The sequence below is a fragment of the Notamacropus eugenii genome, chromosome 7, assembly GCF_028372415.1.
Source record: "Notamacropus eugenii isolate mMacEug1 chromosome 7, mMacEug1.pri_v2, whole genome shotgun sequence".
Lineage (NCBI taxonomy): Eukaryota > Metazoa > Chordata > Mammalia > Diprotodontia > Macropodidae > Notamacropus > Notamacropus eugenii.
In genome coordinates this window covers 5196989-5341167 of record NC_092878.1, presented here as the reverse complement: position 1 = coordinate 5341167, position 144179 = coordinate 5196989, and the positions used below count along the sequence as shown (strand labels likewise).

At 40.3% G+C, this 144179-nt stretch overlaps 2 protein-coding genes and 2 long non-coding RNA genes across 8 annotated transcripts; 1 reads left to right on the top strand and 3 right to left on the bottom strand.

Moving 5' to 3' along the window:
* Positions 1 to 24396: 24396 nt before the first annotated feature.
* LOC140514857 (uncharacterized) lies at positions 24397 to 60586 on the bottom strand. The gene is made up of 3 exons (XR_011970750.1): positions 60384 to 60586; positions 34048 to 34514; positions 24397 to 24521 (listed from the first exon to the last, which is right to left on the bottom strand). It is a non-coding gene; the product is annotated as an uncharacterized lncRNA (long non-coding RNA).
* Positions 49222 to 51280, bottom strand: LOC140514858 (uncharacterized). The gene is made up of 3 exons (XR_011970751.1): positions 51188 to 51280; positions 50435 to 50486; positions 49222 to 49308 (listed from the first exon to the last, which is right to left on the bottom strand). It is a non-coding gene; the product is annotated as an uncharacterized lncRNA (long non-coding RNA).
* Positions 60587 to 79569: 18983 nt separating the features above from the next.
* Positions 79570 to 99455, top strand: SLC24A5 (solute carrier family 24 member 5). Its single transcript, XM_072623240.1, has 9 exons — positions 79570 to 79709; positions 82789 to 82968; positions 92691 to 92774; positions 92885 to 92988; positions 93342 to 93442; positions 94905 to 95179; positions 96650 to 96859; positions 98196 to 98297; positions 98753 to 99455. The coding sequence occupies exons 1-9, from the start codon at positions 79592 to 79594 to the stop codon at positions 99073 to 99075; spliced, it is 1497 nt and encodes a 498-aa protein (XP_072479341.1). The 5' UTR covers positions 79570 to 79591; the 3' UTR covers positions 99076 to 99455.
* On the bottom strand, positions 98521 to 138423 carry MYEF2 (myelin expression factor 2). 5 transcript variants are annotated; one of them, XM_072623238.1, is made up of 17 exons: positions 138066 to 138419; positions 132672 to 132880; positions 131359 to 131411; positions 130025 to 130032; positions 129830 to 129923; positions 124418 to 124609; positions 123473 to 123626; positions 122840 to 122889; positions 122659 to 122722; positions 121838 to 121939; positions 120667 to 120717; positions 120304 to 120372; positions 119854 to 119952; positions 119419 to 119490; positions 113615 to 113823; positions 113483 to 113534; positions 98521 to 99838 (listed from the first exon to the last, which is right to left on the bottom strand). In XM_072623238.1, exons 1-17 carry the CDS (start codon positions 138236 to 138238, stop codon positions 99675 to 99677), a joined length of 1815 nt encoding a protein of 604 aa, XP_072479339.1. In that variant the 5' UTR covers positions 138239 to 138419; the 3' UTR covers positions 98521 to 99674. The 5 variants fall into 5 exon arrangements, with proteins under 5 accessions (XP_072479339.1, XP_072479340.1, XP_072479338.1 ...); XM_072623239.1 differs by lacking the exon at positions 119419 to 119490 and having other exon boundaries at positions 138066 to 138423; XM_072623237.1 differs by lacking the exons at positions 119419 to 119490; positions 130025 to 130032; positions 131359 to 131411; positions 138066 to 138419 and adding exons at positions 120082 to 120207; positions 137294 to 137400.
* Between the last annotated feature and the right edge of the window lie 5756 nt (positions 138424 to 144179).

Here is a 144179-nt window from a genome sequence, read left to right as displayed (position 1 = left end):
AAGAGTAAGAGTCAACAACCTGCTTTTCAGTCCTGGCTCTGCCATTTAGTAACCATGTGACCATCATTAAGTCATTTTAAATCTTTATGAGCTACAATTTTCGCTATAAAACAAGATTTGAATTTTTCCCACTTCCCTGTAGGGTTGTTGTGATGATCCAGTGAGGGAGGGCAGGTGAAAAGGCACTGTGTACACCATACAGCAGTAGGCAAATTTGATATTTTCAAGATTGGTGATTTCTTCCACATGGGTCATGGGGTACTCCTTCTATGCATCTTATAACCACTCCTTCCCTCCTTATTCGGATCCACTTGACAACACTTTCTATTTTCCTTCATATCCTTGGGATACTATGATACTTAACTTGGGCTGTCTATTTGTTGCCTCTCATTCTTGACACATTAGTCAATTAATAGAACAATAAGCATTTATTAAGTACCTGACTAGCTCACTTCCTTCTCTAGTCATATGTCTCCAAGAGAACATTTTTTATGTTACTTCTTGCCTACAAGTCACTCTTGGTAATGTACTGCAGCCTGTTTATGCCCACCATGAATCTCCCAGGTCCATTCATTCCTCCGGGAGTCATAAGAATACAGACTGAAGTGATTGTAAAGACTGAGAAGAAAGAGTGCTGAGCTGTGCTTGACAGCACATCTCAGTCAACCATATTTCATTCTGTAAACAAAACTTGAGACATATCCCTTTACAGCCTGTGAACAGACAACCCATATGAAGTAGTATTCTTTTGGGGGGCTCAAAGAAATAAATAAAAAGGAGAATTGATCAAATTCACCTGTCTATATTATTTCTAACATTCAGCAGCAATTGGTCTCTAAAATGAGTGAAACAAGTGGCCAAACCAGAGAGGAAAGAACAACTCATGTACAGAAACTGCGTATTCTAAATGAAGTTTTTTGGGAGGGCTGGGGGTGGAGATGCTACAGTCCTCTCAAGTTGTCTCCAACAGCAATATGGACTCCCAAGGGACCTGAAATCTCAGATTAGCTGAAGGGTCGGGGTGGGGAGGTAGCAACTCCCCAGTTGATTCATGGAGTACCACTGATGCCTCATCAGTTTTCCTTTTTTATACAGAAAAGTTTCCCTTTTGTGTCCTTGAGATTTTTAGTTTTCTTCTTTCTCGGGGGGATTCTAAGGCTGTGATTGGCTAGGTGAGATGGGAAGATAAGCTGGGGAGGGGCTTCAGAACCTTTATTTTTCTTCAAGGGTTCTACATAACCTATTATTTTGCTATGAGGTGACCTTTATTTGTGAAATACTAATTTTTAGAAATAGGGAAAGTTCTCAGCATTTGACGGATATAAAGCAAGAGCGGAAAGCAAAAAATTGCATAGGTGAGCAAGAAAAAAAAACTCTCGTCAGAGCTAGGAAGTCTTTTTATCTCTAAAATACTTCACCACAGGACAAGAAAGATGGCCTTGAGGTATGTCCTTTGAAGAGAAGACAATAGAGACTTTGATTTAGGAATTTACAGCTTTCCCTTAATACATTTTCTAGCAAGTAAAGCCCTTATATTCACAAAGGAAGGAAAGCATTTACAATTGACAAAAATCCTAACAATCATATTCTGATTCAAATGTAACAATCCTCTAGCAAAGCCTGAATGACTGCCAGGCAAGAGGGTCTAGGTTGTTAAAGACCCTTAGAGTTGTATTTCTTCCCCTTGGACTTGGTAAAGGTCTTTTTTCCCTTCGTGGCTCCCAGAACTGTCCAACACCCTCATGCTGAAACAAAGGGACACAAGGAAATGAAAAAAATAGGGTAAATGGCAGACATTTGTGAGATTATAAAATTAAGAAGCAGTTTTTAAGCAGAATACAAGGTCACTGGGCGCTGGTTGCCCCCAGCTGTAGTAAGCTGAGGAGAGGATGATCCTGCCGATTCCTCCTTGTTTATGTTTTTCCCTTGGTGCTCCAGCTACCTGAGGGAGACATAGTTTAAAAATAATAATAATAATCCATATTATACATTGTTCCTTGCCCTTTCAACTTGTGGAGTCTCCTTTGGAGACTTGAGTTTGAAAAGCTGAACGGCCCATGTGCCTGCTGCTCTAGCCACCTCAGACCACTACTGCTCCATGTGCCCTGGGAAAGCTCTGCTACACCACCTCCTCTCCCCTATTCTCTCATTTTAAAGAGATTCTGAAAACTCCTGCTGGGCGATGGGGTGGGGGTGGGGAAACAGGGGGGTGGAAACAAGATGGTAAACTGGAAGCGGTGTGGTGAGATCCCCTCCACAAATTCTCCTAAACTGATCTAGAAAATGCACCAGACTCAATCCTGATTGGGAAAGGCAGAAAATGTCACAGCCCAGCTCAGCAGAGGAAGATAGAGAGAGAGGTCTGCAGACAATGGGAAGGTGATGAGCTTCAGGAGCACCCCAAAATGTTGGGGTGCAAGGTTGTCTTGAAAGAATTCACTCAGGCTGTTTCCAAATCAGGTAAAGACATTTATTGTAGATAACACACCAAGCAGGTTCCCTTAAGGGAAACCCCAATTTAAAGGGGGGCAGTGCCTTAATGGAAACAGGAGAGGGGGCAGCCCCCCAAAGAGGGGGAAGCTCACCAAGGAAGGGGGACGATTTAGGGAGTTACCTCCCACTAAAGGGAGATGACCATTAAGGGAGTCCCCAGCTTAAAGGAAATGGGTCCTTCCTGTCCCCAATCAATATCCCAAGAAAGCAGCAAGAGCACCAGTCCAGACCTTCCCTCCCAAAGTTCAGCAGAGCCCAGCCATAACATCAAGTCTAAAGTTAGGAAAAAGATGGGAAGAATGAGCAAACAGAAAAGGAATCCCACCATCAGGAGCTATCGTGGATGCTCATGGATCAGGGATGCTCACAACACAAACCCAGAAGAAAATTATTCCAAAACAAGCAAACCCACAGCGAAAACCACAGCTTGGGCACAAATTCAACTAGAATACTTAGAAAAGATGAAGCGTGTGTTTAAAATTTTTACAACGAAATTAGAGATTTTGAGGGAAAATTGGAAAAGAAATAACTAGCTTGGCCCCAAAAGTACTGCAGTAGTTTTCAAGAATTTGTAATTCAAGTTGAATCCAAGTCTTTTCAGAAAGCTCACTTAGTACTGTGTGGAAGCCAGCAGAAACCTAATGCCCCAAAATGTTGACCATCAATGCCCGGTCTACTGATCGAAGACAAGTTTTCACCTGATAGTTGTTTCAGGGCTTAGAGCATATTAGTTACCATTAACCTGAATTAAAGAGAAGACTATCAGTCCAACAAAAATTATGGCTCAGGATGGTATGCAGCAGAAAGTGCTGCGGCATCCGAGGAGGGGGGAGGAAGGGTTTGGGCACCGGGTTCTTATAGGGTACCAGGGCAGAGGTTAGAGCCATATAATTCTTGGTAGAGGCTCAGCTGCAGGTATCAGGGGGTTGGGACATTTACCAAACTTTACCAGATAAGTTGTTTTGCACAACAACTGAAAGTCCTTAGAGAAAGCTTGGGAATCTCCCAGGGGAAAGTTGAATATTTACAAAATGGCTCAAGGCTGGGGGTGGGGTAGGTGGTAACAACTGGTCAGCTTCAGGCATTTCATGGGTCTGAGAATGGGGACAAGGTCAGCTTCAGTCAGTTCATAATCAGCTGCATTCAGCATGACATTACTTAAATACCTGTACTTCTTACATATGCAAATACAAAAGTAAGATACTGTGGTAATTCACAAAGTTATGATAGGTGGGTACTTCACAGTTTGTCTGTATTTTAGCCCAATAGATCCTGCCAGGAACATTTTCCAGGAAACTCCAACACTTAAGGAAGTTCTTTCCTCACCAGCCTGGGATGTCCAGTGTCCTTGGTTAATGAAACATTTATCAGAACATTCAGATTTTGGAGAATTGTGCTCTATTGGACTGTATGTCAGAAATCAACCAATTGTGAATGCCTATCCAGGGGGACCTCATTAGCATTGACCATGGAAGTCTATTCAAATTATCTGACAGGCTGCTACTGTTTCAAAGCTTTTGAATTATTGTGTGTCATGCCCTATGTCTCAGTTCATTAACTTTTATTTAGATTTCTGATATAGAAAGTAATGAGCAGATTCACCTTTGCCTTTAAATCTCTAAAGCATTTATTAGAAATCCCCAAAGATAAATACGTTTATGCATTATCTCATTTACCAAGACTTTTATGAACTGATGCAGATTGATCTAAGTAGAACGAGGGGAACAATTTACCCCACGATCACAATAAAGTAAAGAAAACAACAGGGAGAGACTTTAGCATTCTGGTCAATGACCTGAATCAATGACCAGAACGTGGAATAATGACCAATCAGGACTTCATGAAACTGCAAGCAAATTGTCTGCAATGTTTTAGGGGTGAAGTGGTAAACAGGAGTATAGAATGAGGCACATATTTTCATATGTGGCCATTGTACTGATTTCTGTGCTTGACTCTTCCTCATAAAGGAAGTTGGGGTGCGGTGGGACAGTGAGAAGTAATAACGGTTTTTAAAAAAATATTCATTAAACATTTTTAAAAAATAACTCAGTCAGTTGTGGCAGACTCTTCTTTGACCTCATTTGAGATTTTCTTAGCAATAATAATGAAGTCCTTTGCAAACCTTTGCTAAAAGAAAAAGAAAGAAAAGCTCACAGGTACGTTGTAAAGCTCCATTCCTCTTGGAACATATGCTGAATGTGGCTGTTTTGTGAATTCAAGAGTCACCACCCTCCATCCAACTTAGCCCCAGGTCATCCAGACCACAAAGGCATAACCCCAAAAGGTATCCGTGTTTTCTTCTGGTTAGTGAATGCTCAATGACTTCACATGTCAGACTGTGTGGATTTTGTTCCTGGACCCATTCTTTGCCTGGACTTGAACCCTTCCCAAGTGAGTGCACCCTGGTGGTAAATGCCTTGGCTCCACTTTCAGAACGTGAGAGAGCACTGATAATTTGATGCAGGGCAGTGGGCAGACTCTAGGACAAGGTGGCCCTGCTACAGAGGAAGGTGGCTGGAGGTGAGCATTCAGACCTTCATAATTACTCTGCCACCTGAATTACAAAGCAAAATAGCCCTGAGGAACGTAGGGTCTGGCTCTCCTTGAAGAGTTAGATGGAGGGAAAGAACAGTGAAGGTATAAACGATTCCAAGAAATTACAAACATTAAGAAAAGAAGCTCTCAGATTCGCTCTCCACAGAGATAGAAATGAAATTAATTGTCCCCATTTCAGGTCATGTGCTTCTATGCATGATCATTCCCATTCATTCCACTTGCAGGATAGATGCCAAAGGCCAAAGCTAACTAACTCCCTAGAAATCGGTGGAACTGGAATGAGCTGGAGAGAAGAATGTGGCATTGATATTTTGGGTGTTTAATGGATTTGTCAGAGTCTGGGTTTGGGAAGAGCAGAGCTGCAGCAGGAAGATGTTTCTAATTGTGTGTGGGGGCTTTGAATATGAATATTAATGCAATCGAATGATTCCCCATTCTCTAAAGCATTATTTGTGGATTTTATTTGCTGTTTAAAGGAACACTGGTGTTGGTACTTTGGGTCTTTGCTGCATATAAAGTACCTACTTAAAAACCTCATTTGAAGGGAATATTTCATTCTTGGTTTGTAGCACTTGGCCTGTTTCTCTGCGCCTTTAAGAAGGCTTTGATTTGGAGGGGGTGGGGAGGGAGGGAACCAAGGAGCTGACTCTTGAGAAGACAGACCCTAAGTCATTCAGGATTCAGCACAGGGTCTATCCAACAGAGACCCACAGATTAAGCTTGTGTCCTTGGCTTCTATTAATTGCCACAGCAAATGCAAGCCTTTGGGGGCAGCGGGAGGGGGAGAGAGGGAAAGGCTGTCCCTTCCCCAAGCCTCCCCCCACTTTTACTTTGATTACAGTGATTGATGATGCAGGCCCATTGAAATCATTGCTAGCTGACTAGTGTTCCCTGGCAGTTGGGGAAGGAGGGTGTCTAGCCCTGAAACGCTAGCTCTTGTGAACCAGTTTGGGCTGGTTCGAGGCCTCCTGGCACAAAGCAATAAATAGATCAATTTGGTCTGAGCTACCTTAGAGTTTGTGTGAAACTCTCAGAGAAAATACCAAACTCCAAAGAGAGCTGCTGAGGCACACAGTCCTCTTGCATTCTCAGCCCGGATTTCTGGAGAAATGGGAAAGGCAGAGAGAATGCCTCTCCACTGCACATCCAGTAACCCAAGCTGGGGGTGCTAGAGAGCACAGAGCCTGCTTAGACTTCACTGGGCCCTGGCAGCTTCCTTGGGGGATTTGCAGACACTGTGGAGAATGACAGGTTTGGAGCATTAGGGCTGGAGGGGGCCTCCCACATCACCATTTTAAACATCTGGTTTTTCAGTAAATGTAATGCTGGATGTGAAAGTCGGTAAGATTTACGTTCAAATCCTGCCTTAGGCACCATCTGTGTGACCTTGGGCAAGTCCCTTAAATGCTGTCTGCCTCAGTTTCTTTATGTCTAAAGTGGGGATAATATTAGCGCCTATGACAGAGGACTGTGGTGGGATTTAGATGAGATGACACAGAAAGCACTGTATGAACCTCACAGCACTATATAAATGATCTTATCCAGACCCTTCATTTTACAGCTGAGGCAGCCGAGACCCATGAAGGGTTAACCTGCTTTACCAGAGGTGTAAAGGCAAGCACCCTGACATACACAGGGGGGCCTGCTATGATGGGTTCTTAGATCTGTTTTTCTAAAAGGAAAGGCAACTTTTGAGGGGTCAACAATCACTTTAATCAGGCACATGTATCATTCACTTAGTTCAGAGGAAAAGGTCAGTACCCTGAACTGAACTTCGGAGAAAATATAAACAGAGAAACAAAGCTCAATCAACAGACAGGGCTTCCAGCTGCCCACCCACAAGCAATACATACATCACAGATCAAGCGACAGATGCAGCTGTCTGACCATAGAGAAACTGGTCAACATCTGGATTTTCAAAGCCAGGGGACCAGAATCTTGCCTGGCCAAACACTTCCAATGAGTAAGCCCCAAAGTAAAGCCTCACCTCAGAGTATTTATACATTTTCAGAGCCAGAGGGCATCATGACCCTTGAGAACCAGAGCATTAGAAATTACCAAACGGTATGGCCTCCCCTAATTGAGCTTCCCTCAATGGGCAGGCCCATGAATGGGTGGGGAAAACCTTTATTCTCATTAGCGTAAGAGGTCACACCAATAGTGTCAGAGATGGAATTTGAACCTAGTCCTGCTGACTCCCAAAGCCCACTTTTCCCACTGTACCATACTGGAGATGCCCTTTATGGCTCACCCAGAGCATGATGAAACTTCATTTTACCTCTAGACCCCCTGGAGGGGCATCTATCTAAAGGCAGAGATAGTGTCCACAATGGCTAGAAAGGGCAGTGGTGAGATCTGGTGTCCTTCTGCTGGAAGAAGAGGAGGAGGAAAACTGAGAATCAGGATCCAGGCAACTGGAGTCCATGTAGACCATAATAATAATGACAGTTGGCATTTTTATAGTGCTTCCCTCATGCCAGGCACTGTGCTAAGTGCTTTACAAATATTATCTCAACTGATAATAATAACCAGCATTTGTTGTTCATTTGTATCCAGTTCTCCATGACCCCATTTGGGATTATACTGGAATCGTTTGCCATTTCCTTCTCCAGCTCATTTTACAGATGAGGAAACTGAGACAGACAGAGGTTAACTGACTTGCCTAGGGTCACACAGCTACTGAGTGCCTGAGGCTGGATTTGAACTTCAGTCTTCCTGACTCCAAGCCCAGCACTCTGTCTATCCACTTCGATACCTAACTGCCCTGGGAACCCAACAGGGCAAGGCTTCAAAAACTGTAGCTTCATGTCTGAACTCTAATTGTTTCAGAAAATGTTCAAGGAAATTAATTCTCTTTTTGCAGTTGTCACATATATACTCTTGGGTCATGGTTGCTTCCGTATAATCACGTCTTCCCTGTTAGATCACTCCTCAAGGGCGATCCCCAACAGAGAAGTGGTCAAAGAATAGGAGCGAGTAGTCCTCAAAGATGAACTGCTAAGTCTTCATGACCTTACCAAAGAATGCTCCCAATCACAAATGACCTGAGGCTGTCCCTACACCCAGCATCTTGGAAAAGATGACAACGGATGAGTAATTGTCCATGTTGGAAGAACTGTGAAAAGACTGGCTCACCAAAACAATGCTGATGAAGCTGAGGATCCATAGAGTTATTCTGGGAAGGACGTTGGCATCCTGCTAATAAAGTGGCTAACGCCTTTCGACCCAGAGATTCTACTACTAGACGTGCAACCCAACTAAACTATTCATAGCAACACTTTTTGTGGTAGGCATGAACAAGAAACAAATCAGGTGCCCATCACGTTGGGAGATATCTAAGCAAATTTAGGTATATTACGGTAATGGAATACTACGAGTGGGTGACAGAATTTGAACCAAACCCAGAGCTCATTTCCCTGCATCAGGCAGCCATGGTTCTATATTGCAGAGTTTAGGCAAAGTTCTTCATATTAGCAGATGCTCAATAAATACGTATTTAAACAGAACGAGGGGTTATACAATAACATTCCATCAGCCTTGCTCAGAGAGTGGTGAACCGTGATAGGTATGCCAAGGATATGCCCTTGCTCCTCACAAAGAGCCTGTAGGGTAGAGAGCACATCTGAGGAGCACAGCTATTAACCAGGAAAATAGGCAGGGATTTAAAAGAGAGGCTGAATCTGAATGGGAGGCTGGAGAGTCAGGAAATGGTGCCCTGATGTCAGTGACGTGGCATCATCCCTCTCTGGTTTATTGTGACCATATGGTCAGCCAAGCAGCTTACTGCCCAAGGTGGGGAAACTCCCTAGAACTTGCATAGGAATAAGCATAATATGTAATCATCTGAAGAAAGAAAAAGAGAAAATCGTCTATGGAGTCATGATCATGAAGGAGTGTGAGAGTGGACAAAATCAGGAAGACCTGAGTTCGAATCTTGTCTCAGACATTTCTAAGCTCTGTAATCCTGGGCAAGTCACTTAACCTCTTTTAACAATCTGTTTCATCATCTTGGATGATAATAATAATGTCACCTACTTCACATGTTTTGGGGATCAGATGAGATAACATAAGGAAAGGTGCTTTATGAGCCTTAGAGCGCTTTGGAAGCGACAGCTATTGTTTTTACCATTATAAGGAAGTCAGATTCACTTTCTCAGCACCTGATACCGCCTTGGATGAGATCAACAGAACACTTCATGTCCCTGTTCCATGTTAACAGAAGCTGATCTGCCACAGAGGATTTGTGAGTGACAAGCCTCAGGCAGAATCCTGTCGTGCTCCCACCCAGGATTAAATTAATAATAACTGGCATTAATACAGCAAAAAAGCTTGATCACTGTTACCTCACAACAACCCTGAAAGGTAGGTGCTATTATTATCCTCATTCTACTTATGAAGAAACTGAAGTGGAGAGCATCACACAGATAATGAGGATCTGAAGTAAGATTTGACACCAGGGGCAGCTAGGTGGTGTGGTGGATAGAGCACAGGGTTTGGAATCAGGGAGACTTATCTTCTTTGTTTAAAATCCAACCTTGGGCACTTAGTAGCTGTGTGACCCTGGGCAAGGTACTCAACCCTCTTTGCCTCAGTTTCCTCATCTGCAAGATGAGTTGGAGAAGGAAATGGCAAACCATTCCAGTATTTTTGCCAAGAAAACCTCAAATGGGGTCATGAAGAGTCATGCCAATGACTGAAACAACTCAACAACTTCCTACTGTCAAGTTCAGAGCTCTACCCATAGAAGAGTCATGCCAATGACTGAAACAACTCAACAACTTCCTACTGTCAAGTTCACAGCTCTACCCATATCTTACCGCCTAGGGACCAAAACCCCTCCTCTCTGGACAACAGTCCCCTAAACTATAGGTGTGTTACCTTCTTTTTGTAGAATAGTAGTTCTTTGAGGGCACAGACTGTCCTGCTTTTTGTGTTCACACCCCCAGTGCTTAGCACAGTGCCAATCTGGCACATGGTAAATATTTAATAGATACTTACTCATTCCTCTTATCTGAGTCTTTACCCTTTGACCTTTTCTGCATGTTTGGGGAGGATGTTGATTTGAGTAGCTGATAGGGTCATGGACTCAGAATGCATGCACTGTGTGCATTGATATCAAATTGCCTTGAATTATTTCCTATTAATTAAATTTAATTTAATGAATTAAGATCCTATGAAGCATTTCCTTAAATAAAATGCAGGATGTATGGGACAAAAGGGGGAGTGCTTTGGTCTAACTCATGATATTTGGCTAAATGATAAAATCATAAAATCTTAGAAATAAATTGAACTTTGACAAATCCAAACCATCTCATTGGTACAGAGGACCAAATTCTAGCTTCAGATACTTACAAACTGTAACCTTTGAACCTCAGTTTCCTCATCTGTAAAATGAGAAAGGTAGACCAGATGGCCTATAAAGTCCCTTTTCTAGCTCAAAATGTATGGTCCTATGATTCCTTCTTCAAATGAGAAGCTCCCAGCTCAAATGTATTGCTTGAAGTTAACTGGAAAGTTAGTGTCAGAGCCAGAAATAGAAACATCTCTAAATTCTTAGTCCGACGCTTTTTTTCTATACCCTAAATGTCTTCCCCTTTTTCAAAACTCACTTTTGAATTTAAAATAGTTCTAGTCGGCTCAGATTCCATCTGGCTCAGATTCTATCTGGCTTCTCAAATGGTGATGCTTCTTAAGAGTCAACCCAATATAGTGAATGTTTAATAACATTTTTTTTCTTTGGCTGTAAAAAAAAAAATGTTCTCATCTCAGCCAAATAGGGGTGCCCTTAAATACTCACATAATCAAGGCATAGTTGATTTTCTTCAAGCATCTTATAATCCTGAAGCAACTTCTAACTCACCGTCAAGTTAATATCTCTACAACCCTTTGTATGTATCATCTGTATTGTAGCCACACACACACAAAAACAGCAAAAAACCTTTTGTGCCAGAGAAAGGACCCATTCAGAATACTGATGTCATAGGAAGAATGTCAACCCAACCCAAATGTGTATGGTAGAACCATAGAAGAGAGAGAGATGCAAATTTCACCCTCTATTTTTTTTTTTTTTGCTTTCAAATATTCTGGTCAGATTATAACAAATTGAAAGTGTCTATCACTTTTTTTTAAAGAAACCTAATTAAGAACTTATTACTGTTGGTTAAAAAAAAACCTCAGGCATGAATTGGTAAAAAAAATTTTTTTTAACTGGAATAAACTGAAAATATCTGTCATCAGGGATTTGGTGGGGGGTTTAGGGGAAGGTGAAGAGTGGGAGAAACCCTTGGAGGGTCTGATTATTTAGAAAAGCCTACAAAACCAACCATACCAATTTCAATGCAGTTGTTAACCTGGTTTACTGATTTGATGATGCTGGGTTTTAAATAAAGGACCTCAGCAGCTGTTGCTCGTGCTTTATCACGAGGAGAGGGCAGATGAAGCCATAACTCACAGGCTGGGGTGGATTTAAGGAGGTGCTGGGGAGCCATTATCGCTCCTTTAAAAATGTGCATGGAGGATAAGTGCTGAGGCCTCACTAACGGCAACAAATCAGGGGCAGGTTCACATCCGACTGCACATGTGGGTCGAGACCCACCTCCCTCTGAAGTACCCAGGGCAAACAAACGTGCCCTAAGGGTTATGGGCTTAGCAGCTGGACAAAAAAACAAAAGACTTCTCCTGTTGGGGGACTGGGACTCTCTGGATACAGGGAGTGGTCCTTTGGATCAGCCAATGCTGGATGAAATCAGGGCAGGGCAGGCTCACTAGGGAAAATAAAGAGGAAGACGAAAGAAAGAAAAGGCTTAGAGTTTGGCGCCCATTGGCCAATGATTTTTCTAAGAGGAACAATCCCATTGTGACATAATGAATAAAAAGCCATCCTGGAAACTGTTAAAGCCAGGGTTCAAGTCCACTGCCTCTGACATATCCTGGCTTTGTGACCCTTCTACCCTTTGAACGCTGTAAACAATTCTTAAGTTGCAGGAAAAGGGCAAACCTGCATTGGTAGAGGGCCGTTCTAGGCCCTTAAAAACCCTCTACATTTGTGTACTGCCTTAACACACATTATTATTTTAATTACTACTCATTTACTACTACTAACAGGAGCTGGTATTGGAATTGGAGATGACTTGGTTTCACATCCAGACGATACTGCTACTGAGGACGGTGGGGCAGAGAGAGCTTGCTTCATTCAGTCTTCTCTGAAGATTGTTTACAAGGGCATAGAGCCAGGGACCCCTACAGTAAAAAGGTGATATAGTGCATCAGCACTGCACAATAAGTGTTCTCATGTGACCTCACCTAGCTCATTTAAATGGTTAAGGGTTAAGGGCTCAGAAATTAGGGACAAGCTAAATGATGCCTTTGATATATTAAAAAAAAATCTCCAGAAGTCTTTAGAATGTGCCAGGATTATTGTCAGTCTCCTCTTGAGGAAGGACACAGGCCAGGGCAATGCCTTCTTTGTATCTAGTCTCTAGGTTTGTGTGTTCTTCAGGTGTCCCATGTAAGCTCAAAGTGAATCATTTCATCATCATCACAGGTTAAAGGTAATCTATGAGTGCCACTAATAGAAATTCATCCACAGAATTTACTTTAAAAAGTTAACTATTGTAGCTGGAAAGGATCTCATAGCATTCTTAGAACTGGAACTGTGATGAAGCCAAGTGGACACTATGAGGGGCAATAGAATGTAGTCCACGGAGAAGGTAATTGGGAGACTTGGATTCTCTTCCTGATTTTGCCACTAACTAGTTGCATGACCTTAGGTCTTGGTTTCCTGATCTGCAGTAAAATGAGGGAATACAACTAGGTCCCATTCAGTACTATGGATAGGTGGAAGGATGGATAGATATAAATGCGTGTAGGTATTGAGAGAAGTGATTATCAGTAACCAATGATTTGGGCAGATCCAGAGTTCTCCCTTTTTTTCTAAAGTCTTCATTTCAAAGCTCAGCCACAGAAGAACCAGACTGATAATAGCAGATAGACTTGACGTTCTCCTCAATTTAGGTATTGCTACCCCACCCAACTTTACAAAGGATTTAATCTAAGGTCCATTGTGTTCTGTTCTGGCTTGGATGGGGAATGGAGATTTTTGTCTAGATTTCCCCAAGACTGGCTGGGGAATTGATTTGGAAGTAAATGACATGATCAAAGTTACGTTTCTCCCATCTGCTCATTAGAATAGTCTGCCTCTCATTGTAATATTAATTTTCTTTCACTAATTGTTAACCGAAGTTGATTGCCACTCTCAGGAATACCCATTCTTCCAAGGGCATATAAACTGTGAGCCTACTGCCATGATTCATCTTTAGTCCAAGAGAGATGGCCAAATGGCCATTTCTTTTATTAATAAAATAATTATTAGTAAAATGATTGCCCAGAAACTGTATCTCTTGAACTTTTTAAATGTTGCAGTATGTTTATATAAAGCTGTGTGTGTATATGTGTGTACATATATGCATTCATATATGTTACATGTAATTTTAAAATATTTATTAAATACAAGTGGGGATATTCTAGTCATGAAGTAGAAAGGGTGAGGAAGTAGGGGAAATAAGTTCCAATGTTTTCTCTCCCACTAGGAAGAGAGGTCCACATCTTGAAGACTCCAAGTGACAAGATGCTTTAAAATAACCAAGCCCAGTCAGGCATCCAGGGAGCCAGACAAGTCTAGGGGAAAACGCATCAAAAAAACAAAGTGTAGCTACTCTTTTTTGCTGTTTAAATCATTATATATTAGCAACCAATCTTGCTGCTGGCCAACTCTCAGAAATGGCATATGGCCAATAAAAGGTTCGGGTAGAGTTTTCCATCTGTTGTTTGACTCATTCATGGCTTCCACTTGTACCACTCAGTGTTGAAATAGCTTGTATTTCAGGCTCCTTTCGTGAACAGTATGCCAGCCATTAAATGGGCATTATACTAAGCCGGTGTATGGCAAAGAGACTCGCGTGAAATCCTACCCATTGAGATGTACATTACATGAATTAGGTCTTCCCTATTCTATATTCTCTCTTTACATCTAGCAAAGGAAAGGTAGATTATTCTAAAATGGGGGAGCTCTTTGGAACAGATGAGGAATGAAGGGCTCGTTATCCCATTAGTTTCTGCAGATAGAGGCTTCTTGAACAGTCCTCTGGACAGGCAGCAAACATCTCAGAAAAGGCAACTTCACTCTGTGGGCTCATTAAAAACCAAAGCCAAACACAGAGGAACTGGCAAGGGCTGGTGGCTCAGTCCTGGAAATTAGATCCATTCACTCATTAAAATGCAAAGAGGAGAGATTTATTTTCCTGGCGCTAGATTCATCATTTCACCACCTTTGGAATAGGAATTGCCTGCAACTGGGAGAAGGGGGCTAGGGATGGGGGGTGGGAGGGAAGCCTGTCTAGCTCTCTCCAGTTTTCTGGAGAGAAAAACCTCTATGTGCTCCATGAAAAGGCCGTTCACCAGCAGCATCCTGAAGCAAACGAGATGCCTGTAATAAATCTCCAAAGGTCCCACTTGCACCCTGCTCAGCAATGGGGCACTGGAGGACGTTTGTTTACCCCAAAACTTGGAATTGGAAGTTCTTTGGGTAATCAAAGGCATGAAGATTGATTCTAGCCTGGTTCTGACATTGTGCTTTTTTAAAGGGGAAGAGGAGGGGCTGGGGAGAAGGGGAACTGTGGTGATTTATTATTATTTTTTTAAAATAAGGAAATGGAGACCAATCTGAATCCCAGCTCCATTTGAATCCATAGAGGCAGTAGCAGCAGAAATAAATTAAAAAGCTGAACAAAGACGTGTTACATTTATTTGGTTTTTTCTTTTTCTTTTTATGCCTGATGGCATTTTTTTTGTGACTGCTCTGCACCTGTCAGAAATACACTGCCAGAGGCAAAAAGGGAATGATGTGGACCAGACGCCAAAGGAATCCACTATTTGTACTGACTCCTGTTCATATTCTGTTGACAGAAGTGGGAGTTGAGAATAACGGGAGGATCCAAGGAAGAAAGAGGAGATTCATTGAAGCACTGCTGCACAGGAGTGCAACGATAAATAAACTTCTCAGCCCCTTGGCAAGGCAAGGAGGCTACACAAATTAACAACAAGGAATTTATTTGCACAGAAATGGATTCTGAATCCTGATTGGCAACAAGGATTTATAAGCTACTGGGTTTTGCAATGAGACAAAGGTCTAGGAAACCGGTGGACCAGTGGTATTTGGGAATTTGGCAAGAAATCTTATTCAAATGTGCTGGTGTTTTTTAAAATCTCAGTCTGAATGGAGCCAGATTCTTTAGGGAATACACACACATGTCTGTATACACAATACATATATGTGTATGTATATACACACATATATATACATATAACCTGTGTGTATATATTTTTTAACTGTATGTTTTTAAGGGGAAATTTAATCTGTCTCTGACCCATTTGTACATTAACATAGACACACACACACAAGTTGTTTGGCTCTGTGCTGTTGAATAGACAATACATTGGAGGTTGTTTTCGAAAAATTATCATTGAACCAAGAATATCATCTTCTTCAGCATCTTCTTGAAAAGGATTAAAGATTATTCCCTCAGATGCCATTTTGGTAAAAGGAGTCTCTATCTTTTAAAAACAAACCAAAATACACCTGTACACACGTGTGTGCAAACACACACACAGACTCCCCCCATGCTAAAACTGTAAAAAGAAATAGAGATTTTTTTTCCCCAAAGTTAAATGGAATAGGATTCCCAAGAGATTCCAGCTTATTCCCTGAGTAGAGATCTCCTGTCATTCAAATGAGATCTCATAAAAGACAACAGGGCTCATTTTCTCCTTCCTATTAAATTGTAAGCCCTCTGTTAAGGACTTTGTGTTTGTAGGTATAAATTCAAATAAATTTATAAATTCATAAATTTATGGTTAGGGTTAGGGTTAGGTCGGCAGCCTGGGGAATGGGGTTTTGATGAGATCAAGGGTGGAGGGTGCAACAGAGACCTGAAATGATAATGAAAAACCCATGGGCTTCCTGAGACTGCCGGAACAAATGGGAAGATTAGATTTGAGTAAGAAAGGCCAGATTAAGTGGGAAGATTCAAGGGGAGCTCAAGGAGGCTCCCAGAGTCTGAACCCCATCACCACTCTCAAAGTTTCATGGAGGGGAAGGAGAAATCATCTCACTAGAGAAACAGTTAGAGACTGTTCGATGCACCAAGAATTAGCTAAATGGTATGGTAGATGGAGTGCTTGGTCTGGAGTCAGGAAGACCCAAGTTCAGATCCAGTCACCAGTGCTTATTGGCTGTGTGACCTTAAGCAAGTCACTTAAACTCTGCTTCAGTTTCCTCTGCTACTTTTGCTGTTCAGTTCTTCATAAACCTTTTCATAAGCCCATTTGAGATTTTCTTGGCAAAGATTCCAAAGTGCTTTGTCATTTCTTTCTCCAGCTCATTTTATAGAAGAGAAAACTGAACCAAACAGGGTTAAGTGACTTGCCCAGGGTCACATAGCTTGTGAGTCCTGGGGCCAAATTTGAACTAGGAAGATGAGTGTTCCTGACTCTAGGCTTGGCACTCTCGCCACTGTACCACCTAGCTGCCCCTCCTCCACTATACAATGAGACTTCCTGGAGTTGTTGTGAGAACAAATGAGATGTCTGTAAAAAGTTTAGCACAGTGCCTAGTACATAGTAGCCCTCCACTCCTAAGTGCCAGCTAGACAGATTCGTTACAGGAGATCCCAGCCAGCTGCTTCAGGGAATGCAGCCAAGGACCATTGTATGTTCTACAAGTCTCCATGTTTTTTTTGGTGCCCCTTCCAACCAAGATTCCAGCCAAGATTCTTCTCACCCATTTTGACCCTCACAAGAACAGAGATAAAAAGAAATACAAAAGTGACACACCAGACTTTTAAGATCCTTCTAGAGCAATGGAATCCAACTCAAATAGAAACAAATTCCTCCAGGCAGCATATTGACTTAGAAGACCACAAATTAACATTATCTGTATTGCATTGTATTTTTAATCATTTTGTTGAATATTTCCTGATTACATTTTCATCTGGCTCAGACCATATTCAGGGTTATGTGAGCAGCTTGGCTACCTCTGTCCTAAAGCTCACAACTGGTCATGAGTCTGACAATCATCCTTTACATCAATCAAATCTTTCCAGCCCCACTTCAGTCATTTTGGTGCTTAATGAAAAAGAAAACGGGAAATATCAGGCAACACTGGGCACTTATGACTTGGAAATAGTTGCCACAGCTAGGTATTTATAGCAAAAGCTCTTAGCACAGTGCCTTGTCCATGCAGATACACAGGAAAGATTTGTTGAATTAAATTATTGAAGTCATCAGCACCTTAGTATAAATGAGTTCAAGGTTCCATATTTCTCGAGGGCATTTTATAGCTCTAAGCCCCCACTTCCTACTTCTATCAAATCAAGTAAGTGAGTTAGTCCGCCAGTCTGAAATACTGTGGACAGTGCCTTCAAGTCAGAATATGTCCCATACTCATAAAATGGGAATTTGTCAATCCAGTTCAAGAAGAAGAAAGAAAACTTAACTTTTCTCACCTTCATATATTTAAACTTCTGATTCATTCATGACTTTTGATCACTAATTAAACATGAGACTTTTATACTTTTGGGATCTGTTGTTTTATCAGTGTGATAACTATCCTACCTGACCCACCTCCCTACCCCCATAGCAAACTGAAGCAAACTTTAAGCAAACTGAAAAAATGTCTTCATGTGGTGGCCCAAGTTCTAGCGATAATCTTCTCTACCCTTGGCTAGGCTGATCCTCCGAGGAAAGTTATATAGCCTGGCCCCAAGCCAATATGTAAAGCCTTTCCTTTAGTATAGACTTCAAGAGCTCAGGGTCACCACCCAACCATAATGAGGCTTCAGAGGGGAATTGGAGTGGAGAGGTCATATGTTACACTGCTACCATAATCAAACACATAACTGCTGGAGCTTGAATTTCAAGTCACTTGTTCCTTATACATTTCCTCAAGGCTTTATTGAAGTGTGGTAGGAACAAAGGGTATCAATTAGATCAAATACAGCATACAAAGAGTATACAGGTCTAATTGCTCTCTGATTCACTTAACTTGAGAGAAGCCTGCTGAGACCCAGATCACAATTCTCGACCTTGAGGCCAACACGTGGCAAGGGCTTTTAAAATATAACATGAAGCCCTCGAATGAAAAATTCAATGGTAACAGAAAAGAAGAGCCAGGACTGGAAATTAAATATTTTCCTGAACTCAGAATGCTGACTTGTCTTGGTTGAATGGCTCTTTCTCATCTTTCAAAGGCTCAGTTTTATTTCCATTTCTTCCATAAAGATTTCCTCAGTGATTTTAACTCCCATTGACCTCTGTCTCTCCCTGTCTCTGTCTCTCTCCTCTAGGGCTTGAGGTCTCTATTATATAATTTTGCACTTTAGTAAATATTAATACTGGCAGCTAGGTGGTGCAGTGGATGCAGTACTAGGCCTGGAGTCAAGAAGACTTATCCTCCTGAGTTCAAATCTGGCCTCAGACATTCAGTAGATGTGTGACCCTGGACAAGTCCCTTAACCTTGTTTGCCTCATTTTCCTTATCTGTTAAATGAGCTGGAGAAGGCAATGACAAACTGCTCCAGTAACTTTGCCAAGAAAACCCCACATGGTATCATGAAAGAGTCTTGACTGAAACAACTGAACAAAATAATATTAACCTTAACTAGCATTTTCATGGCATTTTGAGATTTGCCAAGTGCTTTTCACAAATACTTCCTTATCTTTTCCTCACTATAATTCTGGAGGTAGATGCTGGTATTATTATCCATATTTTATAAATGAGGAAACTAAGGCTGGAGAAGGTTGGCACGTCCAGTCACCCAGCTGGCATCTCAGGTCTTCCTGACGCCAGGGTTAATGATTAGTAGTAATGGTAGCGAATGTTGTCATGGGGTTTACTATGTGCTACACGCTGTGCTAAGAGCTTTCCAAATATCTCATTTGATCCTCACAACAGCCCTGGGAGGTCAGTGTTATTATTACCTCCATTTTACAGTTGAGGAAACTGAGGTAAACAGTGCTTAAGTGGTGTGCCTGAGGCCATATTTGACCTTGTCTTCCTGACTCCGGACCCAGTGCTCTGTCTACCATGGTGACACCTATCTGACTAATTACATAGAAATGTTGCATTATTCTCTGGTTGGGCTTTGTGCATGTCACATCCCCAGTTGGATTATAACGTCCTCATTGGGAAGAATAATGTCTTCTCTTTCACTATTGTGCCTGGCACAGTACTCGGCAGGTAGTGGCTACTCAAGCAGAGACCTCTAGAGGTGATTTAATCTAATTTCTGTCCAGTTTAGGAAAGCTCATTGCAATATCCCTGCAAACCCATCAAATCCATTGATTCCTACCAAAAGCGGTAACTTTTGTACCCCTCATTCTTTCTCAGACATGACAATCCATCGCCCATCTCTGAGCCTTTGCGTCTGTCACACCCTCCACACTCCCAGCGCCCATGGCAGGAGTACATGCCCTCCTCATGTCTGCTTCGTAGGACTTCTTCCATCCTCACTGTGCAGCTCAACCATGACCCTCTGTACGAAGGCTTCCCCAATCCCTACCCTAACTCTCCTCCCTCCTTACTACCTTGAATTTAACTACATTTATATTTCGTTTTCTCTTTATTCTGTATATACTCGTATAGGTTCATGTCATCTCACCAGACAGAAGGTAAATTCCCTGAGAGTATGGATTATTTCATCTTTTGCTTTTTCATTCCCCAGGGCTCAGCACAGGGCCTGGCAGATATTATATGCACAGCACATGCTTTTTGATTAAATGGTTGACCCACACAAGGAAAGTCTCCTGTTTCCTTTCTTTGTGCTGTACTCTAGTCACAATGACATAGCACTCAAGATTCACCTCCCTGTGCTGGGGCTCATGGGCACCTCAAAATGTTGGGGTGCACCAGAATGATGAGGAATAGATATGTGGGTTCAGTGTCTTGAATGAATTCACTCAGACTGTCTCCAAGTTAAAGAAAGGCATTTACTGGGGGAATGCAACTGCTCCTTATGGGAGGCTAGAGCATCAGGGCCCTGCTCCCCAAGGGAGGCATAGCACTGAGCCAGGTTAGGTGTCTGGTCTATATGGGATAGAGGGACGGGGAACAGAAGGGGAGGAGTGCTGCTCTGGAATTTCACATAGTCCGTACAGATAAAGGGAACAGGAAAGGGGAAGGGAAAAGCTGTTCTGGAATGTCAGGTAGTTAGGGGTGCTTTGTGAAAAAACACAGATACATCCATGGAGGGGGGGCTTCAATGCACAGTTTTCTTGATCATTTTTCTGGCTGATCACATCCTGCATCTTATCTTAACTCTCACATCCTGCATCCTGCTTGCTCCATCTGCCTCAAGGCACTCTTTTCTACCTCATCACCTATACACTTTGGATTCACCTCCTTTCTGTGTGTTTGCCCTCTCTCACATAGAAGATCCAAATTGCAAGTGAGTTTTAGCAGGGATTTATTACTTATAAGAGATAAGGTAGAATTTTTTATAAATATAGCTGAATTTACCAAGGCAGAAAAGGTTAGAGGGTTTTAGGAATTACTCAGTAACAGTATAAAAAGTTGAAAATTCTAAGAAAGATTTTTTCCCTTTACTATCTAGTGGTTGTAACTGGTCCTAAGCTTCCTAGTTGGGCTGCTTTCAGGGAGTCTGAGTGCACTTGATGTGTCTAATCCCTAAGTTAATTTCCTTCCTCTAGCCCCAGATCTCCTCCTTGGCAAAAAAAGAACAAAATGCTGTCATGCCGTCCAGTTCTCTGTTCTCATTAGGATCATTAGTAGGCATCCAAAGAAATTTGTTTTTAAATGCAGGTGCATGACAATCCTCTTCCTTCAATGTTGGGAAACCACAAGAAAAAAAAAAACTTCCACAGGTGATAATAAATTGATTGAATTTACACAAATTTTTATGCTATTTCTCACTCTTATGATGTTTAAGGTTTTTTTGGCAATATATATGATGCATCAACATTTTGAATTGTTGGAAAGGTTCCCCTCCCACCTTCCTTTCACTTCTGTGCTCTTTCACCTCACCATTACCACTGACCTCATCATTGGTTTGAGGCAGTGTGGTACATTGGAAAGAGAATTGAAATTTAAGTCAGAGAACTGAGCCTTGTTTTCACCAGGAGAAGCTTGGGACTTTTTTTGGCTGAAATTCAAGCCTTGAGCCACTTGTTCTTTCTGAGAGAGAGAGAGAGAGAAATCACAGAGAACAAAAAAAAAAAGCATTCACTTTTCTCCTTGGGATCTCAACTACTGGGGATATGAGAAGGTAGCTTTGATTCATTGTACTTATGGTCTCTCTCCAGGCTATTACAGTATGTGGACTACCATTTACTATTGTGGCTTTGGTTTACTCAGCACTGAGGAAATAAGCTGTTTAGGTGTCTCATGAGAATGTCCAGAAATGTTTGGGGTTGGTAAGGAGAAGGTACAGTACGGTCTAGTGGAAAGAAAGTCACCTTCAAGTCAGTGGGTTCAAGGTTTGGGTTTGAATTTCAGTTCTTATATTAATTATAATTAATTAGACATGTCCTTTAGATTCTTCAAACCTCAGATTCTAGTAAAGTTGGATAATAAAATTTGTATCATCTACCTTGAAGAATTGTATAAGAAAAATACTTTGGAAAATAGAACTCTCCTGCAAACTGTGACAGTCAAGCAAAGACATGGCCAAGAGAAAAGAAAATGTTATGTTTGCGCCCTTACACTAGAGTTAGCTAAGTGGCACAGTAGATAGAGCACACGGTCTATAATCGTTAAGACCTGAGTTCAAATATGGCTTCTGATATTTACTAACTGTGAGACCCTAGGCAAGTCACTTAAGTTTCTTCACCTGCAAATTATAAAAGAGGATAATAACAACTTACTGCATTGATGTGAGGCTCAAATGAGAAAACATTTGTAAAGTGCTTTAGCGTAGTGTCTGACACAAAGTAAGTACTGTATTGTTATTAAACTTACCCTTTGGGTACTGAAATTAAATCTATCTCATCAAATGCCATCTCATCAAAATCCCAGCCTTTTCTAGAGCATTGACGCCTTGCCAACCAGGAACCATCCAGTATCCATGCCCTTGGGTACTGAAGAGAGATATGAAGACTCACATATTTTTCCTCAGCTACCTCCCTGCACATTAGTACAAGGGGAAGGAGTCACAGAAATATTCTTTGATCTGGAAATTTTGCTCTTAGGAAATCTAGATATGTGTAGTAGTAGCCTTCCCTGGAGGCTTACCCTGGTCTAACCCTTAAATTTGGGCTCTCCCCACCCTCCAAATCTAAAGGTATAGAAGTCTGATGAGTCTAATTATCTAATAACTATAGTACTAGCCCTTTCTCTTCCTGAAATATACCAGGGAAATGCCATGTGTTGGAATGCTGAAATGGTTGCATGACCTTCCCTGGCCATGATGCTGGCCACTTCTTAGAACTTAAAAGCTCTCAAAAGATGCAGCTCTCACGGACCTTGTGTTAAAATTCAACCCTAATTCCCGAGGACCAATAATGAAGAATGCCACCCATCTCCTGACAGAGAGGTAATAGTTAAATATGAAGAATGAGACAATTTTCAAATCTGACCAATATGGGAATTTGTTTTGATTGTCAATGCCCTTTTTTCTAAGTGTTACTATTTTCTTATTATTTGCAAGGGAGGGAAAGATGGAAGTAAGAAAAAGTAAATACTTGATAACTGAAAAAATTGAACAAAAAATAGATAAATGAATAAATAGATAAGTAAATGAATAGATAGATAATTGAACAGGTGAAAGAATCATTGTTAAGCAGCCTTTTGGTGCTGTCTATGCCTAGGATACTAAGTGGCTTATGGAATAACCAACACATAGAAATTTTCCAAAGATCCACGTGATGCTGGAGGACACACATAGACAATTATGGGAACCATCTAGGATCACTAGACCTCCACGAAGAGGTCTTACCTAATTCTCTTTCCTTTCTTTTGGTCAAAAATAGTCAACTCTACAATTATAGTGTGAGGGGCCAGTTAAGAAAGTGTGAGTTTCCCTGGTTTCATTGGCTTCCTGAAAGCAATCTAAAAATGGGAGGCATACTAGTGCCTTTGGTAGCAGGAGCTGCTGCCTTTCTGCCTTAACAGCTCAAGTGCTCTGCCACACAGATTGTGCTAACAGTAATGCTATATAAATGTGAAATATTATCATTAAATTGGCTATGACCAGATATATGTATGCTATGAGGACATATTAAGATAGAAGGGATAGGATAGAAAAGCTGTTTACTAGAAATTGGAACCAGAAAGGTAGTATGGTGGCTGCCAGAGGTGTGTAAATTACCTGAAAAGATTTAAAATAAATACATGACTTAAAAGTATAGACTTTACAATATTTTTACCTCTTAAAAAAAACCTTTTAAAATGCATAGTATCTTTTGGCTGTAATCACTTGTTTTAAATAATTGATATGGTTTATACAATCTTTGACACATTGTTGAGTTCTCTGCATCATAAGATTGCATTTTTATTAACATCAGATATTAAGCATGCCTTTTACAAACAATTCAGTTTTCCAAGTCTACGCCCTTTATTTTAACCTAAGAATGTTCAGTGGGGTTTCAGTGAGCTCCCAGGCTATTGAAGAAGCTTATCTCCAACTCATAGATAAATTTCATAAGCTTTTGTGACATGTGACATGATGCAAGGTCGTATTTCCATCTCCTGCACCTCCATTTGGGGATTTTCTGAAATTTGGGAGCAATTTTTCTTCTTAGCATATCATCATTCCCTTAATGAGGACAAGACTTCTAGACCGAATGGAAGAAAAAAGAATCACAATTTCTAGATGGATTTCTTATAGTGTGCTGAAGATGTCCAGGATCTGCTAGGTTCACCTAGACTTCTTCTGATAACTGCTTTAGTATTATCTTGGATGAAAAAGTGAATTTCATCAAAGTGAGCAAAAATTAACCTTTTTCTAATACTTAGTATTAGAGGTTGTACTTAGTATTCAGTCTTTGCATTATCACATTGACTAAAAGTTTGTGTTTTCTTCATGACAGTAATTACCATCAGTTTTTAATTGGCCTTCCCTATCTTCTTCTAACTTCAAGAAGCTCAAGTCGCATGGTAGAGGAAGGAATAACTGTCTCTCCAACTTCTGATAGTCTCTGTTTATCTTCTGGTGAATAAACAGCCTGCGTTACAGCACTTATCTTGACACTGACTTCCGTATCTTATTTCACTTTTCTTTGAGCTTTGGTGACTGATCTTGCTTTTTTTGGTGTTTGGAGGGTCCTGGAAGTACTTGATTTTCCTACAACAGCAGCCACAACAGCAACCACAACAACAACCGGCTGGTCTGGTATTAACAGGCATTGATATACAGTCTTTATGGCTTACTGTTGTTCTTGGATTTTTCTTTCGAGTGGACATTCTTAAAAACATAACAAAAGAGAGCAATGAAATGTGTGGAAAGTATAGAATCTAGTACTTGACTGACAAAGAACTAACTAAGGTTGGCGAAACCAATGCAATTTGGTTTCATTTCTGTTTCATTTGGTCAGTAAGACGTTTTGAATCAATCTCCGAATAGCTATATATGCTCATCTATTGTCACAAAATTAAGCCTTATCAAAATTATCATCCCAAATAATTGACCCAAGAATTTTGGAGTGCTTTTAGGGAGACTAAAACTAAATGATATTAAATTATTTGAATTTTATAGTCTATTTTCCATGCCCCAGAAACCAAGTCTCTGCTTTCCCCTCATCCTTGTAGGCAAAGAAGCCTTGGTAATATTTGAAATTATCAGCATTAACCCATATGAACTGGTTGTCTCATCTTAGTAAATTATGAAGAAAGCAGTTTAAGTGTTTTGTCATTTTCTATCCTCCTATACAGTAACGGTGCAGCAGTACAATTTTCAGTCTTATGAACTGTATGTGTAGCCCAGGGCCTTGATTTGTAAATCCTCATTTTGCTTTTTCAGGTGGAACATGCTAGATATAACTAGAGGACAGTTTCATGAACTGGCTAGGATAAGTTTACCTTTCATAAGCTTAAGTTGGATGGCACCATTTATTAGTGGGCTGTTAGCTAGAGCTTGGTGCTTGATGTGGCATTCATTTTGATAGAGAAAAAGAACTACAGACTAATTCTACTAATAAAGATTTATACAAATTTTTTTTTAAATCTGAGCGAAGGGACAATGACAATGTATTACATTTGCTTGACATGCTCAAGTTGGACTTATACCAGGAAAATGAGGATGGTCCAACATTAGGGAATCAATTAGCATAACCAATAAAATAAACAATTAAGACAACAAGCTCATATTATTATATTCTTAGGTGCAGGGAAAGCATTTGACAAAACACAATTCTTATTTGTATTATTGGGAATGAAGGTAGGGAATAAATATTTATATAATACTTACTATGAGCCAGGTACTATATTAAGTTCTTTTTACAAATATTTCACTTGATTCTCACAACACCCCTTGGAGATAGGTGCTGTTATTACCCTAATTTTACAGATGAGGAAACTGAGGCAAACAGAAGTTTAAGTGATTTGCCCAGGGTCAGATGTCTAGTTTCTGACAATAGATTTGAATTCAGGTCTTCTCAACTCCAGGTCTTCCTGCACTCTAACCCCTGTGCCATCTGCTTAGGCATGGAAGGACCCTTCTTTAATATGAATTAAAATAGATGGCTAAACAAGGAATTATCCAGAATGCTGAAACATCAGAAGCTTTCCCAACAAGTTCAAGGGTAAAACAAGAATGAACCAAGGTATAAACATCATCAAAGAGGAGAATTAGAAACTTATTCCCCTTTGCAGAATACAAAATAGTTCACTCAGAAAACCCCAGAGAATTAGTAAAGAAGCCAATTAAATGACTATAAACTTCAATAAAGGAGCAAAATACAAAACAGAAACAGAAAAATCATCAATATTTCTATACTGGACTAAAAAATGTAAAATTCTAAAAATAACTATAAAATAGATAACATATTTGGGAATTAATCTATTGAGATACACTTAGGACTGACATAGCTGCAGATATAAAACATTATAGCAACAATGTACTTATTATCAAATTGGATTTATGGCAGCAATGCAAAGATAGTTCAACATTAGAAAAAATGAACGCATTTAACAACATAAGTGACCCCAAAAAGGCCAAAAGATAACTATAATAGGTACAGAAAAGGATTTAACCAAAATAAAACACTCATTACATTAAAAACAATAAAGAACATAAGAATGCACAGTTCTTTTTTAATATGAACTAACACTTAGAACAAAAATCAAGACCCAACACTACAAGCTTTTCTAAGAAACACAGGGATAAATTACCATTCCCATCGTTATTTAACACATTTCTGCTGTAAGCAATAAGTTATAAAGCAACTCAAGGGAATGAACACCAGCAAATAGAGACAAAATGCTCCCCTATTATAGACCATATCATGATTTACTTAGAAAACCCAGAATATAAACAAAGATGATGACTGAAATGGCCAATAGTTGCACTGATGCAGCAGAATTCAAAATAACCAGTATCTATAGAATTTCAAGAGAAATTCCATCCCAAATAACTATAAAATAGATCAAATATCATGATGACTTAAAAATGCTCTTTATAGAAATAAGGCAAGAGTAAAATAATTAGAGACGTTTTTTGTTCATGCTACAGCAATTTAATAAAAATGATGATGCTTCCTAATTTAATTTACAAATTTACTGCTGTAGAAAATTACCAAGGGATTACTTTAAAGAACCACATAAAATAAGGAATTCATTTGGAATCAAAAAAAGTCTCTATAATTTCAAGGGAAAAATAGGATTGTGTTCGTCCTTTGTTGCCAAAGAAGACCATGCCATCAGAGAAATGATGACATGACTTGCACTTGACTTGGTTTTGAGTGAAGGAGGGCTGTGAAAAAATTGGAAGCAAAGAGGGTCAAGTACTATTAGATCTTAAATGATATTATAAAACAGCAATTATCAAAATTATTTGGTATTAGTTAAAATTGACAAAAAAAAAAACTAAATCAGTGGAACAGGCTAGTTACCAAGACCCAGAAGCAAATCAATGCAGTGACTTTGTAAATTTAAGAACTCAAACTAATGGTGGGACATTTCCCCATTTGACAAGAATTGTTAGATAAATTTGAATTGGATGTAACCTAAATATGAAAGGTCACATTATAAAAAGAATTTAGAGAAGGGAAGAAGATCCCTTCCTGAAGCTCTGGTTAACACAAGAGTTCATAGCCAGACACAAGGAATAGAGGGACTCACAAAGAGACAAGTTTAATTACACAAAATCTAAAAAATGATTTTGTAAGAACAAGCTCAATATAGTTAAAGAAGAAGTTGTTAAATTGGAAAATTATTTGCATCAGACATTTCCATTAGAATTCTGATATTCAAAATATAAAGGGATCTGACAAAAATACATCGTAGGCTTTGTTATTTGTTTAGCAACCCCATGGATGAGAGTGTTGATAGATGTTGCAAGTGAGAGCAACAACTCCCCTAGTCAAAGCAAAATCAACAAGCATTTATTAAGAGTCTACCTTGTGCCAGGAGCTGTGTTAAGATCTGGGGACATGAAGAAAAAGCCTTCAAAGGACTTACTTTCTAATGGGGAAAACAACATGTACATAAATAGATACACTTAATAAAATATATACAGAGTAGAAAGAAGGTAATCTTACAACTTAGCAACTGTAGGGACTGGGAAAGGTCTCTTGCAGAAGATAGAATTTGAAGCAATCCAAGAATTCTAGATGTGGAGGAAAAGCATTTCAGGTATAGGAAATAGCCAAAGACACAAAGGTAAGAGAGGAGATAGTGTCTTGTGTGAGGGAAAGCAACTAGATCAGTACGGTGTTGGGTCATAGAATGTATGAAGGAATAATGAGTAAGATGATCAGAAAGGTAAAAGTCCAGACTGGAAAGAGCTATGAGTGCTGAATGTCTGTGTCTGTGCTTTGTTGTTGTTCGGTAATCGTTCAGTTGTGTCTGACTCTTTGTGGCCCCATTTGGAGTTTTCTTGAGAGAGATACTGGAGTGTTCTTCTCCAGCCCGTTTTACAGATGAGGAAACTGAGGCAAACAGTGATGTGCCCAGGGACACCTGCCAAATTTGAACTCAGGAAGTTGAGTCTTCCTGACTCCAGGTAGGAAACTGTGTCTGTATTTGATCCTAAGTTAATAGGGAGCCAGAGAACTCATTAAGTGGGGGGAGGAGGGGAGCTGCTCAGATCTGTTCCTTAAGAAAATCACTTTGAAAACATATAATACATAAGAATGAATAGGGAGATAAGGGAAAATGAGGTAGGGAGATGAGTTAAGAGGTTTTTGCAATAGTCCAGGTGAGAGCTGATAAGAACCTGAATTACAGTGGTGGCTTTGTGAACAGAGAGAAAGTAAGGGATTCCAGGAATGTAAGGGAAGCAGGAATGACAATATATACATGATTATGTATATATATATGTACATATATATATATATATATGTACATATATATATATACATGAATACTTAAAGGTGAGAGATAACATTGATAACATGCCCAGATAACTGGAAAGATGGTAGTTCTCTCTGAAAAAATAAGGAAGTTTGTGTGTTGGAGGAGATAACAAGTTCTGTTTTGCATGTGTCAAGTTTGAGAAGTTAAGTTTAACAACATGTTAAGTTTGAAATTCAGTGCATAGAATGTAAGGCCTAGATTCAGGAAGAACAAATCCAAACTCAGACACTTCCTACGTAATCCTGGACAGGCCACTGAACCTCTGTCTGTCTCAGTTTCTTCAAGTAGAAAATGGGGAGAATAGCAGCTCCTCTCTCACAAAGTTGTTGTGAGCACCAACGAGGAGAATACTTAGAAAATGCCTAACACAAGTAACATTTATTTCCTACTCAGTAATTATTTCCTACTCTTCACCTTCCCTATATGTATAATCAGTAGATGGTAATAAGGGACTGGAACTCTGGAGAAAGACTAAAATTTAATATATGCATCTAGGAATCATCTGCATAGAATGATAGTTCAAACCTGTTGGAGCTAATGAGATCACCAACTGAAAAATATGGAAAGGAAAGAGGACCCAGAGCAAAGTCTAGGGGGACAATCAGAGTTAATGGATGTGATGTGGATAAAAATCCTCAAAGCAATATTAGGAAGAAAAGAGAAGAGAGACAAGAGACAGAGAGAGACAGATGGAGAGAAAGAGAGAGAGAGACGGAGACAGTGTAGTGGCAAGATGACTGGTGATGGCCCAGGATGCAGTGGGTGACCTTGGCCTTTTTAAATGAAGGTTTTTCCCAGGTCTTAGTTTGTCATCCTCAATTCTTCACTCTCCCTCAACAAACTCAGAAAGGGTAGAGTATTATAGGACGATAGCCAATGGGAATAATAGTCTCTAGGGAGGATTTTTTAAAGGATAGACTTACATGTGTTTGTAGGCAGCAGAGAAGGAATAGGTATGTAGGGAGAGATTGAATATAAGAGAGAGAAAGAGAAAAGAGGGAGAGAGAAAGGGAGAGGAAAGGAAAAGAGAGAAAGAAGAGGAGAGAGAGGGGGAGGGAAGGAGAATGAATGTTATTAGGGGAAATTTACTGAAGAAAATGGAAAATGATAGGATCGATATCAAGGGGGTTGGCATGGGTGAAGAGAAGGACCCCCTTTTCTTTAGACACTGGAATAAAGGAGTAGTTAGGGCACAAGGTTGGGGGGATGTGAGATGAGGCAAGAGGCAAGGAGTTTTTGGGAAATACTTTTTTTTATCAATGAACTATGAGTTAAACTTAGAGAGTGATGGGGACAGCAGCTTTGGGAGGCTTGAGGAGAACAGAAAGATTTGGAACAAGTGGTCTGGTAAGTACAATAAAGCATCAGTTAGAGCTTAATCTAGGGAGGTGGTCCTTCAGGGACATCCTAGAGATATTGTGGAAGGAGGCTCAGTAGAACTTCGGCAACTGATTAGAAGTAGGGAGATGAGGAGAGTAAGGGAGAGTCAGAGATGACTCCAAGGTCATGAACCTGGGTAACTAAGAGGATGTCATCTTTAGCACAAATGGGAAGCTTGCAGGAGATGAGTCTGAGTCTGTAATAGAATCAGAACATCAAAAAAACAATGATGAATGAAGCTACTGATCTAGCAGTTATCACACCATCAGTAATATAGTGAAGAGTATATGGCCATGTGTATCAAGGAAGCCAACGTTTATTTAGCAGTACATGCTCATGTTTCCAGATTGGGGGTACGTATTATAGCAGTGTAACTGAAGGTACACAGCTGGCATTTTCGCAATATATTTTGGTTTATTGTCTGACTTATTTAGAAGAAAATCAACTACCAGAATGTAATTTGGTGCAAATTTGCTTCATTTGATACTTTTCAAGACAACAATAGTCTTGAAAGTTTTGCTCTTTTATAGATTATCAATATTCTTCCATCAAAAAAAGCCATTTTAATTCATTAGTGTTCACAAATGCACAACTGTCTATTTGCTGTCTTACGGACTATGATAAAAGTGTTAGAAACACAATAACTGAAAACAGTGATTATAGCATCTTTTTTTCATTAAAATATCCTCTGTGTGTGTGTGTGTGTGTGTGTGTGTGTGACGGCATAGAAAAGCTAACAAATGTCTTATTGACCCACTGTGCCTACTTCTTAGAGTAGGGGACTGACAGAGTGGGGACCCCCTCCACATATTGGCTCCATTCACATTAAGCCAAGCCAGTTGGCAGTGACCTGATTTGCTTAATTTTCTTCTTCTGAAGAAATCTTTACATCTATCCTGAGGCATTTAATGACTCTGCGTCACGTTCTACATTTGACTATAACCACATGCACTAGATACACAGTGGTTACAGCGCCAGACCTCAAGTCAAGAAAACTCATTCAAGGAGTTCCAGTCTGGCTTCAGACACTTACCTTCAGCTGTGTGACCATGGGTAAGTCACGTGACTTTCTTCATCTTTCATTAATGAATATGGATGCAAAAATTCTAAATAAAATACTAATTAAAAGATTACACAATATATTACAAAGATGATATGTGGCAATCAAGTGGGATTTATATCAGGGATGGTTTAACATAAGGAAAACTATTATAATTGATTATATCAACAATACATTTTTAAAATCATGATTGTATAAATAAAATCAGATAAAGATTTTGACTTTTGATAAATTTCAATGTTCATTTCTATTAAAAACACTTGAAAATATTGTTATAAGTGGATTTTTTCCTTAAATTAATAAAAAGTATTTATCCAAAGCCATCAGCAAGCATTGTTTGTAATAGGGAGAAGCTACAAGACCTTCCATTAAGAACAGGTGTGAGACAAAGATCCCACTGTCAACAATATTATTATTCAATATTATACTGAAAAGCCGAGCAATATAGCAAAAAGAGAAGAAAAAGAAACAGAAGGAATAAGAATAGGGAATGAAATAATAAAACTATCTCTTTTTATACATATGATGACAATATATTTGGGAAATCCCAAAGACTCAACTAAAATAAAAAGTTAGTTAAAACAATGAATAATTTTAGCAAAACAGCAGGATATGAAGTGAATCCACATAAATCATAAGCATTCCTTTATCTCACCAACGAAACCCTGCAAGAAGAGATAATAAAACATACCCCCATTTAAAATAACTCTAGACAGCATGAAATATCTGAGAGTATATCTGTCAAAACAAACCCGGGAACTATACAGACAAAATTATTTTTAAGAACTTTATAAGAATAAAATTAAGATTTAAATAATTGGAGAAATATTAATTATTTATGGCTAGGCAAGGTCAATATAGTAAAATGACAATTTAGCCTAAACTAATGAATGCCATTCCAATTAACTTACCAAAAAATATTTTACTGAATTAGAAAAAAATAATAAAATTCATTTGGAAGATTAAAAAGTCAAGAATATCAAAGAAAATCATGAAAAAAATGTAAAGGAAAGTGGTTTAGCAGTACCAGATCTTAAACTATATTACAAAGTAATAATTAACAAAAGTACCTGGTACTGGCTAAGAAACAGAAGGGGAGATCAATGGAACAGAGCAGACACACAATTCACAACTGCAAATAAATATACAGTAATCTTGTATTTGAGAAGTGTGAAGACTTGAGATTTGGGGATAAGAAATCATTATCATTATTCATTGAGAAATAAAAATTGTTGGGAAAACTGGAAAGCAGTATGGCAGAAACTGGGGGACAGACCAATATTTTATACTATTTACCAAGATATGGTCAAAATGGACACCTGACCTAGACATAAAGAGAGATATTCTAAGAAAATTAGAATATGGAACATATTAGCTATCAGACTTAAAGAAAGCCAGACAGTTTATGAATATACAAGAGATAGAGGGCAAAGTTAGATTTAAAATGAACAATTTCAATTACATTAAATTTAAAAGGTTTTGTACAAATAAAACAAATGTAGCCAAGATCAGAAAGAAAGCAGAAAATTGAGGGGAAACATTTTTATATACAGTTTCTCAGGTAAAGGTTTCTTATCTCAAATATATAAGGAATTTTGTCAAATCTATAAGAGTATGAGTCATTTCCCAACTGATAAACGGTCAAAAGATATGAATTGGCAGTTTTCTAATGAAGAAATCAGAACAGTTTACAGTCATATGAAAAAATGCTCTAAATCATTATTGATTACAGAAATGCAAATTAAAACAACCTTAAGATATCATTCTATACCTATCACATTGGCTAAAACAATTGAAAGAGAAATTGGCAAATTTTTGAGGGGACATGGAAAACTTGGGACACTAATTCATTGTTAATGGAAGTATGAACCAATCCAACCAATTCGGAATTATGCCCCAAAGAGTTACTAAACTGCCTATACCCTTTGACCCAGCAATACCACCACTACTAGGTCTATTTCCAAAGATGATTAGGGAAAAAGGAAAAAAACCTATGTGTTCTAAAATGTTTACAGCAGCTCTCTTTGTAGCGACAAAGAACTAGAAATTGAGGAGATGTCCATCCATTGAGGAATGGCTGAACAAGTTGTGATGAATACTACCTATGCTAGAAGAAACAATGAGATCCATAATCTCAGAGAAAACATGGAAAAAATGAAATAATGAAGAGAAAAATTAGCAGAACCAAGAGAACATCACACACAGTAACAACAATTTTGTTTTAAAAATGTCTGAGCAAATAAATCATTTTGACTATACAAATACCCCAATTATCTACAAAGGACATAAGAAGGAAGACTCTATCTGCATCCAGAGGAAAAAATGATAAATAGAAGCATGTATAGACTAATTCTACATAGATACATGTGTGTGTATATATATATATATGTATGTGTGTATATATATACATGTGTGTATATACACACATACCTATTTGTGTCTATTGGTAGACCTCTTTAGGGCTGGGAAGGGAGGGAAAAAGAGAAATTTATATGATAACTTTATTATATATTTTAAAGTAATAACAAGTTGTACATAATAGATGTGCAAATTCATGTACTATCTTTTTTATTATACTACATTATGGAAATGCTTGTTGGGTTCAATAATTTAAAAATAAAATTTAAAAAAGGATATCTAAGATAAGTGGAAATGTGAGTCTGAAGGTAAGGAGAGAAGTTAGGGCCAAGTAGATCTGAGAGTTACCTGCTACCTGCACGGGAGCTGATGAGAGCACTGAGTGAGACAGCAGAGAGAGAGAAAGAGAGAAGAGAAAAGGGGCCAGGACAGAGCTCTGGGGTCAATCCCAGTTACAAGGAATGACCTGGGGACTGGGAAGCTGTGGTCAGACAGGTAGGAGGAGAGCCAGGCTAGAGTATTGTCAAGGAAGCCTAGAGAGAGAAGCCAAGAGAAGAGGTTGATCCGCAGTTAGAAGGGAGACATCAGAGAAGCACATGTGTAAGGAAAGAGTTCAAACCTTTTTACAGGTGATTTCTGTTCTTCCTCATCCTCTATTTCTACAGCGCCCAGAAATTTCTGGAAAGCAGCGATCATCTCACGGGATATTTGTAGAGCTCTAGTGAAGTCCTCGTGAGGTATTTTATGCACTTTAGCTTTGTCCATGTCCCTCCAGTACAGCGGTGTAAGCAGGCCTTTTTATGAAACCTGCTGTAAACTGATGGGATATGTGTCTAATGCGTTATTGAGTAGCAATATTTTTACCAGGAAATTGGCAGACATTTTAAAGGCTTCAGGGTGTGATGTCACAGATGACTTCTCTTTTTCCCATTGTTGGGTCACACGGCCAGTATATGTGAGAGGAAGCCTAGTCTTCCGGACTCCACAGTCAGCTTCAAACTCCAAATTCCAAACTTCCTCTTGAGTGTTATGTTGCCTTGACTACGTACTTATACGTACAGGTTGGCTCAAGAGTCTTGGTGTAGTCTGAAATGATAAAACCTAAGATTCTGGAGGACGTTCTATATCCGTGTGTATGTGTGTGTGTATATGTGTATATATATATATATATATATATATATATGTATGTACATGTAGACATACAAACATATTTATATATGTATATACACACAAATCGTAACACACTCATCTGTATCTGTGATCTTAATAATTCAACTGTTCTCTCTAACAATTAAGAATTTAACTCACCCAAGCCTGCCTACCCTCTACTACTCTTCCTCAATTCTTTCCCTTAAGTTTGCCCGAGGGTGTCTCCCGTAGGGTTGGGCACCTTCCTCAATGTCTTTTGACATTAAAATATACCAGGGAGTACACTGAGGGGTCTTTGGTTACCTCTTGTTCTTGAAATGGAACCAGACTATTTTCTTTTTTTCTCAAGCATTTGTTCTATGTCATCCTTTTCTCTACTTCTCTTTAACCACTGAATGTAATCTATATGTAGTTATACATATATATGCAGAAATGTATGTACACTTATATATATCTACATATAGATTTCAACAAATGAAATGGTAAAGGAGACAGAGAAAAGGATGACATCAAAAATATATGTATGTCTATCTATATAGATATAGGTATATCTACATGTGTGTATATGTATGTATATACACATGTATGTACATATACATGCATGTGTAAATATATGTATATACACATACTATTAGATTCCTATTGTGTGCCAGGTAAAGATACAAAGAATGAAACAGTTCCTCCTGTGAGGGATTGTGCACACATTCTATCATGGCCTATTTATAGTCTCCAGTTATAACCAAATGTGTCTGCATAAACAAAGAAGCTCTAAAACATCAACCCAATAGAAAAAAAATACTTTGATTCCAGAAATATTCTATAAATTGAACAAAGACCCCCCAAACCAGAGGGGACTGAGCAACACCATGTAGCGTTTCTTTAACTTTAGTGGGAGATAATGAATGGACATGTGGTCCTGCTTTAAGTCCCAGAAAGATAGAAATAAGCTGACCCTTTGGTATTCCCACAACTCTGCCAATCCTGTGCCTCTCTCTTCTTTCCCTCTGATATGATCTAGTTTCTTTCTCTGAAAGTAATATGGATTGGTCAGAGGGGTGACTGACCCAGTGCAGGGTCCTGAGGAGTTATTTGAATGTGAAGTACTCAAACCAGTCTTTATCTTTTGGGCTGCAGATTCCTGAAGGATCCTATGTGTAATCCTAGCAGGTTGGTGAACTTGCGGACTGCTTCCATGGCCATTTTCTAGAGTTGCATATGTTGTAGTAATTAATGCATACATTCATAGGCAGATACAAAAAACACCACATTCACCTTTCAGATTGGAGATTTGGGAAAGTCAGTCCCTGGGAGGCAAAGAAATAGAGGGTGTTCTTTCAAAATACCAGGTACCCTACGTAGCAAGATACTAGATTAGATATACATATAGGACTGGATGGACGATTATGAGATCTTTAGTCTAGCCATGAAAGTGAAGACTGCCTCACATACCCAGGGCCTAAAATGTTAGGACAAGTTCAACATAAGTGAATCTAATAAAAATCAGACAATAGTACTAAAGCTTTTCAAGCAAAATCCTTCTCTATATGTAATGTTTTCTACTTACATTTGCCTTGTCCCCTCCTCCTTTCCCTCTCCCTCTTCTGCTCTCCTCTCCCCCATCCCCCTATTCTGAGTAAAGGGCAGCCTCTCTCGGTAGTCAGGGAAAGAGGGGCAGAATTTTCCTTCTATGAACCTACATTCAGGGCAAGGAATCATTATTTTTCTCCCATTTACTATATGCATGTGAACCCTGAATAATAAAGGGATATCTACGTCTATGGCATGATCGAAAGAACAAATGTAAAATGAGGAAGCATTTTAGGGTTTCAGTCCTTCTTTAGACACTAACTTGTGTGACCCTGGGTAAGCCATTTAACATCAGCCTCAGATTTAGTACTTAGAAAAATGGAAATTAATAGAACCTGTCTCACAGGATTGTTGTGCCAAGGATCAAATAATATTGATAAAATACTTTGCAAACCTTAAAGCACTCTGTAAGTATTTATTACTATCATATTTTCCAAAACTCAATTTACATGTTACCCACTTTCTGTATGCAAAACACTTACGCTAGATTTGACAAATGTCTGAGCATCTACTGCGTGCAAGGAACTGTATTAGATGCTATGAGGGATCTGGAGGTGAATAAAGAACAACTCTTGCCCTCAAGGAGATTACAATCCAAGGGGAAAAGATAAACACATTGCTACAAATCAAGGCTCTGTTCAATAAGTGCAAAAAAAAGTGGTATAAACAGAAGGAGCTCAGGGGAGAGAGCCTCTCTAGGGGGAGTAATCCTGGAAAGTTTCATATGAGAAGAAGTTACAGTTCGCCCTTATAGGACCCTACCTCGTAGGGCAGTTTCCTAGACAAAGATGAGGAAACAGAATGAGGGAGAAGGTAATCCAGGGGGAGGAAATGGCCAAACAAAAGGTGTGGAGACAGGAAACTATGATTCATCTATGGGAAGTGGCAAATAGATTAGTTTTGCTAGAGAGATGGGCTTATGTTGGAGATGTCTTAGGAAATAAGGCTAGAAAGATAAAATGAGCCAAGACTTCGAAGGCCCTTGAATGCCAGGTTAAGAACTTGGATTCCACTTATTTGTTAATTGGAAGGCCATGAAAAGTCATAGGATCATAGATTAGAGCTACAAAAGAAACCTTAGATATTTAACCTCCTCCCCATCTCACTTTACAGATGGGGAACTGAGGCTCAGAGAGGCCAAGTAACTTCCCCGTAGTCACACAGTTCCAAAAGAGAAGAAATATATTTCACAGTCCCCATTGCTTACATTTAATTATTTATTATTTAAGCCAGCAATGTTAATAATTATTTATGAATATATTTAATATAAACAATTCTTATATAATTTTCTTATTCATAGTAGTATTTACTAGAGTATTTAATTATTTAAGTATTAAGTGGAAGACTTTATATTTATATAGTAAGACTCTGTATTTAATAAATTTACATATTAAGACTTTATATCTATATATTAAGACTTAATCCTAAAAATAATCTGGAAAAACTGAAATTCATTGAGTGTGGGAGTGATACAATCAAATTCCACCTTCTATAAGAGATCTTTCCTGGTAATAATAATGAAAACAGTAATAATAATTAGAAGAAGAGGAGAAAAAAGAGGAAGGGGAAAGAGGAGAAGAGGAGGAGAGAAATACCTTCCATTTCTACAGTGCTTACAAAGTGCCACGCAGTGTCCTAAGTACTTAACAATTATCATCTCGTTTGATCCTCACAACAAACTACGATCATTATTTATTTTACAGATGAGGAAACTGAGACACAAAGAGGTTAAATGACTTGCCCAGAGTCCCACAGCTAGGAGGTGTCTGAGGCCAGGTTTGAACTCAGGTCTTCCTGATGTCTCTTCTTTCTGTCCCCAGCACTTAGCACAGTACCTGACATACAGAAAACCCTTAGTAAATGTATGCTAACTTACTGACCTGAGGAAAACCATTTTGACAGTCATATGCAAATAATGACTATGCCTTGGAATCTCACATTCCTTGGTTTATATGACCCTTAAAAGATTTCACATGAGGTGAACTGAAGAAGGTAGAAAAAAGATAGGAATTTACCTGAGCTCTCCCAAAATCCCTTCCAAACAATTTTTAAAAAATGTCTTTAAAACTAATTCTGGAGTAGCAGAACTCACATAAGAACAGAGTTAAACAATTTTCCAGCCCAAGACAATTTAGAAGGACCACAGGAAAGGTTTGTCTCCCTTGGGTAAAAGTGGTGTGAAGCCCAGAGCAGGTGGTGTCTGGGTAATCCAGCGGAAGGCCCCAGGACCCAGTACAGGTCAGCAACTGAGGCCCCATGGACCTGGCGTAACAGGTCCAATGCCCGCTGTGGGGCCTACAGCCCACAGCTCATTAAGGATGACCAAGCCCATAGGCCCTGGTGCCCCAGACACCTGGTTAGGCCCCTGGACCCAAGGACAAGCAGCACAGGATGCAACCCCATGTACCTCAGGAGCAGAACTCAACTTTAATGGTGAATAAATAGGCTGGAAATGAGCAAAAGACAAAGAAACAAATAACTGACCATAAAAAGCTACTATGGCAACAGAGAAGATAAAATACAAACGCAGAAGAGGACAACAGTGTCAAAATGCCTACATCCAAAGCCTCCAAGTGAACTATGAAATCATCTCAGGCCCAAAGAGCTCCTGGGAGAGCCTAAAAAGGATTCAAAAAACCAAATAAGAATGGTAGAAGAAACACTGGGAAAAGAAATGAGAGTTATGCAAGAGAATCAGGGAAAAAAACAGTTAACAGCTTGGGAAAGGGAGTGCAAAAATGGAAAGAAAAGTGCAAATTCACTGAAGAAAACAACTCCTGAAAAAATATATTTGGCCAAATGGAAAAGAAGTACAAAATCTAATGGAAGAAAATAATAATTCCTTAAAAATTAGAATTGGGCAAGTGGAAACTAATGACTCCATGAAAGAAACAATCAAACAAAATCAAAAGAATGAAAAAATAAAAGAAAATGTGAAATATCTCACTGAAAAACAACTTACTTGGACAATTGATTGAGGAGATAAAATTGAAGAATTCTTGAATACAAGAATACTACCTAAAAACCATGATCAAAAAAGAGCCTGGACAGCATGTTTCAAGAAATTATCAAGGAAAATTGCCCTCATTTCCTAGAACCAGAGAGTAAAATAGTAATTCAAAGAATCCACCTCCTAAAAGAAATCGCAAAATGAAAATTATAGTCAAATTCCAGAACTCTCAGTTCAGGGAGAAAATATTGCACACAGCCAGAAAAGAAACAATTCAAATATCAGGGAGCCACAGTCAGGATATTAAACAGGATCTAGCAACTTCTACATCAAAGGATCTGATCAGATTAAAAAATAATTTTCTGCAAGGCAAAGAAGTTTGGATTCCAATCAAGAATCATCTAACCAGCAAAACTGAGTATAATCATTCAGGGGAAAAAATGGAAACTTAGTGAATTAGAGGAATTTCAAACATTCCTGATGAAAGACCATAGTTAAACAGAAAATTCAATTTATGAATACAACTCAACAGAAACATAAAATTGGTAAACAGAAAAGAGAAACCATAAGTTGTTCAATGAAGTTAAACTGTTTACATCCCTACATGGAAATGTGATACTTGTAACTCTTAAGAACTTTATCATTATTTGGACAGTTAGAAGGAGCATACATAAACAGAGGGTGTGGGTATAAGGTTGACTTCGATGGGATGATGTAAAAAAAGGGGTGAGAAAGAGGATTGCACTGGAAAAGAGGGAAAGGAGTATGGAATGGGTAAATTAGTAAAGGAATGGGGTAAATTGTCTCATATGACAGGGTGTGAAAGACCTGTTATAGTGGAGTGAAAGAAGGGAGGAAGGTGAACATCTCTTGAATCTTGAACTCTCATTGAATTTGGCTCAGAGTAAACATACATATATAGTTGACTACAGAAATCTATCTTACCACGCAGAAGCAGGAAGGGAGTGAGAAAAGAAAAGGGTAGGAAGGTGATGAAAGGGAGGGCAGATTGAGGAAGCCATTGATCAGAAGCAAGACGCTGGTGGAGAAGGACAGGGTGAAAGGAAGGAGAGAAAGATATGTAAGCAGGGAAAAAGCAGGATGGAGGGAAATATAGTTGGTAGTCATAACTGTGAATGAGAATGGGACGAACTTCTCTCGTAAAGTGGAAGTGGAGAGTAGAGTGGATTAAAAAACATAATCCTACACTATGTTGTTTACAAGAAACAGAGCGAAGGTCAAAGGCTGGAGCAGAATCGATTATGCTTCACCTAAAGTAAAACAAGCAGGGGTAGCAATTGTGATGTAAGATAAAACAAAAGCAAAAAGGGACTTAATTAAAAGAGTTAAAGGATGGAAACGACATCTTGCTAAAAGTTACCATAGACAATGAAGTAAAATCAGTACTAAACATGTATGCACACCAAATGGTATAGCATCCAAATTTTTAAAGCAGTTACATGAGTGATAGGAGGAAAGAGCCAGTAAAACTCTACTAGTGGGGGACCTCAACTTTCCCCTCTCAGAACTAGATGAATCTAACCACAAAATAAACAGGACAAACTCAGCAGAACAAAATTTGACCATGTATTAGGCCATTAAAAAACAATCAAATGCAGAAAGGTAGAAATAATAAATGCATCCATTTCAGATCCTGATGCAATAAAATTACTTTTAATAAAGGGTATGGAAAAATAGATGAAAATGAGTTGGAAACTAAATAATCTAATCCTAAAGAATGAGTAGGTCAAAAAACAAATTATAGAAACAATCAATAATTTCATTAGGACATACTAAAATTTGTGGGATGCGGCCAAAGCAGTACTTAGAGGAAATTTATATTTCTAAAGGCTTACATTAATAAAATAGACAAAGAGCAGGTCGATGAACTGGGCATGCAGCTAAAAAACACTAGAAAAAAACAGATTTTAAATCCCCAATTGAACAGCAAAATGGAAATCCTGAAAACCAAGGGTGAGATTAATAAAATTAAAAGTAAGAAAAGCTTACAAACTAACAAATAACAAATAAAACTAGGAGCTGGTTTTGTGTGTGTGCATGCGTGTGTGTGTGTGTGTGTGTGTGTGTGAATGTAACAAATATAATAGATAAACCTTTGGCAAATATGATTTTAAAAGAAGGAAGAAAACCAAATTACCAGTATTAAAAATAAAAAAGGTGAATTCACCATGAAGGAAGAAGAAATTAAAACAATCATTAGGAATTATTTTGCTCAATTATATGCCAATAAATCTGGCAATCTAAAGGAAATGGAAAAATATTTACAAAAGTATAAATTGCCACATCAACAGAAGAGGACATAGAATACTTAATTCTATTTCAGAAAGAGAAATTGAGCAAGCCATTAATTAATTCCCTAAGAAAAACTCCTCAGGGCCATATGGATTCACAAGTGAATTCTACAACACATTTAAAGAACAAAATTCCAGTAGTATATAAGCTATTTGGGAAAATAAGCAAAGAAGGAGTCCTACCAAGTTCTTTTTATGACATAAATGTGGTGCTGATACCTAGAAAGAACCAAACCAGAGAAAGAAAACTATAGACCGATTTCCCTAATGAATATCAATGCAAAAATTTTAAATAAAATATTAGCAAGGAAATTATAACAATATATCCCAAAGATCCTGTGCTATGACCAGGTAGAATTTATACAACAAATCCAAGACTGGTTCAATATTAGGAAAACTATCAGCATAATTGACCATATTAATAGCAAAACCAGCAGAAATCATATGATTATCTCAATAGATACAGAAGAAAACTTTGACAAAATGTAATACCCATTCCAGTTAAAAAATACTAGAGAGCATAGGAATAAGTGAACAATAAGCAAAAATGCATTGTCAACACACTAATATGACAGAAAAGGAAAATAGTAAAAGTTGGAGGGAATATGACAAAGTTGGGACTGAATGCACTGTTTTTGGAGTTGTGAACTGATCCAACCATTCTAGAGAACAGTTTGGAACTATGCCCAAAGGGCTATAAAACTGTGCATACCATTTGATCTAGCAATACTTTTACTAGGTCTGTATCCCAAAGAGATTTTTTTTTAAGGAGGTAGGGGGAAAAACCAATCTGTACAAAATTATTTAATAGCAGCTATTTTTGTATTGACAAATTTGTATTGACAAATTGGAAATTGAGGGGAGTTCATCAGTTGGGAATGGATGAACAAATTGTAGTATGTGATTGTAATGAAATATTATTGTACTATAAAAGAAATGATGCACAGGCTGATTTCACAAAAATCTGGAAAGACTTACATGAACTGATGCTGAGTGAAATGAGCAGAACCAGGAGAACATCGTACATCCAGCAATACTGAATGACTTAGCAATACAGTGTTCCAAAGACAATTCCAAAGGACTTCTGATGAAAAATGCTATCCAGCTCCAGAGAACTGATGAGTCTGAATGCAGATCAACACATACTATTTTTCACTTTCTACATTTTTTCATGTTTTTTTTTCCCCTTTGGGCCTGTGCCTTCTTTCATGAAATGACAGAGCAAGGTACCCCACCCCTCCCTCCCACCATGCTTCAGTGTAGCCCCCGGCAAACAGGTAACCTCCAGAGGCCAGACAGAGGCAGAATCTATTATGCTTTGGCTGAAGTAAAAAAAAAAAGGCAGTGGTAGTAATCCTGATATTAGGACAAAGTAAAAACAAAAATAGACCTAATTAAAAGAGATAAGGAAGGAAACTACATCTTGCTAAAAAGTACCATAGATGACAAAGTCATCAAATTAGAAGAGCAAGGAATAATCTGTTGGGGTCAGATCTACAGGAAGGGGAAGAATTCATGACCAAACAAGAGAGAGAGCATTATTAAGAGTAGAGTGGATAATTGTGATAATATTAAATTGAAAAGCTTTTGTACAAATAAAACCAATGCAATCAAGATTAGAAGGAAAGCAGAAAACTGGGAAGTAATCTTAACAGCAAGTGTCTGAAAAAGGCCTCATTTCTCAAAATATAAAGAGAATGGTTTCAAATTTAAGAGAATACAAGTCATTCCCCAGCTGACAAATGGTCAAAAGACATGAACAAGCAGCTCTCAGATGAAGACATCAAAGCTATCTATAGATACATTACGAAGAGCGCTAAATCACTTTTGATCAGGGAAATACCAATAAAACAACTCTGAAATATTACTTTTACACCAATTAGATTGGTTAATATGACAAAAAAGGAAAATGATGAATGTTGCAGAGGATGTGGGAAAATGGGGACACTAAAGCTCTGGGGGAAGGAGGGGAAGTGACATGGTCAAATCCACATTTTTGGAAGATCCCTTTGGTAGCTGAGTGGAGGATGAACTGGAATAGGGAGACTTGAGGCAGGGAAAATAACCAGGAGACTATTGCAGAACTCTGGATATGAGATGATGAGGTCTACACCAGGGCAGAGGAGAGAAGGCGGTATATAAGAGAGATGTTATCCTGGTAGAAATGACAGGATTTGACCATTGACTGGATATGGTGGGTGAGAAAGAAAGAAGAGTTGGAGATGACACTTAGGATAGGGGCTAGGTATCTGAGAAGACAATGATGCCCTCAACAGCAGTAATGGAAGTTTAAAAGAGGGGGAGGTCTTCAGTTTTGGATGTGTTGAGCTTAAAATATCTAAAAAACATCCAAATGAAGATAATTGGAAATGTGAGTCCAAAAGTAAGGAGGGAAGTTAGGGCTAATGGATGTAAGAGTTACCTGCAATGTGAACATAACTGAAACCACAGCAGCTGATGAGAGCACACTAAGTGAAACAGTAGAGAGAGGGAGAAGAGGAAAGGGGCCAGCACAAGAGCCCTGGGGTCAATCTCAGTTACAAGGAATGACCTGGGGACTGGGAGGCTGTGGTCAGACAGGTAGGAGCAGAGCCAGGGTAGAGTGTTGTCATGGAAACCTAGAGGAGAGAATCCAAGAGAAGAGGCTGATCAACAGCCTCAGAAGTGAGACATCAGAAAAGCACATTTATAAAGCAGTAGTTTATACTGCTTTTTGTGTGGTTTATGGAGTTCTCTATCCTCTCCTAATGGGATACCCTGAATATCCTTATAATGAGAAATTCAATCACGTGATGTTCTTTGGGCTCCAGTGAATACCTCTTCCTCCATGTCTCTCTAGTATAGTGGTGTAAGAAGGCTTTTCTGTGAAAGATGGCAGTGAACTGATGGGAAATATGTCTAATGTGTTCTTGGATAGCAAAGTTTTTAGAAGAAATTGGCGTTAAGGCCTCAGGTTTGGATGTCACAAATGACCTTTTTTTTTTCCAGTTGTTAGGTTGCACAGCCAGTATATGTGAGAGGAAGCCCAGTCTTTGTGACTCCAAAGTGGCTTCCTCTCCAGTATCTTATGTCCCCTTGACTACATACATGCATGGAGGTTGTCTCAAGAGTTTTGGTATATACTTGTAAGCTAAAAAAACCCTAAGATTTGGGTGGACACTCTACACATATATAGAGCACATATACGCACACACACTCACATGTATCTGTGTTCTTAATGATTCAAGTATTCTCTCTAACAAGGCAGAGTTGTAACTCATCCAACCCTGGCCACCCTGGGCTACTCTTGTGCAAGTCTTTCCCTTAAGGTTACCATAGTTTTTTGCCCACCTAATGTGCTGAGCACTTTAATGCCTCTTGACCTGCAAAATATGCCTGAAGAGTACATTGGCTGGCCTTTGGTTGTCCCTTACTCTTGACATGGAACCAGATCATCTTTTTTTCTCATACATAGTTTGATGAGGGGGCGGAGACAAGATGGTGGAGTAGACAGACACACATACACTAGCTCCGAACCCACAGCCCATAAAATATCTGTAAAAAAAGAACCCCTGGCGAATTCTGGAGCAGCAGAAGCCACAGAACAGTGGAGCAGATGAGATTTCTGTTACAGAGAGCCCTGCAAACCTCTTGCAAAAGGTCCCTCACGCTGCGGACACGGAGCCGAGCCTAGCTCTGCCTCAGCTGCAGCACCAAGAGGAGCAGATCCGAGCAGGCTTCAGGGACGGAATCTCCAGCGGCCGCGCAGGTCCCTCCACCCACAGGTGACAATGGTCAGTGAGAGGGTCTCTTTGGCGGGTCGAGAAGGGAGTGGGGTGCCCCCATAACTCAGGCCCCCTTGGGAGGCAGCAGTGGAGGCAGGAGCAGACTGGGGCTCCCCAAGCAGGCAGAAGCCCAGATCCATTGTTGAAGGTCTCTGCATAAACCCCCTGAGGGAACTGAGTCCCATGAGGTGGCCCTGCCCCCACCTGAGCAGTTGAACTTAATCTCACACTGAAGAGCAGCCCCGCCCCTGCTGAAGCCCTGAGGCTGGGAAGCAGCATTTGAATCTCAGACCCCAAGCTCTGGCTGGGCAGATCTGGAGGTGAAGTGGGGGTGAAGAGAATATTTAGAAGTCAAGTCACTGGCTGGGAAAATGCCCAGAAAAGGGAAAAAAAATAAGACTATAGAAGGTTACTTTCTTGGTGAACAGGTATTTCCTCCCTTCCTTTCTGATGAGGAAGAACAATGCTTACCATCAGGGAAAGACATAGAAGTCAAGGCTTCTGTATCCCAGCCCACTCAATGGTCTCAGGCCATGGAAGAGCTCAAAAAGGATTTTGAAAATCAAGTTAGAGAGGTGGAGGAAAAACTGGGAAGAGAAATGAGACAGATGCAAGAAAAGCATGAAAAGCAGGTCCACACCCTGCTAAAGGAGACCCAAAAAATGCTGAAGAAAATAACACCTTGAAAAACAGGCTAACTCAATTGGCAAAAGAGGTTCAAAAAGCCAATGAGGAGAAGAATGCTTTCAAAAGCAGAATTAGACAAAGGGAAAAGGAGGTTCAAAAGCTCACTGAAGAAAATAGTTCTTTCAAAATTAGAATGGAACAGATGGAGGCCAATGACTTTATGAGAAACCAAGAAATCACAAAACAAAAACAAAAGAATGACAAAATGGAAGATAATGTGCAATATCTCATTGGAAAAACAACTGACCTGGAAAATAGATCCAGGAGAGACAATTTAAAAATTATGGGCCTACCTGAAAGCCATGATCAAAAAAAGAGCCTAGACATCATCTTTCATGAAATTATCAAGAAAAACTGCCCTGAGATTCTAGAACCAGAGGGCAAAATAAGTATTCAAGGAATCCACAGATCACTGCCTGAAAGAGATCCAAAAAGAGAAACTCCTAGGAACATTGTGGCCAAATTCCAGAGTTCCTTGGTCAAGGCGAAAATATTGCAAGCAGCTAGAAAGAAACAATTCAAGTATTGTGGAAATACAATCAGGATAACACAAGATCTAGCAGCTTCTACATTAAGGGATCAAAGGGCATGGAATAGGATATTCCAGAAGTCAAAGGAATTAGGACTAAAACCAAGAATCACCTACCCAGCAAAACTGAGTATAATACTTCAGGGGAAAAATTGGTCTTTCAATGAAATAGAGGACTTTCAAGCATTTTTGATGAAAAGACCAGAGCTGAAAAGAAAATTTGACCTTCAAACACAAGAATGAAGAGAAGCATGAAAAGGTAAACAGCAAAGAGAAGTCATGAGGGACTTACTAAAGTTGAACTGTTTACATTCCTACATGGAAAGACAATATTTGTAACTCTTGAAACCATTCAGTATCTGGGTACTGGGTAGGATTACACACACACACACATGCACACGCACATGCACACACACATAAGAGACAGAGTGCACAGAGTGAATTGAAGAGGATGGGATCATATCTTTAAAAAATGAAATCAAGCAGTGAGAGAGAAATGTATTGGGAGGAGAAAGGGAGAAATGGAATGGGGCAAATTATCTCTCATAAAAGAGGCAAGCAAAAGACTTATTAGTGGAGGGATAAAGAGGGGAGGTGAGAGAAAAACATGAAGTTTACTCTCATCACATTCCACTAAAGGAAGGAATAAAATGCACGCTCATTTTGGTATGAAAACCTATCTTACAATACAGGAAAGTGGGGGATAAGGGGATAAGCAGGGTGGGGGGGATGATGGAAGGGAGGGCATGGGGAGGAGGGAGCAATTTGAGGTCGACATTCATGGGGAGGGACAGGATCAAAAGAGAGAATAGAAGTAATGGGGGCAGGATAGGATGGAAGGAAATATAGTTAGTCTTATACAACACAACTATTATGGAAGTCATTTGGAAATCTACACAGATTTGCCCTATATTGAACTGCTTGCCTTCCAAAGGGAAGAGGTGGGGAGGGAAGGAGGAAAAGAAGTTGGAACTCAAAGTTTTAGGAACAACTGTCGAGTATTGTTCTTGCCACTAGGAAATAACAAATACAGGTAAAGGGGTATAGAAAGTTATTTGGCCCTACAGGACAAAAGAGAAGATGGAGACAAGGGCAGAGAGGGATGATAGAAGAGAGAGCAGATTGGTGATAGGGGCAATTAGAATGCTTGGTGTTTTGGAGTGGGGGGAGGGGACAAAAGGGGAGATAATTTGGAACCCAAAATTTTGTGAAAATGAATGTTAAAAGTTAAATAAATAAGTTAATTAAAAGTAAAATAAAATTAAAAAAATAGTTTGATGACATTTTCTCTACTTTTCTTTAACCATTCTATTGTAAGCAACATAAATAGATAGATACGTAGGGTAGATTTATAGATACATATACATGTATGCAGAAATATATATGTATATATGTTTTGTATGTATCTGCATATCTATATGTAGATTTTAACCAATGGAATGGTGAAGAAGAAAAAGAAGGATCACAGAAAATATGTTGTGTACACACACTCTATCACAATCTATTCCAGCTATAACTTGGGATGTATAAAAAGTTCAAGACACATAGTTTCTGAGTAATTATTCACGCTTGAAATAATTAATAAAAGGGCTAAGTTGTACTCGTGAATGGTGAAGACCCCTCATGGAACCCACTCAATGCTAATATGCCCTTGGAACAAGTGGGTGTTGCTGAGGGTAGCAATTGACTCTAATTGGTTAACAATTATGAGAATAATGAATATTATAATAAGAGGTGGACCCCTTCTAATGAGGGGCTGGGGGACATGATTCTGGTCACTCAGTCTTGGACAAGGAGACTTATCTCTTATCCAAACTACCCCCCCCCCAGGGGTGTCTTAGCAAATAAGGCTACAAAGATAAAATGGGATGACTTTGAAGGCCTTTGAATACAGGTTAAGGAGCTGGAATTCCATTCAGTGGTTAATTTGAAGGTTATAAGAGGTCATAGGAACATAGATTAGAGCTACAAAAAGATCTTTAGCGTTTAACCTTCTCTCTACTTCATTTTTCAAATGGGGAACTGAGACTCAGAGAGGCCAAGTAACTTCCTCAGGGTCACATAGTTATAAAGCAGATCCCCTGAATCCAAATCCAGCCATCTTTCTCCCATACCAAAAGATGAGATTTCTAAGCAGGAATCAAAGATAACCAATCTATTTGTGGAACTTTGAATTAGCTATAGTTAAAATAAGAAAGTTTAAGGGAGTTTTTTGTTAAATATTTTCTGTAGTCCCCTTGAAACTCTGACACATTCAAATGGCATTGAAAAGCCAAAGTCTCAAAAAGCAAAAATCTGACAAAGGATATCTATAGCTATAATGCCAATATGTCTTCACATGTGTAGAGTGAAGAGGATCACTGCTTGTGTGTAGGAAAGTAGTGTAGGTCGTTTTGTTGTAGAAGAAAGGGTGTCCATAAATTGGGGGATGGGTGAACAAATTCTGTTAAATAAATATATTATTTATATTTTATATAAATATATATAATTTATATAATAATAAATATATTATTTATATATTATATATATATTATAAATATATAAATAAAATATTATCGCATCATAGACATCATGCATATGGATTCCAAGAAATCTGGGAAGATTTGTATGAACTGATACAGAGTGAAATGAGCTGAATCAGAGGAAACATTTTCACAGGGCCACAAAAACCTAAAGGCAAACAACTCTGAAATACTACAAAACTGTGAGCAGTTATGGACTGAGAAACCTGTTGATAAAGTGTGACACTCACTTCTTAGCGAAGAAGTGATGGGCCAGAGATACAGAGTGAGATTTATTTTTAGACACAGCTCATGTGTTGGCTTATCTTGCTAGATGACATTTATTCCTTATGTGAGAGAGCTTCTCCTTAGGTGATAAGGGGCAGTGGGTAGTGGTAGAGCTAAAAAAAGAGAAATGAAATTAATGTGTTAATTTTTTCAGATTAATCTTTCCCCACTGAAGTCTCTCTGTGCACTGCCATCTTTGCTTATAAAGGACAACATGGTATGTTAGTTATTACACAAAACTGCCTTCCAGTAAATCTCTCCTCTCTTGTCTCTTACCTACAGTCTCTCTTTTGTACTGCTGGCAGATTACTTATGCTAACAGAAAGTTCTGCTTATGTCACTCCCCTGCTCAGAAAGCTTCTATGACTTCACATTGGCCAAAAACATATAATGTTAAAACTTCTTCACCTGGCATTCAATGTCTCCTATACTCTGACCTCCAATCTCCTTTTCTAAAATTATGTGATTCCCCAATTGACAAATGATCAAAGGATATGAACAGGCAGTTTTCAGATGAAGAAATCAAAGCTGTCTATAGGCACATAAAAAAGCTCTCTACATCACTTTTGATCAGAGAAATGCAAAACAAACAAATAAGCAAAAAACTCCAAACAGCTCTGAGGTATCACATCTATCAGACTGGCTCACATGACAGCAAAAGGAAAATGATGAATTGTGAAGAGAATTTGACAAAATTGGGATGCTAATGCATTGTTGGTGGAGTTGTGAACTGATATGATCTCTCCAGAGGGCAATTTGGAACTATTCCCAAGGGGCAACCAAATAGTGATCTAGCAGTACCACTACTAGGTCTGTATCCTGAAGAAATAGAAAAGGGAAAAGGACTTACATGCCCCAAAATATTTATGGTATCCCTTTTTGTGTTGACAAAATATTGGAAATTGAGAGAATGTCCATCATTTGGGAAATGGCTGAACAAGGTGTGGTATAAGAATGTAATGGATTACTTTTGTGCTCTAAGAAATGATGAGCAGGTGGATTTCAGAACAACCTGGGAAGACTTGTGCAAACTGATGCAATGAAATGAGCAGAACCAAGGAAACATTGTATCCAGTATCAGCAACATTGTGTGATGAGGAACCATGTTTGACTCAGCTCTTACCAGCAACACAGTAATCCAAGACAAGTACAAAGGACTCAGGAAGGAAAATGCAAATTCAGATAAAGCACTGGTGGACACTGAATACAGGTCTTTTTTTTTTTTTTTTTTTTGCTTACCTTGTTGTTTCTAAGGGTTTCTCTTCTTTTTAATTTGCTTCTTCTTCCCGCACTGTGATGAATTTGGAAATATGGTTTACATGAAAGCACGTGTAATAAACTATAAGAAACTGCCTACTATTTTCATAAGGGGGGGCAGGGAGGGCAGGGAGGGAGGAAGAAAAATTTGGAACTCAAAATCTTGTAAAAATGAATGATAATAAATTTTCTTAATATGTATTTGGGAAAAAATAAAATGCTATTTAAATAAAAAAAATTTTAAGGAAAAAAGTTGATTCAATTAAAATCATCAAATATTTACTAGCTGTCTACAATGTGCAAGGCACTGAGTTGACTCAATAACATCTTGTTCTTTGATTTTCCAGGGAGTAAAGAATATAAGTGCAGTCAAGCTACAAAAGCAAATGCATTTATGTTGAGTCAATGTGTGTGTATAAGTATGTATATATAGAGATAGATAGATATAGATCTGTCTATCTGTCTGTCTATGTATCTATCTGCAACGAGAAGATAACTGAAACCACAGCAGCTGATGAAAGCATTAAGTGAAACAGTAGAGAGAGGGAGAAGAGAAAAGGGGCCAGCACAGAGCCCTGAGGTCAACCTCAGTTACAAGGAATGACCTGGGGACTGGGAAGCTGTGGTCAGACAGGTTGGAGGAGAGCCAGGGTAGAAACCTAGAGAGAAGAGGTTGATAAACAGAGTCAGAAGTGAGACATCAGAAAAGCACATTTATAAGGCAATAGTTTATACCGCTTTTTGTTTGGTTTATGGAGTTCTCCATCCTCTCCTATTGAAGTACCCTCAATATTCTTATAATCACAAATCAAATCGTGTACTGCTCTCTGTGCTTCAGTCAATACCTCTTCATCCATGTTCTCTCGAGTATAGTGGTGTAAAAAGGCCTTTCTTTGAAACATGGCTGTGAAGTGATGGCAAATATGTCTCGGTTTTTGTTCCATAGCGATATTTGCCAGAACACTGGCTGACATTTTTTTAAGGCCTCAAACTGGGATGTCAGGAATGACCTTTTTTTTTCAATTGTTAGGTCACACAGCCAGTGTATGTGAGAGAAAGCCCAGTCTTTGTGACTCCAAACTGGCTTCCTGTCTAGTATTTTATGTCCCCTTGACTACATACATGGATGCAGGTTGTCTCAAGGGTTTTGGTACACTGGGGGGTGGAGCCAAGATGGCGGAGTAGACAGACACACATAAGCTAGCTCCGAACCCACAGCCCATAAAATATCTGTAAAAAAGAACCCCCGGCGAATTCTGGAGCAGCAGAGGCCACAGAACAGTGGAGCAGATAAGATTTCTGTTCCAGAGAGCCCTGCAAACCTCTCGCAAAAGGTCCTTCGCGCTGCGGACCCAGAGCAGAACCCAGCCCTGCCTCGCCCACGCGGCACTGAGAGGAGCAGATCCGAGCAGGCTTCAGGGACAGGATCTCCAGCAGCCACGCAGGTCCCTCCACCCACAGGTGATGGGGGTTGGTGAGAGGGTCTCTTTGGCGGGTTGAGAGGGGAGTGGGGTGCCCCCATGACTCAGGCTCCCTCAGGAGGCAGCAGCAGAGGCGGGAGCAGACAAGGGTTCCCCAAGCAGGCAGGAGTCCAGATCCATTGTTGAAGGTCTCTGCATAAATCCCCTGAGGGAAATGAGCTCTTGTGGCAGCCCTGCCCCCACCTGAGCACCTGAACTTGATCTCACACTGAATAGCAGCCCCGCCCCTGCTGAAGCCCTGAGGCTGGGAAGCAGCATTTGAATCTCAGACCCCAAGCTCTGGCTGGGCGGATCTGGAAGTGAAGTGGGGGTGAAGAGAATATTTAGAAGTCAAGTCACTGGCTGGGAAAATGCCCAGAAAAGGGAAAAAAAATAAGACTATAGAAGGTTACTTTCTTGGTGAACAGGTATTTCCTCCCTTCCTTTCTGATGAGGAAGAACAATGCTTACCATCAGGCAAAGACACAGAAGTCAAGGCTTCTGTATCCCAGCCCACTCAATGGTCTCAGGCCATGGAAGAGCTCAAAAAGGATTTTGAAAACCAAGTTAGAGAGGTGGAGGAAAAACTGGGAAGAGCAATGAGAGACATGCAAACAAAGCATGAAAAACAATTAAACACCCTGCTAAAGGAGACCCAAAAAAATGCTGAAGAAAATAACACCTTGAAAAATAGCCTAACACAATTGGCAAAAAAGGTTCAAAAAGCCAATGAGGAGAAGAATGCTTTCAAAAGCAGAATTAGACAAATGGAAAAAGAGGTTCAAAATCTCACTGAAGAAAATAGTTCTTCCAAAATTAGAATGGAACAGATGGAGGCCAATGACTTTATGAGAAACCAAGAAATCACAAAACAAAAACAAAAGAATGAAAAAATGGAAGAGAATGTGAAATATCTTATTGGAAAAACAACTGACCTGGAGAATAGATCCAGGAGAGACAATTTAAAAATTATGGGCCTACCTGAAAGCCATGATCAAAAAAAGAGCCTAGACATCATCTTTCATGAAATTATCAAGGAAAACTGCCCTGAGATTCTAGAACCAGAGGGCAAAATAAGTATTCAAGGAATCCACAGATCACTGCCTGAAAGAGATCCAAAAAGAGAAACTCCTAGGAACATTGTGGCCAAATTCCAGAGTTCCCAGGTCAAGGCGAAAATATTGCAAGCAGCTAGAAAGAAACAATTCAAGTATTGTGGAAATACAATCAGGATAACACAAGATCTAGCAGCTTCTACATTAAGAGACTGAAGGGAGTGGAATAGGATATTCCAGAAGTCAAAGGAACTAGGACTAAAACCAAGAATCACCTACCCAGCAAAACTGAGTATAATACTTCAGGGGAAAAATTGGTCTTTCAATGAAATAGAGGACTTTCAAGCATTCTTGATGAAAAGACCAGAGCTGAAAAGAAAATTTGACTTTTAAACACAAGAATGAAGAGAAGCATGAAAAGGTAAACAGCAAAGAGAAGTCATAAGAGACTTACAAAAGATGAACTGTTTACATTCCTACATGGAAAGACAATATTTGTAACTCTTGAAACTATTCAGTATCTGGGTACTGGGTGGGATTACACACACACACAGCACATGCACATGCACACACACATAGAGACAGAGTGCACAGAGTGAATTGAAGAGGATGGGATCATATCTTAAAAAAATAAAATCAAGCAGTGGGACAGAAATGTATTGGGAGGAGAAAGGGAGAAATGGAATGGGGCAAATTATCTCTCATAAAAGAGGCAAGCAAAAGACTTATTAGTGGAGGGATAAAGAGGGGAGGTGAGAGAAAAACATGAAGTTTACTCTCATCACATTCCACTAAAGGAAGGAATAAAATGCACGCTCATTTTGGTATGAAAACCTATCTTACAATACAGGAAAGTGGGGGATAAGGGGATAAGCAGGGTGGGGGGGATGATGGAAGGGAGGGCATGGGGAGGAGGGAGCAATTTGAGGTTGACACTCATGGGGAGGGACAGGATCAAAAGAGAGAATAGAAGTAATGGGGGGCAGGATAGGATGGAGGGAAATATAGTTAGTCTTATACAACACAACTATTATGGAAGTCATTTGCAAAACTACACAGATTTGGCTTATGTTGAATTGCTTACCTTCCAAAGGGAAGGGGTGGGGAGGGAGGGAGGAACAGAAGTTGGAACTCAAAGTTTCAGGAACAACTGTTGAGTACTGTTCTTGCCACTAGGAAATAAGAAATACAGGTAAAGGGGTATAGAAAGTTATTTGGCCCTACAGGACAAAAGAGAAGATGGAGACAAGGGCAGAGAGGGATGATAGAAGAGAGAGCAGATTGGTGATAGGGGCAATTAGAATGCTTGGTGTTTTGCGGTGGGGGGAGGGCACAAAAGGGGAGAAAATGTGAAACCCAAAATTTTGTGAAAATGAATGTTAAAAGTTAAATAAATAAATATTTTTTTTTTTTAAAAAGAGTTTTGATACACTGTTAAGCGAAAAAAACCTTAAGATTTGGGTGGATACCCTACATATATATAGACCACATATACTTATATACACTCATATGTATCTGGGATCTTATTGATTCAAGTATTCTCTCTAACAGTGCAGAGTTGTAACTCATCCAACCTGTCCACCCTGGACTACTCTTGTGCAAATCTTTCCCTTAAGGTTGCCATAGTTTTTTACCCACCTAATGTGCTGGGCATCAATGCCTCTTGATCTGGAAAATATACCTGAAGAGTACATTGGCTGGCCTTTGGTTATCCCTTACTCTTGACATGGAACCAGATCAACTTTCTTTCTCATACATAGTTTGATGACATCATTTTCTCTACTATTCTTTAACCATTCTATTGCAAGCAACATAAATAGATACATAGGATAGACATAGATTTATAGAGAATTATATATATAGATAGATATAAATATATATAGATATTAAGCAGAAATATGTGTATATATATATATATTTTGTATGTATCTGCATATCTATATGTAGATTTCAACCAATGGAATGGTGAAGAAGAAGAAAAAGAAGTATCACAGAAAATATGTTGTGTACACACACTCTATCACAGCTTATCCATTGTCTTCCAGTTATAACTTGGGATGTATAAAAAGTTCAAGACACATAGTTTCTGAGTAATTATTCATTCTGGAAATAATTAATAAAAGGGCTAAGTTGTACTCTTAAATGGTGAAGACCCCTTACAGAACCCTCTCAATGCTAATATACCCTTGGAACAAGTGGGTATTCCTGAGGGTAGCAATTGACTCTGATTGGTTACCAATTATGAGAAGAATGAATATTATAATAGAAGGTGGACCCTTTCTAATGAGGGGCTGGGGACATGATTCTGGTCACTCAGTCCTGGACAAGGAGACTTATCTCTTATCCAAAGTACCCCTCCCCTAAGAGTGTCTTAGCAAATAAGGCTACAAAGATAAAATGGGATGACTTTGAAAACCTTTGAATACAGGTTAAGGAGCTGGAATTCCATTCAGTGGTTAATTTGAAGGTTATAAAAGGTCATAGGAACATAGATTAGAGCTACAAAAGGATCTTTAGAAGTTTAACCTCCTCTCTACTACATTTTTCAAATGGGGAACTGAGACTCAGAGAGGCCGAGTAACTTCCTCAGGGTCACATAGCTATAAAGCAGGTCTCCTGAATTCAAATCCAGCCATCTTTCTCCCATACCAAAAGATGAGATTTCTAAGTAGGAATCAAGACTAATCAACCCATTTGTGGAACTTTGAATTAGGTATCTTTAAAATAAATACATTTTTTGTTAGATAGCTTCTACAGTCCCTTAAAACTCTGACATGTTCAAATGGCATTGAAAAGCCAAAGTTTCAAAAAGCAAAAATCTGACAAAGGATATCTATAGCCATAATGCCAAGAATGTCTTCACATGTGTAGAGTGAAGAGGATCACTGCTTGTGTGTAGGAAAGTAGTGTAGGTCTTTTTGTTGTAGAGGAAAGGGTGTCCATAATTTGGGGGATGGGTGAACAAATTGTGTTAAATAAATATAAAGAAATATTATTGCATCATAGACATCATGAATATGGATTCCAAGAACTCTGGGAAGATTTGTATGAACTGATACAGAGTGAAATGAGCTGAATCAGAGGAAAAACTGCCACAGGACCACAAAAATCTAAAGGCAAACAACTCTGAAATAACTACAAAACTGTGAGCAGTTATGGACTGAGAAACCTGTTGATAAAGTGTGACACTCACTTCTTAGCAAAGAAGTGATGGGCCAGAGATACAGAATGAGATTTATTTTTAGACACAGCTCATGTGTTGGCTTATCTTGCTAGATGACATTTATTCCTTACGTGAAAGAGCTTTTCTTTAGGTGATAAGGGGCAGTGGGTAGTGCAACAGGTTAAAAAAAAGAAATGAAAGTAATGTGTTAATTTTTTCAGATTAATTTTTCTCCACTGAAGTCTCTCTGTGCACTGCCATCTTTGCTTATAAAGGACAACATGGTATGTTAGTTATTACACAAAACTGCCTTCCAGTAAATCTCTCCTCTCTTGTCTCTTACCTACAGTCTCTCTTTTGTACTGCTGGCAGATTACTTATGCTAACAGAAAGTTCTGCTTATGTCACTCCCCTGCTCAGAAAGCTTCTATGACTTCACATTGGCCAAAAACATATAATGTTAAAACTTCTTCACCTGGCATTCAATGTCTCCTATACTCTGACCTCCAATCTCCTTTTCTAAAATTATGTGATTCCCCAATTGACAAATGATCAAAGGATATGAACAGGCAGTTTTCAGATGAAGAAATCAAAGCTGTCTATAGGCACATAAAAAAGCTCTCTACATCACTTTTGATCAGAGAAATGCAAAACAAACAAATAAGCAAAAAACTCCAAACAGCTCTGAGGTATCACATCTATCAGACTGGCTCACATGACAGCAAAAGGAAAATGATGAATTGTGAAGAGAATTTGACAAAATTGGGATGCTAATGCATTGTTGGTGGAGTTGTGAACTGATATGATCTCTCCAGAGGGCAATTTGGAACTATTCCCAAGGGGCAACCAAATAGTGATCTAGCAGTACCACTACTAGGTCTGTATCCTGAAGAAATAGAAAAGGGAAAAGGACCTACATGCCCCAAAATATTTATGGTATCCCTTTTTGTGTTGACAAAATATTGGAAATTGAGAGAATGTCCATCATTTGGGAAATGGCTGAACAAGGTGTGGTATAAGAATGTAATGGATTACTTTTGTGCTCTAAGAAATGATGAGCAGGTGGATTTCAGAACAACCTGGGAAGACTTGTGCAAACTGATGCAATGAAATGAGCAGAACCAAGGAAACATTGTATCCAATATCAGCAACATTGTGTGATGAGGAACCATGTTTGACTCAGCTCTTACCAGCAAGACAAGTACAAAGACTGAGGAAGGGAAATATATATCCAGATAATGAACTGTTGGACTCCGAATGTAAATCAAGGCTTTTTTTTTTTTGCTTACCTTCTTCTTTTGAACAGTTTCATTTCTTTTTGATTTGTTTCTTCTTCCCAAACTGTGATGAATTTGGAAATATGGTTTACATGAAAGCACAAGTAATAAACTATAAGAAACTGCCTACTGTTTTCATAAGCAGGGGCAGGGAGGGAGGAAGAAAAATTTGGAACTCAAAATCTTGTAAAAATGAAAGATAATAAATTTTCTTAATATGTATTTGGGAAAAAAATAAAATAGTATTTAAATAAAAAATTTAAAAGAAAAAAGGTTCATTCAGTTAAAATCATCCAATATTTATTAACTGTTTACTATGTGCAAGGTACTGAGCTGACTCAATAGCTCTTTAGTTTTTCCAGGGAGTAAAGAATATATGTGCAGTCAACCTACAAATGCAAATGAATTTATGTTGAGACAATCTGTGTGTGTGTGTATTTATATATGAAAACATATTCCTACAAGTCAAATCCTGTTCCTTAGCACCATAACGCAGTAACAGCAATATCATCTGTGAATGACTTAACTGTTCTCAGCAACACAAGATCCAAGCCCATTCCTAAAGGACCCGTAATGAAAAATGTTATTCCCATCCAGAGCAACAACATATAAAGTCTTATTGGAGATCTAAGCATGTTATTTTTTAGTTACTTTAATTTTTTCATAATTTTTTTTCTTCTTTGGCAACATGGCTAATAGGGAAGTATTTTTTGCATGATTCCACATGTATAGCCTATATCAAATTGTTTGTTGTCTCAGAAAGGGGGCTGGGAGGGAAAAACTTGGAACTCAAAAATTTTTTTAAATAAGTATTCTAATTTGTTTTTCATGTAGTTAGGAAAAATAAAATATTAAAGTAAAAAAAAATTTCCTTCGTATTTTATATGCACTTAGCTGTATGTGTTTTCTCCCATCAGTACAGTATAATCTTGCCTCCTCAGTGCCTGGCACGTAATAAGCACTTAGTAAAAACTTTACAGATTAAATGGAACTGAGTTGGAGGGAAGGGAGGTGTCTTACCTCTGCAATCAGCTGTATTTTATACAATCAGCCTTGAGCACAGTGAAGGTGGAACTTGATTGGATTCAACATTATATAAACATTACGCAGAGAAATCATCATGTCACAATGTTTTAAATACACATGACACATGGCACTATGTATCTCCCAAAGATACCCTCCCTCTCCCTCCCCCTTATGCCACATGAGAGTAAAAGATTCCCATATTACTATCAGGCACTCTGAAACCAAAGAACTGTCTATCACTCTTCTTGGACATATGAGATTCTTGATTTAGAATAGGATGCATCCAAAATGCAAATTTTCCAGAGCTATGGATAATTCATATTGGTAGTGCTTGGCAACACAGAAGATATCTAATAAATATTTTTCAGATGAATGCAATATAGCATATAGTTTCTGTCATCACTGAGTTTGCAGTCTTATTGGGTAACTAAATTCACCCACATCAGATACTCAGCATGCTACATTACTTCAGTGACCACCACAGCCTTGTCATTAATCCGCATGGCATTGTAACCAGTGACCCCTGGAAGTCATGGTGGTTTGGATGTCAGAGAACACAAGAATAGTCAGTGTGAGACACAGCAAGTCAGTCCATCAGCAAGCATGTATGAAGTGCCTGCTATGTGCGAAGCACTATGTTAAGTTCTGGGGACAGAAAGACGGTCCATGATCTCAAGGAGCTCACAACATGCAAACAAACTGTGTACAAATGCAATAACAAGATATACATCTGATTGCTTACCATCTCAGGGAAGAGGAGGGAAGGAGGGAGTGATAGAATTTGGAACTCAAAACCTTAAAGAAAAATGTTTTAAAAAATTAAAAATAAAGATATGATTCTGGGTTAAAAAATGATACACAGGAAAAACTGGAGATAATCAATAGAGGGAAGAAACTAAGATTAAGGAAGCATCAGGAAAGACTTCTTTTAGACGGGGGAAATTTGGTAGGGATGAGGAAGGAGAGCATTCCAGGCATGGGGAATACACAGTGAAAGTGCCTGGAATCTGAAGATGGAGTGTATTGTGCGAGGACAGTCACCGGATCAGAGTATATGGGATGAGCAAGGCATAAAATGGATAGAAAAGTAGGCTGGGACTAGTTCATGGGGGGGCTTTGAATGCCAAAGAGGATTTTATGTTTGATCCTATAGGAGATGGGAGTCACTGGAATTTACTGAATGGGGGGGGGGGTGGCAAAGGGGAAGGTGTGCATGGTCAGATCTGCATTTTTGCAAGATCCCTTTGAGCTGAGTGGAGGATGAACTGGAACGCAGAGATGTGAGGCAAGGAAACTAACCAGAAGACTATTACAGAAATCTGGGTATGCTGATGAGGTCTATACCAGGGCAGAGGAGAGAAGGGGGTGTATAAGAGAGATGTTATCCTGGTTGAAATGACAGGATTTGACCATTGACTGGATATGGTGGGTGAGACAGAATGAAGAGTTGGGGATGACACCTAGGCTGGGGGCTGGGTATCTGAGAGGACAATGGTGACCTCAGCAATAATAATGGAGGTTCAGAAGAGGGGGAGGGTTTGAGAGGAAAAGATAAGGAGTTCAATTTTGAGTGTGTTGAGCTTAAGATATATGTGAGATATCCAACTGGAAATGTGAATCTGAAGGTAAGGGGAGAAGTTAGGGCCCAAGAGATCTGAGAGTTATCTGCAACGAGAAGATGACTGAAGCCAAGCAGCTGATGAAAGCATTAAGTGAAGCAATAGAGAGAGGAAGAATAGAAAAGGGGCCAGCACAGAGCCCTGGGGTCAATCTCAGTTACAAGGAATGACCTGGGGACTGGGAGGCTGTGGTCAGACAGGTAGGATCAGAGCCAGGGTAGAGTGTTGTCATGGAAACCTAGAGGAGAGAATCCAAGAGAAGAGGGTGATCAATAGGGTTAGAAGTGAGACATCAGAAAAGCACATGTATAAGTAAATAAAGGGTTTATACCGCTTTTTGTGTGGCTTTTGGCATTCTCCTTCAGTATTCTGAATATTATCATAGTCAGAAATCAAATCATGTGACGTTCTTTGTGATTCAGGGAATGCCTCTTCCTCGATGTCCTCTCCAGCACAGTGATGTAAACAGGATTTTCTGTGAAACATGGCTGTAAACTGATGGGAAATGTGTCTAATGTCTTCTTGGATAGCAACATTTTTACCAGGACATTGGCTGACATTTTAAGACCTCAGGCTGGGATGTCACAAATGACCTTTTTTTCAATTGTTAGGTCATGCAGCCAGTGTATATGAGAGGAAGCCCAGTCTTTCTGACTGCAAACTAGCTTCCTCTCCATTATGTTATGTCCCCTTGACTACATACTTACATATACAGGTTGTCTCAAGAGTCTTGGTACAGTTTTAAGCTAAAAAATCTAAGATTTGGGGGCACACCCTCCACATATATAGACACACACGCAGACGAACACTCATATGTATCTGTGATCTTAACGATTCGAGTGTTCTCTCTAACAATGCGGAGAATAACTCATTCAAGACTGCCTACCCTGGCCTATTCTTATCCAAGTCTTTCCTTGAAGTTTACTATAGGGTGTCCACCTACTGTGCTGGACACCTTAATGTCTCTTGACAGGAACACATGGGCTGGTCTTTGGTTGTCCCTTGCTCTTGACATGGAACCAGTCCATCTTTATTTTTTTTTCATACATAGTTTGATGACATCCTTTTCTCTGCTCTTTAACCATTCTATTGGAAGCAACTGATAAATAGAGTTAGATAGATAGAGATTTATAGATATATACATATATGTGGAAATATGAGTATATATGTGTTGTATATATCTGCATATTCACAGGTTGGTTTCAACCAATGGAATGATGAAGAAGGAGTAGAGAGAAGAGATCACGTCCAGCTTCTGTCATAACCTACCCATGGTCTTCCAGCTATAATTTGGGATATAGAGGCATGGTTTCTAGGTAACCAATCATGTTATTAATCATGTTAGAAATAATTAACACAAGGGGTCTTTGACTGACAAGGAGCCCTCATGAAACCTGCTCAATGCTAATCAGCCTGTGCCAGCAGAGGTATTCCTGAGAGTGGCAATCGACTCTAATTGGTTAGCAATTAATGAAAATGTATATTATAATGAGAGGTGGACCTATTCTAATGAGGGGCTGGGGGTCACGATTCTGATCACTCAGTCTTGGACAAGGGGACATATCTCTTATCCAAACTACTGGCACCTCAGGAACTAGACTAAAGTGGGTCTACCTCTATTCAGACCTAACTGAGTGAAACACAATAGACCAGAATTCACCTTAGACTAAATTCTAAGGTTCTCTACTTACGTGGGGTCTCCCATCCAGGATTAAAGACATGTACCCCAGGAATTTAAGCAATCTCATTAATCAATAATGTCCTTCAGTTCAATGTAATTCAATGATTGATTATAAATATATGACAGCAATAATCATTTCTCTCAAACTCCAATGTACCAGCATAAACAAAGAAGTTCTAAAACATCAACTCAATAGAAAAAATTAACAAAGACCCCAAAATCAGAGGGTACTGAGCAGCACCATGCACCTCATCCCTAACTTTTGTGAAAGATACTGAATGGACACATGGTCCTGCTTTAGGCCCCAGAAAGACAGAAATAAGCTGGCCCTTTGACCTTCCCACTGCTCTGCCAATCCCATGCCTCTCTTTCCCTCTAATGTCATCCAGTTTCTTTCTTAAAAGCAATGTGGTTTAGTCAGAGGGGTGACTGACTCAGTGCAGGGGCCTGAGGAGCTATTTGAATGTGAAGTACTCAAACCAGTCTTTATCTTTTGGGCTGCAGATTCTTGAAGGACCCTACGTGTAATCCTAGCAGATGGGTGAACTTGGGGACTGCTTCCATGACTACATTTTCTACAGTTGCATATGCTTGTAGGAATTAATGCATATATGCATATGCAGATACAAAAAACCCCAGAGATACCATTTGGGGAAGCCAGTCCCTGGGACGCAAAGAAATAGAGTCTATTCTCTAAAAATTTAGGTCCCCTACATTACAAGATACTAGATTAGAGAATTACATACAGGACTGGAAAATAAAGACTGCCTCACATACCCAGGGCCTAAAATGTTAGGGCAAGTCCAACATAAGTAAGAGAGTCTAATGAAAATCTGAAAATGGGTCTAAAACTTTTAAAGCAAAATCCTTCTCCATTTGTAATACTTTCTATTCCCATTTCCTTTGCCAGTACTTCCCTTCATTTTCTCCTCTCTCACTCCCAAAGCCTTCAACTCTACTTTCAAGCAGCCTCTCTTGTAGCCAGGGGAAGAGCAGTAGCTTTTTCCTTCTGTGAACCTCTATTCAGTGCAAGGAATCATCCTTTCTCTCGAGTGTGTGTGTGTGTGTGTGTGTGTGTGTGTGTGTGTGTGTGTGTGTGTGTGTGTGTGTGTGTGAATCCTGAATAATACCTGACATAGGGGAATACTTGTGTCTGTGGCATGGCAGACAGAACAAACTTGGAGTCAGGAAGAGCTGGGTTTGAATCTTCCTTAGGACACTATGTGACCCTGGACGAATGACTTAACATCTCAGCCTCAGTTTCAGTATTTATATAAAAATGGAGATTAATAGAACCTGTCTCATAGAGCTGTTGTGAGGATCAAATAATATTGATGAAATTACTAACGCACTCTATAAATGTTTATTATTATCATAGCTTCCAAAATTCAATTTACATGTGTTACCCACTTTTCGTGTGCAAAACACTATGTTAGGCAGTAGAATCCATTCACTTGACAAGTGTTGGAGCATCCTGGGCCATATCCAGTCATCCTGATGAACATGTGGTCACTGGATCCAGATGACTCAGGAGGAGAAAATGAGGCAGGTGACCTTGCACAGCCCTACCTCACTCAAAACAAAGTGCAAGACATGTCATCATTTCTCTGATGTCATGGTCTTCTTCGAAGGAAGAACGAACACAACAACCTGTTTGAGCATCTACTGTGTGCAAGGAACTGTATTAGATGCTATGAGGGTTCTAGAGGTGAATAAGGAACAACGCTTGCCCTCAAGGAGACTACAATCCAAGGAGAAAAGATAAACACATTGCTACAGATGTAGGCTCTATTCATGAAGTGCAATAAAAGTGGTATAAACAGAAGCAGCTCAGAGGAGAGAGAGATCCTGTTTAGGGGTAATCCTGGAAAGTTTTCTATGAGAAGTTACAGTTAGACCTTATAGGACCCTACCTCATAGGGTAGCTTCCGAGACAAAGATGAGGTTAGAGGGGTAGAGGGAAGAGAGAGAAGAAGAGGAAATAGAATGAGGGAGAAGGTAATCCAAAGGGAGGAAATGGCCAAACAAAAGGTACGGAGACAGGAAACTATGATTCATCTATGGGATGTAGCAAATAGATTAATTTTGCTAGAGTGAAGGGCTTATGTTGGAAGTATCTTAGGAAATAAGGCTAGAAAGATAAAATGAGCCAAGACTTTGAAGGCCCTTGAATGCCAGGTTAAAGAACTTGAATTCCATTCATTGGTTAATTGAACATCATGAAAAATCATAGGATCATAAATCAGAGCTACAAAAGGAGCCTTAGATATTTAACCTCCTCCCCATCTCACTTTACAGGTGGGGAACTGAGTCTCAGAGAGGTCAAGTAACTTCCCCAGTCACATAGTTATAAAGCAGATCCCCTGAATCCAAATCCAGTTTTCTTTCTCCCATACCACCCTGTAGAGTGTTGGCATTTTCCAGCACCTTAAAGACCAGATTTCCATGTAGGAATCAAGGATGATCAACCCATTTGCAGAGCTTTGAATTAGCTAATTTCCCCCTTCTTCAGCCAGAAGATAATGTAGTACTAATCTTTGTTGATAGCGTCCTGGGTTAAAGACCTCATCTTTAATAGCCATAGACAGAGGAATGCTCTAAACTTCACCAGGCTCTAGACACAAGAAAGGCAATTCCTGGGTTTATTAGAGGAGAGAATGCTAGCTCTTAGATATGCTGATTAACCTGATGAGTGAAAATGTTTAACCAGCATCCTCTCACCTGTCTTCACAATCAATTTATCTTCCTGCATTTGCAGGCAAGTCAAAGACTTTCTGGTATATATGGATCCCTAGGTTTCATAAGTCATGTATTACATGATTTCTCTTGTAACAAAAGTTTTAATCAGTCCTTACAATGTGTAATTTGAGGAAAATAAAATACTATTAAAATGTAAAAAAACAAAATGTAATTATTTGATGCTACAGTTATGGAGTTTTTGAACTGGAGAGAACTTATAAAATCACCTAGCCTAGCTGCTATTCAAATCATAAATTCCCACCATTCCCAATATTAGTCATCCAACATCTGCGTAAATACTTCCAGTGAAAAACAAACTCATTACCCCCATGAAACAGCCCCATCTCCACTTCTGGGACAGTTCTAATTACTATCTTGAGCAAGGCACTTCTCAGTTGTTTAACCTTAGGGTCCTCCCCTGAAATGCAAGATTTTGGACTAGTTGGTTTCCAATTGATTCCACTACCCTGAATTGTTAGGAAACTGCTCTTCATGTGAAGACAAAATCTATTTCATGGTTCCTGTCACCTGGATTTAAATATTTATTTATTATTTAAGTCAGCAATGTTAATAATTAACGATGAATATATTTAATATAATTAACAAGTAGTTGTTATTTAATTGAATTATTTATTGATACAGGTTGTCATTGTAGCGCTCAATTAATTATTTAATTATTGTTAAGTGGAAGACTTTCTATTTGATCCTAAAGATAATCAGGAAACGCTGAAGCTTATTGAGTAACCTTCTGTAAGAGGCCTTTCCTGGTGATGATAATGGAAGTAATAAGATCAAGATGAAGGAAAGAAGGAAGACTTCTATAGCGCTTGCTCTGTGCCACGCCATGTGCTAAGCATTTCATAATTGTTACCTCACTGGGTCCTCACAACAACGCTGGGAGGTAAATGCTGCTATTATCACAGCTTTACAGACAAGGAAACTGAGGCACAGAGGTTAAATGACTTGCCAAGAGTCCCACTGCTCATAATGTTTAAGGGCACATTTGAACACAGGTCTTCTTGACTTCAGGCTCTTGACTTTTCAGATCATGCTGTCTATGCTGTGCATGTAAATAGTTATGGTCTCCCAATTCGAATCTATAATTCCTTGAGAGCAGGGATTGTTTCGGCTTTTCTTTCTAGCCCCAGCACTTAACATCGTGCCTGACCTACAGAAAATATTTGAGAAATGTTTGCTGGCTGATTGACTTGAGGAAATTCGTTTTGGTGGTTTTATGGAAATAACCACCATCTCTTGGGCTCTCACATTCCTTGGTTTATGTGACTCTTAAAAGATGTTCCTTTCTGCCTTTATTCTAACAATTTGTATATAGATCATATCCATTTGACTGGAAAGCATGCACCGTGAGAGCAGTTCCTATCATTATACTTTACAAACATAGTCCAAGTCATTATAGTAGCTTGCAAACTGGTCCTTCTAACATAGCACTTGATATCTCTCTTACAAAGCATGACATTCTGCTCTTATTACAACAATTTGTATATGTACATCTCCTCCCTTACTGTAAGTACCTACAGGGAAGTTTCTATTTCAGTACCTTACAAACTTCATCCATACAATGACAATGTTTTCAAAACATACCAGGTACTTACAAACAGCTCTTTGTAACTCTTGTATGTTGCACCCTACTTCTTTCTTTCTTTTTTAAACAGCTCTTCTGTGTCCTGACACATCTCCCTGACTAGACTGTAAGTATCTAGAGGACAAGAACCATGTTTCCTATTAAATGCCTAACACAGTTCTTGACATATAACATGCACTCAATAAATGTGTTGAATTGAATTTGGTTGAATTGAATGGCCCTTTGTCCCATGCCAGGAGGAAATTTACAACCCCTAAAAATTTAATAGGTGTGGAAACTCCCCAAGAATACTATAGTCCTGGTTATTTAGAAAAAAAGAAAAAAGAGAAGGAAAAGCTCCCATCAATCTCTTACTACACAAGATGGCAGCCTCAACACAGTTGACCAAGGTAAGAAATAGGATAAATCAGATCAAGAGGATGTTACTGCATTAAGTCAAGAAAATAAATCTTCCCACTTAAAACAGCTGAACCAGGTCACTCCTCCACTTCATTCTATCACTTATCACCCCTCTTAATTTTCCCTGTGAAGAAATGGAGGGGCAAAGAAATGGGAAAGCTATGCTCCATGCAATTGTCTCTCAAGACCAACCATTAGACAACGACGTGCCCTAACACTTGGCAATTTCTTTGAAATAGACTGTTTAGGAGAATCAAGGGCTGCTAGGTGGCAAACCAGATGCAGTACTAGACCTGGAGTCAGGAAGACTCATCTTCTTAAGTTCAAATCTGACCTCCGATGTTTACTGTGTGGCCCTAGGCAAGGCATTTAACTCTGTTTGCCTCAGTTTCCTCATCTATAAAATTAGTAAGAGAAGGAAATGGCAAACCACTACAGTATCTTTGCCAAGAAAATCCCAAATAGGGTCAGAAAGAGTAGGACATGACTAAAGCAATGGAACAAATGGAGAATAAAAAAACCTCAAAGCTCTTTTCTTAGTAGGCAAAATCAACATAGGTTACATAGCCTATTTCCTCTTTGGCTGTAAACTGCAGAATTAGTTTTGATTTATTTGCCTCAGGCAAGCAGAGATAAAGAGCTACCTTAGCCTATTTGGTTAAATGGGGCTATACAAAGTACCCAGGAGTTGGGCAACTGAGCCTCAGAATGGGAAAATGAGAAAACTCACTGAGAACCATAAGCACTCTTTTTTAAAAAATAATTGCTTTTAAACAAGAACCCTATTTTGAAGTTTTCTCCACTTTTTCCTCCTTCTAAATTGAACCGTCCAGCAAAAGTAAGCAACGTAGTGACCATGTTGAACAATATGTGTGTAGCCCCATTCCAAAGCCCTTTGGCATGGGGCTCTTTCTTTATAGGTGGAGATGAATGCTCTGCCTTGTGCCATGGATAGGACAGAATTGGTGAGAGGTGAGAAAGCTCCAGCCTTATCTAGTCCTCTTTGGGACTCTTCAAACTTCAAGTGTTCTTGGGGACTCTTCAAACATTGAGTTGCTTTGGGCACTTTTGGCTGTTAAGTTCAAGAAGGAAGTTAGAAGAGGACCATGTCACTTAAAGTTGCGAAAGGAAAAGACATTAGAGAAGGTGGCAGACTCCATTACACCCCTGTCTCCAGTTGTCCTAGGCTTCAGGGACGTTTCCCTTGGGTGAGATCCAAGACCATCTCTGTTGGCTGAGCTGAGTTCTTTAACTCCAGGTAGGAGAGATCTTTCACTCTCATTGTCTGGTACATATTCTCCTACGTATACCTTCTCTGATTTCTGTTTTGCTAGGATTTAGATAAATGAGTTTCTTTGCTATTTTCTATGTGTGTTCATTGTGGAACTGGTATTTGGTGGGAAAGGAATCTAGCCTTACACATAGAGCTTGGGGTTCCCCCTTCTCTCCAATAATGGCAAAGTAGTTAGAAATTAGATCAAACTTGATTGTATCCCCTAGACTCACAATATTTATGGGATCAAGCAGATATAATTCTGGCCCAGTAACTCCTCTGTCTCAGGAGAGCAGATCAGCCTCTGATCCCAACTTTCTGCTTCCCCTTCTGGCAGAAATTGGTCTCCTTTGAGGGTGGGGGGAGAAAAAGCTAGGATAGAAATGTATTTTCTGCCTCTCTATGAGCCACACAGAAGCCCCTCCCTAATACCTTCCTTGCCTTTTTTTTTTTTTTGAAGAAGGAAGCCAAGACAATTGGGGTTAAGTGACTTGCCCAAGGTCACACAGCTAGTAAGTGTGTCAAGTGTCCGAGGCCAGATTTGGGCTCAAGTCCTCTTGACTCCAGGGCCAGCGCTCTACTCACTGGGCCACCTAGCTGCCCCCCCTTCCTTGCCTTTTTATGGATAGGGGGGAGATATTTTTCATTTTCATTTCTCTGGAAGTGTTGTTAATTTTTTAGTTACTCAGATCATGATTTCATTTCAGTTATCCTTCTGAAGGCAGCTAGAAAGTGCAGGGGACAGAGTTCCACCTGGAATCAGTTAGACTTGAGTTCAACTGTGGGCTCAGATACTAGTTAGGTGACTTAATAGTTGTCTGCCTCAGTTTCTTCAACTGTAAAATGAAATGATAATAGTACCTACCTCCCAAAGATGTTTCAAGATTCAAATGAGATTTTATAAAGCACTTAGCACAGTGCCCTAGTGCCTGGTAAATATTTATTTCCTTCATTTGCACTTGCAGTCTTTCTGTATATTTTTCTTTACAAGAAAAATGACTATACTTCTGGGATGCAGGTTTTTAAGTAACTGGTGACTTTGATCTTACTGGTTTATGTGATCTAGATTTGGAGATGGAAATGACCTTAGAGACCATCTAGTCTAACCTCCTCATTTTGCACATCTGGAAAACGAGGCCCATGCTGTCAATTGCCTAAAGTTATATAGGTTGTAAGTATGAGCTGTCCAACTCAGCACCACCTTGTCTGGGATTGAGATCCAAAGGGTAAGACTGAGAAGCAAGAAGCAGCCAGAAAGGACACAGAAACAATGTGGTTAGTGTTGTTTCTAAAAAAGCAAGTAATTGCCAGGCTACAACTAGACCTCAGATTCCTCCCTAAAATCCCCGTTAGTCCTGACCCTGACTCATTTCATTAGTTGACTGCTTTGCTGAGGTTTTTGCTTTGTTTTTGAAACAACCCCCACCTATTTCCATTTTGAATCTAACCATACTGAACATGAACACATCTATCCTCATGCGGTCTCAACTCAAAGAATTTGAATTCAATGTAATGAATCAGATTCACAGTTGAAATGTGAAGGTTGCAAATTGAAGTAGAGTCTAAGAAAGTTGTTCTCCATTAATCAAAGGTCACCCTTCTCAAGACTGACCATCTTCAAATGAGCATGTTCCAATACCCCGCTGAAGTACTGAGCAACATACATGGAGCACTATCCACAAAGGCAATGAAAGAAATAAAATTCTTCTACATTGAACATTTTAAAATGGTGCTCAATAGATTGGGCAATATACAAAAGGATTACGCAGACTTTTTCTCTATTCTCTGAGAGTCTACAATTTATGACAGATACACAGATAATTTAAACACCTTGAGATCAGGAGCTGTTTAATTTTTGCCTTTATATTCCCAGCTCCTGGCTCATAGGAGTTTATTAATTATGTCAAATGCTTATTGATTATATCAAACACACAAATGTAGTCCATATAAGCTGAGGAGATCCTTATCCCAATTCTCATCTCCAGTTGAAAAGTCATCCTCAAGTTTGACTCCATTTTCACCTAAATCCTTAAGGGTATCGCTGAAGAGTTGGAGGTGATTAAAAAGATTATTTATTGAGAATAATTTAATCCTCCACTCAGCTTTAAAAGAAGAGTCTTTACTAAGGTGGAACAATGAATACAATTAGTATAAAAATCCCTGCCCCCCTACCCCCAAAGGCAGTGACATTCTCTCCTCAAGTACACAGAGTCCAAAGGAAGGTAGGCTCAAGTTTAGAAAGCCTATATGTCAAAGGGGTAACCAAGCACTTAAATGCTGAAGTCCCATTTTCCCATTGATGGAAATGTTCCAGATGTTTCTCTTGATACATGATGAATCGGTGTCAACCTCTTCTCACAATGTAGTCACTGAAATCAGATGATCTGGGCATGTGGCTAGATAGAACACCAGTAGGATAGATGGGAAACCCAATATCCTCCATATTCTTTGAACTCACCTCCTTTGCATTCCTTTGGATATCTCCATCATCCCCCTAAAAGCCTTATCATCCTCAGTACCCTCAGTACTATCTACCCTTCTGATTGGAGGACAGAGCACAGAGTTCCTCCCAAAGCCTCTATTTAATGAGAGGACCTAGCAGCATTCCTTTGGATTTCTCCATCATTCTTCCACCCCAATTCCCTTTTGTATGGTGTTTTATTTATCCAATAAATTGTAATCTATCTGAGGACAGGGAATGAATTTCTTTTTTATATTTGAATCCCAACTCAGCACAGTATCTGTTATTATTGTGTTATCTCATCATGTCTGACTCTTCACGACCTAATTTGGGGTTTTCTTGGCAAAGGTACTGGAGTGGTTTGCCATTTCTTTCTCCAGTTCATTTTACAGAAGAGGAACTGGCTGATAGTAAGTGTTTAATAAATGTTTATTACCTGACTGACCGACAAGGACCTCCTCTGGCCAAAAAGGGGGAGAGGGAAAGAGACCTGGACAAGGCCAAATCCAAAGCTTCTCCTCACCTTCTCCCTTTCACTTCTTTCTTCCTGCCATCAAGAAGTTTCCTTCTCAGAGGCCTAAACCAGACTACCACCCTTGTTCCAATCTTTATAATGAATCTGGTTCTAATTGGCTTGATATGTATATATGTCCATAGGGCATGGGAATGTCATCCCAGTTTTCACCTCGTAGAGATATCTAGCCTAAAGTGAGGTGCTGATGGTTTCAGCCATACCCTTGTTGCGATTTCATGATGTGTTGTGGTGGAACCATCTCAAAGAATTCAGTCAGACCACATTTATGGAGACTGACACCTCTCATGGAGCGAGTTAAGTTTCAAGAGGAACCAAAAACTTTGGGGAAAGCAAAATGGATTTTATAGGGTAAAAATAGGGTATGCAATTACATAACAGAAATTATGAATATTAAAAAGGCAGGAGGGGTTTGTTAAGGGATTATGCAATAGAGGAGGGGTCCCATCTATGGTTCAGTGGTGTAACATTCTGGTCATGCTGCCTTCCAATTGGCTGGCTATTGTGGGTGTGTCTTGCCAAGATGGATAGTTAGGTATCGTGGTCCTGCCTTGGGCTAAATGAATGATGTGATTGTGGTTGAGTACAAGAACACACCTGTTCAAATATGTGAATTAGATCTCAGGGCAGTGGTTAGCTAGAGGCAGTGGCTATATTGAGTCTGGGGGCCCGAGGTGCAGTTAAAGCCAGATTGTGCGGTTAAATCAGGACACGCCTCCTGTTCACTGGGGCCCATCAGGAAGTTAGAATATTGCGGCTGGGGGCAGCTTTATGAGGATTCCATCAACCTCACAAAAAGAAAAGAGACTATCAGAGTTGGAGAGGCCTAGGAAGCTATCCTGAATATCCCATACACACAAAGGAAGTTTCTCTACCACATTCAAACAAGTATTCATTTGGCTTCCATTCAAAAACAGTAAGAGAGGTTTACCACTTTCTGAGATAGTCTGTTCCACGTTTGGATGGATTTAGTCTAATAATTACATATTTTTGGTTATTTGCTCTACATTAAGCCAAAATCTTATTCCCTATAATTTCTACTCATTACTCCCAATTCTGTCCTCTGGGCTCAAAGTCTCTTTCTTCCCTCTTCCACATAACAACCTCTGAAATATCTGAAGGCAGGTAACATAATGTCTCTAAATCTCTTCTTCCAGCTAGCCATCCCCAATTCTTTCAACTAATCCTCCCATATCCCATCATCACCATCATCCCAGCTGCTTCCCCTCCCTGCAGCTTATCAACATCCACTTGACATCTCTAGCCTGGCTGTACCTTTCCGTCAAATGAAAGAATCAGACTAGATGCTATGAATCTTTCAAGATGACCAGGTACTGCAAACAACAGATAGGAAGCAGTTGGTAATATAAATGCAATCATTACCAAGTAACCTCTTTGAGAACGGAGAGAATTGACAGTCATGTAAATGCCCCAATCAATGTGTACAGACCACAGAATAAAGAAGAAAAATAGCCAATATTTGTATAGGGCATTTATAGCAATTCATAAAACATGGCATTCCTAGTTATCTCATTTGATCCCCGTAACGACACTCTGAGTCAGGTGGTGTGGGGAGTATTTTCTCCATTTTACATAAAAAGAAACTGAGACTCAGAGAGAATAAATAGCATCCTCACAACCACACAGCTACTAACTAAAAGTTCCTAGCCTTTAACTCAGGTATCTGGACTCCAAATGCAGTGTGCTACCAGTATAAAAAGTAAGAGGAGAAAATAAAATATTTGTGAAATTTGGATAGGATGAATATGAAGGGGGAAACAGCGATGACAGTTCTAAGGCAAAGCAAGGAGAAACAGAAATACACAGTTATGCTGGTCAGACTAACTGTATAATAAACTTTATAGTGGCAAATGCCTTTATAAGTTCTTACTACGTGCAAGACCTTATCTGTTAGATGTTAGTGTGTGTCGGTCCTTCGTTGCCATCAGAGAAATGATGACGACTTGCACTTGGCTTTGTTTTGAGTGAGGGAGGGCTAAGCAGGTCACCAGCCTCACTTCTCCTCCAGAGCCATCTGAATCCAGTGACCAGATAGTCATTAGGATGACTGGAGATGACCCAGGATGAGGCAGTTGGGGTTAAGTGACTTGCCCAAGGTCACACAGCTAGTGAGTGTCAAGAATCTGAGGTGAGATTTGAACTCAGGTCCTTCTGACTCCTGCACTGGTACTCTATCCACTGCACCACCTAGCTGCCCCAGTTGTTAGAGGTATAAAGACAAAAATGAGAAAATTCCTTTACTTATGGAACTGATATTCTGCTGACTCAGTGTCCTACTAATTTCCATGCCCAGTCCTTTTAGGATGGTTCTATCTCGGGGTAATGTCCTACACTTATCTCCTTTATCCCCTTCCCCAACCCAACCCTGTTCTCAATCCTCACTACCCTGAAGTCATTCTTAGCTCTTCCCTGTTTCTCATCCCCCATATCCAATCAGTTACCAAATCTTGTTCATTCTACCTCTGCAAAGTATTTCATTTCCATCTCCTCTCCACCAAACACAGCTGTCACCCTTGTTTAAAAGACCTCACCAACTAACTATTCCTTGGACCTTCTCAAATGGCTTCCCCATCTGTATCTCTGCTTCCATTCTCTGTCTTCTAGCCACTCTCCATCTAGCTGCCAAAATAACCTTCCCCTGTTCAAGAACTTTCGCTGTTTTCCCCCATCGCCTTTAGGATAAAATATAAACTTTTTTGGTTTGATGTTTAAAGGCGTTTACTATCCGGCTTCTGCCTATTATTTGACATGATTTCCCTTGTGCTATTTTGGGCCACTTTCTGTTGCTCCCGATAAATGATCTATCTCTGGCCTCCATGCCTCTGCATAAAATGGCTTCCATCTAGGAGAGGTTTTTCTTCCTTAGCTACATCTCTAAGCGCTCCCTAGCTTTTTTTCAGTCTCGTCTCATCTTCATGAATAGTGTGTTCCCAATCCTCATCCCCCTAGTTGTTAGTGGTCTCTCCCTACAAAATTACCTTGTAATTTACTTTGTGTAGCACTTACTTTGTACAAAGGGCAGAATTAGACTAAAGAAAACAAAGACAGGAAAACAAGCAAATTAGGCTAAGTTCATGTGAAGGAGAAGCATGCTGCAGGCAATAAAAGTGATGAGGCACTGAAGGATGAATTTACAAGGTATTTAAAAGAGGGTGAGATACCAGAGGGAAAGAGGGAAAAAATCTTAGACCTCATTGATTTAAAAAATATGAACAGAAAAATAACCACCAATCTATATGCCTTCACCCTCATTTATACAAAGTCATCTATAAGGTTCATCTCTGCATGCATCATGGCCTTCCTCAACGATGATATTAATAGGAAATAAGGCTTTTATGAGCATCATTCAACAATGGATCAATTTTTAACATCTCAGTTGACTGAAGGATGCAGAAAATATAGGACCCCATCATACTATAAAAAAAGCATTTGACTCAGCTGAACAAAAACGCTTTACAGAGTCTTTTACAACAAAGTGTGTCACATCCATGTGTCAAGATCATTCAAGATTTCTTTGAACATGTAAATAATCCTGCTTAATGGTTGCCTGCTAATAAGCATTAAATTGGAGGCACCTAGGTGGTTCAGTGGATAGAGCTCTAGGCCTGGAGTCAGGAAGACCTAAGTTCAAATCTGGTCTCAGATACTGAGTAGCTGTGTGACCCTGGGCAGGTCACTTAACCTCTGCTTGCCTTAATCTGCTGGAGAAGGAAATAGCAAACCACTCCAGATCTTTGCCAAGAAAACCCGCATGGACTGTGTGGTCCACAGGGTCACAGTGACTCAGCATAAGATAGGGATGCTTGCTTAGCAAACATCTGAACATACCAAAAGTATTATCCCCATTTAAGGAAACTGAAGCTTAGAGGGGGTCATTGTCTTCTCCACGGTCATGTTGCTCGTGATAGAGCCAGGATTTGAACACGGGTCTGTGCAGACTCAAGTGCTTTCCCCATTCTGCTTTTCAACACTATTTTTCTTGTCTCCCATCTCCTCCCCTCCTACCATATGTTGATTTGTTGATTTGTGTAAGACTAGGCATACCTGTATTAAGGGAAATGTATTTTCAGTTAAATTTTAATCAATAAGTATCTTTAAACAATAAATATGTGGCTCCATTGTACATTATATCACTCTTCACCACTAATTTATTTCCCATAGCGTTTTACCCACATGTAGGCTGGATAGATCACTTGGCTATGTTTATGTGGTTTTATTGTGAGAGGGTAGGGGAAAAGGTGGGGCAGTTCAGGCATAAATCATGTTATTGTGGTCCAAAGAGGAAAACTTCATTAGAAACTTTCTCATAGAATCAACCTAAGGCACTCCTTCCCACAGCCTCAGCTGCAGTGGACAAGAAGACCACATTTTGATTCCACAGGATATATTCATATAAGGTTTTCAGCTGCTGAAGAGTTTCTGCTGTGTTTCTGGACTATACTTTGGTGAGTCAGTCACCAAAACCTCACTCATAGCACAGCCACACAGAAGATTGAGATATCTAGTTCCTGAAATGGTCATGGCAGAAATGGTCAGAGTGGGAAGCATTTCCCAGCAAAACTCAAATGTGCCTGGGAATTTTTGCCAAGCCAGGACCAGAACACCCAGACTGTACTTTTTGCTTCCCAGCAGAGCTAGAAATGGAAAACCAAGCCAGCTCATCATTTTTTTCTGCTGATTTCTTAAAAAGTTGATAAAACATGAAGCTATAGGGCAGCTTCAAGGTGCCTCTGAAATGACTGAGATTACTCGAAATGTCAGCCAGGAATGATCCCCTTCTTCTCCCCATCAGGTCTCCTAACTTTCTAAAGACACTCAGGGAAGGAGAAGGATTTTCCACTCTAGCATCTCTTGTATTGTGCCGTTTCTCATAGATATCTCCTTTCATTCACATTGGTTACTTGTTCAGGAGAATCTCTTTCTATAGGAGATTTGTGAATGTTCCCTTTCGTAGGGGCAGTATTAGATGGGTAGGGTATAAAGATTGACCAAAGGTCAAATAACCAGTTTTGAACTTCTCATAAAGACTGTTTTAGTTGCTCAGGCATCTGCTTTCTTCCTCATTTGTATGTCTATTTACTACAGCCCTAATCATCATAATTCTGTCTATATATCTGTACTATCATTGATCTTTAACAACTTTCAGAAGTATTAAGGAGACCAAAGCAAATTTAAACTCAGCAAGCACTTATTATGTATGTATATATATGTTCATATATATGTACACACATATATCTGTATTTGTATGCATATATACATATACATATATACACACATATATGGTTGTTGTCCTTAGTTCTTGAAGAGAACCAAAATGACCTCACCGTGATAAAGGCAAGTTTCAGTGCGTCCGACGGTGGCTGACCAGACCAATACGAGCTTGGAATGCTCTACCACAGGTCAGGCACAGATAGTCCGTGTGAATATTTGGGGTGCATACCTTAACTTTGCTCCTCCTACATTTCCTTTGAGCTGTTTCAATTCTGCTTTGCTCATAGAGCACTCCACCCTTTTGGATGTGGGCACGCGATGCTGAGCGGTCCTGTGTCAGTGCACTGGATTGGTAGTCAAAAAGTTTATGTATACACAGTCCATTTCTAAGGACAGATACTGCAGGGAGAAAAAGTAGGATTAAGAAACAAAGACTCCCGTTGCTATTACTAGAGATGCAAGGGCAAATCTGTGATCTGTAACCAGTCCTGTGCTAAATTCAGTGTCCAAATAATTGAGTAAAGGGGACATTTTTCATCAAGTATACATCAGGAAATAGAAGTTTTAAGAGACCAAAAGAAAAATAAAACATTTCCCACATTCCCAGAGGTGAAATTGTCACTTTGTACATATGCAAACTCTGGATATAGATTGAACCAATTAATCAATCAATCCATATTCACTAACCACTTACTCTGTGTCAGGCATTTGGTTAAATGCTGAGGTTACAAAGAAAAGGCAAAGATAGTTCCTGACGTCCAGGGACTGACATTCTAAGGAGAGAGGCAATGTGCATGTATATATGAGTATATATACAAGATGGATACAGACCAGGTACCAAGACCTTGGGTGCAAAGGACTAGTAGCTGTGGAGGGGTATGGGGGAGGGAGGGAATGAGAGGTGAAGGACCAGAGAAAGAGGAAGTTGTGCTTCAGCCAAGTTGTGAAGGAAGCCAGGTACAGTGAGAGGAAAAAGTGAGAAGGAAGAGCACTCTAGGTATGAATACGAATGGAGAGAGGAGATGGAGCCTTGTGTGTTAGAAGCAGCATCATGGGGATCGGGAAGAGACCATACTAATCCCAAGAACTACCCTGTGGAGCAGGTGCTATTATATATATATATACATATTATACAGTGAAGGAAACAGAGGTAAACAGAGGTTAACTGTGTTGCCCAACATGATATAGCCAGAAGGTGTCTGACATTGGATTTGAACTCAGGTCTTCCTCATTTCAGGCTTAGCTCTGTATCCATGGCACCACCAGTTGCCTGGTATGTGGAGAATAATTCATGAGATAACTAGAAAAACTGAAGAGGTTTAAATGTCAGATGAAGGAGTTTCTATTCGATCCTAGAGGTAATTGGGACAAACTGAGACCTGGGAAAGACCTTAGCTTAAATAGACCAGGGTCTCCTTCTATATCTGGGGCCATTGCTAATTTTCTTGACTTAGAAACTTCCACTGACTGGAGGAGACAGTGAGGTTGGTGACTCTGCACAGCCCTGCCTCACTTAAAGCCAATCCATTAACAAATCAAGACGTCACCCTCCTGATGTCATCGGTCCTTCTCAAGAATGAAGGGCAAACTACAAGTACTTGGTAACCACGGTAAATTATAGGGGTGTGGCTTGTCACACCTGAGCTACGGGGAAAAAAATCACTTCTGCAGCTTTGTGGAGGATGGATTAGAGTGAGTAAAAAATTGCCCTAAGTTATCAGGTAGTGCCGTGGATAGAGTGCTGAGCCTGGAGTCAGGTAGCCTCATTTTCTTGACATTAAATCTGGCCTCAGACACTAGCTGTATGACCCTGGGCAAGTCATGTAACAATTTGCTTCAGTTTCCTCATCTCCAACATGAGTTGGAGAAGGAAATGGCAAATCACTCTGATATCTCTGCCAAGAAAACTCCAGATGGGGACATGACTGAACAACAATGAAGTTATTGAAGAAAGGAAGTTGAGGTGATAAAAATAGACTTAAGCCTGAAATCACTGATTAGCTGGGGTGGCTCTGCATTCCAAAGACCTCAGTAGCCTCATTGAGGTGCCTTCTGGAAAAGAAACCCTTATTCCTATCAAGTCTTAAGAGAAACAGACTAAAAAACACAAAACCTTATGAGAGATAAGCTAAGAGCTTTTTTCCCCCAGTCTGGTGATTAGACGCCTTAATTAGATGCCTTGCTTTTCTAAACAGGATAAAGCCAAAGGCCCCTGTACTTGAAGCTAATAGAACAGTGACAAAACTCACTTCTCCTCAGGCTACAGCAGAGAGAGGGTCCCCAAGCTAGCAAATCGTGGGGCCACCATGAGCCCTTTGGAACATGGCCAACCAGCAGCCATGAAAGAGCAGTGGGGAGCAATGGTCACCAGAAATTGCACACTGCTCCTCCCCCCACTCAATAGAGGGAGATTCTATACCCAGCAGAGACTGCATGAGATCAGTGGGGAGCAAGCAGGGAGACTTCATAGCATGGAACACCATCAGGGAGCAGGCAGAAGCACTGTAAGTGTGAGCTGCCTCTCTGTATGTGTGGCTTATCCATGTATGTTCTCCATATATGTGCCTTTTTGTGTGTGCAACCGCCCCCATCCCCTTCTTCCTCCCCTCCCAGCCCCTCCCCCCCACATTCCTTACAATGCAGGCCTTTACATCTCTGCTTCTCCATGAGGGTTCCCTACAGGTATCCATTCTTTCCACTTGATGGTGCATGTATTGTGGGATAGTTTGCCCTGGTTTATGGCAAGAAATGTTTTCTAACCATGCTATTTCATTACATTCCTTTGCTTGAAAATCACAGGTTCTTAACCTTTTGTGTGTGTGTGTGTGTGTGTGTGTGTGTGTGTGTGTGTGTGTGTGTGTGTGTGTGTGTGTCCTGGAACCCTTTGGCGGTCTGGTGAAGCCTATAATGTTTTTAAATGCATAAAGTACATAGATTACAAAGGAGACAGACTGTATTGAAATAGTTATAATTTAAGTTCATGGACCCTAGGTGAAAGAACCTCTGCAGTTAATACTGATTATGTCCTCTGACTAACCAGAAAGAAAAAAGGAAACCCATCAGAAGGGGCTTGTGAGTGAGTCATGCAGATCCATACAGGTCCTAGAATCTGAAGCAGTCATCTTTGAGTGGGGATAGATATCCCTTGTTGTCGAAAAGAGGAAACGCACTGTGACAGTCACTTGTGAGTGGGACATACCCCTGGCTGTTGCATGAAGAAAAGAAAAATGAGATCCCAAGAGATGAAGTAACACCCAGCGTCCAAGTGGAAAAGTCTAGATTCAAATCCATATCCATCGATTCAAAAATCCAACCCTCTTCATATTATGGCGTATAGTATGGTTCCCAATTCTGGGAAAGGCCAGAGGCCAGGCTCCTCCTTCTGTAAGCCATTCATCGCCTAATTTCTCTACTTTTTATCCCAACGCCTGCTTTAGTCTCCTGACCTGAGGGCGAATGGACCCAGTCAGTCAGCCAACCAGCATGGCCCCCCTAACAGCACCCTGGCCTGGCTGAGATGTACTGGGGGCAGGGCACTAGGCAGGAGACTTGCCTCACATGACAGATTAATCCTGTTTGACTCTCCTCCCATGGCACAGAGCATCCAAGGAGGAGGGAAATGGAGAAGCGAGCCGGGAGGTACTGCAGGAGGCTCGTGCTGCTAGGAATTCTCTGGGCCATGGCCCACCTGCCTCCCCACGGGGCTCCCTACCCACAACGGCTCCCCAGGGACACAGGTAGGCATCTCCACTGCTTTTGCTCCTGTCTTCCCTCTCAGCTTTGCCGGGGGCGGGGGGGGGGGGGGGTGAAATGCCTTCTCACTTGGCTCATTTCATTTCATGGTTTTCGGTGCATTTGTTCTAGTTCGATCAACTTAAAATAGAGGGAGCCTCAGAGATACCCCGGGAGAGGTTAATGGGGAACTGGAGGGAGGAGGGCAGCTAGTCTAGGTTGGGCTCTTACATACTTTCTTCAAAGTTCACCCACCTCGTTCATGCACCTGCAGACTTTCCCCCTTCCTACATGGGCCAGTTCTTTGTAGGGAGTAAATTCTGGTAGTTAAAGGGCAAAGTGTCAGCAGGGCCTGGAGGTAGATGGGACTCAGGAAGCCCTGTCTGCTTCTGGGGTGCCTTTTACACTGAGGATCAGAAGTAAAGAGGGTGGAGAGGTGAGGAAGGAAGGGGTGATTCCCTCCCTTTAATCCTACCCATCTCACTTGTTCCTTTTATAGAAGAGTCTTTGCCTGCCACAGTCCATGGACCAATCCAAATACAGACTCTAGTCCAATGATTGAGAGCTGGAAGATGACATAGAGGTCATTGAGTCCAAACCCCTCATCTTCTAGACAAGGAAACAGGCCCACACAAGGGAGATATGAGTGTGAGGAGTAGTAGCAGAGCTGCTTTCTAGGGTGATTTCCAACTTGAACACTATGCTCATAGCTCCATAGATCTCGAGAGACAGGGATCTCAGAAGCCATATGGTCCAACCCCCTCATTTTATAGGTGAGGAACTGTATTTTGGCTGAAGATAGGAATGCTGCATGTGACATCTGATTATCAGAGACAGAATTTTAATCCAGGTCCTTTGACTTCACAGCTAGTTGCGAAGAATCTTTAGAGATAACTAGTGTAGCCACCTCAGAGCCCAGTCTGAAGTATGACACGTTGTCCAGGATTACGGACAGAGCCATAAATAGGAAATTTTGTGCCTGGGGAAGGGAGGAGTGGAGAAGTTATGCAAAGCATGACCTTAGTTGAGCTGGAATGGGGGGAGCAGGGAGGAAGGAAAATAGCTGGTGGCCTAGCAGGTAACACGCTGGACCTCAGATGAGGAAGACCAGAGTCTGTGCCCTGCTTCTGATGTTTGCTGGGTGTTTTACCCAGCGCAAGACACAACATAACTCCGCTACCTCATTTGCAAGATGGTAATATGACAGTGTTCACCTCACAGGTTGTTGTAAGGATCAAATCAGGTGAATGAATGAAAAGCACTTATATTGTGCCAAGTTTTGTAAACCTTCAAGAGAATATAAACGTTAGCTGTGATTATTCTTAATAATAATAAAATGCACAACATAAATGAACATGTAAAATAAAGATCTAAACATTATAGACTGTAACTACATTTATAGGAGATCTTTAATAAAATATCATATTTAAAACAGCATCCAAGAGCGATATACTTATAATATATATTTTGTATGTAATGATATTTTATATAACACATTGTATATGGCGTATAATTATATATTTCTATGTGTCATATAAGTATATGTGATACAGACTATATATTTACATAATTTGTGCATAATTATATGTATATTCAAAAAACAGCATATATCATATAGTCACGCAATAGTTTGTATAATTATATGCAAATTAACATATATACATATTGATGTGATATTTGCATATGATTATATCATATATTATGTGATTCGTGTATTCTAGAACCATACATTTATACGCTTTGTGTGATATATTTACATAATATAAAAAGTACAGAATTCCATTATATCATCATCATGTATATAATATGTAGTTACTATTATGTTTATCATCGCTGTTGAGGCTGTTATTTCATCACTTTAGGGAACTCGCACTGGCGTAGACTGGCCGCTGTTTCGCAGCTTTGAGTCTCAAAGACTTGCCCAAGAGTCATGGCAGTGCCCGCCAAAGGCAGGTCTTCCAGACTCTGGGACTGGCTCTCTGTCCTTTATGAAACACTGCTTCTTGTCACTCTTCTTAACATCGGTCATTATGATCATAAATTTGGAATAAAGTTAGCATCATCTAGGGAAGAGAGAGATGACTGGCTTGAGGAAGGAAGCTCACGTTGCCTCTCCCAAATTCTTGGTGTGAGACCCTGGGAAAGTCATTGCCCTTTGAGTCCTGTCTTCCCCCATTAGGTTGTAGGCTCCTTGAGAGCAGGGACTACCTTTCTTTTTCGTATTTGCATTCCCGGTACTTAGCAGAGTGCCTGGTACATAGTAGGGGCTTAAATGGTGCTTACTGACAGACTGATGACCTCTAAGTGTGCACAGGAAACTCTCCTAAAAAAGAAGTTGTAGACCTATATTGAGAGGTGGGAAGGGGGGCTCCCAACCCAAGATTTCCCTATGTCAATGAAATCACAAGTCTGGTTTTAAAAAAATTATCACAGTAGCAAACGTATAATTATAACTCATTTACATAGTCCTTGAAGGATTCCAAAGTATTTTACAAATATTATTTCATTTGGCCCTAACAACAAGAACCCCAGGAGTTAGGTGTTATTAGTATTTTCATTTTACTTCCTGAGAAAGGTTAAAGGTTAAATAATTCACCTGGAATCACATGACTAGTCTGAGGCTAGATTTGAAGTCTTCCTGACTCCAAAGCCAGTGTTGTAGTAGTGACTGTTACCTAACTGCCTCTAGAAAATACATATCTACCTACCTACCTACTTACCTACCTACCTACCTATCTATCTATCTATCTATCTATCTATCTATCTATCTATCTATCTACCTACCTACCTACCTACCTATCTATCTATCTATCTATCTATCTATCTATCTGTGTCTGTCTGTCTGTTAATATAAAACAATATAATATAAAAATAAAAATGTATAAAATATAATATAAAAATATAACATGACGTGAGCATTGTTATATATAAGCAAAACTGAAAAAAATGCATTATTTTTACTTACAGTATCAAAATTATATCTCCATATTTTTTTATAAAAATTTCATTTAAAGGTTCAAAATATCTTTTCATAAGCTCATGAGTTGACACATACTATTCTTGTCTTTCGTTTTCCTCTCTTAGAAAACAACACCCAATGTGTCTTTGCTCCATCATCAGAATTTCCTGAAGGATTTTTTACCAAACAGGAGCAAATAGATGGAGGAATCATAATTTATTTCCTAATAATCCTTTACATGTTCATGGCCATATCGATCGTTTGTGATGAATACTTCCTACCTTCCCTGGAAGTCATCAGTGAATGTAAGTCGTGCGAAGTTCTTCTGTCTGGACTGAGTTAGGGTTCCCTCAGTCACTCATATCTTTGGACAATCTGATGAGGTCTCAGGATATAGCAGAGGTCAATAACATTTAAGATATGCTACTGAGCTTTCAGCCACTTGGACAAGTTATGGCTGCTTAGCTCAGCTAGCTATTGCAGCATCCTTCCTCAGCATACCCAGTGTCATGGATTCTATCTTCCCATGGACCAGTTAGCTGTGCTACCTTAAAGACAACCTGGAGTAAATGGGAGGAGCAAAGCACTGGACTCTATATAAAGGACATCTGGATTTTAACACTTCACTAGCCACAGGCCAAGTCTTTGGGTCTCAGTCTCTTCATCCATAAAATGGGGATAATAATACATCTACTCCCCACCTCAGGGCAGTGTTGTGAGGCTTACGTTAGAGTAGGTATATAAAGTGCTCGGCAAACTTGGGAACAAGATAAGTAGCAGCTATTCAGTGATCACAAACTGGCCAGAATTTTCTTACAAGCATGTCTTTGGGTATGAGGGAGACTAAGTGAGCATGAGAAGCTTGATAGATGGAAATCTGTTACGGTACTGGCATTTTAAAAAGCAAACTCACTTACAAGCATTGGCCATTTTTCTTTGACAACCTGTACCATTATTTTAACAAGAGTATCTATTTTAGTTATACTAAGGCTGTTAGGTTTGTAAAGTACCTTCCTTTCTCAACTGGTCCTTACAAATCATCCACATTTTACAGATGAGAAAACTGAGGCTGAGAAGTAGAATGACTTTCCCATGGTCACACAGTTAGTAAGTGAAAAAGCTGGGTGTCAAAAATAAGTCTTTTGAGTCTAAAACCAATCTTCTTTCCATTATACTACACAGTATCATAGCATGATGGATTTAGGGGTAACTGAATCAGGCTCCCTCATTTTACAGGTGATGTCCTGATATCCTGATGAAAATCCGATGAGAAGTTAACTAATTTGTCCAAGACCAAATAGCTAATAAGTGCGGAAAGCAAGATTCAGGTCCAGGTCTCCCTGACTAAAGTCCACCACTATATTTGCTATACCAATGGTTCTCAAAGTGTGGCTCAGAGACCTCTGGGGTTCTCTGAGAACTTTTCAGAGTCCATGTAATCAAATATATTTTCATAATAATACTAAGACATTTTAATATCTAATACAATAATTGATCAATACAACCCACATAAATTCTTTGAGAGATACAACTTGCACAAGTTCTTTGTGGGATCTCCAATAATGTTTAATAGTTTAAAGGGGTCCTGACACCAAAAATTTTCAGAGCTGCTTCAGTACGTCATTTTAACAAAACAAAAAAAGACTATTACGACTCCTTACTTAATGGAAACAACCCAGGAAGGTCCTTCTCCTGATCCTAGACAAAGAAAGAATAGATAAGCCTTTTGACAAGCAGTTTCTCAATTTTCAGTGAAATGGTTCAAAGTTAAAATATTAATCCAGAAATATTTATTGGATGCTGACTGTGGGCAAGCCTTTGTGCTCGAGGCACTGGGAAGAGCAGGTTCTTCCTCTTCCTGAAGAAGAAACAGCCAGTTCTCAGTTAATGTAAGTGGACTATGGTTTGAACCTCCTGGGGCTTCAGCTTTTTCATCTTTAAAAGTAGGGCCTTGGATAGAGAGCCTCTGGGGTCTGCTCTGGTTCAAGGATTCAAAAGGCTCTGGTTTTCAAGTGTGGAGCGCCACACAGAAGTCTTTGCTGCCATGTTATAGTCCCACTTCTACTACTGTCTTGGGACCTTCTTACAGGTTTTCCTTCTTGAATACTTTTCTACATTGTATATATGGCAAAGCCCTGTACCATTCCAAAAAGGGAGGGCTGCTGTCTTTGGAAGATAGCTTTAAAAAAGAGTAGTAACTTTCATCTCAGAAAATGAAGGCTGAGAGGGGGTATGATCAAAGTCTCTAAATCATGGTTGGGGGCAACAGAAAATTAAGGGGTCATCACAGAAAGGTAAGTTTAAGACAAATAAAATGAGATGCTATTTCGTTGTGAAATTCATTACCTTACTTGATCTCAAATCAATAAAGGCTACATAAACTTATTCCTCAAGATTTACGGAAAACTCCTCAAAAAGTCTCTTGTACTGCTCCTGCCCCTCCCTCTCTATAAGCACATACAGATTATTCTTGTCTTCCAAAACAAACTTTATCAATTTCAATTCCATCCCAATTCCACATGAGTAAGACTTTTGGGCCCTTAGGTGACCAGGAAGTTGTATGGGGTGAGGGGGGAGAGAGACAAAGAGAGACAGAGATAGAGAGAGAGAAAGAGAGAGGGACAGAGGGACAGAGAGAGAGCGAGACAGAGAGAGAGAGACAGAGAGAGAGAGACAGAGAGAGAGAGACAGAGAGAGAGTGAGAGAGAGAGAGAGAGAGAGAGAGAGAGAGAGAGAGAGAGAGAGAGAGGAGGGAGGAAGGGAGGGAGAGAGAAGAGACACCAATAAAGTCCCACGGGCAGTTTTGTTGCCTTTTAGAAAAAACTAATCACTGTTTTGAGGAAACGGAAATCCTGGTCCTAGAATTTTTAGCCATTCCTCAGTTGTTGGCCACTCACTGTGTCCACTGATCAATTGCTGGCCACTCATCTTATTTCCGGTTCTTTCCTACCACAAAACATGTTGTTTGAATATTAGTATATAATGGAATTCCTTTTTTTCTGATTATAATTAGAAATTATAATTCTCATTCCACAATGCTATCTTAAATCTTTTAAAGACTTTAGAAATTCATTGTTTTAAGAAAAAAACATTAATTTTAAAAATCTAATATAAATGTTTTTAATTTAAAGGGAGAGATATTTAGACTCGTCTGCTTAGTGATGGCTCCATGTTTTCTAGGATGGAATGCAGATTCTAACTCTAAGGTGAATTGGCTACACACTGATAAAATTAGGAGGGAGTAGGTGTGGATAACATTTGGATAGCTTAGAGTCTGGATGAATTATTTGCTTATTGATCCTTGTGAAATTCTCAAAAGATAAGCCTTTCTGGAGAACAGAGCCTAAGAGTGGCATGTCCTCCCTGCGGTGAGGACACTCATCCTCCACTTAAGAGGTTCTCTCATCTCCTTTCTTTTCTATCCTTTCTCTTTCAGTTTGATTGAGATTCCCTTAGACCACCTCTAGTTTTACACAGGGCACAGGGAGCTCTCAGTGCACTAATTAATTGAGCTGAAAGGGTCAGTAGGTACAGAATACAGTCTAATGGGGTAGGGGTGGGCTTGGAAGGCAATGTAAGGGGCAGAGAGGGAAAGGCTAGTGATGAAGAGTCAGGCTGGGTCTTCAACTGAGCCAAGAGAGCAAGCAGGGAGCCTAGGGGTGGAAAATACTGTATGTATATGTATGTATGTGTGTATATATATATATATATGTATATGTACATATGTGTATAAATAATATAGGAGGATGCACCAAATACTATTGAACAAACAACGTAAAAATACTTATAATGTTACTTTCACTTTAACAAATTGGGAAATGGTTCAAGTTCAAGTGAAAGTCCATGACAATTCTAATAACGGTTAGATTTGGAGGTGGGGGAGTCTTTTCCCTTTGCATTCATGACTCTTAGATTCTGATGCCTATGATGGTTCAGACGAACAAATTTATAAAATCCAACTGCCAAGTGATGAAACTGGACAGGAATGGTCTTAAGAGGCAGCTGACAAATCACGTAAGAAAACACATTTCACTGCTTTATAATCACATCTTGCATTTTTATCTGTGTTTGCCCTACAAACAGCATTCCCATCCTTGATCACCAGGTTTTACTCCACGTGGCTTTTGGCTAGTTCCCAAATTCAACACGTCTAAAATCATAATTGGTTACTGTATTCATCAGTTATTAAGTCCTTCAGAGTTTCTTTATGTTTTTAGTTATTGCATAAATCGTTCTCCGAGTTCTGTTTACTTCTCTCCACATTAATTCATACAAGCCTTCCTAAGTTTCTCTGAATCTATCTGTCTCATCATTTCTTATGGCCTTACATTTGTATACCATAATTCATTCCGCCCCCTCCAACCGATGGGTATGTTCTTTGTTTTCAGTTCTTTCCTACAATAAAAACTGCTGCTATACACAATTTTATTCATAAGTTTCCTTTCCTTCTGTCTTTTTAAAAACCTTTTTAGGGTATATAAGCCTAGTTATGGTATTACTGGTTGAAGGGCATGTACAGTTTAGTGACCTTGGGTGTATAGTTACAAACTGCTTTCCAAAATGTTTTCACAGCTCCATCAAAACCCTCCCCAAACCCCTCCAACAAGTGCCATTTTTCTCTTTTATCATCCTTTTATATCTGATAGCAAAATGCGTTTATTTGGTCTCCTATTTTCAGAATCATTTTCAATTTGTATTTCCGTCACTCATGATTTGGAATTTTTTTATATGGTTGTTCTCAGATTCCTTTTCTGCTTCTGAAAAGTTTTGAAAGGGTAACATCTTTTTTTAAAATTGAATTGTTTAATTATAATGACAAAATTTTGTCCCTCTGAAGAGATAAGAAAATATACTTTCCTCCCTTATTTGCAAGGTTTGAGGATTATAGATATGAAACATTGTATAGACTGGTAGACTCAGATGATATGTGGGTTAGCTTTGTTAAATTATTTTTTTCTCTTTCTTTTTTAGTTTTTATTATAAGGGATGGATCTTTGAATTGAGAAAAGGGAAAGAATGTATTTGGAAAAGAAAATGATACAAAAAAATCGATAGGATTTTGAAAATAGGTGTGTGCCATAAACACTGTTTGGGTTCTTTTAACATCTCTACATAGATAACTTTCTCTGTCTCTGTCTGTTTGTCTCTCCCTCTCTCACTGTACCACCTGCTTACATTTTTAAAATGGATATCCCATAGGTATCTCCGACTCAACATGTCCTAAACAGAACTAATTACCTCCTGTTCCTACCTCTCTCCCCAAATCCCCTATTTTTGCTGAGGGCACCACCATCCTTCTAGCCACCAGGGTTTGCAACCTCAGAGTTTCCCTTGCATCTTTTTACTCTCCTTTACCCTAATATTCAATCAAAAGAAAAAAAAAACATTTATCATTTTTACCTTTACAATATCTCCTGAATCTGCCCCCTTCTCACATGACCACTGATTGCCCCAGCTCAGGATCTCATCAGAACTATTGAAATAATCCTCTCATTATATTCCTTACCTGAAATGTCTCCCTTCCCCAATCCATAATCCATGCTGCTGCTGAAGTGATTTTTCTTAAGCACAGATCAGACCATGTAATTCCTTTACTCAATAAATAACACTGGCTACCTGTTGCCTCTAGGATCAAATATGAACTACTATCATCCAGTCTCATTATTACACAACACTCAGCTTCATCAGGTTCTTGCAGTTTGGGAGCCCATCAAATCAGCCTTTTCTCTGTTCCTCACATATGGCAATTCCATCTCCTGCATTCCATACATTTTTACCAATTATCCCTCATGCCTTCAATGCTCTCCCTCCTCACCTCTACCTCACAGGATTCCTCTCCTACTTCAAGATGCAACTCAAGCACCATCTTTAACATGAAATCTTTCCTGCTTTCCTGACTACTGGTAACCTCCCTCCCTGACTATCCTGCATTTATTCTGTTTATACTTACATGTGTATATGTTTTCTCCTCTAAATAAAAGTACCTTTAAAAAATTTTGTTTTCAATTAAAAAAATTTTTTTTCTTTGCTCTATAAACCTTTGTTACAAATATATACAGCCAAGAAAAATAAATCCCTACATTGGCTATATCTGAAAATGTACATCATATTTTAGGTCTGTGGTCCATCATCTTTACTAGTATGTAGGTAGCATGCTCCATCACCAGTTCCCTACAATCATGGTCAACCACTGCATTCATCAGAGTTTTTCATCCTTTTAAAGTTATTTTTCTTTATAATGCCATTATTATAGAAATTGTTTTCCTGGTTCTTCTCATTTCTCTTTGATTCAGTTCACATTGTCTTCCCAGATTTCTCTGAAACCATCCCTACCACCATTTTTTATGGTACAGTAATATTCCATTGCAAGGGGTGGTATCTTTTGAATATCTATCTATTGTGGAATAGTTCTCACCCTTCTATATTTGTACCCATTCCCTATGTATGTGTATATAAGATATTAAACAGAGATTTGCTACAAAGATTTTTTTCAAGTTTTAATTCTAATTGCATTTTGTGTAAAATCTTTGCAATTTTGTGTAATTATAATTGCGTTATCTTCCATGATCATCTGTATCCCTTTAGTTAAGAATTCTTTCCCATACATCCACAGTTGTGAAAGCTATCACTTTCTCTTCTCTCGTTTATGATATGATCTTTTATATTTGTCCTGTACACATCTGGAATTAATTGTTGCGAGTGGTGTGAGATACTGTTCTAAAACCTAATTTCTGGCAGACTGCTTTCCAGTTTCCCCAGCATTTTATCTGAATAGTATTTTCCCCACTAATTGGTATCTTTGGGTTTATTTGGTTCTATAGTACTTTGTTCGATTGCTTCTCAATTATTTCCCTAACCCTAAATCAATTTATCTGTTTTAAAACCGGCACTAAATAGTTTGAATGATTATTGCCTCATAGAATCATTGGAGATTCAGCAGCTTCACAGCACAGCAGTTAGAACACCATGCTTGGAGCCTCTGATACTTACTGGTTGTTTAACCCTGGGCAAGTCCCTTAACCACTATTTGCCTCAGTTTCCTCATCTGTAAAATAAGATTAATAGCACCAACCTCCCAAGGTTATTGCGAGGCTCCAAAGAGATATTTGTTAAAGTGCTTAGCACATCACCTGGCACATGGCAGAGGCTAAATAAAAATGTTAGCCACTATCACTGTTCTTCAGTGCTATGAAGCCTCCTTCCTTTCTGTTCCCATAGCACTATGCATAGTTGGCGTGTGTGTGTGTGTGTGTGTGTGTGTGTGTGTGCGCAGAGGGGAGGGGGTTGGAACCTGAGCTGAGCTTTCATTGGTGTAGGGAACGCTCAATGAAAAAACTCCCTCAATTATTGAGATTGGACTCTACTCCACAATTTAGTTTTCAAGTCTCCTGGAGCACTGAGAAATTAATTTGCACGGGGTCACACAGTACGTCAGAGGCAGCACTTGGCCCCAGATTGCTCGAACTCTGAAGCTGGTTCTCTGCCTTTTAGCTGGTGACCTAATTTTATAATTAGATGGCTCTGTCATCTCATAGATGTGGGGGCTATAAACCACAAACTATTGTGGCTTTAAAGAATAATCTGGACATATCAAACCCTAAGTCAAACGAGCATTTCCATATACAAAGTAAAGCAGAGGGGATTAGACATGGAAATGTGAGTCTATTACATACAGCTTGCTTTTCCTTTGAATAGAATAAATTCAACGTGTATCTTTCAAAACTGTCCTGCTTGTTTTTTTCCTTCTGTTTTCTTTTGCACACTTAAAAATAGTTCTATAGCCCTCTTTTTTGTGTGATCAGTTCTCCCCTATCTCCGAAGTCACCTCCCTACAAACAGAAAGAAAAAAGGAAATCTTTGTAACAAATAGGCACATTCCAAAAATGTATGCCTCATTTTACATTCTGAGTCCATCACTTCTGGGTCAACATCACCCCTGCCTCTTCAGACGTGATGATTCTCTTTTGTATTTGTCTATAAATACTCCATACAGAACCTACCCAATATACTGAAAGGAAAAGAACTTTCTCCAGTTCTTTTAATATTTTGTGGACGCTAGCACAACACTCAGCTGGGCATCTATCCTCCCTCATTCTCTCTTTTCCAACTCTTATTTTCCACCACTGCTCACAATACAGAATAATATCTTAACTTTTTTGAAGAAGGAAATGGCAAATCACTTCAGTATCTTTGCCAGGAAAACCCCAAATGGGATCATGAAGAGTTGGACACGACCAGCACTTCTTTAGGTGTTACAATGGCTGAGAACGTTGGTCTGAGAAAGGCCAAACTCCAGATTCTGCCTCAAGCACTCTAGCTGGGTGACTTGTCAGCTGTCTGATAAATCTCTCTTAGCTTTGGTTGGCTCATCTGTAAAATGGGGATAAAGAAATCTACCTGCCTCCCACGCTTGTTTTAAATGAGACAATGCTATGTAGATTTTTACATGCCTTGAAGTACTGCATGTCCATTATTCTTCTCAGCCTGATAGGCAAAGGCTTCCCTAATTTGTGGATGTACTCTACACTGCAGTCATACTGGGTTATTCATTATTCCCTTTCTCATTGTTGCTGTGTTAAGGGTTATGCTGTTTCCTCCCAGGTTCATACTGCCTCCAAACTCTACCAGAGAATTCAGAGCTACTACTCATTGAGAACCTGACTCTATTAGCGTATTTTCTCAGCCTTTTAAAAGCACAGCATAGTTATCTTTTCTAGCAGTCTTTCTCTTCTCATTTCAAGGTTTGATTTTTTGATCTGAACAAATGGAAAGGCTGAAAAATATCTAAAGAGATACACTTAAAGCTCTAATCTTATTACTACTTATTACTGCTAATGAAATAACATGCAAGTGGGAAACTGTATACATCCATACTTGAAATGGATAAAAAGTGGAACCTGAAAATGGAAACGAAAACTGACAGCCACTTGAAAGAATATATTCATTTTGCCTATTTGCCCATTTTAAATTTTTTCCCCCAGGTCTTTTTATTACTAGAGCAAAATAATTTTTTAGAAAAAACAATAGCTCAGTAGCTTAAGACAACACATTAAGCTTAGAATACACTCAGTTCTCAATCTCTCTTGGTTAATCTAATAGGGTTAATAACTTGCTCTCAATACAACACTTGGACTGGGCATGCTAAAAGAAGAAATAACCATTCATTGTTTTAACATTCAGATTTATAAATATACTATCTCACACAATAAGATCATGTAAGCAGTGTGGAGCCAATATGGGCCTTGCACCCATATTTTCTGAATCCAAGTTGGACACAAATGCCCTTCTACTTCATTGCCTCCTATAATTCTCAGGCTCTAACCAGGGCCTTTGTCTCCTCCTCCCTTTCTGCAATATTCAACAAATGATCTTCAAAAAAACATAAATAAACCTCACAATTTTATAACACTTGAAGGTTTGTGAAGCCTTTTTGTCTCCTAAGAGCCCTGGAAAGGTAGTCAGGGCATGACTGTCACCCCCCCTCCCCCTTTACAAATTAGAAAAGAGCTTTCAGAGATGTGAAGAAAACTGCTTCAGGGTCACAATCAATCACCGTAGGGGTGGAACTCCAACCTCGGTCTCGTTCCAGCTCCCAAGGCCATAAGACCAGGGGTTCTTCACCTGACACAGACTCAGGAGGTCTGTGAATTCCGATGGGAAACACTCTATTTTTTACTCTATGATTACTTCTACTCTTTAGTCTATTACTGTATTTGCTCTATACACTCTATTATTTGTATCTCTTACATTCACTAACCTCTGACTGGAATTTAGTATATCTCTGAATTATTTTAAAAAATTTAGAGAGTCCATAGGCTTCACCCTCCTTCCAAACAGGGTCCATAATACCAAAAATAGAACATCCTGAAATAAAGCAGTATTTCCTCTTTTCACTTCATTACTCCCTAAGGTCCATTTTCTAACTGATTCAGTAATTAATAAATCCCTACAGGAGGCAGTGGGGAGTTGCTTCTTTGGCTACGAAGTCGTGTTCATCTTGTTTCCCTGTTACTTCATGTGTCTGCAGGTCTTGGGTTGTCTCAAGATGTCGCAGGAGCCACTTTCATGGCAGCAGGAAGCTCAGCCCCTGAATTGGTCACTGCTTTTTTAGGTAAATCCAATTTGTTTTACCTTGCTGCTCCAAATGAATCATTTGGGTCTTAGAAATGTTTCCCTTTCTTTCAAATTCAGCTACTAACTCAGCTACCATATTGCTTCTAGGGGTGTTTGTCACCAAGGGAGATATTGGAATTAGCACCATCCTTGGATCTGCCATTTATAATCTCCTCGGCATCTGTGCAGCTTGTGGGCTTCTCTCTAATGTGGTATGGAAGGAAATTATCAGTAATAGCACAACGGATCATCTTTTCAAAAAAGAAATTATAAACTTTTTAAGATGCAGGGACAAAGTCACTTAATGAGTACAATCAAATTTATTACTTAGCAGTAAAAGAACATATCAATTAACTCATCAAGAGCTTCAGTCCAATTTATGAAAATCAGTGTGGGTAGCAAAATATAGTTTTCTTTACAATTTCTATATTGGAATAATTTTTTCAGAGTTAACATTTAACCATAAATATATAAACCGTTTTAAAAAACAGAATGGGCATAATATCTGAAGAAAAAAGTTGCTATTATAATGGAAACAATAAATTAATTTGTTTTTACATTACAGGTTTCAAAGATATCTTGTTGGCCCATGTTTAGAGATTGTGTGGCATATGCAATCAGTATAGCAGCAGTTCTTGGCATAATATTTGACAATCAAGTTTATTGGTAAGACAACAAAAACCACTAAAAGTTATGGTCAAGGGAGTCAGTGGACAGAGACCCTGCCAAACAAAAACAGCTCTTTAATATTCTGAAATATTATTCTCCATATTGCCTCTCAATGTTCTGTGCTCAGGGTCATCTCACTATTCTCTTCCTGACCCAACGTGGTGCCCAAGAGCTGTTCCTCTTGCTTCATTTCCTGTCCACTCACAAAAGTCTTTATTTTTCCCTCTGCAGTCATTCATATTCTCTTTATGCGCCCCCGTCAGGGGCATGTGGAGAGTAGGAAAAGTCCTATGGCCAATTGAAGCACAACTTTTATCACAATTAAATTTAATCAGGGAAGTGGGTGAAAAATGAATCTCTGTACCTCAATACTTAAAGCATCTTTTTTTCTCTCTACTATCTGCCTCTGGGTGACTTCGTACTCCCATGGGTCTCTCTCCTGAGTTCTAGTCCTGTATCCTTAGCTGCCAACTGGACATCTCAAATCTCAAGTCCTGTAGGCAATTTAAAAATTGACATGTTCAAAACAGAACCCATTTCCCTCCTTGCTTTTCTCCCCCAGAAAAAAACCCCACCCTACTTCTAAACTTAGGTATTTTTGTCAAAGGTACCATCGTTTTTCTAACCTCATAGCTTCATAACCTCAGCATTACCCTCATTTCCTCATGCTATGTCAATCCATGTATCTAATCACTTGTCCCATCTGGCCATTCCTATCTCCATCTACTCAAAGAGCCAACACCTTAGCTCAAACTCAGCACCTCTCACCTAGACAGAATATCATCATAGCTTCCTAATCAGTCCCCTCCCTGACATAATGATCTGACCCTGTGACTCCATTACTTAATAAATTCTAGTAGCTCGTTATTGCCTGTAGGATAAAATTTAAACTCCTTTTCTTTTAACCCTTGGCAATCTGGTCCTAGGCCATTTTTTCAGCCCCAATCAATGTGCCCTTTTGTTTCCCACACACAGCACACTCCATCTCCCATGTCTGTGCCTTTGCACCATCCAATCCTTGCTCCTCACTTTGGTCTCCCTTCCTTCAGGACATATTAAAGCACCACCTTCTACCACGAAGCCTTTCTTGGTTTTCTGAATGGATCTGAAATCCTAACTTTTCCGAACCCTCTCATTTCCTAGCTTACATTTACTTTGCATTTATTCTCATACAGACATGTTGTCTCCCCAGCTCCTTGGAAGCAGGGATTCTTTTTTTTTTTGTATTTGTATCTCTAATGCCTAGTACGGTGTTTGATACAAAGTTTCCCCTAATTTACTAGTACTTGTGACATATTCATTTTAATATATTTCCAGATATTACCACATTTTGCTTACAGAAAAAACACAATTTCAAAAAAACCCAAAAATGGGTTATTTCTTGAATGTCATCAATTATATCATTAAACTAATTATTTAAATAATGTACAAATAAGCCACAACCTTCTTTGCTCCCTAGGTATGAAGGAGCTGCGCTGCTTTTGATATATGGAGTGTATATTTTGGTGCTGTGTTTTGACATTAAAATTAATCAATACATCATGAAGAAATGCAGTCCCTGTTGTACCTGTTTCGCTAAAGCTATCGAAGGGCAAGCTGAAGAGTCGTTGATGGGGTGGGAAGATCAACCTCTCCTCTGTCAACGATCAAGAACTGACAGCGGAATATTTCATGATGACTCTGATTACTCACAGTTGTCGACAAATTTGCAAGGATTTCATGAAGTTTCTGAAGGTAAGAGGTGCCCTCCCACCTCTTCATCCCCCATCAATCTTGCTACCCTATTTACTGGATAAGCTTATGTAATCTGAATGGGCTATTTATATTTTCACATTAAATGACCAAGTTCATTAGCAGATTTTCGTTGGTAATGTATAATCTAAGGCACAAGATTGGTTACTCAAAGAAACCATTTTGTCAATATGCTAACAAATATGAATTATAGTTCTATTCCCCCCTAGTCATCTTTGGAACTACTTACAGAGTCAATTGACAGAGTTGAATTTAAAGCTGAATAATAAGATGCAGCTGAGAACTGATCTCTTATGCTATGGGGACCATATTCCCTGCTCTTAAAGAGTTTAAAATCTAGCAGAAGAGATGACAAGTACACCATCAGATGAAGAATATTTTAAAAGAAGGGACACAAAATGCAATACAAATTTAGAGATCATATGTTTGCATGGGAATCCTGGAAGGTTTCAGGAAAGCAGTGTCATTTGAGCTGGGTGAGAAAGATCCTCAAGTTAATCCTCAAGTTAAGTTCCCACTTACAGGTGGGGAAGCGTGAAATATGTTCATGGGATACACAGTCACTTAGGTCGGGTGGAATATGGAGTACACAGAAGCAAAGACTAAGAAATAAGAAATAAAAGCGATATGAAAGTAGAGCGTAGAGGGGCACTAGACTACTAGACTGAGGCTGACCTTAATCTTGTAGCTTGGGGATTTCATAGGAGGTTTATGATTAGATAAATGATATGCTCAGCAACTGTTTTAGAATGGATGAGAGCATGAAGAACAATTAGGGGGTTAATGAAGGTCTGAATTAAAATGCCAATGCTAGAAAGGAAAGGAGTCAATAGATTTCACAAGTTTGCAGGGAAAAATCAGAACGTGGTCAAATATATGGGTGAGGCAAGACGCTTCAGTTCCTGTGATTCATGTATGAGATTAGGTATCAAGAACTAGATTCCAAGTTTAACTTTAATTTTTAAAACGTGAAAGTGGAAAAAACATGTCTAAGAACCTATGAAATGCTCTAAGTTCTTATATGAATACCTTATTACAGGACCAAGACCATAGGCTAAACTTTTAAAAAACTCCAAACTAGGGAAAGTCCCTCCAAAATATGGTTTTGCGTTTTGAGGCTTATCACCTGTTTCAGTTATTTTGGAATCTAATAAAAATGAAGCATACCGTAGCACTTCTTTGGGAGGGAGTAAGGTATAAAGTCCTACTTTACTGGAATAAATAGGATACACTATCATGTCACTACACTATATTGGAGCTGACTGAGTAGTTCATGTAGAACGTCATCATATTGAAAATTAATGAAAATGAGCTTTGTTTTTGGACGGGAATGGGAGTGGAACCAAGACCTGTGATGTCCCTAAATGCTAAAATTCTTTCCAGTACAGATTGGAAATCTGTCTATAATTAAGCAGAGCTAAGTGCTAAACCATTTGAACATTTCCTTTGCAGCAGATCCTCCAAGTGTTTTCAGCATGCCTGAGGCTGACTTGAAAAGAATTTTTTGGGTGCTAACCCTGCCTATTGTTACACTACTTTTCCTAACTACACCAGATTGCAGAAGAAAGTTTTGGAAAAACTGCTTCATGATAACCTTTCTCATGGCTGCAATATGGATTTCTGCATTTACTTACATTCTTGTTTGGATGGTCACAATTACTGGTACGTATCCTGAGTAAACAATTCAGACTTAAACATGAGAGTTGAAGGAGATCTTACAGAACATCTACATTCATCTATAGATGAGGACACTGAAACACAGATCATTTAGACATGGGTGATTCTATCCAAGGCTATCTAACTCTGCTAAGTTATAGCTCCATTTAATGTAAGAACAAAGACTTTATGTTCATAAAAAGTAGCTTAGTGAAGTGTTTACTTCTTCAGCAAGGATAAAGTTTAAGGTAATTTACTAGGATTTATAACTAAATGTTAATAACAGTTTGAATTCATTTTCTACACTATTATTAAGGAGATGGCAGTGTGTTGAGAAATGTTAGCTTTCTCCAAGATTACAAAGGGTTTAGGCCAGTTTAGCAGTTCATTATTTTAGAGCTGCCAATATTCAGGGCAAAAAAAATCTATCAAGTATGCCATATCAGAGTCCCCAAACTCACAAACATTAAGAACTAAGAGTAACTTTACTAAAATACAAAATGAACGTGTGAAAGATAGAGATGAAAAATGAGTGAACAAATTGATTCCAGTATAAACATATGAGCTTCCAATAAACAAACTGCATTTCTAGTTAAACTGTTTTAATTGGCATCATACACAAGAAAAAGTGGTTCTAAAGCAAGTTTTCATTCACAGTAACACAGAAGAAGCAATTCTTACAGAAACTACTTCCTTCCAGCTCCTTTCCTAAAACTATTACATTTCTGAAAAACTAATCATCAGCTAACATCAAAATTTACAGGAATATAAAAAAATTTGGACCTTGCATTAGGAAGACTTTAATAGAGCCCTATTTCTTCTCTGTTAGGGAGTTTACATGCTTTCCAAAAGAGCACATTACGTAGAGTTCATTATCTAATATGACTTTTTTAAAAACTAATTTTAAAACTGCTTAAATAACAAAAGAATTCTATTTATGTAGCTCAGAAACAACTGTCCAGAATTCTTGGCTGAAACTACGATGCCAAAATTATCTCAAGAAAAAAAGTGGTTTTCATAGGGTGTTTATTTTTAAAGGCTAGAACCTCCGATTAAAATAAAGGTCTCTAATAAAGAATGCCATCCACAACTTCCGTCAGGGTACAAGGAAGGTGAATCCCTCAGCAGTAGAATTCCAGCTGACAAACGTCCCAAACAGTGCCATCTAAGAGTCCATAGATTCCCGAGCTCTCTGTTAAACAGTACTGCTGAAAATAAGACTAAGCACAAAGTAGTGTTGCAACTTCAATAGCTTTGTCCAGGGAAAAGTTTCTTTACAAAATAGTTAATGAACTAAAATCACCATCAGTTTTTTCACTTATCAGTATCTTGTCACCTATAGGAGAAACACTGGAAATTCCAGATACAGTAATGGGCCTTACGTTATTAGCAGCAGGAACAAGCATACCAGACACTGTTGCAAGCGTGCTGGTTGCGAGAAAAGGTAAGAACTGGTTCAGGTTTTTATGTCCACTCCTTAAACCGGCTCATATACACAGGGAAAAGACATTCGCAAAAATAGTTCACTTCCTCAATCTACTTCACAAAGAAAAAAGTGACAATTTTAGCAGCTTGCGTTCACTAAACCTGAATTGTAAAGAATTAAATTCACCTGAAAAACGTATTAAAGCTTAAACACGCTAAATGAGAATTAAAAACAAGTAATCTACAGTCAATGAAAACGGTTTAATAAATACAGAATGACTATTTCATAAATAAATGTTAGGTCTTTAAATCCCAACTAAAGACAAACGGACAGACACAAATTCGGGAAGAATTCTGCTCTAAAACAGGTGGTTCGAAACAGAAAAAAGGGATCCAGTGTAAGTGCTGAAGCGGCTCATTAACAAAGTGTTAACTTAACGTGCACATCTCACAACATGTTCTTTCCTTTCGCAGGCAGAGGAGACATGGCTCTGTCTAACATCATAGGATCCAACGTGTTCGACATGCTGTGTTTAGGGGCTCCCTGGTTCCTTCAGACTGCACTCACAAACACGCTGGCTCCTGTCACGGTCAACAGCAGCGGGCTCACTTATACAGCTATTTCTCTCATTCTTTCCATTGCTTTTCTTTTTCTAGCTGTTCACCTGAATGGCTGGAAACTAGACAGGAAGCTGGGGGTAGTTTGTCTAGTAACGTACTTGGTGCTTGCTACATTGTCAGTTCTATACGAACTTGGAATTATAGGAAACAACAGGACAAGGGGTTGTGGGGACTGATCTTTGCTAGTGTGATGCTGAGACAGAGGTAAGGGGGTGTGGGGGTCGGGAGCAGGGAGCAAGCCATTTCATTTCATCAAATAAAAAATATCCCAAACTCCCTCTAGGCTGAAAAACTTATTTACAGTAATTCTGCACCATGGCATAAAACTCATTTTAAACAAACAAAATCACAACCTAATTTATCTGAGCCCTTTCTTTTCAAGTTAAAGTATGACTAAAATGTATATAGAAAACTGAAGTTCTGGTAAAACATCTATTTTTTTACATTACAATAAAGTAGGTACAAGCTGGGGAAATTTGAACACTAAACAAATCCCACTATGCAGTACTGAAAGTAACAATGGGGAAATGGCTTATCTCATTAAAAACAGTATAACCATTCATTTAAACTGAATGACCAGAGCCACTGTCTTTAAAAACGAAAACTCAAGTTTGTTAGCAAGAATTACAGTATATTTTAACACTATACTGTTAAAGGCTGGTGGGATTAAAAAGTTCATTTTTACAGCTTCTTTAAGCATACGGTATTACTAAAATGACTTGACTAGGCTAGAGAAGCTAAACATATGGAGGAATGTTCTGAATGTGGGTTGACATTACGCGTTACGATCCAGGCGCACGTCAATTTCTCTGCCACTGATTTTAATGCCGTTCATTACTCTACAGGCCTTTTCAGCTGATTCTGGGGAGTCAAATCGGACTGTTCCACAGCCTTTTGACTTTCCATTCTCCATTTTTATTTCAGCAAACATTACATGACCTGTGAAAGCAAAAATACGCAATTATTAGAGTTAATTAAAAAGGCTTTTATTTCATTTACGTGGGTTTAAAACATCATCATAAGTCAATTAAGTACATATAACACTAGTGATTTTTATACGATAGTCCAAGAAAGCAATACTCAGAGTTAAGTTTTTATATTTAAAACAAAGATTCTTCACCTGGGGCTAGGAACTTTTAAAACCACTCTGATAACTCTATTTCAATATAACTGATTTCCTTGGTAATCCAAGGTATTTTATTTTATACATGTAAAAACATTATTATAGGAGAAGGGGTCCACAGGTTTCATTACTGCCAAAGGGGTCCATGGTGGAAAAACATAAGAACCCTTGATTTAAAATGAGGTGAAACAAATATAAAATTATACATATACTGCTAGACACTACACAATTGGATTCAGAGTCAATCTGCTGAGGCGTTAGGTGATCTAAATTTATAGCTTTGATAGTAAGCCACTGAAAAGACTTCTTAGGTCAATTTCTTAAAGAAATCAGATTGCACAGAAACCTATTGCACAGAACTCCACCAAAACTACTAGATCAGAAAATATATCTACACAAATATACTGTTAGATTAAATCTTTGCATCCATATTCTCAAATTCTACTCCCCTCAACTGAAAGTAACAACACAGAAATAGAAATCATTCCCAGTCTCCTTCTGTCATCAGCAGAAGGTACCACAGGTGCCACAGCAATTTCTTCTACACTCAACTCCAGGTTGAGAACCTGGTGATAGGACCTGATAGTGCACAACATGAAAATGAATCAGAGAAAGAATAGGACCCTGGGCTTAGCATTTAAGAAAGGCAGACAAAACAGTAGCAATATCGAGGTTGGGGGGGAGGGTGGGGAAGAGACAGAGACAGAGGGAGAGGGAGAGGGAGAGGGAGAGACAGCAAGAGCCACTTGGGGCCCGCTCTTGCCCACTCAGGGACAGTAGAAGAAACTGCTGAGGCCCTTCAGAGAGAAAAGACAGGTATTCAAGGTAAATTATTAAAACCAAAAAGGTTACTAACATATGTGTAACTATTCATAATCTCTTTCCCCTCCTGATGATGAAACCGTCCAGGTTCAAACTTCAAAATATAAAAGATGACAGGGTTCAAAAAGTTTATTTTCCAGGTCACCAATAATAAATTTTATTCTAGCAACAAGATAAGAGAACAAGATATTCACTCTAAGTATCTGCTTTGTAATACACTGAAATATTAAGTCCTATACGTTGATTATGTTATTTGTTATTCCTAAAACCTGGCTTATTCAAACCTTATTTTCAAAGGTCTATAAATATCTTTTTCCTTAAATTTCTTTGAAGTCGTGACAGGCACTATGCTGTTGTTTTTTCTTAACTATAGTATCCTGGGTCATTGGTTCTCTTTTCTTGTGTCTACCACTTTTTGCTCTCCCTTGTTTCCACCGGCAGTCACAACCTTGTCTCTGCCACACATCTGCCCTCGACTCACAAGGGGTGTGAGAACACAGATGTCATACTCAGACTCAGAGTCTAAGTCTAGCTGAGGTAGTCTTCAACTCAAGACAGGTCATATTCCAAGTGTTTCTGGAAAATGGTCATCAAAGAACAAAATTTCCCAAAGAAATAATTTTACAAATAGTAGGTAGCCACTCAGTCAGTAAGTACTGTCTGTTATGGAAATGTGCAAGACTAGGGCCTAGGAGAAACCATTTTTTGAAAACTTTATTTTCAAATAGTGACAGGACAGATTTGAGAGTCATCTGTATAGGAATCCATGGATGCTGACAAGAATGCTTAGAAAGAATTATAGGGAAAAGAGAGGGGTATTACAGAGCACTGGGGTACACCTACATATGTGGGGCAGGTTCTTACCTGACGAACCTGCTAAGGAGAGAGAACAATCAGACCAGCAGGTAAGAAGAGAACTCAATACAGAACACTGTCAAACACAAAACAAACACAAAAACAAAGGAGGTGAAAGGCTCCAGAAGGAGGGGGCTCCATAGCGTCAAACACAGCAAAGGTCAAGACGGGTAAGAGTGAGAAAAACCACAATAAAGATATCATTGTTGGCCTTTCAGAAAGAGCAGTGTCTATGAAGTGGTGAAGGTGTGATAAGTGAGTGGGAACAGCAAGTTCAGGCAAGTTTGCTATTAGTTCGGCTACGAAAAGAGAGGCACAACAAAGGACGACAGGTTGAGGAGATGATACGGCCAAGGGAAGGGTCTGCTTGTGTTCTTTTAAAGGATGAAGGAGGTCTGGATACATTTCAGAAGTGCAAGGAAGGAGTCAGTTGTTAATGAGAAGCTGAAAGGACCCTGAATCCCAGAACTTTGGCAACAGCAGTATCTAGCAGACCACCCAGAGATATCAATGAGAGGAGAAATCACTGTGGGGAGGGCACCCACCTCCCTCACTCCCACCAACAGTAAGAGCTCACCAACTGCCTCCGAGAGGCAGCTAGGCATAGGAACCCTGGAAGAAGCAGCAGCATCTCCTCCCACAAATCTTCTTTAAGCATTTCTCTAATTTCTCATCTCTTTCTCCTTGTCTCAGATTAGGAACAAAAATTTAATTCAACAGAGTTCAACAGCACAGACTTCAAGGCCCTGGCTTCATAATATATCACAACTCCAGCAAAATACCTACAGAACATTTATTAAGTACTTACTAGGTGCCAGGAACTGTGCCAATAATGGTGTTACAAATAAAATGCAACCCTTGCCTTCAAGGAGCTTACTTTCCAATGAAGGAAGGCAATACATAAAGGAAAAGTGGGAGGAGGGATGACATGCATCTGGTAGCATGTTACGGAAAGGGGCAGAAAATGTCATGAAGTTCAGATTCCCACAAGATGAGGCAAAAAAGTCCTAACCTCCCAGAGCTGGGAGCCCCAGGGTTGTGGTCCAAGGTTGGGGGAGGTGGACAGAAGATATAAGGATGACAATCAGAGCGCAGGCATCATGACGACGAGATGGCTGTAACTAGCAAACAAAGCTTCCCCCATCAACAGATTCTAAATCCTCACCCAAGGTCAAGGTTGTGTTTTGGGGTCAGAGAATGGAGTAGCAGGGTCAAAAGTCTTCCATGTATGCCGGTCTGCCCCAAGTCTGAAAATGTCTCATTCTTTCCCATCTTCCTTATTTTGCTCATGTTATGCCCTCTATTTGGGACGCTCTCCCTATTCAGCCTATTTCCACCTATAAATCTCACTTATCCACCCCAAGTGCTATGTCCTTCTCTTATAAAGACTTCCCTGACACTTTCTTAGTAGCTTAGATTTTGTACCAATTATTTTTATGTCATCCATGCCATATTGATCCATAAGCTTCATGAAAGCAAGGATTAGTTAACACTCCCTGATGCCTTAAAGATACACTGGAAGATGCGGAACTCAAAGTGCTCGCCTACTGATACTTAGAAAAAATGTACATTTCACATTACAAAAAAGTCTGCTTGGCTTTTTGGGGTATATTTTAAAGCTTGATCCTTTTTGTCAAAGAATTAAAATACCTACTTATTTTGTAAGGTTTCAAACAGGAAAAATAAGACAATTAAAATAATTCCTATTACTAATATGATCTACATATAAAGACTGATACTATAAACAAATGAGGGGAGCTAGGAATAGTATATTTGTCAGATTTATGAATAATGGAGAAATTTTTGACCAAACAAGAGATAGGGAACATTTTGGAGTACAAAAAGGATAATTTTAATTACATGAAATTGAAAAGTTTTTACACAAGCAAACCCCAATGCAACCAAGATTAGGAGGGAAGCAGAAAACTGGGAAAGAATTTTTGCAACTGTGTCTGTGATAAAGGCCTCATTTCTAAAATATATAGAAAAATGAGTGAAACGTACAAGAATACAAGTCAGAGGAAGAAATTAAAGCTATCTATAGTCATATGAAAAAAATGCTCTAAATCACTATTGATTAGAGAGATGCAAATCAAAACAACTCTGAGTTGCCACATCACACCTATCAGATTGGCTAACATGACAAAACAGGAAGATGATAAATGTTGTAGAAGATGTGGGAGAGTTGGAACACCAATTCATTGTTCATGGAGCTGTGAGCTGATCCAACCATTCTGGAGAGCGGTTTGGAACTATGCCCAAAGGGCTACAAAAATGTGCATACCCGCTTCTAGGACTGTATCCCCAAGAGATCACAAAAATGGGAAAGGGTCCCACACGTATAAAAATGTTTATAGCAGCTCTCTTTGTGGTGGCTGGAAATCAAGGGGATGCCCTTCAGTTGGGGAATGGCTGAACAAGTTGAGGTATATGAATGTAATGGAATACTAGCGTGCTATAAGAAATGATCAACTGGAAGACTTCAGGGAGGCCTGGAAGGACTTTTATGAACTGATGCTCAGTGAAAGGAGCAGAACCAGGAGAACTTTGTGCACAGCAACAACCACAGTGTGTGAGGAATTTTTCTTGTAGACTTAGAACTTGACAGCAATGCAAGGACCTAAAAAATTCCCAATGGACTCTTCAGGCAAAATGCCTTCCACAGCCACAGAAAGAAGTATGGAAATGGATTGCAGAACGAAGCAGATCATTTTCTCTTGTGCTGTGTTGTGTTCCATTTTATGGTTTCTCCCATTCATTTTAATTCTTCTATGTAACATGACTAAGGTGAAAATGTATTTTATAGGAATGTATGTGTAGAACCTATATAAGATTGCATGCCACCTCGGGGAGGCAGTGGGGAGGGAGCAGGGAAGAAGGGGGAGGAAGAGGAAAAAAATCTAATATATATGGAAGTGATTGTAGAAAACTGAAAACAAATAAAATAATTTAAAATTAAAAAAAAATGAGGCCTCTGACACTCACTAGCTGTGTTACCCTGAACAAGTCACTTAACCTCTGTCTGCCTTAATCCACTGGAAAAGGAAATGGCAAAACACTCCAGTATCTTTGCCAAGAAAACTCCATGTCAGTACTGGTGTGATATGGTCCACAGAGTAATGAAGAGTCAGACATGATTTAACAACAATAGTACTATGACTATAATTATTTAGTAACATCACAATACTTATACATCCATGTGCCCATTATCTTTCAAAGTTAGAACACTGAATGCTATGCTGAGCAATTCAGACTTTATTCAGCAGGCAACTGGTAACCAATGAAGGTTTTTGAACAAGGGTTGACTTTTAGTAGATGAGAACACAGCAAATGATAATCTGTATTTTATTTCCCGTAACTTGTGTTATGAATGGCAAGTCTCTAAAAGAGGTATTCAAGCCTTCTCAAATTTGCTTTATAGCCTTACTTCTTGTCATTCCCATCCCCCATATACAAACTTTTACTTTTTACTGATATATTTGCTATTCCTGGAACAACTTGTGTTTTCTAACCACGACATTATTTTCCCAGCCTATACTATTTTACATCTACCAAAATCTATCAAGGCATAGCTCTTCTATGAAGTTCTCTAGTATCACACCTTAGCACACTTCCTAAACAACCACTTACTGTCCGTACTACACATTATCTTCATAAGATTATAGATTTAGAGCTGGAAAGAACCACCTTTAGGTAGTCTAGTCTAACTCCTTCATCTTCCAGTTGAGGAAAAAAAGACCCTTAGAGGCCAATTAATTTGCCCACAGTCATACTGATAAGGCAAAACCAAAATCCGAACCCATGTCCTTTTATTTCAAAGCTACATTCTTTCCACTAAACCACACTTCCCTATACTATCTAAAACATTTTTTGGTATCTATCTTACCTCTCTTTGTGTGTATCTTTATTTCCTGAACAGGGCTATGAAATCTTAAGGGACAGTATGCTGTCTTCTACAAATTACATATCCAGCATACTGTCCTATCCATGATAGGTACTCAACAAATACTTGCTAGACTACTGGCAGTGAAAAAACACTGAAAGGTTTTTTGAGCAAGTAAGCACGCTCTGCTTCCATCCCTCCAACCCCCACTGGACCATGATTTAGAAAAATTAATCTGTCAGTAAGAACGAAGAATGTCTTCTTATCATCATACCGAGGGACTTCAACCTACACACGGATACTCCTTCAAATACCCTAAAACACCCAATTCCACAAACTATTGATTTCTCCTACCCTATTTCTTGGCCTCACCGTAGCTGCACACAGAGATGGTCATTCCCTTTATCCTGCCATCACCCACAAGTGTTCCACATCCAGATTCATTAAAACTGAGTTCCATTATCTGATCATAACCTCTTGTAATTCTACTTGTTCCTTGGCCTTGCAATCTCCAACCTTATTTCTTCTTCTCACCACAATCTCCAATCCCTTCACCTCACAGATCTTTCCCAGGTCATCACCCCTGCACTGGCTACACTCTCTTCCTTTTTCCATCTTGAACCTTTGCTAAATGAATTCTGTGCTACACTGGGCCAGCTGTCCTGATCTGTATCTGGCCACTGAACCCAGATGATTCTGAAAGAGAAAATGAAGCTGGGTGACTGCCCAGCTCTCCCTTTTTCACCTGCCCAATTCACCTGCAAGTCATGGCAACATCTTCCTGATGTCACAGTGCTCTCTGAGAACAAAGATCACACCACACACAGTGCTACACGGGCTTCTTCTCTTCGTTGCCCCTTTATGCTACTGAAGTTCTTGCCCTATGAAACTCCAGCTTTGGGTTATTCTCTGTGCTGCCTTCACATCTTATTAAATGAAGTTGGAGAAAATCATGAAACTATCCTAACTGAATTTACTACAAAGTTATGTTACATAACCTCAAAGAGGCCCTCACTGTGGACTGGCAATACTCTTATACTTCCCTAACTGATTTCACTAGTGACTTACTAAGGTAGCTTTTCCAAACCTTTTCATCTCTCCTTAAAACTCCCAAAGCCTTCCCTCCCCTTTCAGTTTAAAACGCTCATATTTCTCTGAAAAATAAAGGGCCCATTTGCATAGAATTCCCTTTTGTCCCATTCCTCATCTCATATCACTCATGTTACCTTCTGCAACTATCTCCTCCTTTACCCACTTCACACATTATCACCAAGGCAAATCCAGTGTCATCCTATTTTCTCCAGCAGACTTCTTCTCCTTTAACCTCTGCTGTCTCATTAATCAACTACTCAGTAATCCCCTCTTCCTAACTTCCCTATTATTGCACAGGGTACCACTATCTTCCCAGTCATTCTGGTTTACAACCTAGCTGTCATCTTTGGCTTCTCTCTCTCGCACCCTCTCCTCCTATTCTAATGAGGTGTCAAGTCTTGTCATTTCTACTTTTGAAACATCTCTCTTCTATGCCCCTCTTCTCTCCTCTGTACAAGCTCGGCAGAACCACCTTGGCACACTTCCTTATCATCTCACTTCTGTATAAATTTGAGAGTCTAGTGATCATTCTCTGCTTCAAGTCTCTCCTGACCCCAGGGCCATCTTTCATTCAGCTGTCAAATTGATCTTCCTAAACTCAAGTCTGATCGTATCATCCCACTGGTTCAACAAACTCCAGTGGCTCCCATTAATTCCAGGATCAAATATGTAATCCCGTTTGGCTTTTAAAGTCCTTTATAACCTGGCCCTTTCTTACCCTTGCAGTCCGATTTTGCCTTATTCCTCATGACATACTCTGTGATTCAGTGACATTCTCCTCCTCGCTCTTCCTAGTGTCATTCCATCTTTTGATTCCAAATTTTATCATGTGCATCCATGCCTGGAACTCTTTCCCACCATCATCACTTCCTAGCTTCCCTGGCTTCCCTCAGATTTCATCTAAAGTCCTACCTTCTGCAAGAAAGCTTTCCTAGTTCTCCTTAATCTTAGTATCATTTTCCTTCTAAGACCACCCTCGATTTTTCATCTTTCTCTGCATGCATACATATATATAAGCATAGATATACATACACACAAATAAATATTTTTGTTCCTCATTTGTACATAGTTGTATTAGTTGTATGCATGTCTCCCCCATAAGACTGAGTGCTCCTTGAGAGCAGGTGCTGCTTTGTTGCCATTCTTTATGACCTCAGCATTTCGTACAGTGCCAAGCACATGACAGGACTTAATAAATGCTAGGTGACTGACTGAGAAATGAGAGGCATGGAAATTTGTGAGGAGGTGACTGTAGCAATTTAAGTAATAAATACTGAAGAATGGTGGCAATGGAAATGGAGAGAAAGCAGGGTGGGGAAACGCTGCAAAGGCAGAACTGATAGGACTTGGTGAATGATTGGACATAGAGGGTGAAGGCAAAAGAAGAATGAGAATCACAAGGTTTACAACCTGGGTGATTAGAATAATGATAAACCATTACAAAGAGACAGGCAAGTCAAGAAGAACATATTTAGGCCTGCGTTTAAGGGAAAGGATGTGGGAGCTGAGTTCTATTTGGAAAATTCTGAGGTTAAGGTACCAATAGGAAATACTGACATACAGATAAATGCAAGAAATACCAAAATATAGACCATAGGTCTGTAGCTCAGAAAAAAGGTCAAGGCCAGAGATATAGATGAAGGGTTAATTTATATAAAAGGGATACTGAATCATGAGTAGGTGAAGTTACCCAAGTAGAACATAGAAAAAGCAGCTCCAGGGATATGTCTACATTTAGGTATTCTTTAAAGGAGACAGAGAAATAGCAAGCAGAAAGAGGGCCAAGTATCATAAAGCCAATGGAAAATGAGTTTTCAGACAAAAGGCAGGAAGAGGGGGAGTTGACAGCATTAAATGCTACTAAGAAATTAATGAGTATAAAGACTGAGAAAAAGGTCATTAGATTTCACAATTAAGTGGCCATCAATGAACTTGCAGAGAACAATTTCAGCAGAATAATAAAGACAGAAATTATACTCCAATGTGTACAGATTGTAATTATACTTACTTTTTATTAAGGGCAGAAGAAGGAGAAATAGTGAAAGTGATGCAAAAAAAAGAAGAGTGTCAACAAAATGTGTAAAAAGTACACAAAAGACAACCACAGGTAAATTCAAAAGGAGGCACCGGAAACTAAGAAGTGTTAAGACTACCAAGGTACGTACATACATTTACCACATACTTTTAAAAATGTATTAAACAAAGATTCATGGTTTCATATACAACCCTTTTTCTGTTCTTTACATATGGCAGGGTTTGTGTTTGCTGTCCAAAATAACAGAAAAAGAAAATTTAAACATGGTGGGGAGAAAGTGGGAGCAATAAATTTAAGCTAATCTTAGGTACAAATGCAGTCTATACAGAATATTTGCTGGAAGGTGTTGCTTTCCTTCTTGGAGAAAAGGAAGGATAAAAAGTGAAGACAGCTTTTTCCTGCCTCCTCTATCATCCCTTTTTGCTACTTAAGAAGCTTGTGTTTACACTCTTTGAAAACTCAAGGTGATTATGGGAGAGTAAGACTCAAAAGTAGATCCAGGACAACGGTGGATAAATGCAAATCACAGGGACTCACACTGGCTCACTGTCATTCTTTACAATTACATCGTAAAACGTTATAGTGCAAATGTTATATGACAGTAATTGTGCTTATTACATAATCTGCAGCCAGGCAATCTTTTTACACATCCTTCTTCTATCCACTATCCTCCTCAATCCAAACCTTTTCATCTCTCCCCAACGCTCCCACTACCCCATTTCCTCCTGCCCCCTCTGACTTTGACTCATACACTTCATTAAAAAACTGGAGTCATTCACTGAGAGATCCTTCTTCTCATCTTTTCAAATCACTCAGAGCCTTCCCTTCGGATCTCTTTTTGCCAAAGCAAAGTCTCCCCGTTTACCTTGGACCCTATATCCTTCCATCTAATCCAACAGATGGCCCACCCTCTCTCACCTTTAATCTCTCCCTCTCTCCTGCTTCCTTCCCTGCTGTCCACAAACACACCCACGTCTCTCTGATCAATTCTTAAAAACATCCTCGCTAGATCGTGACATATCTGCTGTCTACTATCCAGTATTTCTCTTCTCTGCTAAACTGCTTGAGACGAAGTAACCTACATTAGAGCTTCAGCTCCTCCAATTCACTTCTAAACCCTTTACAATCCAGCAGCTTCCAGCCTCCCACAACTAAAACTGCACGGACGCTCCAAAGCTGTCAATGATTTCTTAACTGCCAGATCTCATGCCATTTCTTAATTCTTTTATTTCTCCCTGATTCTGTTACTTCCTCTAGAAGTTATTCCAAGCTTTTTCTTTCCTCCTGAAGGAGGAAAGGTCCTTCCCACCTTCCAAATTCCACTCCTTTTCTCTCTCTGCTAAGGACAATGTTTATTATTTTAATGAAAAAATTAAAGTCAGACAACACGGGCTCCTTCTCCTATTGTCTTCATCCCAAAACTGCTTGAATTCTCTCTCCCACTTTCTGCTTCTTTTCCCCAGTCTCTGACAAAGCAGTGTCCCTTCTCCTTGCCAAGACTATCCTCTCTGTATGTGCAACTGATCCTATCCTCTCTTTTATGTTCTCTGGTAGATTCCATCCTTAGTCCCTTTCCCTCTTAAATTTCAACCTCCTCTACTGCCTTCACTTATGTCCAAGTCTCCCAATCTTTAAAAATATTTTTAAAACTCTTACCATAAAAAAAATCCTACCATGTTCTTAAGATATTGTTCTAGATCTCTCCTCTTTCAACTTTTAAAAAAGTTTTCTTCATTTGCTGCCTGAATTTCCTCTCCTCTCACTCAATTCTTTGCAATCTAGTTTTTGACTTATCACTCAATTGAAACTGCTCACTCCAAAGTTGCCAGTGATCTCTGAATCATCAAATCTGATGGTCTTTTCTCAATCCTAATCTTTCTTGACCTGCCTTTGACATGACTGACCACCTTTTCTGTCCTTGATACACTTTGCTCAGTAAGTTGTTATGATGCTTCTCTCTCCCAGTTCACCTCCTACCTCTCCATTCTTCATCTCCTTTGTTTACTTATTATGATCTCTAACTGTGGGTGTTCCCTAAGGTTCTGTCCTGGGCCTTTTTTCTCTTCTTCTACAATCTCTTTCTGGATAAGTTATAAGATTCCATGATCTTAAATATAATCTCTATGCAAATGACTCTCAGATGTACATGTCCCTAATATTTCCCTCAAGCTTAAGTCTAGTATCACCAACTGCTTATTGGTTTCCAAATGGATGTAAATTTAAAATGTCCAAAGATGATCTCATTATTTGCCCTCCTCCTGCCCCAACACTCTCCCTGTCTGCTGAAGGCACCACCATCCTTTTAATGTCTTGTGTTTATAACCTCAGCATCTCTCTCAACTCCTCATTCTCCCTTATGCCACAAACCAAATTATGTGCCAAATCCTGCTGTCTTACAACATCTCTTGTATCCAATTCCTTCTTTCTATCCGTACAGCCGCCATCCTCGTTCAAACTCTCACCAGCTCATCTAGATCGCTGTAACGGCCTCCAAACTGGTCTTGCCACCTCAATTCTTTCATCCCTTCAATCCATTCTTCACACCGCTGCTGATTCTCCATCATGCAGATCACGTGACTTCCTACTCCAACAAGAGGCTTCCTATTTACCTCTCTTCCACGGTTAGTTCTTGCCCTCTGAAATTACTTTCAAACTACTATGTCTATTTCTTAAACGTGCACAGCAATTTTATGTTTTCTCCTCTATTATAACGTGAAGTCTTCTTTCTTTCTTTCTTCATATCCCCAACACTAAACACAGTGGCCGGCATGTATTTCAGCTCCTGATCGCTGAACTCCCATAAAACGTCCTTGGTGCCAATGTTAACAAAGCCATCTACCATGACATCAACCTCAAGGGAAAAAATAAACAGACCCCCCCCCCCCCAAAAGTACTCAGAAATACTTTTAACTTCCTCTCTATTCCAAGTAACTACATTACCACATTCACCCATCCCAACACTGCTTGAAGACAGCCTTCTTTGTGTCAGACAGACTACTATGTGTCAACAACTGAGCTAGGCATTGAGAATATAAACATAAAAATGAGAATCCCTGTCCTCAGGAGCTTATACTTTATTGGGGGAAAACAGCACACTTACAGATAAGAAAATACAAAATAAAAATAATTTTTGGGGGAGGGAAGAGCAAAAGCCTTGTGCACCAATGTACACTTGAGCGAGGGTTGAAGGAGGCTAAGTATTTTAAGAGGCAAGGTAACATTTTAAGAGGTATTTTAAGTATTTTAAGAGGTAAGGAGGGAGAATGCTCTAGGCATAGGGGGCAGCCTATGCAAATGCACAGAAAAGGGAGATGAAATGCCTTGTAAAGGAAACAGGAAGTAGGTCAGTTCAACTAAACAACAGGCTACCTGAAGGAGTATAATGTGCAAGAAGCCTAGACATGGAGCTGGAGGCTGTCTGAAGGGCTTTAAATGTTAAACAGAAGAGTGTGTATTTTATCCTAGATGCAAGAGGGTACCACAAAAGTTTCTTGAGAATAAGTGCTTTAGGAATATCACGGGCAGCTGTGTGAATGTTGAGCCAGAAAAGAGGGAATGAATACAGAAGACCCATCAGGAGGCTACTGTCATAGGCCACGTGAGAGGGCTTGAACTGGGGTGGTAGCCAATGGAGTGGAGAGAAGAAAACCAAGCAACTCTGGCAAGAAGGAAGAGCAAGGCTTTGGGGGGAAAGATAACGAGGTCTACTCTGAATATGCCGAAGTCTGCGAGGCTTACGGGATATGCAACTGGAAATGTCCAGCACATACCAAGTGCTGGAAGACATTTTCAAGGAGTATGGTTGTAAAAGAGAAGAAATATTAAAGAGCTTGAAGGGATGGAAGATGAACAGGGAAAGAGAAAGAATACAACTGAATATATATTACTTTGGAGTCATCTGCACATAGATGGTAGTTATGCCCATGGGATTTGATGAGCTCATAGAGAGTGAAGAAAAAGAAGAAAGATGAGGACATCCGGAGGATATGAAACATGGTGGGAAGGGGTAGGGGGTAAAGATGGAAGAGAATATGAATGATGATCGAACAAAGAAGACAGAAAAGGAATGGCCAAAGAAGTAGAAGAACCATGAGACAGAAATGCCATGAAGACCTCAATCAGGAGTCATTTCCCCCCACTTTCTTACTTCTATGCCATCTGCCCGAGCCTGTTATGACCTAGATCAGAGGTGTCCAACATGTGGCCCACAACACTCCTGAGAGTGGCCCAAACCAGATAAAAATGTAGACAATATTTGACAAAATAAAAATAAAACACAGGTAACATTACATTTTAAAACAATGTCTATATGCAGCCTGTAGGGATCCTTATGTATGGATTAGTAGCACCCACTTCTATTTGCTTGACACCACTGATCTAGATAGAAAACAAAGAACTAATGAAAGGAATGAAGTCCCTTGCCTTAGTACTGACAACAAATCAGACAACAATGTGAGCTACAATTATGGAAATACAATAAAATCCAACAATACAATTATATACAAGTCCAAGACTGTGGCAGAAGCAGCACTTGCAGACTTTCCTAGGATCCCTGTCCTTCTACCTCACAGACCTGTACTGTTCCAAGAAAATATTTTAAAATACATTTACCCTCCCACTCAATCATGAAGTATAACTGTACCTGGAAATCAACCCAGGAATTAGTCATTTCAATAGGTATGAATAAGTACCTTTGTCAGTATTTAGAATCTTAAGAACCAATTTCTCCTCCACAATCAATATGAACATATCTGCAATCATTTGTATACTTACCACACTGACTGAATTTCTCTTTTAGTTTCTGCCAAGTCAAGTCAAAAGGCAGCTAGAATGAAAACAGGTATTAGTAATAGATACACAAAGAAAATTAAAGAAAAAAAGTGTCCTTTACATTTATTTGCTTACATTTCTGACAAATATCTGGTTTCCTTTGGAGCCTATTCTGTCTCTCATTGCACTTCCCATCGGGCCAGACACAAATCCTCGATCCATGTCGATGCTTCTTTCCAGCACAGCTCCCATGCCAGGTCCCATTCTATCAAAGCTGGAGCTCATCCGGTCAAGTCCCATTCCCATTCCTCCAGTCATGCTGTTCATACCACCCATTCCACCACCTGGGGTTGTGAGAGAGGGAAAAGAAGATTTGGGAGTTTATAGTTTTATGATTTTTTTTAGATAAACAAAAAGGTGAGGTAGTAAAGTCATTAATGGGGGAAAAAGGAGAGGAAAAATTACTCCTTTTAATATAATCATATCAGTAAAAAGGTAAAGTCTTTTAGCATTAAACATACAAATGTTTTCTTTAAAACTGCTATAAAATCTAATTTAAATTATTGTTGGTTAACTGAGTATGTATAATATACTATCTACTATACATACACGGAGCACATTACATGTGTACATCTATGTGCTTCTACCATGATCAAACATATCCAACAAAACCTGCACACAACATTGCATAGTTTGGGTTTTTCATGATTGGTTTTTGCCTTTTACTTTCATTCTTTATTTTACTTGATCATTCCTAAACACAGAACTATGGGAAGTAAATTCAGATAGCAATTCCTACAAACTCTTAATTTGCCACTCTAAACAAATCCTCCGTTATTACACTGCTTCCCCAATTTTCCTTACACGTTTCTACTTGTTTGCTAAAATTATTCCCAGTTTTTCTCAGAGGGTAAGAATCAACAGATATAAGATAGATACCATCTTCTAACAGCAAGATCATTAAGTTCAATATTAATCAGGAGATATGGTGAGGTTAAGAGATAATACTATAAAGCTTGGGAACTTAAGCAACTGGTTCATATTTTTGCATTTAATCTTACTCCTGGTACTCTAATATCCTTTGCTATCCACTTATTTTACTGTATTCCTCCAGTCTCAACAATTCCCTCAGTTTACCCCTTGGCCCTCTAACTCTCCCTACTCCTTGACTTCTACTTACACCAAATAATCACACTAAAATGCTAGGATCACATGATTCCAAAAAACATTCTAAAATGACTTGGCAACCAGAAATGTGGAACAGAGCCAGAAAGAATGACAGAAACAAAAACAGAAAGGCAAAAAACTGATGAGACTTTGTGGGATATAATCTATGACCAAAGTACAGTAATGGAAACATATACCTTATTTAAGGAGAAGAAATCAGATAAAAGGGGTAATAGAATAGCGCTGCACATCAAGGACATGTCCTCTAGGGTATGAAACCTACCAACTATAGAAAAATTGCCAGGTGAAGATTCAGATTGCAATCACAGATAGAGAAACAGCAGCATTACTGTGGTGGTAGCACACTCCAAGACCACCCCAAACAGAAGAACTGATGATGGGCTCCTGAAGCAGAAAGAAAATAGCTTAGGGAAAGAACAGAAGAGTGATGGGTCCCTTCAGCCATATGAAGTCTGCTGGTCATTGCTCTCTCTATAGTAAAACCAGAGCAGCTGAGAAATTCCAACCTACTTTTTGGAAAGACCTGGTTATGAAAAAAGATCAGACTGGTTGTCAAACAAGAAATAACAAGCCTTTGGGGATATACAGACTACTAGTAGCTTATAATTGAAAAAAAAAAAAGGAAAGGGGTAGGATAAGGGAAAGAATGCCAGGTATAATACAATATTCTAAACTTCAGGAGAGTAAATTTTGAAGAGATCAGAAAATGAACAGGCAGGAACTGATGGCCTAAGGGGAATTCATCTCAAGAGGAATTAAATCCTTAAAACAGACACAAATAATTCCAGTGAGAAAGATTGGGAGAAATTATCTAAAGAGACACACAAGGGAACTAGATCAATTTATATTAAAAGATATGCACATAAGTCAGAAGAAAGGGTGAATCCTAAGGTGGATGTTAGGGATGCTAAAAAGCCTAAAATGAGTCAATGTGTACAATTAATGCTGAAGAACAATAAAAATCTTTTTGAAACGCTTTGTTCGGGGGCATAAGGAAGTATAAAAAGCATAGGACCTTGGTTAATGGTAAAACACATCATGATAATGGAAATCATGTTAACGGTGAAAACTATTTTACCTCCGTTTTTGCTTTTTTTTTTTTTCACCAAGAAGAAGGATCTTTTGACTGGGAAAGCTAAGGTAAGTGAAAAAAAAGAGATGACCTAGATATTCAAATAACTGAAGTAACCAAACTCAGACTTTCTGATATCCTAAGAACTTGTGAATGTAATGGCTAAGCTGCTATTTGTGATTTATGAAAAATGGGGAGAATAGAAGAGATGGTAGAGGCCTAGAGATAACCAAACGCTCTCACAATTTTTAAAATAAAGTACATTCTTCAAACAACAGGCTTCATGAGTTTAACTTTAATTCTTGGTAAAAGCCTAGAACATATTATTAAAAGGATGCTTTGGGGGACTTTGAAGAGATTATCAGTCACTAAAAGCCAGCCCAGTATCAAGAATAAGTCACAATGAATTTAAGAATCTGTTCTGCTTTACTATGCACATGTATAAGGGTTGTGATCTTTGCTGCTGTTGTGGCTGAGAAGGTGTTGTGTCGCTGTGTTTGTCCTTCATTCTTGGAGAGGACCAGGGCATCAAGAGGATGACATGACTTGCAGGTGACTTTGATCTGAGTGAGGGAGGGCTGTACAAGGTCACCAGCCTCACTTTCTTCTCCTGAGCCATTGGGGTCCAGTGACCTGATATTCATCAGGATGACTGGAGACAGCCCAGGATGCAATGGGAGACCCTGGCTCTTTCAGGCTAAGGTCCTATAGCAATATGCTGAGTAGTAGAGAGAGAAAATAGATTTTTATTAATTGAAAAAAATTAAACATATTAAAAAATAATCAGCCATGCCGGACTAACCTCATTTCCTGTGGCAGAGTTATTACTTTGGTGGGTTAAGGAAACTGCACAACTAGTATACCTGGATTTTAGCAAGATATCTTACAAAGTTTCTCATTATATCCTTGTGGACAAAGTAGAGAGACGTAGGTGGGACAATAGCTGGATCTGGAATTAGTTGAATAACAAGAACCAAAAGAGTGGTAATTAATGGATCAGTGTCAAGCTAGGTCTTTGACAGAGTGTTTCAGACATCTATCCTTGGATCTATTTTTATCAACAATTTAAATGAAGATACAATTAAAATATTTATCCAACTGACAGATGAAGAAAGCTATAGGGCACAGTTTACGCAATAGATAGTTAAACAGGACTCCCAAAGATTTGGACAACCTTGAGATCACATGTGACCTTCTAGGTCCTTGGGCACTGCCTTTTGATTGAGTTCAAGTTTTACAGAACAAATCCTTTTATTAAGGGGATTTGTTCTGTGAAATGTGGATTCAATCAAAGGGCTGCACTTGAGGACCTAAAGGGCCACACATGGCTTCAAGGCTGCAGGCTCCCCACCCCTGGAGGATAATCAGCTAAATATAGTAAGATGCAATCTAATAAAGTCCTGCACTTGGATTTTTTTTTTTAAAAATCTACTTCACCACTAAAGGATGGGGACAACACAGCTAAACAACAGTGCATATCAAAAAAGACCTGGGGATATCCATGAACAATGAGTCCATTATGGGTCAGCAATGTGATGCAGCAGCCAAAAAAGTTAATGTGATCTTAGGCTACATAACATTAGTGCAGTAGAAAAGGCACCAGTTCTGAAGTCAGAGGACCTGAGTTCAAATCTGGTTTCTGCTATTTACTACCTACATGACCTTGGGCAGGAAGTTTTATATCCTTGGGCTTCCACTGCCTCAAAGATAAAATGAAAGGGTTGGACTTGATGGCCTTTGAGATCCCTTCCAACTCCAGATATGGCACAGTAAACAGAACGCTGTCTGGAGTCAGGAAGACCTGAGTACAAATCCAAGCTGAGATACTTAACTATCTTTGTGACCCTAGGCTACTCACATAACCCTGTTTGTATCAGTTTCCTCATTTGTAAAATGAGCTGGAGAAGGAAATGGCAAACCACTCCAGTGTCTTTGCCAAGAAAATCCCAAAAGAGGTCACTAAGAGTTGGACAGGACTGAAAAATGAATAAACAACAATAATGAAAGCATTACACAAATGCTCAATATTATTGTCCTCTAAGTTGTGATTGAGAACAAAGTAGATGACTGTCCTGCTTTAATAAGCCCTATTTATACTACATCTGGAGTAACATATGCTCATTTCTGGGCATATAATTTTGGGAAAGAGATTGAAAGTCTGCAGTATATTCCAAGGAGAACAACCAGGATCTTGAAAGGAACTCAAAATCATTCCATATAACAACCATCTGAAGGAACAGAGCATGTCTATTCTGAAGAGAATAAGGGAGGATATGACAGCCATCTCTAAGAGTTATTCTGTGTGGAAGCATTGGGTAGAACTTAGAAAGAGGCAGATCCAGATGTGCTTTAATGCAAAGCTAATAATCAGAGCTTTCAAAAAGGAATAGCGTGTCTGAGGACCTAGTGGATTTCCTTTCACTGAAGGTCTCTAAGAAGAAGCTGAATGGCTACTTGCCAAGTATTCCTACTTAAGTATTAACTGAATTAAATGACCAGTCAATCAGTCAATAAGTTCTTAAGCATCTGTCTACATGCCAAGCACTGTGCTAAAAGCTCAGGACACAAAGAAGGGCTAAATACAGTCTATGCTCTCAAGGAGCTCACCGTCTGATGGGAGAGACTACAAGCAAACAAATACGTACAAGCAAGCTATACGCAGAAATAGGAAATAAGCCACAGAGGAAAGGTGCTTAGCATTATAGGGGAGAAAAAAAGCCTTCATGCAGAATGTAGAATTTTAGGTAGGAGTTAAAGGGAGCCAGGGAAGCCATGAGATGGAGCTGAGGAGGGAGAGCATTCCAGGCACGGGGAACAGCCAGTGAAATGCACCAAGACAAGACATTACTGAAAGGTTGCTACCAACTTCTGTAATTCATTGATTCTATGTTAGGGATGAGAAGAGTTAACAGAGAACATGACTGATCAGTCTATGACAAAATGGAAGCCAGAGAAGAGAATGGTTTAGTAGAAGAATTGTCAATAAGTTTTCAGGAGCTGGATTTTTGATGTTCAAAGTGCATCTACCAATCAGAAGTCAGTGTGGCAGGAAAAGCTCACATGGAAAACAATGGTTTAGTAAGGAAGTGGGGTCAATAAATTGGGTATAAATAGTTCCTGAGGTCAAGGGTAAAATAAGGCAACAAATAAGAGAACTAAAACTGGAAGAAACTCAACATGTGTTTCTCAGTGAAGTTACAAAGCTACTCTGACAGACTTTAGGTGACATGGAAGGAGCCCACCTCCCAATATTTCTTATACAGTCTTAGGAACCCCTCAAATGAGAAATGTAAAGCAATTCACTGGATAACTCCCCCTAACTCTTAAATAAATTAAAAAACAATTAGCAAGGGAGTAAAACTGGCGCTAGGGCAAAAGTAATGCTGCTCCACACACATGTTCAGGGAAATCTTGCTAGAGAAGAGAAACCTACAGTGGGGTTTGAGTTCACACATATTTAGGTATCTGCACAGGAACAGTCAAGAACTAAAAATCAATAGTCAAGAAACAGGGCCTTCAATCAAACTACCAAGGTTTTCCTATATAACCTCTCACCAGACAAAAGTGTAATTCTAGAATAAGTATGATGAGATTTTACACTGTCATTACAAATTCCTAGCAGTTTTTTGCATATAGCAAACATTTTAAAATTAATTTTAGGAAAAACTTGAAAACCTACTCATGCCAGATCCTACTGGACCCATGTTAGAAGCTCCCATTCCTCCTGCAAAACCTCCAATCATTGCACCACCTTAACAAAGACAGATAATATGCTAGTTAACTACAGTTACTTTCAATAGAGTATAAGTAATTAATTTGACATTTTAATATTTCACTTATAAGAAACTAATGTAAGATAACAGAGTTCATTGAGGACTTTCTAAGAGTGTTCACTCTCAAGCACTTTATGTGTAGGCCTTCTGTTTTAAAGGGCAAACTACAACAAAGCACCTCAGTCTTGTCAGTTTATCATCAAAAGTACTCCCTTCTTTAAGAAACAAAATTGGATGAAACATTATATATAATATTCCTTATTTTTAAGATGGAAAAATAAAAGTATTTTGACATGACCCACAAAAAGAGAAAGAAGCACAACATGACAACACTGTCCTACCAATTCTACCAAAAGAATCCCCGAAGCCTCGATTCATTCCAATGTCACCACGCCCAAAGTCTCTTTCCATGCTAGTGGCCATTCCACCACGATACAATTCTGTAAAGAACGTGAAATAATAGCAGGAACAATATAAATATTTTCAAGCATTTCAACACTTCTTTAAGAACATGCCTAAAATAAAAGTAAGATGACAGTAAAACTTGTGAATATGAAAACGTTATTTACCTAACTTACCTCCCATGCTGCTTCCCAGGCCGCCCATACCAGTTCCCACTCCTGCCATGCCAGTCCCTATCCCTCCACTCATTCCACTGCCCATGCTCCCTCTGAAGTCCTCTATAGCACCCATTCCTAAGTGAAGGAGGGAACAATTTAATAGTAGGGAAGAGCTAGACACAGAACACACTCCCGATTCCCCTCCCCCCTCCAAATCAAGAATTTACCTACCTCCCATTCGGCTAATTCCTCCAAATCCTCCCATGCTATTCATTGTTTCCATGCCACCAAACCCAACTCCTACATAATAAGGATAAATTTGAAGATGCTATTGTTAATTACATAATGTAAAGGTAAACTTCTGTTGCAGTAAGTGTCACCTGTTGGTTTTTCCTCTACCCATCAGACTACTGCACCAACTTTATGTGGCTACTTCCTAACACTACTAAAAACCTTTGTTAGAATCAATTCCTACAAAAAGCTCCCTGGGAAACGGGGTGGCATTAAGGGAAGGAGGAATCTATGTTTCACGTCTGACAGTTTTTCAGTAAATGGTGATGATCGAACACACAAAATGTAAAGTCTTGTACATACCTCCTCCCATTCTATTCATTCCTCCAAAACCAGGACCATCCATTCCCATACCTCAAATGAAATACAAAATATTTACTTTTAGAAAAATGTGGAGAAAGAATGTAATGTTTCATGTCTATGGCCACAAAATGATGCAACAAAGCATAAACAAATGCTTTAAGAGATAAGAGATAATAATTTGGGGTGGGGGTCACGTGCCTGACCCCCATGCCAGTCATCCAGTTGTGAAGGTTCAAGGATTAGGCCTGAGAAATTACCGGAGGACAAAAAAAGGAAAGCGTTGCTTCCATTTTCCCCCCGCTTCTCAGATCCAATTCCCACCCCACAATGTCTTTTTAATGAGTACAGGAATTCAATTTAAATTCAACAAACATTTCAGAGAAGAAAAGGTAAAAGGTATGAGAAAGTCAATCATCTATGTAATAGTATACTCTCTTTAGTTGGCTGTAACTGTTCAATAAAGCCTTCTACCTCAGGTCTCCAGATGCACAAGAACCTCTATTTTACAGCACAAACACTACAAAGTCACTAAAGGATACGTACAGGTAATCTGGCCATTTCTATAACTGCCCTACCCGTATAATCTAGCGTAGGCTGGGGATGGTTTGCCTTAACAAGGAAGCTAAGAAAGCCACGCAGCAAAGGCACTATGGAGAACATTTCTGCCTGGACTGAGAAAGCTACTACTATCACTGACCTCAAGCGCTATGCAATTTTAGTTGGTTAAGTAAAGCAAATGTAAAAATCATCTCAGCTAAATTATATTGTTTCATCTGAATAGACACACCTACCTATATTTATCCTTAACCTGACATGCAAATTTATACTACCTTATTAATAAATAAGTAATGATACACCTCCATTTCATTCCACCAACAAATCTTTAGCCCTACTCTGTGCAAGGTAATGTGCTACGCATTCCCTTTTCCCTTAGTATGTTAAATGATAGTCACAGCACAGCTGTCTGTGAAAGAAAACGTGCTTTCTCCCACTCTCATTTCCCCTTTGATGGTCTCATGAGTTTTCACTTTCAATTCAAGTGATGCCACCACATCCACAAAGCTCTAAAGGAGGCTCCTAATACACTGCAGAGAAAGATATAAATATAAACTTTTGTTATTGACCAAGCAGGGCAATTTTCAGAAAAAAAACAAAACACAAAAACACTTACTTCCTGGTCCTAGATTTCCCATTCCACCTCCCATGTTCAACTGGTTCGCACTAATGGGCTGCCCACCTGGTCCAAGCCCCATTCCAATACCTCCAAGACCACCTAAAAACAAAGAGCAATACACAAAACTTGGTGGTATTAAGGATCCAGTCTTAAAATCAAAGTTTTTATAACATTTTAAGCCTTTACAAAATTACAGACCAGAAAAACTGACAAAGAAATTTAGGAATACAATACTCTGGTATATCACCATAGCAAAAATATATATATATATATATGAACAAAACCAACCAAAACCAACACATTTTTATTAAATTTTGTTAAAGGACCCACTCCATCACCAAGGTTTTCTTGGTTTAAGCTCCTTATTTTCTCGTATCTTGCTTGGTTCCTATTGGCTATATATAATGTTTACCTATTTTTTTTCCAAAATAGGACCTGAAAACAACTAAAACTTATTTGTAATAGTAGATTATATGTTGTATGCATAAAAACAGGACAATGTTTTCACAATTTCCATTAATTACTAACTGCCTTTCTAATAATCTAGTCATAAAAACATTTCAAGGGCCAACAGCAACAAACCCATATCCATCACCTATAGATGAAAACTTCGTAGAAATAATGTTACTTCCACTTAACTAAATATAGCAAAGAACTCTCTGTATTTTTAAATTATCAATTAATGACTTAAAAAAAACCATAAGCATTTTTGAGACGTTAACTCATGTAACAAACAAAGAATGAATTTATTCCCCAGTCCACCAAAAATAGTTATTTAGTCTCAAAACATTTCATTTTTTAATTATAGCTTCACTTACGTGGCAACTGAGGTGTCTTACTATCATGAGAGCGATAGTCCTCATGAGGGACTGATTTGTCATCCTAATAAGAAAACAAATGTATTATGCGGTTAAACTGTGAAATAGTTTAACTACAAAAATGTTATAATACACATAAGGCCAAAGGGAGGTATTTTTGGTGGGTTGGGCAGGGACTCACCATTTTCACATGCATAGGTCTATCAAATAAAAACTGTCCATTGAACATAGCTGAAGAGTCAGTCAAGGAAAGCTACAAATTACTGCATATGAATATTTGAGAAATTAACTGAACAAATAAATCCCATTTTATACTTAAACAATTACAAATATTTCAAACAATTATTTCCTAAGTAACTAAGTACTATAATTAATAGCCTTTTTTAGTTACACAAGGTTTTAGTTTCTCTCTTGGCAAATAAGAAATTTATTTTTATAAGGTGCATATAACTTATTTAATTCAAATTATTGAAAAAAGAAAACAAAATATTTCATTTTGATATATATTATTAGTGTACAATGGATTACATTAAACATCTACCTTCATGAATATGGCTAGAAAACCCCAAGTATTTACCAGGACAGAACTGTAACACTATTTCAAGTTTCAGGAGTGACTTTAGTACTTGGATGTAATAAAGGTCTGCATGTCCTGGAGACTAAAGTCTAACATAGAGTGCAAAAAAGGCACAAGGTAACAAATTATACCAAATAAAACTGGCCTGAACTTTAACAATAAAAAACAAAGGGAAAAAAATGGTATCAGACTCCTTCAACCACATAAGATAAAATACTAAAATGTGAATTAGGATACAAATTGCTTGAACTGCTTCAATTGCTTGATCAAAAGTGACTGTGCCCATTCCTCTGCTCTTGCCATCTTTGTCTTCTTTAATATCTGCCCGTTTTACTGTTCCAGCTATGCTGAACACCTCCTTTAGCTTCTTCCAACCAACTTTGAAGTCAAGCTTAACATAAAATTACATCAAAATTATGTTACTAATACACCTGTCTCCCCAATTACAGACAACAAAATCTTTTCTGAACTCCAAAATTATAGATACCAAAGAACGAAATTCTTACTACCATCATACAACATGTCAATAATTCTCAAATAATAAACTGTAAATCTGCTTAAGTATTTTAAACTCACTTAATACATCTACATATCCCCTTCTCCTTAAAAAAGTTTAGTTCCCCAAAGTCTCACCTGCTCAATTAGCTCTGAGAAACATCTTAGCCCTGACCAGAAAATTGCATGTTTGACATTTGTACTTCCAATTCTACTAAAAGAAATTAATATTGAACAGTGTTGTGAATTTGATTCACTTTCTTAAAGAGTACAACATCTGGACAGGTATTCTCCAAACAAACCAACCACAACACATGACAATTCATGACTACATATAATTCATGGATCAGATATGCAAAACTACTGGGAAGAAACCCATTTGCCAACATAAAAATAAGAGCACATGCAGAAGAAATGAATGTTAAGAACTGTACAAATGTTTAATCCCACAGTTCTTCTAGGGGAGGAGGGAACCTAAACTAAAATAATTACATTTATACTCCCAATTTGCACAAATTACTTTTATTTAGGAATTTAAAGAGTTACTATTTCACTTATTTTTATTAAAAATAAGCAAAATGTTCTTGCAAAACCCACAAGCAAAAATGTGGCCAATGACAATGAACTCATGAGAAATTAAAGCTATACATCTAACAACAAAAAATGGAGACTAAAGCTTAAACTTACATTAGCAACAAAAATTGTAGAACCAAGTCTACCAGCCTGCAAATTACTGATAACCTCAGGAGGAATATTTGGATTATTGAGAATGGAAGGTGGTAAATTCATCAACCCCGAACCCACATCAGGGACATGTCCTCCTGGGAATGATCCTCCTGTACGTTGCAATGCCCTACGAGCATTTTCTCCATCAGGATCCTATAACACACATTGAATATTAAATACCACTAGATGAATCAGTATGTCTACAATCATTTAAAACAACTTGAAATTCTACAGAAACTAACACATCTGGCTCAATATGAATGACCATCTTGCCTTGCAGACCCAGCTGAAGTGTCAAGGACTTACAGGCAGAGACTCAATTATTCTTATACATAGAAAGGAACCCTGTACAAAGTCTGTGGGTAGAGAAAAGATTTCAATCTCCAGGGATGTCAGTTTAGCACCTTTTTCCAATCACTAAAGTCACTTAAAGAACTTGAAATTAATTTATGTTTACCTCATGCTACATACCATAACATATACACCTAAACGTACACCCTAAGAAGAAGAAAAGTACTTACCTGTGGCTTCTTTCTTTCCACAATGCAGCTGTAGTGAATTGTCACTACTGATGCCCCCAATGAAATACAATACTCGGACTGATTAGCAAATGCAAGGCTTTAAAGCCTTGGAAGTTATATGACCCAGGGCTTTGAAGGAAAAGTAATTTTTAAAATCCCTTCTCTATGAAGTGTTTCTCTCCTGAATGGGAATATTTACCTATTCCTTAAATCCTTTCACTCTACTGAAGTGATCAGGATCTTGAGACCAAAAGTGGAAAAAAAAGTTTATAGTTACAAACTGGATTAGAGATTAATGCCCTCACAAAGGCAATAATACAAGATTTCCATTAACTGAGAAACATTTTAAAGTCCAACAGAAGTGACACAAGCTCAAAATGTGAAAAACCTCTTCCCCTACTTTACAGAACACACAATAGCATCTGCAATATAACAAGGGCTACGCTGAATAAATGCGCTTCATCATCCACCGAATACATTTCATTGCAAAAACTATCAGAAGCCTAATTGGAAAGGGAGAGGAGGCCTGGAGTTTGCTGGGGAGCCTAAGAAGGCAGAGGAGGCAAGGCAGAAATCACAGTTCAGGCCGCCAAAGCGGATGCCTTCATGGAACATGGGGCACGTCAAGAGCTATCTGCCCCTGTGCTCAATGGTCCTAGAGTCATGCTTTTTAAAGTTCTAGTGCCTGTTTTATTTTTGTTTGTTGGGTTGGACGTGTGAAGTGGGCCTGAAATTTCACGAATGTGAAGAACTTTAGGTGTAGAAATGGGCACTATATAAATCCCTTTTGACTTGACTTGAAATATCATTTATTTAGTAGTCTTCTTCCTTCACATCTCTATGCTGACTTCTAGCAGTGTCCTATCTCTTCTAATTTGCTACTTCTAATCTTATCCAGTGTATGTGGTAAAACAGAATAACCAAATTCTTTAGAACTTGGCCTAAAAGAAGAGTAAGGAGACTCTAAAAGGCTAGAAGGGCTTCTCTGTGAATAAAGCGCATTACTCCAAATGCACAGACTCTGCGCTCCCTATTTTGGGTTTTGCTTCACTCTTGACTTTCTACTGTGTTCCAGATAGCTGAAGTTGCTACATAAGTTATTACTGCCGAACAATGAACACTGGCAGGGAAAGTAAGTGGGAAAACAAGCAACTTTTGCTTTACAAGTTAAATGAGGAAAACTTTCACAAAACCTAAAAATCTAATTTGTCATATTTCAAAATAGAAAAGTAGAAGTCAAGAAATTCTATTAATGGGAAGAAACAAAAGCACTCTGTATAAACTGGATCTCTAGAACAAACTTGGTCTCCATTATTACTACAGATACAATAATAAAAAATGAGCCAATACATAAAAACAGTACTTTCTCCAAGAGGCCAAGCCAAAAATCTATCACAAATTCCGGGGCAAGCTTCTAGATCCAAACGTGTAGAGAACTTCCATGCATCTTCATTTAAGAATGGAGTGACACTACAACTGTGTGTTCTGCACACAAAGATCAACATTATCTACTTCTTCAGCACCCCACATGCCTCGAGTTTCGTTTTGAGTAAGCAGTTTGCGTTTATCAGGAATAGCAAAGGGGTGCGTAGAGTCCCCTGGATTTGTTCATACCTGTTATGATTGAGAGCATTCTTGTTGGAAAGGTGACCAGGACTGAAGGCCTACCTCAGGGGAATGAAGTGTGCTGTGTGTTTTTTTCCTGTAAAAAGCTAACCGGGGTTGGAGTGAGATCAACCCTACGACCTATTTATTAACCATGACGAAAATCAACTGAACAGTATAAATTTCAGATGTGTTGATGGCTTATTCTGAACAGATACTGAAGACTTCAGCAGATAAAAATAGCTAACGATGCTGATGCTAAGACAGGCATGGAGTTCATGGAATATGGTTTAAGATCCCGGGAGGTGGAAGGGACCTGAGAGGTCTAGTCCCAACTGCATCATTGTATAGATGAGTAAAGAAACTGAGGCCTAGAGAGGTTAAGTGACTTGTCCGAGATCCAATAGTGGCAGATTAAGGATATGGGTTAGGGTTACAAAATCCAGCACACAATACAGTCGTGCTCACTGTCAACATTTTTTCTTTTGAACAGATCATAAAACTTGAATTTTAATAAATGTACAAATGTGCTAACTTAAAAAAGGTTTTTAACTGCAAGCAAGGTCACTACAATGCTGACTAAAACAACAAATCTAGGTCCATTTCCTACATGAAAAAGGGAGACCTAAAAAATTTCACCAGTACCAACCCATATATCAATCTATCAAAATAAGAACAAAAACATTAAATTATCAGTGAAAATAGTCTACGATCATCCTACTTTATCTAAATAAGCTGCCTCTAACTTAAGAATATATTTGGTTATAAAAGTTTGTTTTTTTAAGTTGACTGGCCAAATTTGTTATACATTTTCCTCATAGAAATAATATTATAAAATACTCCAGGTACTGTAGGTTGCCCTGTTGAAAACAACAACAATAATCTTTTAGCCCAGATTGTACCTGAAGTACAGTACTAACAGCACAATCTGAAACAATACCTAACCGATAATTTATGACATTATTTCTATGGGAAAATGCATAGCAGCAGGACTTCCCAACTCCAGCCTTGTGAGTTCTAGGATTCCACCTGCACTACCTGCTCATGTTCAAGTCATCTGTGAGTGTTTAGAAACCGGAGACTGTCACTAGTAATGTTGACAATTAACGATCCATTAAAATTAAGAAAGCTTTACTATTTAAGACTTTTAAACTTTACTATTAGAGAGAAAAAAGAAGAAACAAGTGAGGAGTGAAAACATGCATGACTGGTCAAATAAACTTTATCCCAGTGTTTGGGGCTCCTTAATGAAATATGAACAGAGCATCTGAGCTACAAGTTGAAAAGACAGCCAAGTAGGATGTCTCAATCAAATGTCACAGCAGACTGGAGAAGGGAGTGCGAATACGCTACAACCTGAATGTTTGCGAAAGAAAAAGAGCATATCACTGGACAGCTCGTCTTCGATATCCCTCATGGAGCACTGAATAAAAGGCCTGAGACTTCCTCAGGCTGGCAAACTCTGTCGATGGTTGTGACTTAGTGGACAAGTCTGAAGAGAGCCGACTGAGACTGGATACTCAAAGTGGCTAAGGAACTTCTTAGGATCACACGCTGGTAATGGAGGCTGGATCGGAACCAAAGTCTTCCTGACTTCAAGCCTAGCATTCTGTCTACTTTCATGATGCCTTGGTCATATATAAAACATTATAAATGTCACACATTTAAGGAATATGGGAAGCTTCGGCATCTTAGTTACTCACATTTCTCTTACAAAATGCTTTAAAAAATTAATATGGTCAGATACAATGGTGATAAAAACATTTTATTATGAATCACACTGGCCCACATCTCTTTCCTTTCCCACTCTAGAAAAAATTCAATTTAACAAACAATTATTAAGCATTTGTATAGTAGGATGGTTATCAGAGGAAACAAAGTTTAGATAAGATAGTGTTGGATAAGAAAGGGAAGTCCCTAAGATGAAGAGGTTTAGATAATTAAACTCTTCAAAAGAATACTATGGTTTCTGAATCAGGATTAGAAGAATATACAGTGGCGTTTTCTTTCCCGAAATGGCTAATATGGAAATACGTTTTGTGTGACTACATCTGTAATAATCTCTATCAAACTGCTTACCTTCTCAAGGAGGGTGAGGGGAAGAAGAGAGGGGGAAAAGAATTTGGAACTCAAAAAATTTCAAAACCAAAGGTTAAAACTGCTTTTTACATGTAATTGCAAAAATTAAAATACAAAGACTTAGGAAAAAAAGAAGAACACAGGCGTCAACTATTAACTAAGGACCACTTTCGATGGTGCTATCTTTTCTTGCACAACTTTTCATTTTGGGCCGTTAAGGCTCTGCACTCAGACGGACAACCCCCTTGTATTCTCACGCTAGACTACAACTGGTAGTTTAATCTAAAGAAAATATGTTCTCAAACCAGACTCACATCAAATTGAACCTCCAGTGGTGACAGGATCTGTTTTTTTTCTCTATCCTAACTCTAAAATTTTTCTCATAGTATTCTGGGAGGAAAAAAAAGCAAAACTGGTCTATAATCTAAATACTGAAATTATTAGAGACGTAGAATAGAGGGTCTCAAATGAGTTGGCTTTTCCTCCACTAAACATTACATAATCATTTTAGCATTTCGAAAACCTAATTTTCAATTAAAATAAGTATCTATCTTTTGAATAGTTTTCCTCCTTTGTCCTTCTTCCCCCTCAAAATGTAATGTTTAATATTTTAAGTCCATTAATTAAGGGGCTCCGTGTCTCAAGTGACAAATTCAAATGACTGATTTATAAATTGTCCTGAAATCATTAAGCAGGCTAATATGGGGCAGAACCCATTACGGCTGTTGAAAAATTGGGGTCTTACTGATCTGTGGTAAGCAATAAAATATTCATTTTATTAAGTCCATAATTTAATTATAAATTGCATAGAATACATACATTTACAAAGTTAAAACTACAGCCTAAAATGCAATGGAAAATTTCTGTGTTGAAGCAGACTGAGCGCTCGAAACTGGCTACTTTAAATTCCGAGCTCATTTAGATGGTTACACTTCTCCACTTCTGCTGATGGTGATATGGGGGGGGGGGGGGGGGGTTAGCTACTGAAGGGCAAAGAGAAAATTTATGAATTGACAAGCATAACCACCACTACCTACAAAAATTCAGCAGGCTTCTATGCCAAAAAAAATGTTCCTAATGAAGCTAATCCACATAACAAAAATGAAAGTATAAAAACAAAAAAAGCACTGCTCCAGTTTTTAAATTTTCAGAATAAAATAATTCTTACCTCTTTAATATTCAAGGGTCTTCCACTAAGATCATATTTGTTCATAGTTTCTAATGCTTTCTTTACAAATTCTTCATCTTTGAACTCAACCACACTTAGGGAAGGAAAAAAAAAAATTGAAAGCATTTAAGTAATGACGTTTCTTTAAACCAGAGGTTCAAAATTGTACTTTAGGATACTAAAAGTAATTCTTACCCACAACCCTACATCGATGAAGATTTGTCAACATATGCAAGAGAAAAAAAGGTTTTGGTCAATAAAGTTAATAATGGATTTTGACATTTCAAGTCACTGTAAGACGATCATTTCAACCACTTCCACCTCCTGAATACACATAAATTCTAATTTCCAAATCACAAAAAAGTTCTCTGCAAACTCTTCTTAAAATAAGACTGCATCACCAGACATCTAACATTGTCATGTTAAAAAAGGTCTTATTTTGAAATTACATCTTCTGTGAAACAAAAGTAAAACAAAAAAAGTCACTATGCGAATAAAAATAAGAAGAGCCAGAAGGAATCATTTAAGATACCCAATATAATTATTTTTGAATAATTAAAATGGCAAAGGCATTTCTAAATCCTGTATTGGAAACAGTTTTTAAAATGTAAACTCTTTAACTCTGCCAAAAATAAAACATTAACCATATAACTATTTTCACATCTTAAAAAATACATCTTTCACAGATGAAAGGCTGCACCAAAATTAAATATATGAAAAAATCAGGTATGTTAAGTGACTTGTAGAATTTTAAAATAATTACACAAATGATTAATTAGTTGGCAGTGGAATGTTGTTACTAAGTTATATTTCTCATGCACCCAACAGATTTTTTTGCTCACTATCAATCAATCAACAAGCATTGATTAAGCGCCTACTATGTGCCGGGCACTTTGCTAGGCGCTGGGGGATACAAATAGCTAAATAGAATCATTTATTTAAAAAGGGACTTCTCAGTGTACCCTTCACTACATTACATTCTTTGTTGCTGGCAATCAAAGTCTGCTACCAACCAATTCCTTCCACTTCAGTTTAATAATCTAGTTCATTAATACCAATGGGGAAGAGTACTGCCTCTTCAGTAGTCCTGCAAGCTCCTAAATTAGGCTCTTCCAGCGTTTCAAACATACATTCTGAATTAACACCTTTAAGCTGCAGGCCTGCCATAGGCCTTACTTACACTGAGGAAATTTTATCAATGCGGTGACTTAAAAAAATAAAAAGATCCCTTAAGACATTCAGAACACAACAAAAATCCTATGTTAAAATCTATGGGCTAAGAAGCATGACCTTGGAGAATTAGGAAAGTGAACACCATTTTGGTAAGCATTTACAACACTCATCCCTTCCATCCGCTAGTTGGATTTTCATGACAGTGTCAAACTTCCCAGTATAGAAACCTCAAATCGTTCAAAATAAAGTAAGATAAAAATGAAACTTACTTCCAAAAACTGGTACAATTATTAAGCAAAAATTAAACTGCTGAGGAACTTTTAAGCCTCTAGCAGATTACGGCCCACAGCACTTACCCTTGATTTTCCTTCCGAATCCTTAAAGAGCTCCACGTATGTAACCTCACCAACTACATAAGACATACAAAAGGAAAATACCAAGAAACAAGGCATTTAAACACCAGTATCTTGCTTTACTGTGCCCCTGTGCACAACTCTACAGAGAAGCACCAACAGTCAAGACCAGACCAACATACCGCCTATATAAATTTAACTAATTTTCAGAAATATGCAGCATCCACATTCTCTAAGAGAGCCAAACAACTGTGTTTAACCTCATTCATACTACAGATCATATTTTGGCCAGCGTGACATAGTTGGTGAACAAATGCAGATATACGGATAGTCCCTTAACCTATCAAGTTAAAAACATCAACGTTAGCACTTTTCAAGTAACTTTGGTCATCCTCCACACAACTGCTGTTTTAAGGTGACTTTCTACCTGAATGTCTTCAATCATGTTTGCCTTCAGTAAACTCAATTTACAAGTCATATTTCACAGCAAGCCACACACTTTCTAAATGAATTCAATGAATAAAACCAGTCAAATAGTTGTCACCTTACAACAGATACACCAGTGAAAAGTTGTTCTTTGTGAGAAGGGAGCAGCCTCACAGCCAAGTGCAGACTTTGCACAAGTTATCAGAAGATAAACAAGACTAGCTCTTGCAAGATCAAGCATTAGGATGATTTTCCCCCCAAACCGTCCCAATACAGTAAGTTTAGGGTTTTTAGGTTATTCTGATATCAAAACTGCAACAGGAGTAACGCAATTTTTATAAAGAACAGAAGAGAGAGCATCATGGCGGTCATGACAAGGCAAACAAAATTAATTCCACAGCCAGATTCCAGCCTCCTCCAAGGAAATACAAAAAAAAAGTCAGGCCTTATTCACCCTTTAGCTCGCTAAGTGCACTGCTTAACAAAGGGAACAGCCCCACGTTGTTTTTGTCTTCTTTTTGTCTAGAAAAAGCCTCGACTATAGACGAAACCCGGATTAACAAAATTCATGGTGGCGTGTGTATGCATGTATACATGTGTCCTACACATATGCATGTAATTTACGTACACATACGTGTATATTGGCTCTCTAGCATAACACTAACATTGCAAAATAGAGCTATTTAATTTACATAGGCCATCTTGGAACTCGGATGCCTCAAGTGAAAAAGAAAGGAAAGATCATTCAGGTCTTAAGAAATCAAACCAAAAAAATTTCAAAACTTAGTCTGAGGCTCCAGGGAACAAAAAAATGTGTCTTAACTATTCCCCCCCACCCCTTTCCTCTATGAAATGGTTCATCAAGAGCGGGTTATTTAAGAAATAGTTACCTTTTTCTCTCATGAGATCTTTTATAGCTTGCCATTTCATGTCATAGGGGATGTTGCTAATAAAAACTCTGTTACGGTTGGGGCCCTTCTTTTCCCCAGCGCCCGAATTCTTGTCTTTTGAATAAGGATGGAATCTATTTGCCTTCTTATTTCCTGAAGATTTTTCTTTTAAGTCAGATCTCTCTTCTTTCACAGAGTCATCATTCTCCCTAAATTTAAAAAAAAAAAAAAGGAAGAGGAAAATTTAGCTGTGCTTTGGAAGTGACAATCTACATCAGATATTTCACGTCTGACGGTTCCAAACAACACTTCCCCAGCCCAGCCTCCAGAGAGGAAGCTGGGGATTCAGACCCCCGGCTCATGCGCCCGAAGCACAGTCATTAACCTAACTCCATCTCGAACGTGGTGTCCAAATCCTGAGCTGGGAACTGAACACCAACAGGCTACAAATACTGAAATGACCATCATGTTTTGTACGGAGCTCTCAATAAGGAAAATCCATCTATCAACACAACTGAAAACCAGAACTACTCCTCAGCTTCTAGTCTTAAGAGAATTGCCTGGGACTTTGAGAAATCAAGTAAAGTGTCCGGGACCACAAAGCCAATACAGAGCCATGGCACAACCTGGATATGGGTTTCCCAATTTCCAGGTAAGTTCTCTTTGCTTAACCTAATACCTAATAAATCCCAACGACCCTTTTATAAGATTGAAGGGGTAAAGGAGAGAGAGAGAGAGAAGAAGGAGAAAGTCATTCCACTAGCAAGTACTTATGACAGTAAGTAAAACCCTATCCCTTTTTGGGGCATCAGGACTAATATTAATATTAATACTCTCTAAAATGAAATTTATTAATTAAATGAAAAACAATATTCTCATTTCTGTAGTTTATTCCATCCCTACGAAATAATCTGGACCATGGAACTCTCCTCACATATGCCACTTCTTAAAAGGAACCTCTTCCAGGCTAACGTTCTCAGTTTTTATCGAATGATGCTTTTAACGTTCCTACGTCTTAAGTTTTTAACTGAAAACTACGATGCAAGGCTTTATAACAATACTGTTACGTTATTTTTCCTATTACTACAACATAGTTGTTAAAAAGCATGTAAGTGAAAAAGTATGATTTTATAAGTTAATAAATGGTAATCTAAGACTACCATAGCAAGCCATGAACCCCCTACTTTAAGCAAATCCAATCTAAGAAGATACGGACTTTCACTAACAGAAGTATTTTCTGCTTTAGAAAAATGGCCAAACTTGGTAATTATCAAAACAGACTGGTACTTGCTAAGAAAAAGAAGGGTGATCAATGGACAGCACACAGCAGTAAATGCCCGTAGTAATCGAGCGTTTGATAAACCCAAAGATCCAAGCTTTGGAGGCAAAAACTTAATTTTTTTTGACAAAAATTGTGAGGAAAACTGGAAAACAGCATGGCAGAAACTAGGTACAGACCAGCATCTCACATCATGTACCAAAGTAAGGTGAAAATGGGCACATGATTTACACAATTGAGGAGGCCATGGAAGAGTTTACCTGTCTGATCTTTGGATAAAAGAAGAATTTAGAACCAAATAAGATGCAGAGAGCGTTACAAGATATAAGAAAAGATCCTTCCGATTATATAAAATGAAAGTTTCGCACAAACAAAAACAATACAACCAAGATTAGAAGGAAAGCAGAAAACTAGGGGAAAATGTTTACAAGTCTATGGGATAAAGGCTCATTTCTCAGATGTCTAGAGAAGGGCATCAAGTGTATAAGAACCTAAGTCATTCCCCAATCGATGAAAGGTCAAAGGATTTGAACAGGCAGTTTTCAGTCCAAGAAATCACAGCTCTCTGTAGTCATAGGAAAACGTGCCCCAAGTCAGAGCTTCTTCAGCGGCGGGGCACAGCCCCACGTTGGGGCACAGCTCCACATCGGGGCACAGAGCGGGCACAGCCCCGCATCGGGGCACAGAACAGGCACAGCCCCACGTCGGGGCACAGAGCGGGCACAGCCCCACGTTGGGGCACAGCTCCACATCGGGGCACAGCGCCACATCGGGGCACAGAGCGGGCACAGCCCCGCATCGGGGCACAGAACAGGCACAGCCCCACGTCGGGGCACAGAGCGGGCACAGCTCCACATCGGGGCACAGCTCCACATCGGGGCACAGAGCGGGCACAGCTCCACATCGGGGCACAGCCCCACATCAGGGGCACAGAGCGGGCACAGCCCCACATCGGGGCACATCGGGGCACAGCTCCACATCGGGGCACAGAGCGGGCACAGCCCCACGTTGGGGCACAGAGCGGGCACAGCTCCACATCGGGGCACAGCCCCACATCGGGGCACAGAGCGGGCACAGCCCCACGTTGGGGCACATCGGGGCACAGAGCGGGCACAGCTCCACATCGGGGCACAGAGCGGGCACAGCTCCACAACGGGGCACAGCCCCACGTTGGGGCACAGAGCGGGCACAGCTCCACATCGGGGCACAGCCCCACGTTGGGGCACAGAGCGGGCACAGCTCCACATCGGGGCACAGCCCCACGTCGGGGCACAGCCCCACGTCGGGGCACAGCGAGTTTGGCAACAGTGCCCACAAATTAATGACAACTCCAACGTGTAACGAGTCCAAGGGGCTTCTGGCGGTGCTTGCCCATCCTGCATCAGCCTCGTTCTGGGCACAGCGGGCACACCTGGCACCGGGCATGCCCACGGCTCTCCGACTGGCCCAGATGGCACAAACAGTTAGGGGGAGTGCCCTGCTGGCAGCGGTGGGCTGGCCCGGCCCGTCTGTGGCACCCAGGGACGGTCCCGGAGCCTGTCAACAAGGGCCTTCCCTTCAGCGGCACTGGGGGCAGCTTTGGGGGCGCCCATGGGCAAGGCGAAGCGAGCAGAACCAGCACCCTGGCTCCGGGGCACAGAGTGGCCGGCAGGCCTGTCCGAGTGGGGGCAGACTCTCGAGAAGCCCGGACGGAGGCAGGGCAGTGACCCGCGGAGCCCTAAGGCCAGCTCTCCCCCCGCACTGACCACCGTCCGCCCCCCATCCAACCAGCCCCTTCTGAGACGCCTCCACCCCGTCACTGACACGTCCAGGGACCCCCCCAGACCCTGACCCTCCGGGGGACCGTGGGGGGGGCAGGGACGTCAAGCACCCCGGCGCTGAGGAGGGGGAGGGAGCCCGCCAGACCCTCCGGGCGGCTCCCCAGGGAAGCCCGATCGAGCGTGTCCGCGCTGCCAAGGCAGCCGGGCACCAGCCTTCTGAAGCTGACGACGCTCGCTGCCCCATCGCCGCCGTCCTCGGGCGAGGCACGCAGGGCGCGCTTCCCCCCACCGCGCTCTGTCCCGTACCGAGCAGGCCGCCGAGCACGCCGACCCCGAGGTCAGACGCCAAGACACAGGCGGCCCACGTCCGCCCAGGTGGCGGCCCCGGACCTCACGTCCGGTGGGGAGCAGGGGGCGAGGTCCCGTCCGTCGGAGACACGCCGGGCGTGGGGGCGCGCGGGGCCACGTCTGCAGACAGCAAGGGGCCAAGGGACGAGGACAACGCCCGCCACCCCCGAGCCCCAGGGCCCGCCGCAAGGGCACGGCTCGGAGAGGCCCGTGACAAGGCCCCACGCGCGCCCACGCGTCTACAGCGGCACCTTCACAGCAGCGACGCGGACACCCGCGGGCTGGGGAAGGAGCTGACGGCGCCCGCGCGGTGGGGGTTAGCGAGCGGGGCACCCGCCATGGCCACGCCCACGCGAAGCGGAAAAACACCCTGCACGGGGGAGAAACGGGCGCGAAAGCCCTCACCGCGAACGCGGCCCGTGGGGCTGAGACACAGCCCGCGACGCGAAAGCGTGGCAAAACACTGCTTACGTCACGGACGTCCCAACTCTTTGACTTCCATCACGAGACACAACTCTAGTCCGGGACACGCGGGGACTCGCGGGCCGCACGGGACCGTCCGTCCGCTGTGACCCAGAGAGATGACGCGACCAGAGCCCGGAGCCGGGCCGGGGAGTCCCCGCTCCCCTTCCCCCTCCCCCCCAGACCCCGCGTCACCCAACGCGGGCCCTCGAGGCCACGCGGCCCTGGGAGGGAGCCCCGCACGGGGGTCCGCGAGCCCGCAGCCACGCCGCAGCCTCTGGCCGAGCCCCCACGGGAACCCGGCCCACCACAAACACTCGCGGGAACGCTCCCACAGACAAGGGGTCCCGCGCGCTCCACCCGCTTCTTCAATTTCATAAATCTCATCAAATAAGTGAACTTTTAATAGAACACAGGAAAGCAGCCCCTGTGACACGCTCCCACGCGAGTCCGGACTCGGACACGCAGCCTCACCGGCCATCCCCCACGCACCGTGGGGCCCGCTTGTCTCCACACATCAAAGGCCAGGCCTAGGTGCCTCCCAACAGCGTGCACACGCACATGCGTGGGCACGCCTCAGGGACTCCATCACCTCCTCCGCGGCAGGGAGCCACTCGCGTCAGGACGCACGCTTTCCCACAGACTCGGTGACCATGAGGGCCCCTGCAGAGCTGGCCCACGCCCCCGCCCCCCCCACCCCGGGACCCCAGGCCCGCGGGGCCCAGCGCGGGGGACCCCCCACCAAACTTCCCTCCTGTTCGCACGTCACTCACCTTCTCCACTGTGAGGAGCTACGAGACGCCCACGATACGTCGTGGGGGCCGTCCTGACAGGGCGACGCTTTTGCGTCTGCCCCACGGGCCTTACCTTCTCCTTACACCCCGGGCTGCCCGACACGTCCCCCCCACCCCGGCCCCTGGGTCGGCCCGCTCCGCTTCCCCTCCCTGAAGCCTCGTTCCAACAACTTTCCCGCGTGGGGAAGTCATGGACCCGCGGGGCTGGCCCGGGGCCCTCACTCGCAATGAATGAGAAGGGGCGCTCCCGGCCCTGTGCAGACATGCACCTGTGCGCGTGCACAGACCCACGCGTGTCCCTCCACAGCCCTAGAACCACACCGGGCCCTCGGAGCCTTTTACAACGCCCTCCCCTGGGTCTGCGGGATGCCGGGGACGCCACTGCCCGCCGTGTCCGGTGACGGACACCAAACCGCGGCCGCTATCCCTGCCCAGCCCGGGGGCGGAGGAGCAGAGCAGGCCCTCCGGCCCCTGGGATGGAGGATGATGACGATAGATCGGGACCAGGCCCGCCGCCACCTGCCCCCCGCCCCAGGCCCAGCGCGGCCCCCGCCCCCTCGCCCCCTCCCCGCGGAGGCCGCTCGGAGCGCGCATTGTTCGTCCTCCCTTCCGGAGAGGCCTAGCGGCTAGCGGGCTCCTCGGGCTCGGGTAGCGCGGCCGCCCGCCCGTGCCCCGCGGCGCCCCCGCGGGAAGGTCCGCCCCGGCCCCTCCCCTCCCTCCCCGCCCCCCTGGGCCCGGGCAGAGACAATACATTTTCACGCCATTGGAGTCGCCTCCGTGCGGCGGCTGCTGCTTCTCCAGCTCCTGCTGTGGCTGCAGCTGTTCCTGCCCCGGCTCCTCCGGCGGCTCCGCGGGCGACGGCTGCTGACGCGGGGTGTCGTCGCCGCCCGCCCCGGGCGCCTCGGCCTTGTCCGCGTCCGCCATCCCGCCGCCCGCCGCCGCTCCGCCGCCTGCGCCGAGGGGGGCTCCGAGCGCGACAATGGCGGCGGCGTGGGAAGCGGTAACGGATCCCGATTTGAAAAGGCCCCGAGCGCTCGGCCGCCCGGATCTCGCGAGAACGGGCCGGGACGGGTCCGGGAGGGGACGGGGGAGAGGACGGGGCGAGACGGGTGCGAGGGGGGAGGGGAGGAAAGGGGGAGGGGGGAGGGGAGGGGAAGGGGGGTGGGGAGGGCAGCGTCGCTAGGGGTCGGCCGGGCGCGCGGCGGCCCAGGCCCTGCCTCTCAGCCCTCCGCGCCAGCAGGGCGGCGCCACGGCGCCCCGACGGCGGCCGCCCCGCGCCCCCCGACCGTCAGCCGCGCCTTGGAACGGGGAGAAACCAAGGTGCTCGTCCCCTCGTGGGGCACGCCGGGCTCGGCCCTCGCCCGCGGCCCCCCTGGCACGGGGCGCCCGGCCCCGCGGGCCCTGAATGGGCGATCCCCCTCACCCGGGCCGCGGGGCCGCTCAGGGCCGCGCCTCAAGGTTTCGTGGGCGGCGATCCGCGCGGGGAATGGCCTCCCAGACACCACGCTCGGAACCCGCCCTGGAGCCTGCCCGCGCTAAGTGTCTTTCAGCCTGGATTGCGTGTTTATCGCGCGCTCGTGGAAACCTTCGACGGCTTCGGGAACAACCAGGCCAAGTGGGTTACGTCGTTCTTAAACACCCTCGGGACATCTTCCTCCGAGGCGAGGGCAGAGGAGAGGCCGTGGAAGCCTGGCCGTCCCACGTGGCCCCGCCCCCCACACGTGGGTTACGTCCCTCGTGGCGTGTGGGCCCGGCCGAGTCCCGGGGTCCGGCCCGGAGCCTCGCCCCTGCCCTCGGAGAGAGAAGGAGCCGGGGGGCGCCCTGAGGCCCCCCTGCTGTGTGTGCCTCTCTGGGTGTAGTCACGTCACGCCTGCGGCTCCGTGCCAGCCTTCATCGGGCGGGGTGGTGTGCGGTGGGTACAGCGCCAGTGCAGGGGGCAGGAGGACCCGAGCTCACTCACTAGCTGGGTGACCTTGGGCAAGTCACTTAACCCCAACTGCCTCCTCCTGGGTCATCTCCAGTCACCTGATGAGTGTCTGGTCACTGGATTCAGATGGCTCTGGAGGAGAAGTGGGGCTGGGGACCTGCACAGCCCTCCCCCACTCAGGACAAGGTCACGTGCCAGTCGTGTCCTCGTGTGTCTGATGGCAGGAAGGACGGACACGCCACCAAACCCCCACTGCAGCCCAGTCTGGGTATTCTATGTAGTTACCCAATGACGTGTGAGGGGGCGCTTTAGTCCGTGCCTTTGGGTGCTGGGCAAAGACGGGCAGGCAGCCTTCCTGGCCGTGCGCCTCTCTCTCTCCCCCCTCCCCCTTGTTCTCCCCTCCCCCTCCTCCCCCTCCCCATCCCCCTCCTCCTCCCCTTCCTCCTCCTCCCTCTCCTCCTCCTCCGCCTCCCCCTCCTCCTCCCCTTCCTCCTCCTACTTCCCCTCCCCCTCCCCTTCCTCCTCCTCCCTCTCCTCCTCCTCCCCCTCCCTCTCCCCTCCCTCTCCTCCTCCCCCTCCCCCTCCTCCTCCCCCTCCCCCTCCCCTTCCTCCTCCTCCCTCTCCTCCTCCTCCGCCTCCCCTTCCCCCTCCTCCTCCCCTCTTCCTCCTCCTCCCCCTCCCTCTCCCCTCCCTCTCCTCCTCCCCCTCCCCCTCCTCCTCCCCCTCCCCTTCCTCCTCCTGCTTCCTCCTCCCCCTCCCGCCCTCCCCCTCCTCCTCCCCTCCCCCTCCTCCTCCCCTCCCTCTCCTCCCCTCCCCCTCCTCCTCCCCTCTTCCTCCTCCTCCCCCTCCCTCTCCCCTCCCTCTCCTCCTCCCCCTCCTCCTCCCCCTCCCCCTCCCCTTCCTCCTCCTACTTCCTCCTCCTCCTCCCCCTCCCGCCCTCCCCCTCCTCCTCCTTCCTCCCCCTCCTCCCCCTCCCTTCCTCCTCCCCTCCCCCTCCTCCTCCCCCTCCCCTCCTCTTCCTCCTCCCCTCCTCCTCCCCCTCCTCCTCCTTCTCCCCCTCCTCCCCTTTCCCTCCACCTCCCCTCCATCTCCCCCTACCCCTCCTCCTCCTTCCTCCCCCTCCTCCCCCTCCCTTCCCCCTCCCCCTCCCCTTCCCCCTCCTCCTCCCCTTCCTCCTCCTTCTTCCTCCTCCCCCTCCCCCTCCTCCTCCTCCCCCTCCCCCTCCTCCTCCCCCTCCTCTCACTTTCTCTTACCCTTACTCTCTCTCTGAAGGCCTCTGCCCTCCCTGCTGATCATTTCCCATTCTCCTCTTACAGATACACCTTTGTTTTTGTGCATCATCTGATTTCCATCTGACAGGCTAATTTTTAGGGGTCCCCTTTTGCTAGAGTGTACCTTCCAAAAATACTTCCAGAAGAACAATCTCCGCTTACAGCAGACTGAAGCGTAGATTCAAGGCAATTATCTGAACAATTCAGGCATCAATTCCACTTTTCTTCAATTATCCGAATAATCTCAGTAGGAAAAAATCCACTTTTCCTGAATTACCTACAGAATTGTGTCATCTGGCTGTTGCTCTGACTTGCTAGGTTCACTACCATTGCTTTTTTTTTTTACTTATCTAATTTTAAAGAAATACTGAGAAGTCATTTCATCCAAGCCTGAACACTTTTGTAAAATTTTGAGATAGTTCTCATTTTCTTGTCTGATTTCTAGATATTTGACCTAGCACCTTCAGGCTACTTACCAAACTGACTAGATTGCCAATTCCATGAAACCAAGGACCTAAACTTTGCATGGGGCAGCCAGGTGGCAGGAAAAACTGGGCCTGAAGTCAGGAAGATGGGCTTTCCTGAGCTCCAACTTGCTCTCAGACACTTTCTGTGTGGCCCTCAGCAGTTCACCCAATCCAGTTTGCCTCAGTTTCCTCATCTGTAAAATGAGCTGCAGAAAAACATGGCAAACTGCTCCATTACTTTTGCCGAGAAAAACACAAATGAAGTCATGAAAGGAGGATGACTGAACACCATTTTTTAAATCTTCTCCAGCAGCTACCACAGTTCCTTGTCCTATCCCTACACCCACACCCAAAACTTCAATGGGATTTTTGATGAGGAAGAGAACCATCTTCCAGGAGCTCTGCCCTAATTGTGCGGCATCACCTTTCTCAATCCCAAACATCATTTGTTCCTTCATATTTCCTCCCCTGAGTGTTTTTGAAATTCTAAGTATCCATAGCAAGCACCATTGTAATGTACTTGATTGATTCAATTAGACAGCTACGAAAAAGAATGACAAGGGATATTTACACAGCACTTTGGGAAACATCATGATATTGTGGAAAGAGCATTGGATTTGGCTCAAATACTAGTCCTGCCATTTATCCTCTGTATGATCATGGGCAAGCCGCTTAATTTTTGTGGGCTTCAGTTCCGTTTTACAGAAAAAGGGTTTGGGTTAATGGAACTCTAATGTCCACTTAAACTCCACTTCTGTAATCCTTTTAAGGCATTTTAGTGTTTGTGCATATGTGGTTTTTAAAAAATTAATAATTACATTTGCTTTAATTATTTTGTTTCAGATAAACTACCTCTGGATAAATAACTTTGAGGTGTGAGTCTATCAAAAATATTTATATAAAACAATATTTAAGCTCTATATTAACAGCTTTCATTTGATTTTTCCCTTGATTTTTGGATAGCATTTTCCATGACTTTCTTATGCACTTGTAATGTTCTATTTCATATTACAACTACTTAATACATGTGTTGTACCTAGTGTCCTTTTAGAATACAAACTCCGTGAGAGAAGAAACCATGTTTTATTATTTTCACATTTCCCATAACCTTACACAATACTCTTCACCTAGTAGGCACTTAATAAATTTTTGTCTAATTGGAACGGGTCAATTTCTTCAGGAAAACATAGCATTAAGGGAAAAGTTTTTAATTCAAATAAACAACATCTTTTCTTGAGGAAAACATCCTCCAAATCGCAATGATACCACGCTGAAGAGAGAGTGAACTTCCAGTGATTATAGTCAAGTATGCACAGGTGTAGCTAAAAAGATTTCTTGTGCTAAAACAGAGATAGATGAATTTAAAAAAAAAAAACAACCCTAGGCTCTTTCAGTACAGACATTATTTGCAAAACTGCTCCTCTGCTTACAACCTGTCCAAAATCTTTGTGCCTTAAGAATCCCTCCTTTCCTAGTTTCTCCTCACCAGGCTGGTTTGTCCACAGTTGTGGCTTCCAAGCAGTCTGTGGTTACAACAAATTGTTTCATGTTGTACTTCCGTGCATCTTTGAGTTTTTTTTCTTTTCACCAACTGAAGATAAATTTTCTGTTTTCTGTTTGACTCGTTTAATAAAGAATATTTACCAAGATGAGGTAATAAAATTTTCATTCCTAATTCATTCTACAGACACATACATAAAAAATTAGTAAATGAATAGGCACAAAAAATATTTACTAAGAGCACAATGCCAGGCATTGTATTAAATACTAGAGGTACAAAAGAGGGAGACATTTCCTGCCCTAAAGAGCCTCACATCCTGATGGGGGAGAGACAACACATATAGGGGAGTGGTAATCAAGGAAGGGAGGTATGGTCTGGGGATACATTAGGATAGTGAGTGTAGCCATAGGGCAGTCCATAGATGTGTCATTACTGGTGGTATTAATTTGATTACTGTGTCTGGAGTAATGGAAATTGGGATGGGGGGAAGAGAAGAGTGAATGGAGATAGCGGGACAGAAGACAGGATGACCAGGATGGATACCTGTAGTGAATTTTCATTTACTCATTAACTGACTAATTCACCAATTAAGACAGTTTAGTCTGAAAGCAAAAGTTCCAAAGCCAAGTGATTAACCCCAGGGCCTAGAAACTTGAGGTCTAGTCTATAGCCTGCAGTTCTTGGTGGGGAGGAGTAGGAAAGTTGCAGTAAGGATGACAAGGGGATTCTGTTAGATCCCCAGCTGAGATCCTTCCAAATCTAGCCCACTAGCTGAGATTCTCAAGCAAGAAAAGGAGGACCTCCCTAGATATTTATGGAATTTTTTTTCCAACAGGATCACTTAAGGAAATGCCAAAAAATTTCAAGAGTGGCGTACATCAGAAATGAATAAAGCTAAATATGGCATCATACTTTGCTATTGTCTTGCTGGCAAGATGCTAGTCAGAATCTTTCTGAATACTGGGTTATCATCTGTGTTCCCCTATCACAGCATTAATCCGGGCAACACTTCATTATAGTAAACGTGGTAAACACAAGAGAAGTTCAGGGAACACCACAAGAACCACTATATTACAAAAGTAAATATTGAGCAAAAAACCCCACACCAACTGGGCCAGTCACATGATGAGGTAACTGATGGGTAGCTCCCATGCTCCATTGGTTTCCTGTCAGTGACAAGAAGTCCTTCAGCACATCGGCTGGACACTCCGGGGTTGAAGTTGTAGGAGGACATAGACAAGAGTCACACAGCATAGGTAAAGCATGGATGGGTGGTGATCTGCACCATCTGCATCGTTGGAGGGAATGCCCACATAGATGAAGCCTTGGTTCCATTGGAGTAGCTTCATTGACAAAATTCAGATCCGATCTTGGCATCCCACCAAGATAACTGAGAGTATATTTGGTTGAACATCAAAGTTGGTGCTCTGATCCATTGGCCATTATCATTAAATTAGAATTATATATAACAGCATTTGAACCTATTATATGCATCTGGGCTTAGTGTGCTTGGAAACTAGTATCAGCCACCCAGAAACACAAAATATTTTCAACTCAATAAGCTACAAGAATCATTAAAAGTCCTGGAATCCTCCAGAAGCGATTGTGAAACATCAAAATTAAGATTATTGGGTATTTGTCGTGAAGAAGTACAACAAAAATGACATGCAACAAATCAGTTTTAAATTTATTCTTTAAA

Bases quoted from the DNA above. Each gene is read 5' to 3' on its own strand.
- SLC24A5 (XM_072623240.1), top strand. From the start codon at position 79,592: ATGGAGAAGCGAGCCGGGAGGTACTGCAGGAGGCTCGTGCTGCTAGGA. The intron at 79,710-82,788 runs GTAGGCATCTCC...TTCCTCTCTTAG, and splicing joins ACGGCTCCCCAGGGACACAG to AAAACAACACCCAATGTGTC. The intron at 98,298-98,752 runs GTAAGAACTGGT...TTCCTTTCGCAG, and splicing joins CGTGCTGGTTGCGAGAAAAG to GCAGAGGAGACATGGCTCTG.
- MYEF2 (XM_072623238.1), bottom strand. From the start codon at position 138,238: ATGGCGGACGCGGACAAGGCCGAGGCGCCCGGGGCGGGCGGCGACGAC. The intron at 120,718-121,837 runs GTAAGTGTTTTT...ATTTCATTTGAG, and splicing joins GGGAAATCTAGGACCAGGAA to GTATGGGAATGGATGGTCCT. The intron at 113,535-113,614 runs GTAAGCAAATAA...TTTTCATTCTAG, and splicing joins ACCAGATATTTGTCAGAAAT to CTGCCTTTTGACTTGACTTG.